Source organism: Leuciscus leuciscus (genome assembly GCF_965113295.1).
Source record: "Leuciscus leuciscus genome assembly, contig: SUPER_11_unloc_2, whole genome shotgun sequence".
NCBI classification, from domain to species: Eukaryota; Metazoa; Chordata; class Actinopteri; order Cypriniformes; family Leuciscidae; genus Leuciscus; species Leuciscus leuciscus.
In genome coordinates, this window is record NW_028118545.1 from 839038 (window position 1) to 983216 (window position 144179).

The 144179-nt window shown below is 38.8% G+C and overlaps 3 protein-coding genes and 1 long non-coding RNA gene across 5 annotated transcripts; 2 read left to right on the forward strand and 2 right to left on the reverse strand.

Moving 5' to 3' along the window:
- Window positions 1-9168: 9168 nt before the first annotated feature.
- On the reverse strand, window positions 9169-11983 carry LOC309510112 (uncharacterized protein). Its single transcript, XM_082191196.1, has 4 exons — window positions 10799-11983; window positions 10448-10539; window positions 10231-10310; window positions 9169-10123 (listed from the first exon to the last, which is right to left on the reverse strand). Exons 1-4 carry the CDS (start codon window positions 10993-10995, stop codon window positions 9977-9979), a joined length of 516 nt encoding a protein of 171 aa, XP_082047322.1. The 5' UTR covers window positions 10996-11983; the 3' UTR covers window positions 9169-9976.
- A 14384-nt stretch (window positions 11984-26367) lies between these two features.
- LOC309510111 (uncharacterized protein) lies at window positions 26368-74179 on the forward strand. Its single transcript, XM_082191195.1, has 6 exons — window positions 26368-26561; window positions 32535-32649; window positions 70700-70790; window positions 70986-71099; window positions 72518-72631; window positions 73944-74179. Exons 1-6 carry the CDS (start codon window positions 26484-26486, stop codon window positions 74053-74055), a joined length of 624 nt encoding a protein of 207 aa, XP_082047321.1. The 5' UTR covers window positions 26368-26483; the 3' UTR covers window positions 74056-74179.
- On the forward strand, window positions 74171-118216 carry LOC309510138 (NACHT, LRR and PYD domains-containing protein 12-like; the record flags this gene model as incomplete). Its single annotated transcript, XM_082191208.1, has 11 exons — window positions 74171-75933; window positions 76520-76554; window positions 76725-76848; window positions 76901-76985; window positions 82076-82224; window positions 92058-92228; window positions 94866-95036; window positions 113318-113488; window positions 116190-116365; window positions 117582-117617; window positions 117899-118216. 10 exons carry the CDS (start codon window positions 74171-74173, stop codon window positions 117584-117586), a joined length of 2850 nt encoding a protein of 949 aa, XP_082047334.1. The 3' UTR covers window positions 117587-117617; window positions 117899-118216.
- A 5630-nt stretch (window positions 118217-123846) lies between these two features.
- LOC309510120 lies at window positions 123847-126873 on the reverse strand. Of its 2 annotated transcripts, XR_014210213.1 has the most exons (5): window positions 126635-126873; window positions 126446-126529; window positions 125523-125774; window positions 124875-125441; window positions 123847-124783 (listed from the first exon to the last, which is right to left on the reverse strand). It is a non-coding gene; the product is annotated as an uncharacterized lncRNA (long non-coding RNA). The 2 variants fall into 2 exon arrangements; XR_014210214.1 differs by lacking the exons at window positions 123847-124783; window positions 124875-125441 and having other exon boundaries at window positions 125456-125774.
- Window positions 126874-144179: the final 17306 nt, after the last annotated feature.

Below are 144179 nucleotides of genomic sequence, written 5' to 3' on the forward strand. Positions count from 1 at the left end.
AACCCCTATTCACATTCCATGCTGCATTCCTTTCAAGCTGACAGTCATAGATGCCTTTGGAAATCTAAAAACTGTGAACCAACATTCTTTTGTTAAATTTTCAAATGAAATAATACTCTGTATAAAAACAAGATTTGGTCTTCAAAAAGCTGTTTTTCAAAAATGAGTGAAAAATAGGGGGTGGTCTTATATTCAGGCCAATACGGTATTAGCTGGCCTGAATATAAGAATATACGGTATTAGACTGCGGGCCGTCTGAATGTTAAGAGGTTAATCTGGGGGAAACCCAAGCTTTATCGATTCCTTATTCTTTTCCTAAATTCTTTTCCAGGTGTCGGAGAAGGAAGAGGCTGAAAAAAATCTTCAGCAAGAAAACATGGCAATCTTCGTCATCAGAGATGCACAAGCTGTACCCACAAACATTGGCATCATACTTGAGGGACAAGAGGTTCTGAGCGACTTGCTGTCTGTCGCAAATGCTGTTGCCACTCTCCTGGGCCTTCTTTATGCCTTATTCAGTCTGGAATATCCCAAGACATTTGAATATATCCAGAAAGTCATCATGGACCCAAAAGGCATGACAAACAAAGTCAAGAGGCTCTGTGACCAGCTCTACAATAGAGCTTAATTCTGGGTTCGCACACATCCCAGTTTACTCCCGTAAATGATGTCATGTTTGAGTGGCTGGCTATGGTTCGGTGTTCTACGTAATGCTACGTGCTGCAGCGTTCTGAAAGCTGCCAGTTTAACTTTACACCAATGAGATGAAATGGGACGGTGTATAGCAACAACTCTGTACTTCCATTCCAATTTTTGACTTTTCAACAATGTTTTTTTTTACAGTTGGATATCATTTGTAGCATCATAAAATACAACGAGGACAGAGATTTTATTTTAATTTTTTTATTGCAAGATGTACATAAATTGGGATCACAAACAGGGAAAACAAATAAACAAACAAACAAACAACCAAAACAAAACCAATACAGTCAGGAACTGACAGATGCGTGCGTTTGTGTGTGTGCGTGTGTGCATGTGTGCGTGTAAAGGTAACTGGGTGGACGTGTCACAGTACATACTTTGAAGAACAAGAGATAGATGAAAAAAAAAAAAAAAGGAAGATAGTGAGATACTGACTACAGCTGCATTTCTAGTAGTGATGAAACTGAGAAATTGTCACATTTCCCTAATTCACTGCATTGTTCTCGGTTAAGGCTGTTGTTTTCTAAGGTCAATGTTTGCCAGCTCTTAGAAGTTGAAAATCTGACACTTGAGTACTGAAATTGTGGATATGTGTAAGTAATGTATAAGTTAATAAATATTTATGTAATGAAAATTATTTGTCTTTTTTTTTTCTTTCTTTTTTTAATTATTTTGGACAAGATTAAATATTAAGAAATGTTCCTTAATGGTAAACATGTTTTATTACAGTTTTTCTCGATTGTTTACACACATTTTCTGAAAGCATGCCTCATATTCTCAGAACTCTACACACAAATCCAAAAAAACACACACAATGGGCAAAACCCCTCAATTCTCCTGCAAAATGAAACTTTACATTCAAAACAATGTTATTTCTTCTCAAAATGGTATTTTGTTTTCAAATGACACACACAAACCTTCATATGAATAGACATTTATAAGAACCAGTTGAACACTGATGTGCTCAATGGAAAACACTATGATGAATGGAAAACACTTCTTCTCCATTCATCATAATGACTTCGGCCTTTTTTTGTTCAGTGTTACACTTACTACAGACAGTACATACATAAGTGTGTTTTAAAATATTTGAGAATATTGTTTTTATACTCAGAACACACAAATACATGGTAACAAATATATTTTATTTTTCCCACAAAAACAATGTATACAGTGTACATCCCAACCAACACAAAGTTGTACATACAGTGTCTACATACAAAACAACAGAAGAATTTACTGTATACAGTTACAGTAAACAAAAAAATCCAATGTTGGCATCCATTGCTCCATTGAAGAGCTCACCTGTTGCCCTATTATGCTAAAGCTCTGATTGCTAATTGTAAAACTGTGTGACGGGTGTTTGCCCATGTGATGAGTCAGTGTGCATATTTGAATGGCAGTGTGTTCCTTGTGAAAACAAGAGATTTTCTGCATGAAAATTGTGCCAAAAGCAGAGAATTGTGTGTAGTGTTTTGAAAAAAGTGTGTTTTAGAAGTACAATTTGAGTGTAAAGCAGGAATTGTGCTTGTAGTTTAGCAGAATTGGTTCAGGGGGTTGGTGAATGAGTTACATGTTGTGGTCATTGTGTCTCAAGTACCAGAAAATGTGTGTAAACAATCGAGAAAAACTGTAAATCCATATCTTTTTGTTTGTTTAAAATCATTTCAATTAATTTGTATTTTTAAAAATGAGAAATAATTGTATAATTAAATCTATATCTATTTGATTGGAGAAAACAAATAATGTCTAATACGTATTTCTTAAATGTGATTTTTTATTTTATTAAATCTATATATTTTTGTTTAGATCAAAAACAGAATTTAAATTAATTGACTTTCTTCAATAAGAAAAAATATACTTTGTGCCAAGGTTTAAAAAATACATAGAAAATATTGGTCAGGGCAAGTTATTTATTTTTCATTGGCTCAAGTTATAAATTATAGATGTGAACCCTAAATTTTTTTAATTGGATGAATGAAAACCTTTTTTTCAGTGTGTGTGTGTGTGTGTGTGTGTGTGTGTGTGTGTGTGTGTGTGTGTGTGTGTGTGTGTGTGTGTGTGTGTGTGTGTGTGTGTGTGTGTGTTGTTTTGGAAATATTTTTCTTTCTATATATAGATATGTAAACTGTATATTTATTTATTTGTCAATGACAACACACATTAATTAGCACATTAGGCTAATATGGATTTATTCCCATGGAAATTCTTGGCTCTAAGAATATATATTTGTAAATCTCATCAAAAGACAAAATTAAACCCAATGTGATTTCTAGACATCGTAATGTTATTTCTTTCTCTAAAATTGTTATTGTAGGCTACATAATATCTTATTTAGCATTGCATTAGCAACCTCTTTCCCCCGTTGCGTATCCTATTCTTAGCTTCATTATTGTTAGTATTTTTTCACAGAAACACAGAATGACAAATGAAGAGTTCAGATGCAAAAGCCTCTAAGTGCCATCTGAAATTTTCTTCTAGAATGATCATTTTTATCAATCTCATATATTTAAGTTCAGTAATTTCACTTAAATGACAATTCATTTTCATTGCCATTTAAGTGAAATTACTGAACTTAAATATACGAGCTTGATAAAAAAGATCATTCTAGAAGAAAATTTCAGATGGCATTTAGAGGCTTTTGTATCTGAACTCTTGAAATATAGTCTCAAGCACCACCGGCAGCCCATAGCCTACTGATTCTCTAAATTCACTGTAATAATCTTAATTTGAGTTTCATAAACTCGGCGTTGCGTTTGAAATCCGAATTTTATTATTCTCCATTTTTTCAATCAATACATATTACATAGCGAAAATAACCTGCTGAAAGAAGCAGTTTTTTTGACAAGAGACATCGTTATGTTTCGCTCCTCTGTCTGCGCTTCGGAGAGCATCTAAAGCCGCTAAACGTAGGCCTATGGAAAGTTGCAACCCAGAGTCCAGTGAAACCTGCAGTACCTGCACATGTCCACTTGATGGCGAAGTCTGTCAAGAAACCCCAAACATTATACTTCCATCAAATCTGAACACAAGGTGACAGTAAAGTCATGAGATATAGTTCAAATGCTTTTCATGTTAGTCCATAAACTAGTCTTAATTGTACTTTATCATAATCTCTCAGATGTTTTATTAATTTAGTGTTGATAACTTTATTAAAAAAAGCCTGTTTATACTGATAGTGGCTTAATTGCTGGCAATATTATTAATAAAAATGATTTATTTATCATTTTTATTCCTATTGCTGTTGTTGACATGTGTAGCTTATTTCTTTAAGGGTTGAAATACAAATAAATAAACTGACAAGGCAAACAAAAAGTTTTTCCCTCTTGAAGAGATAGTTCATCATCATTCACTCAAACACTCATGTTGTTCCAGACCTCAATTACTTTATTCTGTCAAACACAAAAAAAAATACAAATAAAATAAAATAATAATTATAACAATTAATCAGTTTTTTCCCCTTCATGTAGTAGAAGTCAATGGTAACCAAACCGGTTTGCTTTATCAACATTCTTCCCAATATCTTTATATATATAATGACTGAGCATCCTGGATTGGATCCTGTTTGTTTAAACGTGTATTCTCTTCAGAATGCATACATTTATCGAGCCGACTATGGAACCTTACCCTGGTATTCCAGAGTTCTCGCGAGAGCACAAGTTGAATTTGCTCAGCGAGTTAGATTTAGGTCTGGACTTCCAGGCTGTGTGGTGATGAGGGTTCGCCGTGAGTTTCCAGATGATCAGGGCAGATATGTTGGTTTCCTACCAGCTGATGATTGAATCTGGACACCATGGTGGAAATGACCTCCTCCTTGTCTGGCCGCTCATACTCCGCACAAAGGTCTGATGGTATGGGTATCTTAAGTACCTCATCCATGTATGGAGCAGGGTCCACAAAAACATGCTCAAATATTAGGTCCTGCAGGTCATCTAGGTACTCTGTGCAATAAAACAAAATGTATTTATAAATTTATATCCTGTTGATGATGTTGCTTGTGCACGACCAGCATTTTCATTGTAATGAAATGCAGCCAGGTTTAGTCTGCAAGTGCACAGACACAATTCAGGAAAATAGCCTATAGTGATGTAAAGTTATTTTAACAGCAGTTAAATTACCTGCACAACATTCCAAGAAATGGGAACACTGTTACGTCAGAAACGAGGACACAATGTGCAAGTAAAAAGCTTTTATTTAATAGTCAATGATGATGATGATGATGATGATGATCAGAGCCGCCTTAACCTAATGTTAGGCCCCGGGGCTGAGAGGTTTTGTAGGCCCCCCATCCCCTCAATTTAAAGAGTCTCATTTAAAAAAAGTGTAATAGCCTATCTATAGGTAATCTACATCACAAAATGCATTAGTTTCTTTCGAGACCTACAACAGTGATTTTTTTAAATATTGTTTTTCATTTTAATATTGTTATTAACATATCACTGAGCACATAAACACAAGACACTTTATTTAACAACCACACACAGCAACTAAATTTCAACTTTATGCAAATGAGAAGCGATTTTCGCGAGCGACGACCAATAGGAAAGAAGCCTTTCAGTGGAGCTCAGCTCCCGTCACCGTCTCGAGTGAAATTGCATGTGAATCGGCAAGACCGAAGAGTTCAAGGGCGATTTCACTGTTTTATATGATTTGACTGTAACTAACCACAAACATGGATATAATAAAATGATGCATGGAAAAGAAACTGTCGACAGTCTCAGTGAGTTTAATTCATACATTTATAGTTCGAGTGTTGTAGTTTTATGATGCAAGTTTAGCACTGCTGCAGTTCATTTTACAGTGCATTATGTTGACTATTAGGGACAAGAAAATGTATTAGCCTATTTGTCAAATTCGGATGACGTTTTAGTAATTGATGACAGTATGAGTGAGTTTAATTTGTAGATTGATCGATCGTTAATCTAGTAAATGATTTAATCCCTGAACACTGCTGTGTGTAATATAAAAACACTCTCCCAACAGCATACTGTTTCTTTTGAGCCTAATTCCTAGTCAAATTAAAATGATATAGTTGTATAATATCACTTGTGGTGGTGTTTTGTATAGATGTGGCCAGACGAGCAGTCTCGCCTCATTCGCGCCGCGGGACCTCTAGACGCGCGTAAACCGTAAACGCGTCTTTACAACACTGAAATCACTCGCGCCAGACGCTCTATTCGCGTTTGGTGTGAACGCACCTTAACAATAACATTAGAGCGACAGCACTACCAACGCCCACAAGCGACTAGCGACATACAGCGACAAAATCTGACAAGTTAAAACAATAGGCTATGACCTTTTCAGCTCATCATGAACCTGAACATGGGAGGCCCCTGAACTTGGGAGGCCCCTGGGCTTCAGCCCAGGTAAGCCCGTGCATTAAGGCGGCCTTGATGATGATGATGATGATGAATAATCCGGGTGATGCAGGCGGTGGCACAGGGACTTTGATGGTCAGACACGGAGTGATGGATGAAGTGCAGCGTGCTCTGATGAGTGATGACGTGATCCAGACATGAAACGTAATCCAACAAAGACGCGAAACCGGAACACAGGAACTCAAGACGGGACACGAGGCACGGGAACAGGATCAGACAACACAGAGACTTCATGCAACGATCTGACAAAGGAGATGAGAAAGTGGTGAGCATTTCTAGGAGATGAGATGAGTGGCAGCTGGTGATGATGAGTGATTGCAGCTGGATACTGATCAACCGTAACGATCCGGACACACCCACTCACACACATGTAAACAACAAGGCACGAGACTAGAGAGAGACATTGGATCTATGAACCGTGACAAACACCACATTTTTTGGGGCAAACCGTAGAATGTCACTATGAAATGACTCCAAAGATGAAGTCTGGTGATGTGGACTTAGTTTGGTGATGTCCTTCAAAATCCGCGTGTTTGTCATCACTTTCTCCAGCTTGTAGAATGCCTGAGTTCCTATGAGAAATGATACAAAAATTGCATTAATTACAACTAATAACTTTAATTTTAGGTTATTTACACTTCGACTAACAGTCCCCCCTTTTTTTTTTTTTTTTTTTTACATGTCGTGTTGCCTAAAAATAATATTTGTTTACAGTATCATACTGGCAACAAGCCACTTGTTTCTATCTCTGCTTCCCTTTAGATGATGTAGACGAGCAGGAAAGTTTGGATCCTCTGTGTACGTTCCTGACATGGTTCAGAATCGATTTCCATTTTGCCACTCTTTCTGGTCCAGTGGTTGAAGATGATGCAGTAAATGTGGTTTTTAATGCTTCTCTGCCATTTCCGTAATTTTTCACAAGTCTTTCATCTTGGAAATGTTTTCAAGTTTCCTCACAATCCCTGTAAATAAAAATATAGACAAGCATTTTACTGCTGAGAATAAATACAGTGATGTTCACAGTTTGCCAGTACTAAATATTTGTGATATGCCTATAAACTGTCACAATTTCTTAATTTTCACATTAAACCCACTTATAAATCTATGTTATTGAATTTGTACGATTTATAATGAATAAAACCTTTTTCGATGTGCCACACATCATAAAACTGGTTGATGAACATAATCTCTGAGGCAGAGTGCGAATTACCCCACCATAATTGGGGGGAACTGCTCCTTCACTTCTTCTATGACCATCATGGTCCACTACCATATCAATCCCCACCGTGATCGCCAAGTGCAACATGTGTTGTGCAACACACATACAAGGTCTAAACATGTGACAAACTGATAATCAGTAGGCTACAGAATATCTCATTGTTATTATATATCCAAAAGAGAACTGTTTTGATCAACTCCCAAAAGTTAGAAGTTAAGTGCACTGAAATACCATTCTAATTACTAGTAAATAGTAATACCTTTACAAGAAGCCTATTGCCTATGTCAGGGTTTTCCTGGCTCAAAATGAGGCGCAGGTGGTAAAATCATAATAATGTATTTTAATAATAAGATAATAAAAATGTGTATTTTTTTGTAGATCATCATATAGCCTAATGTGTTTTCCACCATTTTTGCTGTTGGTGGAGCTTGGTACCTCTAGGGGGGTCCGGGGGCATGCCCCCCGTAAGAAAATGTTGTACATTTTAAAGATAAATTCATTAATCTGGTGCACTTTGAGTCGCCCGAATCCACTATTAAGGCGAGACACGGCAGGCAAAAACAAAGATTTTTCATGCAGTGGTTGTCATAATGACTGGATACGAGACAGGAAGCAATTGCAAGTGATTTATTCAGATAGTGCAAACAACAGTCCAACTGTGCAACAGTGCAAGCCGATGGGAAGAGTGACGCAGGGACTTCGATGGTCAGGATCCGTGAAGAAGTGCAGTGAAGGTGACGGTGAGACAACGGGTGAATCCACAACGAAGACTTGGAACAGGAACACAAGGCAGGAACTGGGAACAGGAACACAAGGCAGGAACTGGACACCGGAACACCAACGACATCAAACAACGATCTGACAAGGATGATAGAACAACGGTAAGTATTTAAGGAGTCATGATATTGCTTGCAGCTGGTGATGAGATGATGATCAGCTGGAGCGGATCAAGTGATGTCATACACTCACGCCCACAACACACGCGCTCACACAACAACATAAACACAAGACTAGAAGGAACAGAGAATACATCTACCGTGACAGTGGTCAGTTTTGAGATTTTGGGCTAGTTTACTCCTTCAATATGTGTTCTTTCAAGCTGCTATAAAGAAAACGTTGAAAATATACATTAAGATGTTTATTTTATTACATTTTGTTTACTTGCGGCAGTAAGTTTCTCCCGAATTTACCAAGAAGTTATCATTCCAACGCGACACTCCGAGATCCGTCTGTTTACTGAAGTCTGTCATGACCGGGATCGCTGTAAAGCTCTGAGTCTCCTGCTCTGTAACCCAAATATGGGCATTTCCTTTCTATCAGTAACCAATCGTGAATGTCCAAAGGGGGATTTAAAGCTAATGACGAAATCTCATTTAGAGCTATTTAACTCTTTAACTGCCGTTTTCTCAAAATGAGTTTTTTGTCATTCTCCAGTAGAAACATCTCAGCCTGTGTAGCACCTGTGTACACCAAACTCTCCAGTTATACACTTAGCAGTATTCTGAAGATATTTTCAGAGGGATTTGTTAATAAATCATTCCTGGCCTGATTTATGTGACATTTTAATAAAAAAAAAAAGGTGAAAATCGATTTTTTAAGGCTATGGACAGTATATTTTAATTTCCTAGGTAATGAAAGCATATATCCTGAAATCCCTCCGAGTTTTTATTTTCATCTTGTGTGTAAACAAAATGAAAAAATAATTTTGCATCTGGCTTTATCATATGTTCAGATCTATCTACCGAAAATATATGCAAAATCGTACATATTTAATGAGATAATGCCTAATTAGCATAATTAAACATATACATTTCTAAAACTTGTAATAAATTTTTTTATATACTTGTGTAAGTAATCAACTGAGGAAGTTTCATGGTGATATCTATTATTTAAACATTTTACCCTATTCACCTGTAGTGTCTCGCCTTAAAAATAAAAAATCCACCCGCAAACCGCCTATATTCTTTGATTTAGATCTGCATCTGATCATCACATTACAATTATTCAAATTCTTAGTGTTAAGCATGATAATATGGTAACATCACACTGAAGTAGGCTGATTTAAAATGAACATTTATTTAAAATAAAAGTTCTTCTTTTGGCAAAATTAAATTTCCTTAATAGCCTAAACAGAGGCTTTACTCCCTTCAAGCTTAAATTGTCAATGTTTCATTACATCACTGTTTGAAAACACTCAGAATCATTTTTTGTACCTTTATAAAGGGCATTTTCCCCTAATTTTATTAAATGTATGCTCCATCTTTCATTTCAAATTCTTAAATTTGATAAATATATTCAATTAAAATAATTAGACACTAGGCTGTTACCAATAAAATTAAATCATTTACATTGAAAAATTATAACTATTAAATTAGATTATTTTAAATATTTTTGAATATACAAATAAGGAATGTTGAAAAGAATGATACTTTCTGAAACTAGCGTTTTGTCATTCAACGTTGACACTTGCTTGAGAAGTTGAAGTCGTTCTCTATCGCCACGGTGGTTAAAAATGGTACGGTCCACAATAGGGGTGTCTGAAATCGCTTTACATTAAAATGTTCCTACAGTGAAAATAGGAGTTGACTTGTATTGTAACTGTAATTATATTTTTTCACAATATCAGAAAAATTATCTGACCCCCCCAAAACTGATATTTCTGTCCCCTACTGGGTCTTCATTGGGGGGTATAGTACCCCCCAGTACCCCCTGTAATTCGGCGGTCAGTTACAATACACTCCAGAGTAACACCACGAGCTTCCAACAGGGCAAGGCTCCTCTGTAATCCTTTTTCCATGTGGTAGCTTCCTCCCACTTCGTTACTCTGAAATAGACAAGTATAGGGAACGAAACAATCATCTTAGACAAACCAGAAGTTTTAAACTTCTCAAAATGTAATTTTTTTAAATACTGATATTTCTTCTCTCCCACCTGAACCAGCTCTGGTGTGTCCACAACGGTGTTGGTCTGAAGGTCCATCAATGTATAGCTTCCAAACTTTGCAGAGTGGCCTTTGAAAGTAATATTACACAAAGCATTATTACCACGAGTGCATTGAATTCAGTTAGATACTACCTATGCATGTTATGCTTCATGATCCGGAAAATACCCGAGCATCCATGCATCCTTCTTATTTACAACTATGTACCTGGTGAGTCAGCCCTCATGTCACCTCCAACGATGACCCTTTCCCTTTCACTCAGGCGATCTAGCGTCTCATTTTGCCATTTTGCTTGAGCACTAAGAAACAAAAACTCGTACTGGTTAACAAATATTAAATACAAAAGTAACAAAATATAATAATAATAAAAATAATAAAATTCTTTTAATAATTTATAATAAAATAATAACACCACTTTTTTAATGAGCCTTAGAGAGTTGATTAGCTGCCTCAGGTGTGTTTAATAATGATTAGAGGTAAACTCTGCAGTGCTGTGGCCAACAAGGAACTCAGTTTGACACCCCTGTTCTAAAACAAATGCACAGTTTTGAAACTTACGACATGTCTGCTGTCTCCGTTAAAGTTGTGTCCGTCTCTGCTGGATCAAATGTATAATCTTGCTCTTCAGGTGCTACTACAGATGATGTGTCCATTAGGGTTTCTTCGTCATCCTCTTCCTCCAGTTCCACACGAGGTCTCTTTGATGGCCACTTTATAGGTGTAGAGGTCCTAAATATTAAAAGGTCCCATGACATGCTACTTTTTGTAGGCTTTAATATAGGCCTTAGTGGTCCCTAGTACTGTATCTGAAATCTCTTCCCAAAAATTCAGCCTCGGTGCAGAATTATAGCCACTACAAGCCGGTCCCAGAATGAGCTTCCTTCAGACAGGCCGTTTCGGTGTCTGTAGCTTTAAATACTAATAAGGAGGAGAAAGGCGGCGCAAGGTGGAGGGTGGGTGTGGCCTTGACCATCTTGCACAACGGTACCGTGGCGTGCATGTTTACGTTGGATACTGCAATGGCACGAAGACACGCAGTCTTTCAAGCATTTCAGTTTGACCCAGAATCTGATCCGGATGGAGAAGCAACGGATGAAGAAGTTGCAACTCAGCGGCTCCAGCAGGACGTTTCCGAATGGTTAGTTTAAAATATTATGTCTGGATACAGTACTTTATTCGGATGGTTTACAGTTATTATCATGTAGCTAATGCTAACCTACTGTTGCCTTTTCATGAGAGATCTGTAACGTCTGTATTTATCTTATTACAATTACATCAAGCTCTGCGATCTTGAAATGCGGATATCGATCGCGCGCGCCATATAACCAACAGGAAAACGGTTATCCAAATAACAAAGAAGTGTACAACACTCGCGTTACAGTGTGTGTATTCACACACATAAACTGCATAGCTGCATAGCTAATGTTACAGCCACATTCTACGTGTAACAATCTAGGTAACCATAAACAGTAAAGCAACACACTTATATATCATTAGTTGACTTACTTGTCCGAGGTGTGTAGCTGAGCCAAAGAGAGTGATCCAGACTTTAGTTTCAGACGTTCAGCAAGCCCAGCTCTGTATTTGACCCTTCGGTGTTCATTTGTATATCCAATTATTGAGCAATTATTATGCTTCGCTCGCTCAAAAGCCATGATATCTCTCGTGGACAAACTAAAATCGCGCGCGCGCGTTCCTACTTCCTAGCGCATTTTCTCATGGGCGGAAAATATTCTCTGGGCGGGCAAACAGGGGAGGTAACATTTCCTCCTTATGACGTCATAAAGAGGAGATTCAAGATCAGCGCGTATGAGCCTCCATTTTCTCAAAGGCAGAGAAAGATAGCAAAAGCTTGATTTACACCGATTGAAATTTCTAGAAACTTGGGGACCATATACAGGCTAGGGGAACTCATATTAATGTTAAAAAACCTCAGAAAGTGAAAATTTCATGTCATGGGACCTTTAAACCAGCTGCTGGTGACAAACTGTCAATGTCTGAAACTGTATCTGTCGTCTGGACACCTGTAATATACAAAGTAGTTGTGTGTTACTGTTATGTGACACTTATTGTGTAACAAGACTAGTTATAGGTCCTCTGTATAAGCAGTATCATGTAATACATAAACATACCTGAACTCCTGTAGCGAACATGAAACGTCTTCATTGATGACTGAGTACCAACAGACTTGGTCAGCGGTTTTGCGTCTGTCTGGCAAGCAACATCTCTGGTTTGGCTGCTCTGTTCTGATGTGCTGTCCTTAACAAATAAAGATTCCACTATCAGCGCGATAAAAAAATAACAACATAGCTGGACTCATGGTGCTATCACAAACTTTATAAGTCTAACATGTTATTATGAACTTGACAAATTCAAAGGCAATTTGGAAAACCAACGCGTAATACATACTTCTAGATGTGTAGCTGGATCACGAACAGTTGGCACTGCTACATCCTTCAGGAGCCATTTTTTTGCAAAACCTGCTTTATACTGAGCCTCATTCAAAAAGCTGTCCGGTGTAAAATGATTCGAGCAATTTTGGTAGAGTTGAGGGAGCATTTTCTTCAAAAACAAACTTAATCCACCTCGTCTTCAGCGGTTCAGATTTCGGGAGTAAATAGAGAGAGGCTATGTGGATTATTACATCCAGCCCAACGCTTGGGAGACATTCTCGTCAGTGCAGCGATGGCAGATGTGATGCCCGGAGAAACATCTGTGGAAGCAGTTTTCCAGGATCTGGAGCAGCCTGAGGATGGAACATTTCAGATATCAAAAACTGTTTTTTTATTTTTTTATTTTTTAATAATATTAATGATCAATGTCAGTGGTCACATCAAATTGTTACTTTGGTTTCACTTTATTTTGGTCCCTTTAAGACATTCTATAAGTCTATAAGTAACACTGCACATGTCTACTAACTCTCATTAGAGTATTAGTAGAGTATTAGGTGTTTTATTTATTATTTATTAGTGAGTATTATTTGGTGCCTCTAGGCTTATTTGTTGATCACATTTATACCTAATGCTTCCTACGGGTGTATTAACTAAAGTAATCTGCACTTAAACAACTCAATACACATTCAGGTTTTGGCCAACTTACAATATAAAGATAACGATCATTGTCAATCTTGCGTATCAATCAATACACCTGGCCTTGTATTAAGTATTAAACCATCTGTAAATTGTTTTAAATGTGTTTTGATGCATGCAAGAGCAAAATGTTTGTACAATTCAGTAAGATTTACCTTTTTGCCATCAAATTTGCGTGTTCCCAGGAACACTCTGCCAAATCCTCCGGATCCAATGAACTTTTCCACGTTATAGAGAGACTCAAAGGACTCTGAAAAACAAACAGAAAAATATGAGACAATTATTAGCTTGCTAGATTCATTGTTTTATTTTAAAAATATCAGTGCTGGTCGAGCAACAGTAAATGTGATCGGACGTGTTAAAAACTTGACTCAGTTATGCATGAAATAGCTAAATCTCTATCTGTAGACTTTGCACTGCCAAGCCTTATTTCAGTCTCACCTGTTGAGCTCTCGTTCACAGGAGAAGCCTCCACGGCACCCTGAGCAGTTCGGCCAGTTGATGTCTCTGTTGGCTCGACAGGAACTTGACCCGGCAGCGGAGGACACAGAAACCCTTCGAGGCTGTTGGACCTGGACAAACTCTTTTCGCTTGGGCTCTCCCATCCACCGCTACTCCAGCTCCCCTCGACGCTGTCCGAGCCTCGGCTGCACAGATTCAACGACTCTCTACTTCCTCTCTCGACATGGGCCTCAGGGGGGGGTGAGGACCAGGGTGAGGACCAAGATGAGGATGGCGTGATGCCCGGAGAGGAATCTGTGGAAACAGTTCTGGAGCAGCCTGAGGATGGAACATTTCAGATATCAAAAACTGTTTTTATTATTATTATTTTTTTATTATATTAATGATCAATGTCAGTGGTCACATCAAATTGTTACTTTGGTTTCACTTTATTTTGGTCCCTTTAAGACATTCTATAAGTCTATAAGAAACATTGCACCTACATGTCGACTAACTCTCATTAGAGTATTAGTAGAGTATTAGTAGAGGGTTAGAATAAGTTGACATGTAGTTGAAAAGTTACTTATAGTCAGTAGAGTGTCTGTTGCTAGATGCATTGTTTTATTTAAAAATTGTCAGCGCTGGTCGAGAAAATAATATTATAATGGGGGAAATCATTTTAATATTCTGTAAAAACAAGCCTTATTTTTTAGTGGAAAACAAGATAATACTTTTAAAAATAATGTTGGAGAAATAATGATTTACCATTATTATACAGTATCAAGCGCTATATAAATGAAGGTGATTTGACTATAACAAGAACATTACAATGAACACAAATTTGAAAATCTCACTACAAATAATCCAGAATTTAAGACAAAAGATAATAATCCTACTCTGCTTGTTACACTTCCACACACCTGAAACTGATCGAGTGAATCTCCTCAGCTTCTCCAATCTAGCGTTGTGTACGAACAAACCATTGATGTTGTAACATCTGCTCTAAGCTGGGGCGTTCAGCTGGATCGCGAGCTAGACACTGTCCAATCAGATCCCTGCAGTCTGTACACATTTTAATAAGGAGAGAGCTGGTTAGTCATGACCATGTGACCTGGCATTTTTGAAAACAGCGATGCTCTCGGTGTACGTTGAGCTACAGTATATATAAAAATTCTGACACACTACAACCTTTAACTTTCTGTACAACTCGTTTGCTTTATGTGTGTTTATCCATGTTATCATCATTATTCACTCACGTTTGGATAAGTTGGGGTTCTGAAATGTAACTTCGGCCTTTGTGATTTCCGTTCTATCACGAAAAGGAAGACATGTGTTCGACAACTCGTACAGCACCACTCCTAGAGACCAGACGTTTGCAGGGACGGCGTGGAATCGAGGTTCTGTAAAGACTTCAGGTGGGCAGTAATCCGGAACTCCTGTAAGGAAGACATTTGCACATTGTTGAGCTTTTTTTTTAAAGCATCATCAAAAAATTTGTAAGTCACTACCTTCAGGTTTCCACACTCCCAAAATGCTCACCCCTGTATCTGTTTCTCTCGTAGCCTTCACTACTAAATAGCTGACCGCAGCCAAAGTCTATCAGCTTGAGATCTAGCGTGTCTTTCTCAAACAGGACATTCTGTGGATGAATGTCACTATGGAAAACACCATGATGGATGCAGTGTAGCACTGCCCGCACAGCCTGTCTCATGACGACCCGTGAGAACCAGTCACTCCAAGGTTGACGATAGATTATGTCAAACAAGCTCTCGCAGTGCCCCGGATACTCCATAACCAGAGTGAATTCTTTAGGATGTTCAAACCACTCGTACAGTTGTATGACGAAGGGGCTTATGGGTTCTTGCCTCATCATCATCAGCAGCGCCACTTCTGTGACGAGAGGTTTGGGATTCCCAGGCTAGAGAGAAGAAGCAGACAGAAGGTTAGCTGGGTAAAAATCTGAAGAAAACATCATTTTGAAATGTACTATTCTTTGATCTTTTTAGATGCGTTCAAAAGAGCCTTTTCAGCTCAAAGTTATTTGGTGCCTCTAGGCTTATTTGTTGATCACATTTATACCTAATGCTTCCTACGGGTGTATTAACTACAGTAATCTGCACTTAAACAACTCAATACACATTCAGGTTTTGGCCAACTTACAATATAAAGATAACGATCATTGTCATTCTTGAGCATCCGCTTGATGGCAACCTGCACAAAAAAAACACAAAAAAAAACAGTTTCAATAACAGTAACAGTTTTCAAGCACCTGGCTTTGTATTAAGTATTAAACCATCTGTAAATTGTTTTAAATGTGTTTTGATGCATGCAAGAGCAAAATGTTTGTGCAATTCAGTAAGATTTACCTTTTTGCCATCAAATTTGCGTGTTCCCAGGAACACTCTGCCAAATCCTCCGGATCCAATTAACTGTTCCACGTTATAGAGAGACTCAAAGGACACTGAAAAACAAACAGAAAAATATGAGACAATTATTAGCTTGCTAGATTCATTGTTTTATTTGAAAAATATCAGTGCTGGTCGAGCAACAGTAAATGTGATCGGACGTGTTAAAAACTTGACTCAGTTATGCATGAAATAGCTAAATCTCTATCTGTAGACTTTGCACTGCCAAGCCTTATTTCAGTCTCACCTGTTGAGCTCTCGTTCACAGGAGAAGCCTCCACGGCACCCTGAGCAGTTCGGCCAGTTGATGTCTCTGTTGGCTCGACAGGAACTTGACCCGGCAGCGGAGGACACAGAAACCCTTCGAGGCTGTTGGACCTGGACAAACCCTTTTCGCTTGGGCTTTCCCATCCACCGCTACTCCAGCTCCCCTCGACGCTGTCTGAGCCTCGGCTGCACAGATTCAACGACTCTCTACTTCCTCTCTCGACATTGGCCTCAGGGAGGGACCAAGATGAGGATGGCGTGATGCCCGGAGAGGAATCTGTGGAAACAGTTCTCCGGGATCCGGAGCGGCCTGATGATGGAACATTTCAGATATCAAAAACTGTTTTTACTATTATTTATTATTTATTATATTAATTATCAATGTCAGTGGTCACATCAAATTGTTACTTTGGTTTCACTTTATTTTGGTCCCTTTAAGACATTCTATAAGTCTATCAGAAACACTGCACCTACATGTCGACTAACTCTCAATAGAGTATTAGTAGAGTATTAGTAGACTTTATTTAAAAAATGTCAGCGCTGGTCGAGAAAATAATTTTATAATGGGGGAAATCATTTTAATATTCTGTAAAAACAAGCCTTATTTTGAGTGGAAAACAAGATAATACTGTTTAAAATAATGATGGAGAAATAATGATTTACCATTATTTGGCTTGACGCCGGAGTGATCTGAACCAGGTGACGATGATGGTTCAGGAAAAAAAGGCTCCACAACAGTCACAGCATCACTGGAAGAGCTGCTGAAAACACCCTTCGTATCCTCCAAGATACATTCTGGAGCTTTTTCTGAAATGAAGAAAAAACAAATGAAAACAACTATTAGACCCATCTCTGACGTCAAATTAAGCAATGACATAATGATATAACTTACATTTTACTATTCAAATCTTAATAGTGTAACAAAGTCTCTGCTTAATATCTGCAAACTCTTTATTGTGATGCTCCTCCAACAGACATTCAGTTGTCTATAAGTAACATTGCACCTACATGTCGACTAACTCTCATTAGAGTATTAGTAGAGTATTAGTAGAGTATTAGTAGAGTATTAGTAGACTGGTAGGGTTTAGGGCTGGGACAACGCGTCGAAGTCATCGATGACGTCGATGCAAAAAATACGTAGACGCAAAATATGCGTGTCGATTCGTCGACCTGTTTTCATTTCTCAAAAAAACGTGTGCAAATTACTTCACAGTGTGTACCTTAAGTGCGCTGATACGCGATGGCCATCATTCTATCCATCCAGGGGTTTTCCTGCATTGAATTTTTTGGGGGGCGGCCGCCAAAGCCTTATTTGATCGGTGAGTGATGTAGAATAGAATGACTGACTGCGCTTGACAGGGCTCATATAAGTACGAGAGAGAGCCCCGGCCGCGCGCGCGCACACTCACCGTCTTCAAACAACACGAGCGCTGTCTTGCTCTCTCTCTCTCCCTCGTGCATATTAATCAAAATCATTAGACACGATAGAAAAAGGACGGAAGACCAAAGTTTCACGTGGAGCATTCGGAGATTTTTTTCTCTTGAATTACCGCGGAGTGTGAATTGTGGTAAAAAATAAACTGCCGGGATAATCACACAACGCTTGCCGTAGGCTACACGTCCACTAATGACACGTCCGATTCGCGAACTAATGACTCATTTGAACCGATTCACTTCAATGAATGGTTAAAACAACTGATCTGTCCAACACTGAACTCACGAGGCGTCTGAATCGGTGTATAACAAATCGGTAACACTTTACAATAATGTTCCATTTATTAAATTCTAGTTAAGTACTTTTTTTTATTAGTATTTTTATTTATTTTTTAAGAAAAAGGTGAGTGGCAGAGTGTATTACTATACGTTGTTGTTATTTTTATGTGAATGAAGAATTAAAATATGCACTTTTTTCAGTAAGCTAGGACTATGCGTTTTCAACATAAATGTTCAATTCTGTTGGTTCAGGAAGGACGCCATGACAGGCTGCTGGCTCCCACTGTTCATTTATATTTATTTTTTGTTGGAAAAGCACTCTCTGTATTAGCTTAAAGCCCTCAAGTTTACATTGGTTACTGTATTCTTTCAATTGCTCTAAACAAGTATTTTGGGTGACCTTTTTATTTTTTTATTGAATACTAGACATCAAGTTGTTGTTATTTTCATCTGAAAGAAGAACTTTTTTTTCAGTAAGCTAGGCCCTATGTGTTCAGTAAGCTTGTTTCAGTAAGCTAGGCCCTATGTGTTCAGTAAGCTTGTTTCAGTAAGCTAGGCCCTATGTGTTCAGTAAGCTTGTTTCAGTAAGCTAGGCCCTATGTGTTCAGTAAGCTTGTTTCAGTAAGCTATGTGTTTTCAAGGCTTTAAGGTTTTATTGAATGCTACCTCTGACTAAGAATGCATTACTGTGCACTTGTATAGTCTTTTATTTTGGAATTTTAAGAGCAATAAACATATATTGCAATGTTAAGGAATTCATGTTTTTTTCATTCAGATATGTAAATTAACATGTATAAATTGCTATTAGTCAATTAATGGGGATTGGGGAGATAATCGATAATCGAATCGAATCGGACTGGAAAAATGAATCGTTAGATTAATCGATGCATCGAAAAAATAATCGCTAGATTAATCGTTTAAAAAATAATCGTTTATCCCAGCCCTAGTAGGGTTAGAATAAGTTGACATGTAGTTGAAAAGTTACTTATAGTCAGTAGAGTGTCTGTTGCTAGATCCATTGTTTTATTTAAAAAATGTCAGCGCTGGTCGAGAAAATAATTTTATAATGGGGGAAATAATTTTAATATTCTGTAAAAACAAGCCTTATTTTGAGTGGAAAACAAGATAATACTGTTTAAAATGATGATGGAGAAATAATGATTTACCATTATTTGGCTTGACGCCGGAGTGATCTGAAGCAGGTGACGATGATGGTTCAGGAACAGGATCTGCTGGAGGAATAAAAGGCTCCACAACATTTCTTGAGCTGCTGAAAAAACCCTTCCAGCGCTTCTGGAAACGACCAGGTTTCTTCATACGTTCTGGAGCTTTTTCTGAAATGAAGAAAAAACTAATGAAAACAACTATTAAACCCATCTCTGACGTCAAATTAAGCAATGACATAATTCTATAACTTACATTTTACTATTCAAATCTTATCTGTAAAGTTACAAATCTAAAGTAATGGGAATTGTTCACGCTATCCACCTGACTTCTGCTTAATGCCTGCATAAATGTCCCAACATATTATTTCACAATATTAATAGTAATTTTATTTCACTATTATCACGATTACGAGGTGATTCCGATTCAACGCTAAAGTTATTTTTCTTATTTTATCTGATCTTTAATTAAAAAGAAAACATACATTTCCAGGCTTCATTTGGCCAACTCTGGCACATGTGGCTCAGTTCTTGTAATGGTAAAGATCATATGGGCCATATCTAAATATAGATATATTTTATTAAACACATTTATTAAATGCATAGCAATGTCTTATTTATGACATAACTGACTCTGTAATACTCGGCACGACAGCCATTTTGACAATTTTGCATGTTTTTGACAATTCAAGAGAAATAAGTGGTGAAATTGAATTCTTTTCTGGATCGTATGCTGTCTGTGAAGCGGCTTTCTGTGCGTGTGTTTCTGGTGTGTGTCAGACAGCCATCGAGCTCATGCCTTATTGAGAACATTTTGCTAACATTCCCACTCAATTAAGAAAACATTATTTCTAAATGTTCCCTGAACGTTCAAAACATCCAGTTTTTTCAACGTTTCAAAAATGTTTTATCTTGGTTAAAGGAACATTCTATTTTATAATTTTTCATTATTGGAACGTTACTTTTGAATGTTCTCGGAATGTTCCGAAAATGTCAGATGAATGTTGGAAAAAATTGGTTTCACTTTATTTTGGTCCCTTTAAGACATTCTATAAGTCTATAGGGGAATTATCACCCTACGTCACACGGCGTCACGCAGGTTCTACTGCGCATGTCGGGACCAAAAGTGGTCAAACAAATATGCGGAGAACATTACGAAAATTAAATATAAAATGTTTTAAATCGAGCTATTAGTATTATTCTTATCCGTATCCGTGTAAGGATCAGCTGTTAAACGGGTCTTTCTGCAACCACGATGCGCACGCATCCCGGATGTTTACAAACCTATAATTGGTCTATAAGTAACACTGCACATGTCTACTAACTCTCATTAGAGTATTAGTAGAGTATTAGTTGACCGTTAGGGTTAGATGTTAATGTTGGAGAAATAATGATTTACCATTATTTGGCTTGACGCCGGAGTGATCTGGAGAAGGTGACGATGGTTCAGTCACAGCACTACCGGAACAGCAGCTGAAAAGTCCCTTCGTAGCCTTCCAGATCCTGAGGCAAAGACGTTCTGGAGCTTTTCCTGAAATGAAGAAAAAACTAATGAAAACAACTATTAGACCCATCTCTGACGTCAAATTAAGCAATGACATAATGATATAACTTACATTTTACTATTCAAATCTTAATAGTAAAATGCTCCTCCCAACAGACATTCAGTTGTCTACAAGTAAAATTGCACCTACATGTCTACTAACTCTCATTAGAGTATTACAGGGTACCTGCACAATTTTTAAAGTCAAATTTAAGGCTTTTTAAGACCTTTTTAAGACCTGAAGAAATCAAAATGAATACCGTACATTAGGGGTGCGCAATATTGACAAAAATATGTCTCGATATTTTCAACGTTTTGTCGATAATAATTAGATGATATTTTAAAATGATTTAATGATTTACTGTACAGTTTTTTAATGTTTTAATTAAAGAATACTTTAAATATGAAACTAAAACCACCAGTAGGTGGCGGCAAGTCACTGTCTTAATAAGCGAGTTGTTGGAGTCATTTATTCAACCGATTTGTTCAAACCATAGATATTATATAGAGACTAGATGCCCTATTGGCCGCTGGGCACTGAGAAATGTGTCCGCCATCTTAAACCGGTCGTGTTCCTAGTTTCGTTGTGTGGCAGCAGTTAAGATGCTAGAGCACTGTGGAGTATTTTCCTGTTCTAATCGGCGGACCATCGCAAATAGGGCCCGGGGGATTACTTTTAACATTACCGTACTATTGGTTGTATTTTGTGAATAGAATATTACCAGATAATTGAGAAGGAGCAAGGATCTTTGATATTACTGTACTGATATCGTAGCCAGCTAACGTTAGCTAGGCAATGTTTACTGCACCAGCCGGTGTTCACCTGACATGGAGAGGTGGGGTAAAGTAATAATTACAAGAGCTTCTCGGTTATTTTAGTCCCGTCCGAATGTGCCATCTCAGTAATCATTTTGGACAATGTCAGTAAAGATTACGGCGACTTTTACCTTCTGTAAAAAGGTCCAGGAAAATTACCTCAGGTAACGTTAACGTTTATAAACGTGCCAATAGACCCTCTGTAAATCAAGTAATTTCGTGTTTAAAAGTAGTTTCCTGTGGTTTTTCAAGTATTGAGACGCTTGAAAAGGCATTCAGTTGCGTGTTTTCTCCCTCCCTCAACTCAAGTGTTTTCCACATACCATTCAGATCAGAAAGAAGTTCGAAAGCACTTGTAAGAGGCACGAAACTTACTTTTACCGCAATCCAATCTTAAGTTAATTCATACATTGTTCGACCGGACATAACTGTTTTATATATATATAAATATAGGTTATTTGTGTTTGCGCACGTGATATCAGGAAGCAATGTAAATGTAAAACACACACGTTTCTTCAACTTATTAAAATATCTTACTTTACTGCAACTATCTGTTTCTGCTTCTTTATCATATTTATAGTGTGTGATTTATAAAATAGCTTATATCCTACATCACATATTTTGATTTTGGACGTCTGGTCACTTTATATCTTATATCAGAATATTATATTACTGTTAAGCCTACTATGAATATTAAAATACGCCGAACCATGTGTCCTGTATAATAGCTACATGAATGACCTTTGCAGCAAACAAACCCGCGTGAAAATCAGTTCGGTATTCAGTGAGGTATGATTAATTAAATGCGCTGACAGCTCATTGCACCTGCCATACAGATTACACTGAGTGGAGCGGGTGACCGGTCTAAGATGGCGGCCCCACGGCTCGCCCGCGCCAGTAGGCAGTAGCGGTCGATAGGGCGTCTATCTATATGAAGTCTATGGTTCAAACGGCTGATTCATTCAGAAAACAAAGTGATTGTTCATTGAATCGTTAAAATGATTCGTTCAAAACGCGGATTTCAGTAAAAAACAAATCTGTCTGTTGGACTACGGCTTCATTATGAAAATCTCGTCGGCGATATAAAGTGAAAATTGACAATATTGTGTCCAAAAAGTAACTCACAATGTTAACTTTATTGTTAATTTAACTGTTGTATAAAATAAATAGCACATTTGCAATTGTGCAAAGGAAAACGGCACTCTTGATCATGTGATATTCTAATATAACAACATAATATGATATAAATATAAGACAAAAACTAATTTGGGGACATCTATAACTGCACTGACACATCACGCAGTGAAAGCAAGCCTGAGAGACAAACGCGATGTCAGCTCGCACTCGCAGTGCCTCGTACATAGTTAAAACAATGATTAAAATATCATCATAGTTCATATTAAGGAGAGAGTCTACTGATGCTCTAATGAGAGTTAGTCGACATGTAGTTGCAAAGTTACGTATAGTCGACAGAATGTTCAAAAGGGACCATCAAAATAAAGTGTTATCGTTACTTTAGTTGGTTTAGTTGACAAATCAGCCATTGAAAATAGAAATAGAAACTAAGCCATTACATCTTTATTAAAAGCCTATTCTGACCTCTGCGAGAGTGGTTAGATGAAGTGGACTGACGTCCAACATCTGGGTTCTGCTTCGCCCTCGTCCCGTGAGCCTGACCTGTGGACACAGAAACAGAAAACTCAGAAGACAGAGATGGTAAATATCCAGGACGATCCTGGCTCTGTGTCTGGGTCGGGTCTGGCAGCGGCAGAGGTGGACAGTAACAAAGTACATTTATTTGAGTACTGTACTTAAGTACACTTTTTGAGTATCTGTACTTTACTTGAGTAAGTTACTGTTTTTTCTGGAAACATTTTACTTTAACTTCACTACATTTGAAAGACAAGTATCATACTTTTTACTCCACTAACGTTACATTTCTGTAGAAAGTAGTTGGATTCTGACATCAATCTGACTTTCATTTTCAATGTTGGGTTTGGTCTTTTAAATGCTCATTTTGTCATTGTTTTGGAGCACACTAGCTTATAACAGTGGCTGACATATTCATCCTAAAAGCCAAAAATCTTTAAATAGGGCCCTATTTGAGGGAACAGCCCGAAACTATTGTGGACGTTATTGAGAGCACTTATTCAATCTCACATTCAATCCCACTACAGGAACTGTGTTCTAGAAATAAATGATATATTGATATGAGGGTGGGTAGGTAGGCAGGCATAGATTCAGAGGCATAAGGTACTGTAAGTATTACAAACAATAATAAAACAATGCATTGACATTTACTTTTTACTTTTGATACTTAAGTACCTTTAAAAACAAGTACTTCTGTACTTTTACTCAAGTAAAAATCAGTCTTTTCAACTTTTACTTGTAACTGAGTAATATTTGACCAGAAGTATCTGTAACTTACTTTGTCCATCTCTGGGCAGCGGATCCTGATCACGGTCATCAGAATCGGGCCTCCAAACCTCCCGACCAGCCGTCTGGCAGAAAGCAGCTCTCCTGGATCTGGAGTGCTCTAAGGATGGAATATTTCACATATCACATAACGTTAGTTTAATCATAATCAATAATCAATGTCTGTGGTCAATTACAGATTTGTACTTCAGTTAAGTTGCTCAAATTCAATTCAAGTTTATTTCACATGCAATGAATCAAATAAATGGGATCAAATGGGATCAGTCAGTCATTGTACAACACACCATAAAAAATTAATTAAAAATTAAAGCACTCACTTCCTCTTCCACCCATCATTCGATTACGAGCCATCGACAACCTGAAAGAAAATCAGAACAAAATACAAGACAAGACAATACAATAGAAATATCCTCTTAAACTAAATAGAGTTACTCCCCTGAAAAAAATATCAAACAAGCTAACGTTACTTCTAAAATAGGAAAAGAACTATCAAATAAAAGTATTATCAGATGACGCTTTCAAAAAGTATATATCCTCCGATGTCCTTCAAGAATATAGGTCTCCTCTCAGCAATCCAGAAAAGCTTCAAAGTATCGAGTTTCGGCCAGAAAATTCTCCGCAAAAGTCAGTCTGTTAATTCGCCTCGTCTCTCAACCAACAGACAGCGGTCGATCGTTGAGCAGAGAGATACATGCAGATCGCAGAATTCATAAAACGCGTCGCCATAGCAACTAACATTCGAATCATAACATGCACGCACGCCCAGACAGCGACCGGTTCGAGTGTAAATATATATGCAGTCAGAATTCATAACCTACATAGCAACTAAAATTCGAACCACGCATGCACGCGCACATTACTCAATTTATTAAATAATTGCAACCTTAATGTTGACGTTTTCTTTAATATGATTTTCATTCTTTCAGACCAGTTTTATTATTAAAACCCGTGGAAAATGCGCGCAAAAAGGCACAAGAGAGAATAAATCGGACATCATATAAATAAATAATTAAATTGGCCCTTTTCCGCATATTTATAAAGGCCAATCAGCTTTCAATATCACTAATACACCATCCAACCGGTTAGTAGTAGTGGTGAAGAAATCCAAATTATTTTTGAATTCTCTATTAAAATTGTTCACAATTGCTACCCAGTTGAGTTAACTATAAACGTGCTAAATTTGCTCTGCAAGTGAACGTCGTCTTGTGGTGCCATCTTATATTTTTTTTTTAATAATATTTATTATCAATGTCAGTGGTCTGGTCACTTCAAATTGTTACGTTGGTTTCACTTTGTTTTGGTCCATTTAAAAAACAGCCTAAGCGAATGTTATATCTGTTTATTTTTCTGATTCATCACATTACAATAAAATCAACTGTATTTAGATGGGAAAATTATTCTCATCTGTTTCATTTCATTAGCCTCCAGACTTGCTTAAAAAAAAAAAAAAAAAAAACAGAACCATTAAAGCTATTTTTGTGACAGTAACGTCATATAATATATAATATTGAAAGTATTGATTTTAGAAATATATCTTATTATGTATGGTATACATAACATATTGTGCTTTTTATTTATTTAGTTAAATTACAAACATTTCAAGTAGTCTACAATGCAACAAAAAACTAAATGAATACAAGGCACTGTAAATACAATTCAAAATGTATAAACCAAAGAATAACAACAACAACTAAAGTATAAATGTACATAATAATAATAAAATAAAAAATAAATAATAAATACAGAAATTAAAGTTTATAATATCAGGGCAGTTATATGTATTTGAAAAGCTTTAAAATTTGTATTGTTTTTATAAGCTTTTTGTTTTGTGATCTCATGTTTAAAAGATATTCTAAGTATATTGTGAGATCAGTGTTATAAAAGGTAATATAGGAGGGTTTCTTTTGAGTTATTTTTGTCTTATGGATATAAAACTTCGCCAAAATAATTAAAAGATTAATGATATAATTTTGTTTTTCAGAAAAAGAATTCACAAATCTAATGACTAGGCAATTTTAAATATGAATATTGCACATATTAATTCCATTGGCTGGTCCAGCAACCAATCGCATTGCATCTCGCGTGGGCCGAGGTTCCGTATCTGCTTTACTTTTCGAAATGGATGATCCCCATGGAGGGAGAACCTGGATTTGTAAAGTTGGGACGGTTGTTTTATTCTCAACGATATGAAAAGTGTTGCCACTCCCATTTATTGCACATGTTCCCCCGAAATTATATTGCACGACCCGTAAATATGCAGGCAAACGCGGTTGCCTACTATATCAGTCGAGCCAATAGTGCGGCAAGATACTGAAATAGGATTATTATTAACCAATCAGATGTAGCTTATTTAGAACAGCTGTTACACGTATGATTCAGCTTTCGGACACGAGCAGCAGTTGCGGCGGCAGCAAATTGACCATCGCCAAGGACATTATTTCTGTGATTGTAAGTATTCATTTAATTAGAATATGATATCTATATAAAATGTTTGTTTTGTACGCTGTGTTGTTAAGCGTCTCGTTAGTGTCGTTTTAACCCTTGTATGGTGTTCGGGTCTGTAGGACCCGGTTTCATTTTTTATCAAGAGAAAAATTATACGATTATTTATTTTTTCAAACTCAGACTCATTGGCCTTGGCTCATTTTCTGTGAAGAATATATATCTGAACACATTTTCAATGACCACACCACACACACCACACACACACACACACACACACACACACACACACACACACACACACACACACACAGGCTGTCCGGCTAGACCCGGGGCTAATAAAAGTGTGAAAATTGTAGGTCCTGTGTACCTTTACTCTGTCCTCCTCCTGTCAGAGCATATTGTTAGTGTGTGTGTGTGTGTGTGTGTGTGTGTGTGTGTGAGAGACGTGTGTGTTCTTGTATATGGTTTATGAGGACACAAATGTGTATAATGACATGGGTATTACAACGTAAACATGGTTTATGAGGACATATGTGTCCTTCTAAACCAGGGGTTCTCAAACTTTTTGTGTGTGTGGACCACTATTTGTAATCAAGAATTTTCGCGGACCACCTCATAATACACATAATAAAATATGTCTACACACAGTCCTACCTGAATTAATCTGCACCTCTAAATAGGCTTACTAGCACTAAAACTATAACTGGTCATCACATCACAGGCTTGTTAAAGGAAAGTTTACTGCACACAACGGCTGCCACATATTTAATTTATTTATTTAGGCTACTCAAGCGCCCAGGGCATAATCAGGTTCATTTGAACAACAGGCTTATTTCCATAGCAATGTAGTATGGAATCTATACAGTAATAAGAACACTGGAATATAGTCAACATTTCAAAACCTTTGGCGATTTTAGGGGATTATTATTATTAATCTTCAGAGTTTTACAAGTCCTCAAAAAGTTTGTCCACTTAACAGCACATCTGCAAAACATTTCAGAAACGCGAGATCAAGAAACTAACTGGAAATTAAATAATAACAGGCCTTATTCATTCCATTTATAAACATTTCGTTTCATATAAACTGCCTATGCCTAACTGTGCGTTCACACACCGGACGCGAATAGGAGGATCTTTGTTGACATCTTTGTACGCATGCGCGAGTGGTTGTGTGGCAACAAAACAAACAGTATTGCGGACAGTAAAGACGCGACGAGCATTTTCAAGAGAGTTAGCGGGCGAAATCCACAATATATAAGCACTTTAACATCTGAAGACCGGAGGAGGTTTGGAGAGAAGCTCAAAATTTGTATTGGTGACAAAATCGAAGTTATTCAAAGCCCATATGAGATCTGGGATGACAAAAAACGTTGGTCCGACTTGCCCGTGTCTTGGCCACCAATCTGCTGGGGAGACATTTATTCTTATTTAATAGAAACCCCTGGACCCTTCACTCATGAAAGATTAAAGGCTTTCAAAAGTCTTGAGGCCTATGATTATTTTGTTTTTTCGAAAAGTTGGGCCGATCTTTTCTGCCAAACAGAAAGCAGTGATCGTGCTAAAAGCAGAGGTTAGAACAGCCTTTTCTTTTGCTTTTAAGTTTTGCGATCCAGAATAGCCCATTTTGATGTGAGGAACATAGTCTGGGTGCTGTGGATCGCGGTTTGGGACACCTGAATCAGAACGCGAAAACATGACTCGGTTGATTTGACTCAGTTTTATTTATTTTTTTATTCAATCTTCTATAAATACATAGTCACTAAGACTTAGGCCTACCATGAACAAAATGAGCCTCACAAACTCGATCAGTAACGTTAGCTGCAGGAATTCAGGCTTTCTTCGGAGCGTCCAGGTTCAATCGCCTAATTGCACGCAACCATTTCTTTCGTTTTTCGCGATCCTTTTCGGAGGGAATTCGAAAACTTTTTATCAGGCCCCCAACGAGCCGTACTCGACCACACAGCAAGAGTGAACCATCCTCTTCTCTAAATCCTCCTCCAAACGTGCAAAACAATCAAATTACAGGTATCTAGCGGTGTTTCCTGCCACACGATTCCCATGATGCAACGCGACAAACATAAACAATGACGTCACAAAAGATCCGCCTATAGCGCATCAAATTCAAAAAGGGATTATGTGAAATTCGCGCCTGCCGCGTCCAGTGATACGCTTGACCACTTTGTATCAATTCGCGCGTCAAGAGCTAAATTGACGCGCGTAAAAACAAAAGTTTGAAGCGAAATTTCGTCCGTTGTGAACGCACCATTAAAGGCTATGCGTGTGATGTGATAATGAGAACATATTTGCCTCTGCCCTTTTCTCTTCAGAGAACCTGTTGCTATCCACCGAACCAATGTTGTGGTTCTAACGGCACTGAACTTGAATGTCACGGCCGAACACCACTAGGCTATTTTAGTAATCACACAATAACTTGACAATTTAATTAAAATGTTATATCAATATAGGCCTACATATTCTTTTTACTTTTCTTTTTTTATGGGAATTTCCTGGTAAAATGAAGGTAAAAAAAAATATTATTTAATATTTTATTTAGCCTTTCCACGGACCACCTGCAGTACCCTCACGGACCACTAGTGGTCCGCGGACCACAGTTTGAGAATGGCTGTTCTAAACCAAACGGCTTAAAAAACATACTAAATCTGTGATTGGTAGGTTTAGGGGTAGGGTTAGTGTAGTAGGGGGATAGATTATACAGTTTGTACATTAGAAAAACCATTACGCCTATGGAGAGTCCTCATAAACCACATATCGGAGTGTGTGTGTGTGTGTGTGTGTGTGTGTGTGAGATTGTAAGTGTGAGTGCAAGAGTGAGTTCTGTGTTTCTTAAAGGGATACTCCACCGAAAAATGAAAATTCTGTCATGATATGTCAATGATAATAATAATAGCTAATTATTATTTTTTCCCGACCAAATGTGACCAAAACGGTTATAAAAATGCTGTCGTTATAACATTTCATGGTGTGACACAGACTTCAGAGCGGCCAAAGCGTCAACAAGCTTCCCGTACTTTTTGACAAGCGTCCTTGACAGGGCGGCCAGAGCTTCTTTGCAGCTCAAGTCGGCGGCGGTGTGAACGTACAGTTAGCTCTCCAGTTAGAATATTGGCTTCTTACTGACCCTTTAAAGGGATACTCCACCGAAAAATGAAAATTCTGTCATCATATACTCACCCTCATGTTGTTTCAAACCTGTATGAATTTCTTTATTTTGCTGAACAGAAAGGAATATATCTAGAAGAATGTGAGTAACCAGACAGTTTTAGATACCATTGACTTCCATAGTAGGAAAAAAATATACTATGGAAGTCAATGGTATCTAAAACTGTCTGGTGAGGGTGAGGGTGAGTATATGATGACAGAATTTTCATTTTTCGGTGGAGTATCCCTTTAAAGGGTCAGTAAGAAGCCAATATTCTAACCGGAGAGCTAAGAGCTCAAGTTAGAACTGCATGTAATAGAAACAAAATTATAAGTATAACTATCAAACATAGTATTTTGGTTATTTAACTTTAAAATCTATATTTTATTGGATATATTTTATTGTATTTTGGTTAACTGGCCGGTATTTTGAGATCGCAATAGACGTGAAGGACTATAATGCGTTAAGAGCTCGCTCAAGTACTGGGGAGCTAAACCATTTAGTGCTTAACATAACCCATAACATTACTATAGTAGAAGTTTGGGGACTAAACGCATAAATAGAAACCGGTTTATTCCACGATCTCGACACCTCAGTGTGGAGATAGGGAAAAAACGGCATTGCCCGACGAGGAGGCTGAGATATAGAGTTTTACTTATATTTTCACTCTCATCATAACCGGCTGGCCAGTAATATTTAACTTGGCAACAGCACTAGATAAAACCTCCTTTTAAAAGCTCCTCTTTATTCAACAGAGTTATGAGCTGACTTGTTTATTTATTTATTCATAAACATCTGCTTTATTCTTTATATTTTTAATTGTTTTGTTCTCTTAACAAAAACACTAACGATACCAATTCCTCGGAACTGGAAATCGCAGCATGAGTGCCTCATCCCGGGGAGGAGAACCCGCAGAGCGTTTAAAGGCAGAGATAGGGCGGGGCCCGTCTCAAACCCCGCTGTTCGATCCATTTGCGATCCCCAAGATGCGCGTCGACGCCGTGCCTCGGCAGCAGCGGGACCCGCGCCTCGGGGAGCGCGCACCGAACCGTCCTCCTCGAAGAATGGCCGGCGGGAGCGGAGCGTCCTCACGGACAGCTTCTCGCAATGCTCACAGTCAGCCCCCTCGAGAACTGACTGTTGGCATGCTCCACTCCCAAACAAACAACACAAAGCTGAAGTGTGTGTCCTCCCCACCCGTGATATAACGTGGGCAGGGAACAACACAAGGCTTGCTTGCTCTCTTTTGCCATAAAATATATATATATATATATACAGTACCAGTCAAAAGTTTGGAAACATTACTATTTTTAATGTTTTTGAAAGAAGTCTCTTATGTTCATCAAGCCTGCAGTTAAAAAACAAAACAAAACAAAAAACAGTAATATTATGAAATATTATTACAATTTAAAATAATGGTTCTCTTTTTTAATATATTTTAAAATGTAATTTATTTTTGTGATGCAAAGCTGAATTTTCATCAGCAAGTACTCCAGTCTTTGGTGTCTTATGATCCTTCAGAAATCATTCTAATATGATTATTTGATACTCAGTTATTATCAATGATGGAAACAGTTGTGCTGTTTAATATATTTTTTTGGAATACTTTTTTCAGGATTCATTGATGAGTAAAACGTTAACCGCATTTATTCATTAAAACAGCATTTATTCAAAATAAAAACATTTCTAACAATATAAATCGTTACCATCACCTTTTATCAATTTAACGCATCCTTGTTGAATTAAAGTACTAATTTCTTAAAAAAAATAAAATTATTGTTACCAATCTTTTGAACGGTAGTGTATATTGTTACAAAAGATTTCTATTCTAAATAAATACAGTTCTTTTTAACTTTTTATTCATCAAATTATCCTGAAAAAAGTATCTCAGGTTATAAAAAAAAAAATTAAGCAGCACAACTGTTTCCAACATTGATCATAAATCAGCATATTAGAATGATTTCTGAAGGATCATAAGACACCAAAGACTGGAGTACTTGCTGATGAAAATTCAGCTTTGCATCACAAAAATAAATTACATTTTAAAGTATATTAAAAAAGAGAACCATTATTTTAAATTGTAATAATATTTCATAATATTACAGTTTTTTTTTTTGTTTTTGTTTTTTTAACTGCAGGCTTGATGAGCATAAGAGACTTCTTTCAAAAACATTAAAAATAGTAACATTTCCAAACTTTTGACTGGTACTGTATATATATATATATAGGTACTCGATGCAGCGCCAAATGGGAGGAGCTAGAGCTCCAGCTCCTCCCCTCGCTGGAGCTCCAGCTTCACCCCGCTGGATTTAGTGGGCGGGGCCGCGCATGCGCAGGTTAACTTTCTCGCTATCAAAGAGTTACGTCACGATCTGATTTTTTTTCCCTGGAATGGGATCAAATATGGACTTTTAATGAAAAATAAAAAAGTTGAATATTTGATAAATAATATTATACTGTTTGTTAAATTCTATATCCACAAATGTCGTTTCACAAAATCTCTTCCAAATGTGAATGCATTAAAAAATGACTTTTCTTTATTTTGTAAATCCTTAAAGAAAATTGATACAGTCCCTGCTATTAAATTCTTCTTACTTATATTAGAATATCAGTTTATATAACCCCCTATGTTAGGGAATTTGAATTGTTCTTAAGTTTGCTTATTTATTTTTTAGAATATTGCAATCAGTATTTACTCATCAAATGTTCTCTCCTGAATCGTATGGTAAATTAACTTATTTATAACTGTCTTAATTTATGTTTCAAGAACAATAGTTATTGCACATAGAGTAAGTCGAGACTTTCTTATTTTACAGCAGAGAAGGAAGACCAGTCCTATATCAACGCAAGCTAATCGAATAAGTCCTTTGTTTCGGGTGAGGAAGGAACATCTGGTGCCCAAAGAAGACAGAAAGGTGCGCGAGTCCATTGGTATGTCTTGTATTGAAACAATGCTGTAATATGTAGTACATAATTTGATCACAGTAAATTTGAAATCCGGAAATCAACACCAATAGAGTTAATTTCAACACTTTGAAAGTGTATATATGGGAACCACCCACTAGGGTTGGGCGGTATTACGGTAATATCGGATACCGCGGGATCTTAAAATAGCACCGGTATCAGTTTCAATACCGTCATTACCGGCACTTATATAGCCTATAATATATATAATTTATTTATTGCCTAAAAACTGCTTATGTGTGGTTGCAGTTTGGCAATATTTCTGGTTCCAACCGCATGAGAAGGGAGAGGCGGTAAATACAAGAGATGTAAACACCTCTTAACCTAATGTCGCATCTCCGAAACAACCGCCCACTCACTGCTGCCAGGATGCATTTTGTTCTCGAGTTCATTAAATAAGCGCATTAAGTTTCGTATTTGTTAAAATATTATAATGTTATTTTTTCCATCTTTGTTGATTATGAAAAGTGAACGGCACAAATAAGATGGGATGCATCGGGAGTCAGACGATTTGACCACTTCAATAAATTTCGTTTTGTAAAAGGCCTCTTTAAAACGAATTTCGTTTTGTATATATTGTTTCTTAATTTTAATACATTTTTCATCAACCAATTTCCTGGATAATCATGACATGATGGGCATGCCGCGGTCACTTGCATTGAAATCTCATAAATTAACCGAAACTCAGTGTAGGCTATGCCTCACAGACATGGCAAATATATATAAATAAAGCTTGAAATTTATTTAAACGAAACAATTCAAAACGAAAGAAATAGGCTACTCACTGATTAGGCTAAGTAATCCATGATGTGCATTTCTCTCTAGGCGCGTTCATACGGAGATGCGATCGTCAATTTCATTAAACGAAACCATTCAAAACGAAAATAAATAGACTAGCCTAACGTACTCTCTGTAATCCATGATGTGCATGTCTCTCTATAGCGTTCAGATGCCGATCGTCAATTTCTTTAAACGAAACAATTCAAAACGAAAAAAAAAAGGCCACTCTCTGATTGTACAGAGATGGCGATCGTCAACTTCCATCTTTGCAGAAAAGTTGTATTAATAAAAATCAATGGACACGTGTCACCGGATTACAGAGGCACTTTTTGCTTGTTGCACGCACACAGATATTATGTTGAATAATGGTGGGCTCCGGCTCATAATAACAGTTAATGCCGTCGGCCTGACTCAGACACAACGTGCAGGGGTTGGGCTTGATTTTTTATTTATTTTTTGCCCGATCTGGCATTCAGTTTTTGACGGTGTAGGCACAAGCCAACAGTTTGGTGACGCCGTCTGAGCCCATTATGTCATAATTTTTAATTAGTCACGGTAATACCGTATACCCCGGTAAAATAGGGAGGAGGTTTGACGGTATCAAAATTCGAATACCGCCCAAGCCTACCACCCACAAAGTGTTAGTTCAACACTTTCAAAAGTGTTGCCTCTCGCAACACCGACACAGTGTAACAATATGAACACTAAGAGAGTAAAATTTTAACACCAATGCAGAGAACAACAACACTGTTACAGAGCTGGGTGCAGCTTTGTAGCAAACACTGGCAGAGTTAAACTTCTACACTGTTCTGGTGTTGACCTAACACTTTAAAAAATGGAAATGACAATCTTCTCAACCTTATAGGAGTCAAATTTTACACCATCCTGGTGTTGATGGAACACCTATTTACAAATAAAAAACAACACTAAAGGAGTTACCAGTTTTTCTTATTAGGGTTTTGCATTACCTACTTTAAAGAACTGTAAAATAAACTAACAATTATTTAATCTGAAAAGAATAAATTCACTTTGAAATAAACACATCACTCTGTATTACTCTTTCAAAACTTTATTCCAGCACAGAGCACCAATACATCTAGCCAGTACTTTAAATTACATGAATACATTTTTTTTTTTTTTTTTTTTTTTTACAAATAACAGTCCAAAACTATGTAAAATAGACTGTCATTTCCATAGGACATTTGTAAATCAAACGGCTTGTGGTAAAACAATTCGTCAGGTTTTTTGAGCACAAGACTGTTCTCTTGTGCAAAAACACTGAAAGCATGAAGATGTTCAACAAACTCTGATTCCATACATGATGCCAAAAAAAAAATTCCATCCATAATAAAAATGTTAACAATTTTTCCAAAGACAGGTGCATCATCAACCAAGTCTAAGCACACAACAAGACCAGTACGATACTCCGTACCATGACACTTAACCCACGGTGTGACCGTTAATTCACTTGAGAGTAGAGGCCGACCGATATGGGATTTTTAAGGCCGATACCGATACAAATATTTGGTGATTTAAAAATCCGATATGCCGATATATATATATATATATTTTTTTTTTTAATCCAGAAACGCGTAACAAAACATGAACAGATTTCCCAAACATATGTTATTTGTTTTAAATCCAGAAACGCGTAACAAAACATGAACAGATTTCCCAAACATATGTTATTTGTAGTTATTTCACAATTTCATAATGTAGAGTCCTCAGCCTTACTAAAATAATATGATAATGCAGTTTAAAAATAAACTTGTTTGTTTTATTGTCACAACAGAACAGACAATATTAAAGTTCTGATAAATATAATGTATATTAAAAATACAAACTTAAGATATGAAACTTAAAGTCCTTTGAACAAAAAAAATCAACTATTATTATTAATATTGACAGTAATAATTTTTAAAAATCAATGATGATGATATTATTATTATCATCATCATTTGTATTATTATTAAACAAGACAAAGGTCACTCCTTGTGTGTGTGTGTGTGTACCTTTAAATGCAATGTAAGTCGCTTTTGATAAAAGCGTCTGCCAAATGTCAATGTTATAAGCTACCTTATAATTACAATGTCAACTTGCTTATCCCTTTACCTGCACTCTTTTAATTCTATCCATCTATTCCATCAAGCTACAACAAACCATTTTCAATCATCATTTGCTGCCTGCCTTCTAAAATCTACTATTTAGTGATGCACTAAATACATTATGTGACTCGTTAATGCTGCGGCTAAACGAAGTCAGCAACGCACACTTGGATTTCACACACGTGCAGAGCCGTCGCATAGACTGTGCGAACTGTGCGACCGCACAGGGCCTCGCGCTAATAGGGGGCCTCGCAATCCTGCTGTTTTTATTTTATTTTTTACTTTTTTAAACATCTCGCGTGAATGTAACAATTCTACAAATAAATAAAACATATCCAATTAACGGGCAGAGCATTCATTTCGTTCGTTTTTTTTTTTTTTTTTTTTTAAATAAGAGAAGATCGAAATGTGTTATTTAAATCAAGTGACCAAAGTGCTCGCAGTGTTTTCTCGTGCGGCTTGCGCACACGCCGCACTGTCTTCATTTGGACGCGCGCTTCAATCCGTTGTGGATACTCTAACATAATGCACACAAATGTGTCCCTGCTTGATATACAACCACTGATTAACATATATGGTTTTGATGAGAAAAAAAAAACTAACGTTATACGAGAAAAATAAAACCATACGAGATCAGAATCGAACCTACAACCTCTGACACGCTAGGCAAAAGTTATACCACTGGACCATTTAGATACACATTGCTTAAATAGGCGGATTCGTTGTTGGACAGTTGATTTTTTCCCCTCTGAAATAAATAGCAAAAAGTCATAGCTGAGACTATGTCCATGATTATGTATTATTCTACTTGATGAAAACGTATTACAGCAAGATTATGCATGCAAAAGAATTAGAACAGCTACGTCCGTGTGACTGTGTAATTACTGCGCAATTGAGCATACACATCAAAGAGCAGGGCCTCGCATTTCAAGTTCGCACAGGGCCTCGCACCCCACCAGCGACGGCACTGCACACGTGTAAAAGAAAAGCTAACTTTTATGCACAGGCTATGTTTGATACTTTTTCTCTATGTCTAAATGTTCACTCCTCGCGTGCCTAACTTACATTTTACAATGCAGAGACTGGAACTACAGATATGCTAGTTATAAATACAGTAATCATTACTTTATTTAGGCAGAATAAGTTCGTTGTGATAGCCGCGTTCGGGCCAGAAGCTCCACAGCGCTTCACTAAAACACGCCCGTAACACGCCTCTCTGGAACAACGTCACACTTACCCATCATTTCACCGACAAATGGAAGTTTTATCAGAAAACGAATCAGAAATCACTGGAAACAGCGTTGAAAACAAACATGATAAAAGCGGCCGTTTGCTGGCATTTTTGTTGTTTACTTGAATATTTAAAACCCAAGCATCGATGTTTTACCACAGGTTTACAATAAAAAGTGATACATTGATCATAATGAATTCATTAATGTCAAAATTGCACATTAGTCACTCAGAAATAAATTACCGTTAACGTTAGGTCTATTTCACAAAAGAAAGAGGACACACTTACTTCTTCAGTCGCGTCTGTTTCTGTTTATTTGGTCGGCTAGTTACAGGACATATTTGTATCACATTTAGAAAGAATGATAATTTCTACAAATATATGCCACCAAAAATACGACCTGAGGAGCTTTAGCACTCTCTCGACTCCCATACAGATATTTTCAGTCAGAGAAACAGAGGAAGCTCCCGAAAAAAAAGTTGCTTTATTTTATGATAGTCCGGTATAAAGAGACGAGACGTGGGCTACTGACAGATAAAATAAAAACATGACTGTGATAGCCTTTATGATTGGTCTGATTTCTTCAAGCGTTCACTATGTTTTTTTACTATGCGTATCTTCAAGCGTTTACTATGTTTACTATGGTAATGGTTAGCGCGCATAGTCTTTTGCATCACAAACACAAGGCATTCAAACATGAACGCGAGTTAAATTATTTTAAAAGTCTTTAATGCTGACAGAATCATCCGGCGCTGCCGTCTCCCGACTCAGGTGAACTCTGGACTCTGTTCGTGCACTCCTCTAGCCCGAGCGATCTTCCTTGTAGAGTGCCCTCTGGTGGACAAACTATGCAGCGCCAACACTCATAACATGGTTGAAGGGTGTTTCGTCCGCTTTTATTTTATTTTTTAAATATTCATTTATCGGCCATTATAAATGCCGATACCGATAGTTTGGAAAATGCCTAATATCGGCCGATAATATCGGCCCGCCGATATATCGGTCGGGCTCTACTTGAGAGATCAATGTGGAGCTGCTCAGAAATAAAATCACCGTTTTCAAGGTCGGACAACAATTCTTTTGAAACAGGGCCAGACTCAATACCTTTGATAGTACAGTGCTCCCAGTGATAGGCAATGGCTAGCTGGTGTTTTTTGGCAAGTGATTTGGTCAGGTTTTTGAAATTTTTTAGATTTTTCTTAAAAAACCTGTGTTTTGCTTCATACCTCATAGTCCATACATGAATTAAAGGGGTGGTTGGGGATTTTTGACATCGGACCTCATTTTTAAGTCAGCCTGGTTGTTATTCATCAGTGGAGACATTTTTTTTTCAAAATTATCCAGTCCTTATATTTGGATAGTTAGCCGATGCTAGGCTAGCGCGAGTCAATGGTATATGTTAGCCAGCCATTAAAAACCATTTTACCCACTCCACAGTGCACCAAACGCAAATCAATTATAACACTAGACTATCGATGCAAATGTCCGTTGAGAGAATAATGTTAGAAATCAAACTTACCTTTCATCTCAATGATCCCAAAGGAACTAGTTTCTCAGCAGCTGCGGAATTTTACTTTGCTCCGGTTAGTAATGCGGCAAAAAGTAAACACAGAACAGAAGCGCACTACAGTCGTTACATCCAGCTAACGTTAGCTAGCATTCCTCAGCGATATCAAAGTCGCGGCAGGTAAATACACTTGCGTCATGTGTGTACCGGCTCACTCGGTTGCCTAGTTAATCAATATCACTCCGCTGCTGCTGTAGACAAGGCTTATGATTACAGGGAACAAATTATAACTAATGCAATGTGATGAAAAGGTAAGTTTGATTTCTAACATTATTCTCTCAACGGACATATACATCGATAGTCTAGTGTTATAATTGATTTGCGTTTGGTGCACTGTGGAGTGGGTAAAACGGTTTTTAATGGCTGGCTAACATATACCATTGACTCGCGCTAGCCTAGCATCGGCTAACTATCCAAATATAAGGACTGGATAATTTTTTTTTTAAAATGTCTCCACTGATGAATAACAACCAGGCTGACTTAAAAATGAGGTCCGATGTCAAAAATCCCGAACCACCCCTTTAATGGGCCAATTTGCCTGATGCATTCAGGGTAGTGAATCATAAGGTGGTGCTTTGGAATCAGATTCCTAGAAGGGTACAACTCCTTGAACAATCGATGATGCTCCACTATCAGATGCTTCAAAAATATTGTCATTCCTTCAGAGATGCAAGGAGAAAATATAATGTTAACAATATGTAAGAGGAGCAACATCAAATGCCAGTGCTTATCCCCTTCTGGGACTACATCTCCAAATATGAGAGGGATGTTCCTAATGAGACACAATGTCTGACTTGCGTTGAGTCCAATGCTGTTTCCAGCTTGTTGAAGGTTAACCTTGGTTGGGCGATTATTTTTGTCCAAATAGCCATAGTTGAAGGCATACAATCTTTGAGGAATGGAATCGCAAGAAATTAGATTGCAACTCATGTATTCAAAAAGCAGTTTCACTTCATACTGTGCAACTCCCTCCAGGATATCATGCATAATATCCAGCACAAAGTTCTCTGATACATTAAAGTAAGTCAAGGTATTGAGTACAGAATTTCTTTTAATACCATAACAGGAGTTTTCATTAGGGTTGTCAGCTAGATACTTATAATGTTCCTCATTTAGGTTTCTGCTACGCAATATCACCCGCGGATCATCCTCACTAAATACTTCCTGTGCTAACACCTTGTCAGTGAGGCACAGTCTGCAGTAATGTTTCGCAGAAAAAGATTCAACGTAACCAAGAATACCATTTAGACCAAGGTTATCGCCGGTAAATTGCGCAATAGTACCAAAGATGGGCTCCTCAGAAAATGACACTTTCATTCCCTCCTGCTCAAGTATTTTCACATCATCAACCAATGGGCCAAGTATTTTGTCCATGCCATAGTTTTTTCCATCCTCAGAATGGAACAAAGAAATTAGATGTATGTTCATTAAGGAAGAATTTATGTGTGCTGGCAGGTTACGAAGCACAAAATATAAACAGCCAAGTTTATGAATCCCATGTTGAGATCCTAATGGGTTTGCCGTTTCGAAATCATCGTAGTAAATTTGGATCTGAAGGGCATTGCTATGGATGGAGTACAAAGGATGGTTTTTGTAATACTGTCCGTCACACAAATCTCGATACGTGTCACTTTGCCGTTTCTCTTGAATAAGATTACACACCTCATTATTCCTAAAAATGAATTCAAGAGTCTTCAGAAGAGGGATATATATGAAAGTGTCATTAACTGGAATCTGTTCATACATTCCAGAGATCTTATTCTTTCTTGTATCGTATCTGACACCTAAGTGTATTTCAGCAGGTTCAACAACCCCCCATTTCTCACTGAAATATTTTCTCCATTTTGTATCGGTATTAAAATCGGAGAATGGATTATGAAAACTATTAAAAACATCTTCAACTGAACTTCTACTTGTGCTGTCAACAGGCACAACATTTAAAATGTTTTCCCTTAAACTTGTATGGAAATCAGTGACAAAATCCTCCATGCTTTCAACAACTGACATAATAACACTGTTTGCAACACCGTTACCCTGCAATTTAGCTATTATGGATGCACACATTTCTTTGGAACAATCCCTTGAAACAGAAGAACATTCATGCAAACTTGCATCATTATCTGAACTTTGCTCTGTGTTAGACACAACAAGTGATGCTGCTTCACCGGGATTTGGAGCTTGTTGATTTTGTAGTGATACATTCTCACTGTTTGATGCTACACCACTAAAATGAAATCTAGTTAAATGTTTTTTAAACCTGCATAACTTTTAAATTGCAAGCAACAACCATCCTGAGCACAAACCAGCTCAAATTTCTTGCCAGGATACAAACCATGTACAAGTTTAAGGTGCCGAATTAATTTTACTGTTGTAGCAAGCAGCGTTTTACAGATGTAGCATCTAAACATCATTCAATAACTTCGCTCTGAGCTCCTTTACCCTTGGGCTCTCACTTGTGGTGCCAACATCAATTCCGTAGATTGTAGTCTGGAGAAAAGTGTACATATTTTTGAGTGGAAGATCATAACTGATGCTGAAAACAAAATGGACCTTGAGGAGTTCATCAATTGCTGCAAGTGAAGAGGATTCTTGACAGGGGATGAGCTTTTTATCAACCACAATGAAGAACTGACTGATAGTTTCCTTGCTGCTCCCTGTGGCAAGAATGTATGGTTGACGATTCTCTTCCGCCTCAAGATGTTCCTGTATACTCCGGCATGCCTGAATGAAGAAAACAAACAAACAAAAACACAAATTTGATTAATAGTAATGACAAACAAGTGCAGGTTTATCAGTTAGTAGGGGTGTGACGAGACGCTTACTCCACGAGACACGAGATTGGGTTCACGAGAACAAGACAAGACGAGATTTTTACACAATTTAAGAAATCCTCAATGATGAAATAAATGAATGGAAAATAGTCTTTTATTCAACTGAAAATCACAAAATGCAAAACAATTTAGGTGCATTTTGAAATCAACTTGTAATGAATGTTATTTTACTTCTATTTTAATTAATTCTATGCAGTAAAGGACATGCAAACACTGCAAAATGTTTTGCTATAAACTCTACCGTCTGGCTTCTCCCCTGTACGATTTCACATGAGAACTCTAACTCCTTTCCACAAATCGAACATAAAAAAATAAAACAGTATAAATAAAATAAATATAAATAACTGAAATAACACTTTAAATGCAAACCGTAAGTGTGTATCCATAATCAAAGTACTGCTTTCTCAAAACTACAAGTTCAAACAGAAACACATTTTTTTCTTCAAGCATGAAAAAGAGATAAATGAACTACACAGAACAGCCTAAGATTATGGTAATGTTCTTTTTCAAGAATATAAGCATGTCGATGATTTCTGGCAGCAGTTGAGACCTTTGGGCAGGGCTGCACGATATGAGGAAAAGCTGCGATGTGCGATAACGTACTCGGTTACTAACGTAACCTCGGTTCTCTCTAGAAGAGGGAACGAGTACTGCGTAAGATATCTTACGCTAGGGGAAAATCATTTTTCCGCGAGATATTGAAGCCAAAAATTATCCTTAATTTTGTAATAATGCAAAACGCGTTGCAGCAGCATGCAGACATAGGCGAGACAGCTCGCGCGCCTATTGGCTGCTCTGCGGCAACTGCAGCAGCCTATCGAGCGAGGCCTGGCGTGACGCCAGACCCAATCAGGGCACTTCGCGCCCGCTGCGTCACATCCCGCCGAAATGGGCGTGGTCTAGGCCTATAAATACCGCTCGCAGGCAGCTATTATCTGGTTTTTCATCATCGAAGCAACCAGAGCGTGTGCATGCACGGCAAGATACGCAGTACTCGTTCCCTCTTCTAGAGAGAACCGAGGTTACGTTAGTAACCGAGTACGTTCTCTTACGAGAGGTCTCTCGTACTGCGTAAGATATCTTACGCTAGGGGACCCAATGCAAAACGCCGTGCATGCTGAGATCTGACACCAAAGACCCAAAGGTGAAAACCCGGGGTACATATAGTGCACAATCACTCAGGGAACTCACAGGGAGTCCGGGAAGAGGGAGGGGCGAAGCCGCACTCTTCCACATATGGCAGCGTCGCTGAGACGTGAATTTCATCATACAGACAGGGCGGGGTACGGCCTGAACTGATGGGGGAATGTGGGTCTTACACAGTTTGCCCAGGCACATCTCGTGCTGCTACTTTTTTACTGTCGAACATTGAGCTGTGCTCAGTAGACGCAGCATTCTGAGCTGATCGCATCAGGTCAGACAATACTGGTAAACTTAGACCGACAGCAGCCTGGCCTGCAGGGCGGGAACCTCTAGGTTATAAAACCTTATAAATGTAGACGGGGAGGCCCAGCCTGCCGCCATACAAATGTCTTGCAAGGCAATCCCACTTGACCAGGCCCACGAAGAGGCCATACCTCTCGTGGAGTGCGCTCTGACACCCAACGGGCACTGCATGCCCTTGGAGGCGTATGCCAGCGCTATAGCATCAACTATCCATCTGGATAGGCTCTGTTTCGACGCGGCTAGTCCCTTAGAACGTCCGCTAAACTAAACAAAGAGCTGCTCCGTCTGTCTGAAACCAGACGAGCGAGACACATAAGCTCGTAATGCCCTGACTGGGCAAAGGAGGCTCGCGTCTCTTTCCTCATCAGGGACCGGTAGGGCTGACAGGGAGATAACCTGCGCCCTAAACGGTGTGTTGAGGGATTTTGGAACATAACCGTGCTTAGGTTTGAGTATAACTTTTGAGTCATTAGGCCCAAACTCCATGCACGCCGCGCTCACAGAGAGCGCGTGTAGGTCCCCTATGCGCTTCACTGAAGCGAGAGCCAGCAGAAACACAGTCTTGAAAGACAGGTGTTTCAAATCGATTGACTGTAAAGGCTCAAATGGCGCACCTTTCATGGCTTCCAGAACCGTAGAAAGGTCCCATACGGGGACTGAGGGAGGTCTGGGAGGATTCAGTCTCTTAGCCCCTCTAAGGAAGCGGATGACTAAATCGTTCCTTCCTATTGACTGACCAAGCGTTGTTTCTGAGAACGCTGCTATAGCCGCCACATAAACTTTGAGCGTGGAGGGGGCCCTGCCCCCATCCAACAGCTCTTGTAGGAAGGAAAGCACCTCCGCCACACCACAGTCTGTGGGTGACACACCACGGGCTGTGCACCAGCCCGAAAACACTGACCATTTCGAGGAATAGAGTCGTCTCGTAGACGGGGCTCTAGCCTGCGTGATCGTGTTTAATACTCCTTTAGGGAGTCCAACATGTACCCGTTGATGGCCCAGACATGAAGGGACCATAGTTCCGGGTGAGGATGCCAGATCGAACCGTGGGCCTGTGAGAGGAGGTCTCTCCTCACTGGTACTGGCCACGGGGCAGTACTTGTTAACTGCATCACGACTGGGAACCAAGGTTGGTTTTTCCAGAACGGTGCCACCAGCAGTACTGAGCATCCTTCTTCCCTGATCCGTTCTATCACCTGAGGCAGGAGAGAGACGGGGGGAAAAGCATAGAGCGGGCGGCGGGGCCACACATGGGCCAGCGCGCTCCTGCTCTTGGAGAAAAATTCCTGACAGTGAGCGTTTTCTTGAGACGCAAACAGGTCTACTTCCGCTCTGCCGAATTTCTTCCACAGCAGTTGGACTGTCTGTGGGTGTAGAGACCACTCGCCTGCCGGAACATTGTTCCTGGACAGTCTGTCCGGTCCTATATTCAGGAGCCCTGGCACGTGCGCTGCTCTGAGCGAGCGCAGGTTGCACTGAGCCCATACCAGGAGGCGTTCTGCCAGCCTGTACAGGTTCTTGGACCTGAGGCCGCCCTGGCGATTTATGTAGGACACCACAGACATGTTGTCCGAACGGACCAAGACGTGGCGTCCTTTTATCTGGGGACAAAAACGCGTCAGCGCGTTGTCTACTGCCAGCATTTCGAGGCAGTTTATGTGCAGGAGCTTCTCCCGTTCCGACCACTGGCCGAAGAACGGTCTGCCCTCGAGCAGCGCTCCCCATCCCGAGGTGGACGCGTCCGTGGACACCACTTTCACCCTCGAGGAAGTCCCCAGGCTTACACCTGATTGGTACCAGTCGTTCGCTCTCCAAGGTTTCAGAGCTGTGGCGCACTTCTGATTGACCCTGAGGCGAAGCGAACCGGATGCCCACGCTCTGCGTGGGACTCGCGCTTTCAGCCAAAACTGCAGCGGGCGCATGCGGAGCAGGCCCAGCTGGAGCACTGACGATGCTGAGGCCATGAGACCTAGCATCTTCTGAAATTTCTTGAGCGGGACAGACGCGCCGCAGCGAAACGCGTTCGCTGTGCGTTGAATGTCTACCGCGCGCTGTGGCGATAGTCGCGCTATCATGGACAGCGAGTCCAATTCTGTGCCCAGGAAAGATATCTTCTGACTGGGTAACAGAGAGCTCTTCGCCCAATTGACACTGAGACCCAAATCTTCGAGGTGATCGAGTAAAATGGTCGTGTGTTCGATGAGCACTGCGCGAGATTGCGCTAGAATCAGCCAATCGTCCAAATAGTTCAGCACTCGCATGCCTCTCATTCTGAGGGGTGCGAGTGCCGCGTCCATGCACTTCGTAAATGTACGGGGTGCCAGGGACAAACCGAATGGCAGGACTGTGTACTGATATGCCTGGCCCTCGAAGGCGAATCTCAAATATCGCCTGTGACGTGACGCTATCTGTATTTGAAAATACGCGTCTTTCAGATCTATTGACACAAACCAATCTCCTTGGCGAATCTGCACAAGGATTTGTCTGGTCGTGAGCATCCTGAACTGTCGCTTCACAAGCACTTTGTTCAGTTGCCTTAGATCTAGTATGGGTCTGAGACCCCCGTCTTTTTTCGGTACCAGGAAGTATCTGCTGTATAGCCCTCCTTCGCTCTGGACTTGAGAGAGGGGCTCTATGGCCCCTTTGCTCAATAGTTTCGCCACTTCGGCTCGAAGTAAATGTGCTACTTCTGTTTTTACCGTGGTCTCGATGCGCGCCACATAGCGGCGAGGGCGTCGGCGAAACTGCAGCGAATAGCCTCTTTTTATAATGTTCAGCACCCACTTCGAAACCCCGGGCAGCTTTGCCCATGCGTCTGCATGGATAGCTAGGGGTTGAATACAAAGCGCACTCCGCTCGCTCAGCGATGGAGAAGCTTCGGCGTGCTGCAACACAAGCATCGCGCTCGTGACATTTGAGGCATGGGGCGCGCTGATAACAGCGGGCAGATTGCCCGCGCTCGACTCCTCTGCGGTGGTCAGCCACGAGGGGGAGGGCTGGGCGGTTCCCGTGGGAACTGTCATGTCTATGTGTGGATGTGGGCGCGGGACAGCGGGCACATTTATCACACCGAAAGCATCGTTCGCTTGCGTGAAGCGAGTGCACGTTGGTTGCGTTTTTACAGAAACCGTGAGACTTGCATAACGCGGTGTTAGTGGGCACTGGGTAGTGGGCACATTCACCATGTTTGAAGCGCAACCGATCTGAGTCGGTTTTATGTGCGCGAGCCCTGTGTGACAGGCTGTGCTTTTGTGTTGGGATGGGCACTGGGCAGTGGGCATTCTTACTACACATGAAACACCATCGGCCGTGGCCGGGACACCAGAAAATACACTCTTTTGGGGATTTATCTGGGTAGCCGTGAAAACGGCATTTGTGTGCAGGCAAGCGGGTGACAGTACTGACTTGTTGGCTGCAGAAAACACTGGAACAGTCACATTTGCTGGAACTGGACGAGCGAATAGCTTTGGTGTGAGTCTGGCCGCAGCGGGACTTAAACACCGTCGTTTTCCTAGCTGTGCTAGGACGACTTCGGGGCCTCGGGCTTCACCGTAATCCTAGGTCGCGAGCCACGTACAGCGGGGCGGCGACCGGATGAGCGGGAGCGCGGTCTCGCGCTTCGGGCCTGGCGGCGCTGTGAAGTGGAGGCAGTGGACGGTGGCTGTGGCTGTGAGCTCTGAGCAGACGGTTTCACACGGGAGGAAGTGCTTCATAGCCTGTGACGCTTTCTGTACCTCTGCGAATCTCTCCGCGAAATCCTTGACGGAGGATCCAAAGAGGCCTGTGGCGGAAAGCGGGGCGTCGAGGAACGCGGTGCGCTCAGACTCGGCCATTTCCGAGAGCGTCAGCCAAAGATGTCTCTCAGTCACGGTGAGAGAAGGCCATATTCCGTCCAATGGCTTGCGCTGCAGACTTAGTAGCACGGAGAGCGAGGTCCGTGGCACTCCTTAAGTCCGGCACGCAGATCGCGTCAGGTCCTTCCTCATCCAGCTTACGGAGGAGATCGGCCTGGAAGATCTGAAGCGTTGCCATGGTGTGCAGCGCTGACGCAGCTTGCCCGGCGGCGGAGAAAGCGCGGTGGAGCAGGCTTGACGTCTTGCGGCAAGCTTTAGAGGGTAGGGCCGACTTAGCACGCCGTCCAGCGGAGGGCGGGCATAAGTGGGCCGCTATCGCCTCTTCGACCGGCGGCAGCGAAAGGTATCCTTTGTTCTTGGCATCGTCAACAGCGGAGAATGCCAAAGAAACAGCAGGACGCACTCTAGCCGAATAGGGGGCGTTCCAGGACTTGGCGACTTCTTCGTGTAACTCAGGAAGAAAAGGCGCCGGTCTGGACGCAGGCGAAGCGCGCTCCCCAGGCAGGAAAAATCCATCCAGCCGGTTGTGAGCGGGCTGCTCAGGCGAAGACCACTCGAGGCCGAGGCTCGCCGCGGCCTGTGCGAGTACTCGCATGAGCTCCGTCTCGATGGACGCTCTCTTGCCTGACGACGTGCGGGCAGGGGGCGTGGGGTCCTCAGAGCCCGCCCAATCCTCACTGCCTGACGCCAGGATAGAGCAGGAATCATCCTCTCCCAGCAGGGCTTCCTCATCCACGATGTCAACGGAAGCGGCGGCAGACGGCGGCCGCTGTCCGTCAGGAAGCGAGGCTGACGAAGCCGGGGAAGCAAGCGGGCGAACCGGCGAGCTTTGGCGGCTGAGGGAGGGTTCCGGGGCCCGCTGGGCACGGCGCTTTTTACGGCGCGACGCCGCAGCGGGCGGGGGAGCAGTCTCGGTGAAGAAGGCTAGGCGAGTCCTCAGAGTCGCCATTGCCATCAGCTCGCAGTGAGGGCAGCCGCCGTCAGCGAGCGCGAGAACTGCATGTTCCTCACCCAGGCAGGAAACGCAAACCACGTGGCGGTCCCCGTCGCTGAGTGTGGCTCTGCACGAGCCGCAGGAAGGCATCTTTAAAAAGACGCTAGCTCTTTTAGAATGTGTGTCGCGGCGGCGACACACACACACAAAAGTACAGTGTAATAAGGAAAGGATATAAGCGCCGGAAAGCGCAGCAGGAAGGCAGGAAGGCGGCGCGGCCAGCGACTTCAGTGACTCGTCCCGCTGAAGGTGCTCTCTCTCAGACGGCGCGGCTTCTTCTCCGGCTCCAGCGATGCGTGTGCTTCGCTTGAAGGATGAAAAATCAGATAATAGCTGCCTGCGAGCGGTATTTATAGGCCTAGACCACGCCCCTTTTCGGCAGGACGTGACGCAGCGGGCGCGAAGTGCCCTGATTGGGTCTGGCGTCACGCCAGGCCTCGCTCGATAGGCTGCTGCAGTTGCCGCAGAGCAGCCAATAGGCGCGCGAGCTGTCTCTCCTATGTCTGCATGCTGCCGCAACGCGTTTTGCATTATCACAAAATTAAGGATAATTTTTGGCTTCAATATCTCGCGGAAAAAGGATTTTCCCCTAGCGTAAGATATCTTACGCAGTACGAGAGACCTCTCGTAAGAGAACATTGTTTAATATTGCGATGTCGGATATGTGAATGTTAGCTATACTGTTCCCATGTCTTAGTGCTTTAATAGGTTATTTGCATGATAGGTCAAATGTTTATTACCTGCCTGGTTCAGATTACACTATTTTAGCATGATTTTGGCACGATCCGTTTCGTGGAGATTCGGACAACGGGCGTCGGGACGCAAGATTCGATCGTTTCATTTCGTATAGTGTGTCATAGTGGGCGATAACCTACGCGTCTGCGATGCTTCAGGACATCACGACAGAAAGACTAGCATGTTTAATTTTAACGGTCCTCCACGACGGGTTGAATGCGAGCGAGAGTGAGTGTGCGCGAGTGAGTGAGAGTGCGAGCAACAGTGAGTGAGCGTGTGTGTGTGTGTGTGCGCGAGTGAGTGAGTGAGCGAGGGACAGTGAGTGTGTGTGTGTGTACGCGGAGTGTGTGTGTGATTGGCCCAGCACACAAATGATTTAAAAGTGGCAGGGGCATCTTCAATACTAATTTCACCCTCACGCTCCATCACTGACATCACAACAACTCACGAGACAATAGGCTTGTTTGAGATGAGCAAAATCTGCGCAGAATCGATCACCGGTGATCAGCGCGAGATGCATGCCGGTTAGAAATGTGTCCGAGTGCGGTCCGCCTTGCTCTGATGTCATGCTGACGTATGTCAAAAAACTCTCGCGAGCGCAAGCCGCACGTGTCGGATTCTGCAGTCGAGCGCAGTTGCTCTCCACTGACTGCGCTGATCAAAAGCATGATGGGAAACGACTTACTGACGACACAGCTTAATGATCATTGGTTTAAACAACCGTGATGTATTGTTCTCTTTTAAAATGTTTGATTTTAAAACTCTGATATCATGTTTTATGTGTATACGTTATGTGTGAATATTCCCAAACTATCTGACAGTGCAATCTCTATGGGTTATGCAATGTAATTTTTATAATAAAAAAAATAAATAAAAACACATGTCTGTATTAAAGAAAAAAAAGATTGATAAACATGTATTTGGAATGGAATTAAATAAGTAGGCTACTTATGGGTGTCTTGTTCATTATATTTATTTTCATATAAAAGCAACAGAACTTAAATTCCATCCAGTTTATTAGCAACACTCTGCACGAGCGTGAATCCCGCGATCTCACAGGTGTCAGATCCACTGCGTGAAGAGCGAACTGTCCGGCTTGCCTGCTCTTTTTTCACTCCTCCTCTCACTGCAGCCGCCTACTCTCGCATACATTTCAGGCGAGGCAAGTCGCATCTCAAACAAGCCTAAAGTTTCACCTCGACGAGAAATCTCGTCGCGTTTTAATCTCGCGAGATCTCGTAACACGAGATCTCGTCACACCCCTATCAGTTAGCATAAATTTTAGTCTTTTTAGCTTGATTGAACATTGTACAGAACAAGAGACACTCCAGAAGAAAACAGTATATGCACCAACTAGCTGTTAAAGGTGATTTTTAAGCATGACATTTTTTATTTATTTTTTTTAAGCCATGAAATGACTTGAGACTCGACTCGGACTTCAGCTTAAAGACTTGTGAACATCTCTGGTTTAGATCATTTACATTTAGATAACTTACTATATTTACCCCCATTTACAGTTCATCTAATAGTGAATTATAAGATGGAGAAATTAACGGCGCAAATCTAAGTATAACGCTTATAGCCCTTGTATTTTGTCACCAATAACCTACTTTTTGAAATACCACCACGTGATCAACAGCCTGAGAAATACTGATCTTGTGGGGTTTTTTTCTTCCTGAAGCCTGGGGTGACAAGAGATGCAGAAGTAGAAGGAAGGATGATAGGTCACTGTCCCATTCTGAAAAACACAAAACATATGTTAAATGTCTACACTACAATAACTAAGTTAAGCAGATTTTAAACCATTGCAAGTTAGTTCTGTACAACTCTACCTGGGGAATCCTGTTCCTCCCTTTTCTCTTTGGCAGATGACCGTAATCTTTTCAGCAGTGGAGTGGAAGTCAAGGTTTCTGCTAGCCTGATAACCTTTGCTTTGAAGACAGTTGGCCACCTTTCAAAAAGTCTGGAAGCAGATTCTGACCCAAAGAGGAGCGTGAAGTCCTGAAGAATCTGAAGCAGTTTGCAGAAAACATGTAAAGAAATTACCATAAAATATTACATTTATTAACAAGCTAAATGTGTTTTCAACAAAGCAGACTATTTGACAATTCTCTGAAACTAGCATTTCAATTTGGTCAAAAAAAAGGAAAGACAAAATCCATACCAATCCTTTAGTATCCAGGAATCGAGGAAAAACTGAGAGAATGGTGGTGGATTTCTCTGGATCATGGATAAGGTGCTGTCTGTATTCAAACGTGGTCCTCATCTTCTGCATGATGACATCACGGTCACTTGTATGATTCATCAAGGAGATAGCCTCTAAACTTTGGTCATTATCTAGCTGATCTTCACGGTGACACAGCTGTCTGTCAAGCAAAGGGCCTCCCTTTTCCTCTGTTTTTGGATCATCCTTATTTGCAGAAGGTTTTGTCCCCCGTTGTACTGTTTTGAGGCGCCATGACAAGAACCCAGTGTTTTTTTGGCCATCATAAAAATGTTCCTTATGAAATGACACAAATTAAAACTCAAAATTGTAACCCTCCATCGAAAATGACAACTTCTTAGAAAGACATTTCTAAATGATCACAAAAATACTGAATGTTCTAATCTCACATTATGACTTACATATCCAGTCCTCCCTTGGGGATCTCTGAGTGAGGGAAACAAGGTGATAATTCCCAAACCATAGTTCTGTTTGGTAAGTCGATGTGGGACTCTCCTGAAAAATGGAAACACTCAATGTTACTTCACAATGATGAGAATTGTTTAAAAATATATAACTAAACTACTCTTATTTTCAGAACAATCAACAGCCTATTACTTAAAATTTGTAGCACCCAACTAATATAGTTCAAAATTTATATACTATCTTATACTACAGGGCCGTTGAATGCTTGAATCTGATTGGTTGACGAACGTTCTAAGGTGTGCATTATTTTCAGGGAAACGCACGGCTAAAGTAGTTCCAGGCAGGTCTCGACCGCATTACAGTTCCATATCACTTCGCGTAGTCAACTGTAATAACGGAAAATAGGATACAATTCATAACAAGAAAAAGCATTTCGCCCCATGCGCTTGATCTGCAATTTTCAATGTCTAGCTTCACAATCAATAGAAACATGTTGTTTAATTTGAATAAATAAACTATAAAGTCCTATCTATAATCAATAGAAAATTAAACTGAATATAGTCTAAATAAATGGATAGTCCTGCAGCATGGATTTTTATTGCAGATAATTTAACAAATAAATAATTATTGATAGGCCTACTTGTTAAAAGGGCTTTGGGTTTCATTTATTTGGCTAGTCTACTGTCATCTGTCAATAATAGAAAAAAAAGAATTAACGAATTAATTAAAACGAACTGAATGAATTAAAAAATTATAATATTGACGCACATGCTTTTCTGTCTCATTATTGCAACATCTCTCTCTAATAACTGCATTAATAACTGCATAAAGCCGGGAACACACTTTAAGGCCGGTTATGAATGTAATTTGATACTTATGACTGATCATGCCCAAACGCGTGTTCAGCGCGTTCAGTCTGTGTTCAAAGTCGGTGTTTAAAATCTGCTGCAGTCGATGAAAACAGTCAGAGAATGTGTCAGCTAGTCGTGTGTCCCCAGCATTAGTCTGCTATCAGCGGCTCAAACCTCCGTTACTAACTCTACCTAACCCTAACCCTAACCCAGCATTAGTCTGCTATCAGCGGCTCAAACCTCCGTTACTAACTCTACCTAACCCTAACCCTAACCCTAACCCAGCATTAGTCTGCTATCAGCGGCTCAAACCTCCGTTACTAACTCTACCTAACCCTAACCCTAACCCTAACCCAGCATTAGTCTGCTATCAGCGGCTCAAACCTCCGTTACTAACTCTACCTAACCCTAACCCAGCATTAGTCTGCTATCAGCGGCTCAAACCTCCGTTACTAACTCTGAAATGACGTTTTGGAATTAGCAACGGAGGCATGGGATTAGATGCGTAAGAAATTAGTCCTACATACAAGAGCGTTTTAATGACAAAAACTTTACAAACGTCTTGAAATACATAATCTGAACAATGTTTCGAGGTGTGGTAATGTTGTGGCCAATTCTCTGTCTCTGGTTCAGGTCTTCAATATCAGGTTCAGGTCTCAGAAGAAATCTTTCAGAGTCGAAGTTTCAGGTCTCAGAAGTAACTTTATTGAACAATTCAACAAAGTGAGATGGTAGCTAAGCATCTAATTTTACAATGGTTTTCTCTCAGATCTTATACCTTTTCTCTCATCCCTTGGTGTCCAATTTCCTCGCTTGGTGACCAATTAGCGTTATCATGGTTATCTTTTTCTCTTTGCTCCTCCTTGTCACGTCGCCACGATTAGAAACACCTGCATTAATGTCCAATTTCTATTGGTGGCCATACTGGCGCATGCGCTTTATTAAATATGATTTCATATATGGTTTTTCGGGTACTTTTCCACTCTTGTCCTTAGACTACCTTTCACCCAGTTTTTGTCCTGTCCTCACACAACCTCTTCCTCGTAAACACTTTTGACAGGTTCAGTGTTTCCCATCATTTTGTCCCCTTTGACCTGTTCTCTCTGTTTCCCATGATTTTAGGCCTTCGTTTCCCCTGCTTTTGGGCCTCCCATATTCTAGGCCTAGTTTCCCTAATATTCATATCATGCATTTGAATAGGATTTATGTGTGACACAGATGAGACAAAGAAAATTCTCCAACAGTAACTGTAGTATAAGCGGAATAATTGACTTCAGGCCGTTGAATTATTAGAAAAATAATTCTAATAATTCAACGGCCTGTCGTCAATTATTCCTTACATAATCACTAACAAATTAAATAACCCAAGACTATTACATTTTGATAATTACCCTTCTGTCTCAATCACGTGTGCAACCAAGATGTTCACCATCAGTTTTCTCATGTCATCGCTAATTGTCCCTGTATCTTCATACTCCTTCAGCACATTTGCTCCACCTGGTCTTGTGTGTAGAATTTCTTTTATCAACTATAAAAAGAGGAACATTAACCAATTATGTAAGGGATGAAATGCATCCAGCCAGTTGTTATAGCAGAATAAACTCCGACAGGCTGATCAGGACATGAAGCGGTGGGTTCTTGAAAATTTTAAATATGAAGGGGTTTTACTTTAGCTCACCTGCCCTCCATCTCTCAATAACCATGACAAAAAAAAAAAAATATATAAATATATATATTTGCACAGATTAACTGTTCACCAAAAGACTAGTAATGTGCGCTAACGAAGTAAATAGGGTCAATTGACCAATCAGAATCAAATGTTCCACAGAGCCATGTAATAAGAGAGTAGAAAATGCAGGAATATTTAAATGCCCTGAACGATGGTCCTGAACTGGAAAATTACTATTGTGTATAAAAAAAAAATTAAAAAAATATATGAATTAAACTTTTAGCATGTAAAGCTCAAGGTTATGATAAGTAAATCCCCCAATGTCTGTGTAAGGCTACTGGGACTCACATCTCTGGCCTGTAAGCTTTGAGAAGCCTCATTATCATCCTTCCTGAATCGTTTTGGACTAAACCAGTCACTGTCCTCACTGCTTTTTGAAGTTAGAGACAGTGTATCTGTATCCAAGCTGACTGAAGATTGAGGTGTGGAAGGTCCTGTTAATGTTCAAACTAGGGTTAATAGACCTATTTGGAATACATTTATCCACACATCATCAACACTAGCTACAACATTTAAAATACTGTACATATTAAACACTACCAGCATTCATTCAGATATTGGGATTTGATATCATTCAATAGCTCCTGTTATCACTCACCAATGTCATTCAATTAATTTATGACAAAAACCAACCCACTGGTGGTCATTAGATCAGGAAACACATCTTTATCCACCTCTGTGCCAGTGTCATCTGTAACTGTAACTGCAAGATCTTCCGGAATTGAGAACTTCTCTTTCACTGCACAACAAAAGTTTTATCAAATTTAGGCAATGCTTTATTCACAATTTGACACATAAGGATAGCTATATATATATATATATATATATATATATATATATCCCCTTATGTGTCAAATTGTGAATAAAGCATTGCCTAAATTCTTGCAGTTACAGTTACAGATGACACTGGCACAGAGGTGGATAAAGATGTGTTTCCTGATCTAATGACCACCAGTGGGTTGGTTTTTGTCATAAATTAATTGAATGACATAATATATATCATATATAAAACTATATACAATATATATAGTTTTAGGTTGGTAAGATTTTTAATGTTTTTTTTTTTTTTAAGTCTCTTTTGCTAATCAAGGCTGCATTTATTTGATTAAAAAATTACAAAAGAATATTAATAATATTGTGAAATATTATTACAATTTAAAACAGTTATTTTCTGTGTAATATACAGTAATAGTGTAATTTATTCCTGTGATCGCTGAATTTTTAGCATCATTACTCCAGTCTTCAGTGTCACATGATCCTTCAGAAAACATTCTAATATGATGATTTGATGCACACCAAACATTTCTGGTTATTATCAGTGTTGAAAACAGTTTTTTACATTTTTATTTCAGGATTTTTTTGAAAAGAAAGTTCAAAAGAACAGCATTTATCTGAAACGGAAAGCTTTTGTAACATTAAACACTACCCGTTCAAAAGTTTGGGGTCAGTAATAATTTAAATTTTATTTTTTGGGGGAAAATAAATAACATAAATCAATAATTTTATTCATCAAGGGTGAGTTAAATTGTTCAAACCAGTGCTCGAAGTGGGGCGGTACTCACCGGTACGCAGTACCGGCACTTCTGCATTTTACTCCAAAGCGTACCTGCACTTTTTCTTGCGTACCGCTACTTCTCGCATGTAGCCGGTACTCTACCACTGACAGAAAAAGCGTCAGTGTCACGCCCATTTCACATACACTCCGTTTGCAGTGCGTATTTTTTTCCCGCACCCATATTAACAGGTTAGAGCTTTCACACTGCATGCGGATGCGGTCCGGCAATGCGTTCCAGGAGCGGTGCGTATACAGCAGTGCAACGATCGTTTCCACACCGAGTCTATTTCTGCTGTGCTGCACGCGCTTAATTAAAGTGACAGCGCATGGTTCGTGGTCAAAATTAACACAGAATATGACATGAAAATATAATAATCTCACTATAAATGCATTTAATTAAATAAAATGTAGTAATCTCACCATAAATGTATTTTTGGACTTGCAGACTTGGAGTTCCGTTTTTATACACACACACACACGCACGCACGCACGCACGCACACACACACATACACGACTTGTTTAAATACATTTATGTTGTTAATAAATATCAATAAATTGTTGTTGTACCAGCAATATCTCCAAGTTTTGTTTTTCACTGTAGAAATCTCAAATGTCATGATTACTTGCCAATGCAAGAGAGTACCGGCACCTTTCCCCCCCCACTTCAAGCACTGGTTCAAACGTTACAGTAAAGACATTTATAATATTAGAAAATATTCTATTTTAAATAAATACTGTTCTTTTGAACTTTCTATTCATCAAATAATTCTGAGAAAAAAATTGTACACAACTGTTTTCAACATTGAAAATAATAGGTAATGAATGTTTGAGCATCAAATCATCATATTAGAATGATTTCTGAAGGATCAGACACTGAAGACTGGAGTAATGATGCTGAAAATTCAGCTTTGATCACAGGAATGAATTACACTTTACTATATATTACATAGAAAACAATAATTTTACATTGTCATATAATTTCACAATATTAATGTTTATTTATTTTTTTATCAAATAAATGCAGCCTTGGTGAGCAGAAGAGACTTCTTTTAAAAACATAAAAAATCGTACCGATCTAAAACTTTTGACCGGTAATGAATATATACACCTAATTATTAATAACGACTTCATTACTTACATTCTGCTATAAATATATCAAAGCAAGCCTCTGGGATTTTTATGAACTTCTTCTGATGTCTAAATTGTGCTTTGACTATCATAGTGATTTTACCTCTGAACTCCTGTGGGAGAGGAATAAACATCTTACTGGGTTGCTAACTTGCTATAAATAAAATTTGATTCAAAATGAAACCATTTTCTTTTTTTAAGTGATAAAATAAATTACATTTCAAAATATCAAAACATCAAAGATGCCATTTTCATTTTCTCCATGTAAACGCAAATTTGTGAAACCGACGTCTTACGCATACACATTACGAGATCAATATATCGATTGACTACTGTCCACGTCTGACTTTGCTCCATTAAATATGAGTAAAATGTACAAATAAACAAAAATAAATCAGCTGCATGTGAACAAATCTATATTTATTTTTTATTTTTTTTTATTTTTTCTGTCCGTCGACTCTTTTTTTATTTTTTTATTGCAGAACTTGCACATAATTACAAGCTCAGGGAAGTGAAGCAAGGTTGTATCTCTTACAATGAACAAACAGTGAAACGAGGAGAAAAAAAAATACATATCCTGGATTTGCATGAAGCACATTATGTAATTATACATACAAAAAAAGAAAAAGAAAAGAAAAGCATAACAACAAGGTTAAGTCATATCTTTTAATAAATCATCATAATGCATCAAAAATTTTGCACTTTTTTGTTATTTATAAGTAAATTAGCCCAAAATCGATTGGTTACATTACACTCACAAAATAAATGGGGGACAGTTTCCTCAACAAAACCACAAAAAGAGCAAGTCTCATCAATATCAGAATATTTAGAAATGGAAGAGTTAACAGGATAGATTTTATGAAGGATTTTATAATGAATTTCCTTAACTTTGTTGGATACACAAAATTTACTAGGCAAAAGCCAGGCCTTTCTCCAAATTACATTTGTTACAAGGGATCCCCAATAGAATTTCCCCCTTGGAGTAACTTTTCTCTTCATTTGAAAAATTGAGCGAATATGTCTGTTGTTGCATTTTCGATCTAAAAAATCTATCTCGCCCAAGCGTAAAGCCGGATAAACACTATTACCTTTACTGAAGTTAAGGTGATTTTTAATTAGCTGAATTAAGCCTGCTGGGATAGCTTTTATCAAGGTATTATATTCCTTTGGTGGAACTGGAAAGTTATGGTGATTCAAAAATTGCTTGTAAGTTAGAATATGACCAGAATCATCAAAGACAGATAGAATGCAATTAAAATTATTGTTAAAACCATCTAGGGAAAAAGAGAGATTTATTTCTAACGGTTATATCCGCGTTATTCCAAAGGAGAACTTTGTGGGGGGAAAGCAATGGACAAAACACAATTTCCACGAGAGAAGGCATTGCTGATGAAAGTTAGATAAGGAGATGGGTAACTTGCTAGGTAAAAAGTTACACTTTAATAGGAAAGACAGGCCACCGAGTTTGTTGAAGATATTATTAGGAATGAAAAACCATAACGACACTGGATTCACAAGGCATCTTTTCAGCCAGTTTACTTTAAAGGTGTTTATAGTATCAGCAAAATCTAAAAAGTCAAGGCCACCTTCACCTCTGGAATTAGAGAGTACTTCTTTTTTCAATTTGTGAGGCCTATTTTTCCAAATAAAATCCAAAAATATTTTGTTAATTTCCCTTATAGCTTTATCATTGATAAACAAAAAAAGAGCAGGGTATACAAAGCGAGAGAGCCCTTCCACCTTAGAGAAAAGGACTCTACCGTATAATGAAAGATCTCTCTGAAGCCAGATGTTAAAGACGTTTTTAGTTTTTGTCATTTTATCAGAAAAGTTTAAAAGATGTCTGGTAACTGGATTTTTAGTGATATGGATACCTAGATATTTTACACAGTTTTTAACAGGGATCCCCTCCAATGATGTCTCATCTATATCATGAATTGAGATCATTTCACATTTCGAAATATTAAGTTTTAGACCCGAAGCACAAGAAAATTGTTCCACCAATTCCAGAGCATTAGGTAACTGTTTTTTATCCTCCAAGAATAGTGTGGTGTCGTCAGCTAACTGTGCAATTTTAAACTCTCGATCAAATATAGAGATTCCTGTCAAACTTTCATTTTGGTTAATCCTTAGACAAAGTAGTTCAGTGGCTAAAAGAAATAAAAACGGGGAGATTGGACAGCCCTGTCTGACTCCACGATGGATGTCAAACCTTTTGGATGTATCAAAGTTAACGATCACTGAGCTGTTAATATCTCTATAAAACATGGTTACAGTATCAATAAATGATTTACCGAATCCAAATAACTCTAGAGTGCGAAAAAGAAATTTGTGTTCTAAGGAATCAAAAGCTTTTTGAAAATCAAGAAAAAGTATGAGACCGTCTGAGTGAATTAAATTAGAGTAATCTAGCACATCTAATACTAACCTTTTATTATTAGATATGTGACGGCCTTTCATGAAGTCCCGACTGAGATTCTGAAATAATGTTATTTAGACCAGTACGTAATCTTTTAGCATAAACAGAGGCTAACATTTTATAATCTAATGTTAAAAGAGTAATAGGCCGCCAATTGTCAATTAATAAAGGGTCCTTGCTTGACTTGGGTATAAGGGATATAACTCCCTGTTTCATTGTAGAGGTCATCTCTCCCTGACTGATGCATTCCTTATACATATGAAATAAAGGCAATTTAATAAACTCCCAAAAGTGAAGATAGAATTCTACTGAAAGCCCGTCAATACCAGGGGATTTACCTATTTTCATTGAGTGCAGAGCTTGATTAATTTCCTCTATTGACAAATCAGCATCACAAATTCGACTAAACTCACGATCAATAATTGGTATACGGTGTTTAATTGTATTAATAAATTTCTCACAGCTGTCATAGTTAAATTCAGATGTATAAAGATTGCTGTAAAATTTGCTAACAAATTCTGATATTTCTTTAGGGTCTTTAGAGGTAACTCCATCGATGTTAAGCGCTGAAAGAGCTTTCCTCTGACCGTTTCTTTTTTCCAGGGCAAAAAAATAGTTAGAATTCTTCTCCCCCTCCTCAAGCCATTTCACTCGAGATCTAATATATGCACCTTTGGCCATCTCTAAATAAGCTCTGTCGAATTCCAGATTTAATTTTTTTTATTTCCATATCTTCTTCTGTAATCTTATCTTTAGCTAGTAAAACATTAAGTCTATTAACCAACTCTGAATCGGTTTTATGTTTAATATTTTTAAGTTCCTTACTTCTTTTAACTGCAATATATCTAGCTTTATATTTAAAGAACTCCCAGTTTTTTTTATAATCTCTGGTTGATCCGGTAAATAATTCTTTGGTAAGATTGATGATACTATTATTAAATTGTTTGTCTTGTAATAAGGTATTATTAAGTTTCCAATAGCCCCTCATTCTCGGGTTATCATTGATGTCACTCAATTTTATTGCAACTAATTTATGATCTGATAAGGGGGCAGTGACATGAGAAACATCTTTTACATATTTAAGGATAGAAGATGAAATTAGAAAAAAGTCAATCCTAGATCTAAGAGATAAACTTCTATTGGACCAGGTAAAATCTTTTGTAGAAGGATTAAAGAACCGCCATGCATCAGTAAGAGAGAGATCGGAGCACAGGGAAAAAATTAGATCATTATTCATCCTGCTATCAAGTCTAGGGGGGGTATCTATCCAGGTGATCGTCCATACATTCATTAAAATCTCCCCCCAAAATAAAATAAACATTATTATATTTGTTGTGTAACTTTTTAAGCTTGTCCACTAGATGAGAGAACATTACTCTATTGGATGCACGAGAGTTGTGTCCATATACACAACAAGCTATAAAGGTGGCGTTATCTTGTTTAATTACAGCACAAACCCATCTGCCTTCATCAGAACATACAGTTTCTAATACAGTCCCTTTAAATCTATGTAACATTATAGCAGTCCCAGCCGAGTGGCTGCTGCCATGGCTAAAGAAAATTGAGCTTCCCCATTGCGTTCTCCAAAATTTAACATCGGTTTCCCCTGAATTAATTTCTTGAAGAAAGATAAGATCAGCTGCACTTCTTTTACAAAACAAAAAAATTGCTTTTCTTTTCAGATTGTCCCGCAAACCTCTAACATTTAAAGTTACAACCGACAAGGAGTTAAACGAATACTCCATAACAAGAACCCCTAAACAAAATGAGAAAAAACAACAAAAAAGTTACTTTCTTTAGACTAGCTACCAGAATGTAAAGGGAGAGGTGGATAATAACCAAAGCACATGTTATCGAGGTGATAAACAAATAAGGAGATTAATAGTAAAGGTAACAATAATTAAAGAAGAACAAAAATAGTTCCTATTTGTGCACAACTTAAAAGTTTTTGCACAGTTTATATTGTTAGTCGTCAAGTTTCATCTTTTCGATTTTTGCATGAGAAAAGTAACCAGTGCAAGCAGCAGCTTGGCTTAGACGACATCAGCATAGAAGATTTGTTTCCCATCAATCAAAGCAAATGAGTTGCGAAAGGTTGCCTTCTTGCCCTCCTCCCTTGCCTTCTTCACAAGAGGCCACAGCTTATCCCGCGCTGCTCTATCTTCAGGAGACAGCGGCTCCGAGAGACGCAGTTTATTGTCAGTTAGAAACTTGCAACCTTTAGCAGCACTCCAAATGATGTCACGAATGCGGCGCTGTGAGAAGAGAATTATGATCGATCTGGTCTTTCCATCCGTCCGCTTCGGACCCAGACGATGAACGACATCGACACTGTCCTGTAGCCCGTCTCCGACTCCAGGAGCAATCTTCCCTAAGATGTTGAGGACCACACTTCGGACATCCTCATTGTCTTTTTCCGCAACGCCGTGCAACTTTAGAAACCATCGCCAACTGTAACGTCTACACTCCTGTACACTTGCTTTCAGTGATTTGTTTTCCTTTCTCAGAGCGTGGACCTCAGATTCCATATGATCGAGAGCCTCTTTATGCACGCCAACATCCAAAATAAGCTGTTGTACCGTCGCTGTTAGACTTTTGACTTGTTTGGAAGTTGCCTCGGTGGTAGTTTCAATCGCCGAAATCTTCTGGAACGTTTTGTCTAATTTAGAATCAAGTTCATGAATAGCCGCCAAGGCATTCTCATTCCCGTTTCCACTAATGTTAGATTCTGCGCGTTTAGTTTTTTTTAGCAGCTGGCCTCTGAGGAGTATCCGAGAGGGATGTGACAACAACCTCATTGTCGAAATTTGGACATGTGTCAAACCACTGTGATTCGGTATCTTTCTTTTTTTTTTTTTTTTTTTTTTTTTTACTTTATTTTTCACAAATGTTATTTTACAAAAATAACAAAACAGCAGACCACAAAACAAAAACAGAAACACAGAAACGCAAAGCATCTAGTTTGCACACACACAATACCATTAGACTATTACACTTAATATTTTAGCATAATAAAATAGAGTAATACTTGTCAATACCTTAAGGCAGAGTTCTGTTTCATATAACTGTCCCATTTTTTCCAATAATGTTTACATTTGTCCGAGGCCAACCTTATTGAGAATGTGAGTCTTTCCATTTCGCGAATGTCTGTGATGATCTGGAACCAGTCTGTTTTGGAGGGAACATCTTCACACAGCCATTTGCGTGTTATGGCTTTCTTTGCACCAGCTAATAGTATTGACAGAAGATACTTCTCTGATTTTGTTAGCTCTTGAGGTAGATTACCTAAATAGACTATTGTGAAATCGCATAGCAAGTCCAGTCCAGTTATGCTTTTTTATTTCTTTTACCACCATTGACCAGTAGGGTGTAATTTTGGTACAGCTCCAAAAAACGTGAAAATGGTTTGCTTTGATGTCACCACAGTTTCTCCAACACACAGCTTTGTCTGGATCTTTACATTGTTTACTCTTAACATATGGTGAAATGAAGAAACGTACAATGTTTTTCCATGTAAACTCCTTCCAAGTACCAGAAGATGAGGTATTCATGGCAGTCTTACATATGTTCAACCAATCATCTTCAGAAATTAATATATCTGCTTCTTTTCCCCATGTTTTTCTAATATATGTGGTTGAGAGGTTTCTTGTAGCTTGTAAACATGTATATACCTTTGATATTTGTTTCTTAGGAGCATTACCTTTGCAAGATTCTAACAGAAGTTTAACCAGTCCAACTTCTTCCATAAAATTTATATTCTTGTCATAATAGTGCCTTAGCTGAAGATATCGGAACAAATCATGTTTTTGTAAATTATATGTCTCTGAAAGTTGTGAGTAACTTTTAAGAACCTTCTTATCTGAAAGAGCCCAATATCCCGTGATGCCTTTTTGGGACCAATGCACAAAACCACAATCTGTCTTTGAAGGTAAAAACTCAGAATCATAGGCTGGCCATCTTAAAAATCTGGCACTCCTCTCAGTATTGCTGTTTTTTAGTATTTTAAACCAAATTTCTATTGGTACTGTTATCCAGGAAGGTAGCAATTGTGAATTTAAATGTTTATTGAGAAGAGGTTTATCGCCGAGTATGGACTGTAGGGGGGTGTCAAAATATGACTGATCTATTTCCTTCCATTTAGCCTCGCATGTTGGGTCACTCCAGCCTATCAGTAATCGCAGCTGTGCTGCTTTGTAGTAATCTTCCAAACATGGCAAAGCCAATCCGCCTTTCTCCTTTTGCAACTGCAATGTTTGGAACTTTATTCTTGGTTTTTGTTTTGCCCAAATAAAATGTGACATCATTCTATTCCAATCATAAAATTGTTTGGGTGGTATCCGAATTGGCAGTGCCAGGAACAAATAGAGAAACCTTGGTAACACATTCATTTTGATAATATCAATCCTATTATACAGTACATATTCATTGGCAGCAGAGACCACCGCTGTATATCAACTTTAATATTTGAGGTCAATATAGCATAATTTTCCTCAAACAATCTAGAAAGATCTTTTGGAATTTGGATTCCTAAATATTTTATTTTGTTATTTTTCCAGTTGAATTTTGACAACTTTTTAATATCTATGGATGGGTGATAGTTAAATGAGATAATCTGAGTTTTCTGCAAATTTAATTTGTATCCTGAATAGGTACCAAATTCTTTAAGTAAGGACAAGAGGTTGGGTAAACTCACTTTAGGGTTAGATAATGTTAAGAGGACATCATCAGCATACAAGCATGCTTTATGTTCCGAGTCTCCTATGATAATACCTGAGATGTTTTTATGTTCTCTGATTGCTTGAGCAAGAGGTTCAATAAAAGAGAGCAAAAAACGTCGCACTTAGGGGGCAGCCCTGTCGACAGCCTCTTTCTAAATTCACAGTGTCGGAAAGGTCCCCATTTATTTTAATTCTGGCAGATGGCGAGTCATACAAAGATCTTATACATCCAATAATATTACTATTAAATCCAAATCTGTTTAAAACTAGGTATAAATATTCCCAACCAACAGAATCAAATGCTTTTTCAGTATCGAGACTAACGGCTATTGGTTCTTTATTTTTCATTTTATCAAAAAGATGGAGGGCCCGCCTTACATTATCATGAGTTTGTCGGTTTCGGACAAATCCAGATTGATCTGTGTCTGTTAGTTCAGGGACAATTGATTCAAGCCTCTTGGCTAATATTGTTGCAAATATACGGTAATCAATGTTTAAAACCGATATTGGCCTATACGAACCACATTCAATTTTGTCTTTGCCTGATTTGTGGATAATTGAAATCACCGGCCGTTTCCAGGATGGTGGTATTTCTCCTCCTGTTAAGACGTGGTTAAAACAATTTTTAAGTTGGGGAATAATTAATTGTCGGAAATGTTTGTACCACTCTGCGGGGTAACCATCCTCACCTGCCATTTTGTTTACTTTCAATTTAGAAATTGTTCTACTAATTTCCTCCTCTGTTATTAATTGATTTAACCTTTCGTTCTGTTCTGTTCCTATTGATGGTAGGTCAAGCGAGGACAGAAAACGGTTTGTAGCTTCTTGATCCATTGGGTGTGGTTGGGTATATAGTTGCGTATAGAAAGCTGCAAAAGAATTTTGTATGTCTTTCAAATTATAGTGTATGTTGTCATCCTGAGGGTTTTCAGCCTGCTGTTTACGTAACCTCCAAGCAAGAAGTTTCTTAGCTTTGGGACCATTTTCATAGTAATTTTGCTTCATAAATTTGGTTTTCTTTTCTATTTGATCCTCATAGGCCCTGTTTAAAGTTTGCTTTATTTCTGCTATATTTTCTAATAAGTCATTATTATTATTTTGCATATGTTCTTTTTCAAGGGACTTTAGTTCTGCGGTCAAATCATTGATACGCCTTTCTCTTTCTTTTTTCTTCATAGAAGACCACATAATCAATTTTCCCCTAAGAACGGCTTTTGAGGCGTCCCATAATATACTTGGAGAAGTGCAAGTGTCATTGTTATAGTCTGTATAGTCTCTAATTTCTTTTCCAACTAAATTATGAAATTCACCATCTTTTAAAAAACTGGTGTTCAATCTCCATAATGTTTCTTTACGGTCATTATCCAAATGTAATGTTAAACATACATCTGCATGATCGGATATGTCCTTCACTCCTATTTCACATTCTACAATTCTATGTCTGTCAGCGTTTAGCATAAAAAAATTGTCTAATCGTGAATACACACGATGAGAATGAGAAAAAAAAGTATAACTCCTGTTTGTTGGATACAGACTTCTCCATACAGTACATCCATCATCCCAACTTCCTTAAGCATTTTCTTAACAAGGATTGCCTCTGCTTGAGGTTTTTTAATTTTGCTCGAAGAATCTATGGAGGTGTTAAGACAAATATTCCAGTCACCTCCACAAATAAACACTCCCGATATTTCTGTTGCAATAAGGTCAAAAATTCTCTTAATTAGACAATTGTCTTTACCTGGTGGTCTATATACATTTAAGAGAGTCACTTCTTTATGATCTATATATCCTTTAACCAATATATAACGTCCCTCCTTGTCGCTAACTTGAGATGAAAATTGGAAATTTAGCCTGCTTGGAAGAAGAATAGCAACTCCTCTAGAATTGCCTTTTGAGTATGAAGAGTAATACAAGTTTTTAAATCCCATTTTGCGTATCTTTTCGTGCTCTGCGTCTGAAAAATGCGTTTCTTGACAGAATATTATGTCATATTTCCCACGTTTCATTTTAGCAATAGCCTTGCTTCTTTTAATTGGGTTATGTAAACCATTTACATTAAGGGTAATTACCTTATAATGCTGTTTTACCGTCATCTTTATGGGGGTATAGAATAATGTACATATATCTCTCTAGATGCTCTGTTGAACAAACAAAGGTCTGCAAAGAAGAACGTAAAACACACCTGAACAAAAAAGAAAAAAAGGGGTGACTTCCAAAAGTGAAGTTTAGGTCCACCTTCATGTTTGGGGGGTGGAGGGAGGGCCTGGAGAACCAGGGCATCCCTCTCAGTGCTGCCACTCTTCCTCTCCTCTATCGTAGCAGCGCAAAGAGAAAGCGTTCCTCATGCGACGGTCAATAACAATGTCACTCTTTTTTAAGGGCGGAGTCATAATCCTCTGTTTACTTTCCTATTCCAGCACGTAGAGATGATAAGCTGGGGTGTATTAGTTAGTCCTTATTATCGGGGCGCTTGAATCTTTTCAGCTTTTCCTGAATATGTTTTGTGCGCTCCTCTCTGTTCCGACCGGTTCCACGCGCTGTTTCCCAAGGGGTTTTCCTCAACCTGTGAGTGGGTGCGGCGGGTGCGGTGTCCTCCACCAGATCATCTTGTATTAGCCCTCTCTTCTTCAAGTCGTCCGTAGCTTCCTCTAGACTTTTGTAGATGATTGGGCCTTCATCAAAGAACACGCGAAGTCTGGCCGGGTACATAGTTTGGAAACGACACCCTTTCTCTTTCAGCATTTTTCTGATTGGGTTGTAAGATTTGCGCTTGGAGAGAATGTCACTGGGGTAGTCGTGGTCAAAATACACACGTTTTCCATGGAATTGAATAGTCTTTTTCTCCCATGCCGCGCGCAGCACTTTCTCCTTCGTTGTGTGCTCCAGAAAGCACATGACAATGGATCTGGGATTAGCACTCGGTGGTGGTTTGGAGCCTAGTGAGCGGTGGCAGCGCTGTATGTTAAGTGTCGTATTAGCGAGAGAAAGCTCTGATTTTAAAAAGTTCTCCATGAAAAGTTGAATATTAGTGCCTTCGGATTCTTCGGTTATACCATGTATGCGAATATTGTTCCTGCGTGAACGTGCTTCCAGCTCTGTTACTTGTGTTTGGAGCTCCTTTTGCATGTACAGAGCGTGTTCCAGGGCATCATAAACATCGGCATTGATCTCCTCAATGTCGGCCACTCTCTGCTCTGTCTCCTCCACTCTTGTGAGTCACTCCTTTTAATTCTTCAGCAATGTCGTCCATACGTTTCCCCATTTCTTCTCGGAAACCACTCACTTCAGTATTTAATGCCCCAATCTTGTCAATCAGCTCATTTTTAGCGTCATCTTGAACTTTTTTTAGCTCTGCAATGATGGTAGCTTGAATAGCTTCCATGCTTTTGTTATCTTTAGCTAGCTCGGTAGCTGCGATGGTTTCCGAGGATAAAAGATCTGCCGGTTGAGTAGTTGTTTGCTGATTCGCCCTTGTTCTTCTTTGTTTACCCCCTGACATACTATATTGGACTATAATTTTCAGGTTTTGAGGTATTTTTCAGTCAGGGAGCGTAAGACCGTCAGGGAGCTAAGATATTACGCTTTTGCTCGCTTCCTCGTTATCCCGGAAGTCCATTTGGTATCTTTCTTAAGTTTAAATCCAGCACTACTCGAGGCTGATGCTGAATTCTCAAATTGATCAGTTGAGCCAGATGCGTCGGAAGACATGGTGTCAAGCCAAACTTGTTTAACTTTCTTCTTGCCTCTTTTCCCCATGCATAAAGATGTCAAATCAGAATCATATAACGTTTTCACGTATTTTTTTTCACGTTATCACCAGTCCGATTAATAGGTTATATCACCACTTCACCTTTATTTCCCTGAAGAGCAAAGAAACACTACCACCTACACCGCCGCCATCTTGGCCTCACAAATCTATATTAAATAAAGCAGCACCATTAAAAGCTTCAACCGCCATCTTCTATTGCATCAGCTGCAATACAGCCTTGCACTACAGCGTCCCAATGGTTAAACCGCGTTATTGCAGGCGTTATTAGTTGAAAATATCTGTCGACAATATCTGTTTTGACGTTTATCGATAATGTCGACTACATTTTTCAGCCCTAGGGAGATGAGTGAAGAGCTGTGCCTTATTTCTAACGTTACCTATATTTCACGACGAGTGTTCCACACAGTGTTAGAGCGAACACTAACAAATATTACTGGATTTCGTTCCTTAAAAGGCAACTGAGAGCTTTAATTCACTACAAATTTTTTAATTAATTGCGTTTGACACCCATATTTGGCAGAAAATAATACCACGCAGATCAATCATTTCACAACATGATAAACTTAACGTTACCACAGTTCAGAACCACGACTATCACAGAACCACGGTCAACGAAAGAATATTCAAATTAAAATCATAACATTTAGTTTTAGTCCAGTGATCTTCCTGATAGGCCAATTTAACGTTACTGGTAGAACACTCTAGAAATTCAACAGTTCACCTTGTAAAATGGCCTGTGCTTCGCGCGCGCAAAACTTTAGGCTTTGTCGAGTGTGCTCAGAAAGAAAATGCCTGTGAACGTGCATAAAAACAATTACAGTGCGCGAGACGTGATGATAGACAAAACTAAGCTTAATCGAGGCTTTACTACCTTTACATCTATAAAGTGGCATGAAATTGGCAAAAATCAAAATACAAAAATCAGACGTCAGAGCTCGTTGGCTGTCTAATGTTAATTATTCATTATTACAGTGATTTGTGATCGAATAATAGATTAAACTAATAAACTGTATACATTGAAATCAATTTACAGTCTGATTTATCTGTATTACTATCAAGTTAAAGTATTAGACTTACCCCACGCTTGACTCTTCCACAAGTAAAATGGCGTTCGCATGTGGTCTGGACTCTGGTTCAGTCAAAACGACGGTTGCACGTAAACGGAGGTGTGGCTTGGTTAACTCTAAAAGAGAGTTATGTTTGCAACAACGCAAAATGACACCAACTCTTATTTAAAACGGACACTTCTGGTGTTAAACCCAGTCTGTTTAGTGTTGATTCAACACTTTATTTTAACACTTTATTGTAACACTGGAAAATCAACACCGTCAATTTACTGTGATGTTGACAATTTTACATTGTACAGGTTATCACTTGATTTTTGACCAAGTGAAGCTCTTGAAACAATTCACAGAAGAGTATGTTGTCTGGAAAGAAATCAAGCATCACTGGCAAAGGCTCAAAAGAGACCATGCCTTTCTTAAAAATCTTTTAAAATAGGTTGCTGTTGATATAACTGTTTTTGTTCAGTACTTCGCTTATATTATGTGCTGCAATATTATATATATATATAATACTTCAATGTGTATATTATATAATGTACTGACTGCTGCTTTGTAAATGTATGTAAGGAACAGGCAACTCTGGCCCTTTGCATTCTACTTTTTGAGGTTAATTAAGAGTTAACCTCCAACCCTAATCGAGCACATCTGAAAATTTGAACCAAAGTCTTCAGGTTTACTTATAGACAATAGGCAGGAGGGTTTGAGGTTGGAGCTAAATCTGCAGGACAGTGGACGCTGAGGGCCAGAGTAAACCATCACTGCTTTAAATAACGCAGAACATAAGCTGACCCGACTGTCCATTAAACAACTTCATTTGAATGGTTTGTGTTTTTTGTTTTACTTTCAGACCAGCACTGGAGAACGCCTGACAATGGGATGTTGAGACTTCTTCCTCTGGTTGAGAAAAAGCTACACCACATCAGTGATCACATCTTCTGTTCTTCAACTGAACAAACTGTTTAGACGAGGAAGAAGAACACGAACATGATAGAGACGTACAGGGAAGAGCAAGAAACCAGTTAAGCTGTGATCATGAATCATTATTTTCCAACACAATATCAAATCTGTTTTCTGTAGGTGACTGAATATGATTCTCTGGCACTCGTGTTGTGGCTTCAGCAGCTGTGAATGGATTCATATGATGTTAACGTATTTTTGAAGACACATTTTTATTTATCTTGAATCTCATTTTTCTTTATGCTACTTTATCAACTTTATGCTTTGTCCTCCAATAAAGTGTTGTTTAATAAAGTATGGTGACTATTGTGTATTGAAAGTGGTGTTTGGTACAGTAAATATACATTTTTATTTGAGAAATTTTAATTTCTTATTTCTTTAGTTTAATTAATTTAAAAATAACTACATATAATTAAAAATAATAATAATTACAACTGGCCTGTTGGAGTATGCTTTTACTTCTACAAAAAGGGCAGATAAGGTACCTAGTCTTATTATTTTTTTATTTCATAAATTAATCAGATGATTTAGATTAATTCACAAATAACACACACGTAAATTATAAAAAAATAAATAGGGGTGCACTATCTAAGCTTTCACATTGCCTTTTAAGTCTAGTAATTTACATAATCATAGCAGACGCTTTAAAGATAAAATAATAGGCTACATAGATACGTTTCAACCGTTTTCAGAACACACACACACACACACACACACACACACACACACACACACACACACACACACACACACACACACACACAGTGTGAGCAATGTTCTTATTAGGTGTTTACGCGTTTGTCACAGAAACGATACATATTTAATCATAATCACGACAAATATTAGAGAAAAATACAATATGATGTATGCCAGCATCAAAAAAAACTTGTCCTTCCTCCCTCACGGTTGAACTCGCACTAGATCCAGCAAGGGTAAGCTAGAACTCTAGCTCCTCCCATTTGACGCTGCAGCGAATCCCCGCTCACTAAATTTAGCAAGGTGGAGCTGGAGCTCCAGAAAAGGGGGAGCTCGAGCTCTAGCTCCTCCCATTTGGCTCTGCATCGAGCACCATCTCACCCGCCTATTACGTCTCGTCTTTCCATTGGACTGGTTATACACATGCTTCACGACGCAATCACGCAGGGTGTTCCCACCGCGTCTCGACGCAGCTCGAGTTCCCTTGAAAGGGAAGCTGATGTTTCGCCATGTAATCAGACAGTCGATTCCTAAGTTCCGATACAAAATATTATTAAGTATTTCACAGAAACTTATATAAAACCGTAGACAGGAATGTGTGTACTAGCTACTTGATGGAAAAGATGGAGGAGTTTGTGAATCGGTTGGATATCTAGACTAAATATGGATCAAGGGGACTTTTTATGTCTTGAGGCCCTTTACAGGTGACGTCCACATTAATACTTTTTTTCTGAAAGGGCGTGTTTGACATTTTTCATCCTGTAGTAAAGGAACGGGGTTTCTTTTGTGTATCGTGCTGTAAGTTAGGCTATGTGATGATTTTTCAAATTACTTTTTTGAGTGAACGCATCGATGTCATTATCTATTTACCTCCAACTCTCATGATCAGATCAATGATAAAGATGTTTAATTAAGTTTAATTACTTTAGTTTTGTGTTTGTTCGTCATTTACACCCAGTGTCAGTGGAGATCAGACTGTTTCAACTGTTCAGCTTTATCATGGATGACAGACAAACATCCAGAGTTGAAGATTTTTCTCCAGTTTGCAGGTACTTTAAATTAATACATTAAATAAATATATTAAATAACCCTTTATAGACCCATAATAAAAGAGATGTCTGTTTTTAAATGAATTTCTTGAAAACAATGTCTAAACCCTCCTCAAGTGCTTTTCATCCAAACAGTATGAAGATCTTACATATGATGATTATCATCAAAAACTAATTAAATCTGTTCTGTTATAGTTCAGTTCAGCAGGAGAGATCAGAACCAGCGCCCAGCTGTGTGTCTTTGAGGAGTGACAGGTCTATGGGTCATCTAATAGATTTTAAGAATGACAATACACAGGCTGATCTCAGGTAGGCTATAACATTTCTTAAAGACATGATTAACATTTTAATATTATGGTGTTTTGTATTTTGTATTTATGATATTCATAATAGACATTGTCTTCACCTGATGCAAGAGAGACATATCTATGAGTGTTCCAATTTCATGGCTTGGAATCAGATAAATAGCATTTTATTGAAAGAGATGCTTATATTATTTGAAACACCCAGCTTTTGTGGTCATTTTAAATGGACTGCAGTCCTTTTTGTTGGTACCTGGGCGATGTGGAATTGCAGGTAATGTGCAGCAGTGCTGCTGTGGCCTTACATGTATATTCAGAGCTCAAAAAAATACCCTATTCTATATTCTGACCTCAAACCCATTATAACCTCCTCCAAAATGACCAACAGATGGTATCAATGTAATACAATTAAAGGGGTCATATGACGGTTCTAAAAAGAACATTATTTGGTGTAATGCAATGCGTTTATGCGGTTTTAGGTTAAAAAACTAACATACTCATTATTCTACACATACTGTACATTATTGTTGCTTCTCTATGCCCCGCCTTTCTGAAATCCGTTGATTTTTACAAAGCTCATCGTTCTGAAAAGCGCGGCGTGCTCTGATTGGCCAGCTAGCCAGTACATTGTGATTGGCCCAATAACCTTAAAGGGGTGGTATAATGCTCTTTTCACAAGATGTAAAATAAATCTTTGATGTCCCCAGTGTGTGTATGTGAAGTTTTAGCTCAAAATACTCCACAGATATTTTATCCTTTTACCTCACACAGACATGCACTGAAAATGTCAATGTTTATGTTCAAACCAGAGTCAGACAATAATGGAGAGACTCAAGAAGTGACAACATGTAGAATGCAACAGTACATTTCTGAATGGTTAGTTGATGAATTTAGGTAGCTTATGTGTTATCTTCTATTCATTGATTAGCATTTTTTAAGGACTTCGTCTTCAACATTAAACACTAACTAAAGTTAAAAAAGTGAAATCATAATCAACCACCCCTTCAAGCGTGTGACGGAAATGTCTCGCCCCTTACCATATTTGGAACATCAGCTCCAGAAGCAATAATGGCAGGTGATCATGTCAGAACTACCTTATCAATTGGAGCCCGATTCTGATCCGGAAAATGCAGATGTCCAAGATGAGCGATCATCTTTGCATGGCGGCGCTGGCGGCAACAATAATACAGCGAGAACAAAAGTTACGACATTGTTTCTACTCAGACAATTCATGGACCATATCATCTGAACATATTTCCAAATGAAATAACCTTTTATAGGCCCATAATAAAAGAGATGTCTGTTTTAAATGAATTTCTTGAAAACAATGTCTAAACCCTCCTCAAGTGCTTTTCATCCAAACAGTATGAAGATCTTACATATGATGATTATCATCAAAAACTAATTAAATCTGTTCTGTTATAGTTCAGTTCAGCATGAGAGATCAGAACCAGCGCCCAGCTGTGTGTCTTTGAGGAGTGACAGGTCTATGGGTCATCCAGTACATTTTAAGAATGACGATACACAGGCTGATCTCAGGTAGGCTACAACATTTCTTAAAGACATTTAAATATTTGAATGAAAGAGATTTTTGAATAGTCAGTAGCAAATTCTTAAAATATAAAAAAAAAACATACTTACGTGTGTGAGTCAGAAGCGCCAGAATGTACAAGCAAATATGGAATTGCCCCACTTTTTAGAATCAGCTTTGTGCACGGCCTGCCTTGTACTCTCGCAGGGTCTGGAAACAGTCCTCTGAAAATTGCGCATCTTACAGTCGAATATTTTAGTTGTACTGTTCTGGAACAGTTGTAAATAAAGTTTAAGCATTGTTTTCTAATTGTTTCCTCTTTTGGAAGGCCAAACTCATTTAGTTTGGCTTTCGCAGCGAAAAACACAGTGTCTCCACGACATGGCGGCGCTGGCGGCAACAATAATACAGCGAGAACAAAAGTTACGCCTTCTTTCTTTGCGTATACATTTATTTATGAAACTCTGTCCCCACACACTGACCTAGATTTGTTGGGGCGAGTTTGAAAGAAGAGTTTTAGGAAGGCGTGGCTGAGCCTTTATAACTTTTATAAAGAATATCTCTTAAGGTTTTACACTTTGAGCTTTGTAACTCTGCAGATCTTATACTTGCACTAACAGCTACATAACACACTAAAGAAAAAGGAAAACAAGAAATCGCATCATATGACCTTTAAACTTTATGAAATTAATCCTGTTGTTGATAGAAAACATTGTTTCTACTCTGATAATCACTGGGACCAAATCATCTGCACATATTGCCAAATAGGCACAAGGTTTTGTTATCAGTTGAAGATCCTCCTTTATGCCTCTTATGACAGAGTCCACTATCTTTAAAGCAGATTTTAAAGGAATGCGATGGTTTTAACTCTTCTAGGACTCTGTTTTTATTCTGTTGATTCGTATTAATAGATTTTTTTTTTATTAAGTGAGGCTGAATTAGTTTAAAAACATTTGTAAATTTAGTTTTTAGTTTATTTCTCTTTTTATATTTTGCTACTTTTATTCTCACCATTAAAATAGCTCTGACAACTGACATGATGTTAAATTATAAGCAATCAATCAATAATATATTATTTTAATATAATATTTACAATATATAAAAAGCTTTCTCAAGCTAACACAAAGTTTGTCTTGACAAACGTTTTTTTTTTATAGTTTTTGTTTTTAGTATTATTACAGTTGTGGCCTTGAGCAGTTGATTTATTAATAAGTGCATTTACTTATTATCTGTTTTAGGAGGTTGACAGTGAATTATTAAGGTAATATAAAACAAATCCACCAATATGTCTGATTCTTGATTCTCTTCATGATGTTTAAGGTCAATCCCACCACAAAGATCAACAGTAACAAAACCCGCCTGTAAGAAGAATGACCAGCCTATGAATCAACTTCAGGACTTTAATGAAAGCAGGGATGCTAGTGTCAGGTAAAGTAAACAAACAGGTAAACAAATACAACATTTTACTCTATATATTTAACTTATGTAATACCATGTTATTTTAATTTTACAGCCATGAAGTCCTGAACACATTTAGATCAAAACTGATGGAGAAGTTTAAGCGTCTGAATGAGGGAACAGCAAAGCAGGGAAACCCAACACTCTTGAATGAGATCTACACAGAGCTCTACATCACAGAGGGTGACAGTGGAGAGATCTGTAATGAAAATGAGGTGAGACAGATTGAGACACAATCCAGGAGAGCAGCAACAGAGGACAAACCCATCAAATGCAATGACATCTTTAAACCTTTACCTGGACAAAACAAACCCATCACAACTGTGCTGACAAAGGGAGTCGCTGGCATTGGAAAAACAGTCTCTGTGCAGAAGTTCATCCTAGACTGGGCTGAAGGCAAAGTGAATCAGGACATCCAGCTCATATTTCCACTACCTTTCAGAGAGATCAATTTGATGAAGGACAAAACACTCAGTCTTTCAGATCTTCTTCATGTGTTTTTCCCTGAAACAAAAGAAATGGAAATATCCAGTGACAAATATAAAGTGTTGTTCATCTTTGATGGTCTGGATGAGTGTCGTCTGTCTCTGGATTTTCAGAGTGATGTGAGGTTTTGTGATGTAAGTGAATCAGCCTCAGTGGACGTACTGCTGACGAACCTCATTGTGGGGAATCTGCTTCCCTCTGCTCTGATCTGGATCACCTCTAGACCAGCAGCAGCCGATCTCGTCCCCTCTGAGTGTGTCCATCGAGTGACAGAGGTACGAGGCTTCAATGAGCCACAGAAGGAGGAATACTTCAGGAAGAGAATCAGTGATCAGAGTCTGGCCAATACAATCATCTCACACCTGAAGTCATCAAGGAGCCTCTACATCATGTGCCACATCCCAGTGTTCTGCTGGATCTCAGCCACTGTTCTAGAGAAGATGTTGAGTGAAGCAGAGAGTGGAGAGATTCCCAAGACTCTCACTCAAATGTACACACACTTCCTGATCCTTCAGTCCAACATCAAACAGGAGAAAGACTATGAGAAGAACCTGACAGATGAAGACATGATCCTCAAACTGGGAAAAGTGGCTTTTCAGCAGCTTGTGAAAGGCAATGTGATCTTCTATGAGAAAGACCTGAGAGAGTGTGACATTGATGTGACAGAAGCATCAGTGTACTCAGGATTGTGCACTCAGATCTTCAGAGAGGAGTCAGGCCTGTATCAGGCGAAAGTCTTCTGCTTTGTTCATCTGAGTGTTCAGGAACATCTAGCAGCTTTATATGTGCACCTCTGCTTCACAAACAACAACAGGAATGTATTTGACCCAGTCTCTGAACCAGATTTGTTGTTTGTATTAAAGGACTGGTTTCAAGTTAAGTTTAAACATGTTTCATTTTCTGAGCTCCATGAGAGAGCCGTGAATGAGGCTCTACAGAGTAAAAATGGGCATCTGGACCTTTTCCTGCGCTTCCTTCTGGGGTTGTCAGTGGAGTCTCATCAGATTCTCCTTCAGGGACTAATGACACTGAGAAGAAGAATAAAGTCTGACAGCAATGAGAAAACAGTTGAGTACATCAAGGAGAAGATCAGGACCATTGACTCTCCAGAGAAATCCATCAATCTGTTCCACTGTCTGAATGAACTGGGCGACCAGTCACTAGTCGAGGAAATACAACAGTATCTGAAATCTGGAACAATAAGTGAAGCCAGACTCTCTTCATCTCAGTGGTCAGCTGTAGTTTTTGTGTTGTTGACATCAGAGAAGAGTCTGGAGAAGTTTGATATTAATACATTTGTTGGAGAAAACAATAAAGCTGAAAAACTGAAGGTTCTTCAGAAGCTGCTGCCCGTGATTAAAGTTCAGTAAGTATCAGTGAAAACTATCACTTTACTGTTAAAACAAAAGAAAATAAAAAGCTCATAAATCTAAGAAACATACAAACATTTATTGTATCAGTAATAGGAGCAATATGGCAGCATACTTGATTTTATTGTTTTTCTGATTTTTTTAAATCTATTTTATTGATGTGAATAATGACGGGGAGATGTGATTGGGAAACAATACAAGCTGACTCAAACTTGTGTTAAAGCACCTGACACCCAATGTCTTCAACATGAGGATTCATTTAAAACAAACAAGTTTAATGTTACAAATGATTTATAAAGTAGTTTTCCTGGCAACAACGGACAAAAAATGTAATATTCATATAGCATGTTTATTGGTTATTCACCTGCAAGGGAGGCCAAGAATTCTAGCCCAAGAATGCGGTCTTACATTTAGATTAAAGCGAGGAGTTAGTTGGTTTAATTTTATGTTGTATATGTCGTGTCTGTTCAGAATCTTGTTCTTTTGCACACTGAGAGTTTGTTATCCTGAGTCCATGTCCCATTTGTCTTTTATTCACACTTAACTCTCTCCAATTGTAATCTGTGACACCATTACTTCAAGGTTCCTGAGTAATTTTGAGACAATGCCATCCATTGGTGACCAAGTGCAGTGTTTTCTTTACTCCATCTACAAATTGTCTACTTTTTCTCAATTTTCTATTGCTTTTTGTTTTCAGTTCATAGTGTTTACCAAGTATGATTTTCATCTCTCTACAGTTTGAGTGATTGTGGAGTCACAGAGAAAGATTGTGCTGCTCTGACTTCAGCTCTGATATCAAACCCCTCACAACTGAGAGAACTGGATCTGAATAATAGAAAACTGCGAAATCCGGGTGTGAAGCTTCTCTCTGTTGTACTGAAGGATCCTGACTGTAAACTGGAGAAACTCGGGTAAGATCATCTATGGTATATCATAGTCAGACATGTTATTGTCTTCTGTAAGACTAAATCAGGGTTCCACAAATCTGGCACTGGAGGGCCGCTGCCTTACTGAGTTTAGCTCAAACCCTGATAAAACTCTCCTTCCTGTAACTCTGAAGACATGGATTAGCTTGTTCAGGCGTCTTTAATTAGGGTTGGAGATAAACTCTGCAGGACAGCGGCACTTCAAAACCGGATTTGAGGAACCCTGGACTAAATGCTCTGATGTAAATTTTAGGGCTACACTGCAGAAAATAAATTTCTTTTCAGTATTTTTCTTTTTTTTTCTTTTTTGTATTCTTAATTGAAGATAAATTTACTTGAGAAGCAAAATAACTTAAAATGTTAAGTCTTGTATACTGAAAAATTGCTTATGTATCTTGATTTAAGAATTTTTAGATATTAGATATTTAGACTACGTCTGGATCGGATTCAGAACGATGATCAAAACACAGATGGAGTAGATAAAGTCCAGCAACACCCCCAAAGCTTCACAGTCCTATACCTCGTCCTGCGTCGACATTTCATTAAGTAACATTAGGCAGTTTTGATTTTACATTTGCGTCTGCTTACATACGTGACCCGTTCTGGCAAAATGAGTCGCAATGAGCAATTGTTCATGACTGAGCTACACCTGTTTGACTTTAATAGTCAAAGTCAATTTTGAGAAAAATCGAGTTAAAGTTTTCTGAAGGTTCCAAAACAAAATCATCTACCAACCATACCTTAAAATCTTGGGTAATAACACCACATTTGGCACACACCACCGAGTCAAAACCAAATATTTATAGGAACAATATATATTCAACTTTTTTCCCCCATGGTACCACAATTGTTTGATTAAAATTAATGAAAAAGACAGCCTATATATTCAGACCTACTGTACTGCACAGGTCTAATATAATGTTACACATCAGCTGTTTTTCCCCAACAGTTAACCAAATGTTCACTTAAAGGTATAGCGGAGGATCTTTCCAAATTTTAGATAAGACCCGCCCTCTCCACTTTTTGAAAAGTTTGATTGATTCACCAGAATGATTGACTATTAGGAGGACCAATAGTATAGGTTACCCACCAGGAAGTAAAACATCCTCCGCTATACCTTTAAGATATAGCAGATTATGTTTGCTTGAATACTCGCCAAGACAGATATTTTGAAACACTGTAATTCTGTGTAGGTATAAGTGTATATCGGGATCACGCGCTGTCTGAGGCGTCTTTGAGGCACGCTTCGGATGTGTCAGTCAGTGTGGGTAAAATCACTTTGTTTAAATCAGTATGAGTTTGAAAATCACATTTCATTGGTTCAGACTCATGCCATCGAGAATTCGCTATTAATATTCACAAAGTTGGATTGCTTCGTTTTAAAACAATACCAAACTTGTGCTGAGGGAAAGCACAGTCGTCGAGAAGCGAGCAGAGAAAACTGAATTTTTCATGGACAAAGGAAAACATACAAATAAAGATACTTTTAAATGTTTAATTGGTATTTTGACCCTTGGGATCACTAGATGAGGGCTTAATGAACTCATTTTTGTGAACACCTCAAATTCGACCATTTTGCCTGTAGCTCAGAATTAGCCTGTACGCATTCTGACTCATTTTGCCAGCACGGGTCACATATGATATTGCATGTTTCTGCTTCTTCTTCGCCTGTGTTTTTATCAGGAGATTTAATACTTTTTCAAAAGTGAAAGATCTCAAACTAAACCGCCTTCAGTGATACATGTGTTAAATAGTTGTTGTTAAGTCTTAGCTTATTATATTTATGTTGAAATTTTATGGATTTAATTTGTACATTTTCCATAATCTGCCTGTAAATGTTTGTATCTCCCAGGATACGTTTCCCCTTTGGGAGTATAAATTAATTGGAAAAAAGAATGTTTGTTTGGCAATGCGTGTTACAACATTTTAATAACAATTTTAAAACATGTATTCTCTCATAACTTTAAACATTCTTTGTAAAATTCGGTCGAACAATGCCTGTTTATGAATATATTAGCCTACTGTATCATATTTAATATGCAAATTTCTAGGGCCTATGAATGATCAATATGACCAAAACTTTGCTGAGAAACATCGTGTACACAGTCTTCTTCATGCCTTCTGTCCTCTGATTGATAGTTTATACTTAAAAAACAAAAACAAAATTCAAGTAAAGTCCTTTTGCTCAGAAAGTTTTTATTTTTATAAATGTAAATGTAAGAAACATTTATTAGACTGAAGCAACTGGGGTTTATTGATTACTAATAAACCCTTTTTTTATGTTAAAAATTGCATATATGATCCATAAAAGCCGTGTGTGTGTGTGTAATGTGATACTCAACAAAAAACAGATGCTAACTTGTATATGCATGCATGTGTGTTTTTTTGTTGAGTATCATATTTATACATCGCTTTTATGGCTCATACTGTCAGAAACACAGGGTTAGGACTAGTGTGAAAACTTGAACACAGTCAAAAGGTGAACCCAAATGCAGAAAACCAGATGACAGTTCTGGGAAATATCTTCAAATCTTGTATTTGATGAAAAGGAACGTCCAAACTTTCCTAGGATAAATCCAAAAAGTAAAACTTCCACAAATAGATTGACAACAGTTCCAAAAAGTAAATCCAAAAAGTCCACAAAGTAAATCCAGAAGGAATTTGAAAAAAAGTTCACAAAAAGATCTGTGAGTACTCCAAAATTTCAAAGAGCAAAAGTCAATTAAACAAAACAAAGGAACTATACCAGGTACACAAATTAGATTTAGATAACTCCAAAAGAGGCACAGCAAGAGAATGACCTAGACTTGGTCATAGCACTGGAAACACTGAGAAAAGTACTCAGGAGAAGGGTGACTTAAATACACAAACAGGGAACAAGGCACAGGAGACATAATGACAGAGACTGAAAACCAACAAGAGACACAATGAACATATATAATCTATGTGGCCAAACATAAGTCTAAAACCTTGACACCGGTGTTGTGCCTGAACGCGTTCATTGAACGATAGATAGTTCATGAACTCGTTCATATTTTGGGGGAACGTGAACTGAACGTACTCTGTTACTGCCTGATGAACGTTACTGTGAACTCGTTCATTCTGGTGTCTGTGAACGGCACGCTCTCTCAGTTTAACTTCGTTCAAAAGGGTGCAATATTTCTATAGAAATGTATTTGTCCCGTTCGGAACCTCCGTTGTCCCGTTTATTGACGCTGATCTAACCACTGATGTATGACTGAATCTGATACAACAGCAACACTTGATCACGACACCAGTTATCATCCAATCACAGTCCACACTCACGCGCATCAGACCCAGAGATCAGACCATACGAATAACAAATTCTAAATTGAGAATTAATTATTATTTTGGGACAAATCATTGTTTGATTTGCGCACAGAATCCTCCGCTGTCTGGTCGCTTCGATCCGGACTCGCGCTAACGGCAAATCCCTTTCACTGTCCGACTGGGTTTTGATTTCGGCAAATCAGTTTTAACGAATTCAAACAACGTGATTATTGTGAGTCCAACATACATCCAGCCACGCAAGAAAGCATCAAATCATCCTGAGGGAATAATATACTGATGTGATTTGCTGACCAAGAAACATTTATACATTAATTATTATTAATGTAAAAAAAAAGAAAGAAAAAAAAATCAGGATTCTTTGATAAATAAAAGGTTCAAAGTAAATTTATCCGAAATAAAAAAACGTAGCATTATAAATGTACTTGCTGAATAAAAGTAGGCTATTAATTTCTTTAAAAGTAGTGTATAATTACAAAAGCTTTCTATTTCAGATAAATGCTATTATTTTGAACTATGGTTTGTGTGTAATATGACTTTAATCAAAACAAATGTGTTGTCTGAAAACCTTTTAAACGCATACGAACCTGAAATGACATATAGGCCTACTGTGTTATGTTGGCCTAGCCTATAGCCTACAAATATTTTTGAGTGTCCCTCATTTTCCTGTAAAGAACCATGCACGATTGTCCCGCATTTGTTTAGTTGGCAACCCTACCCTCAATGCTATGTAAAACCTGGTTGGATAAGGATTTTAAAATTGGATATGAAGATGAAATCTGACGCATAGTTTCAGTGTTAAAACTGATAACATAATTGCTGTCTGTGGTTTTATATGGGCTGTGGCAATAATTTTGAAAAATAATAGCTCGCACAACATATGGAAAAAAAGAACTGAACTAGTTAATTTTTTGGAACTGTGAACTTTAGTTCAAAATTTTGAAGTTTGAACTATGAACTGAACTAGTTCATTTAAAAAATTGTTAACTGAACTTTGAACTAGTTCATGTAGAAAGTGAACTTTCCCAACACTGCCTGACACATATATGCAATTCAATGCAAATCAATAATAATTAAGAGATGGAAAATGTTCCCCAAAAGCCTGTTGTGTCATATTTGACATTTATATTAACATGAAAAAATGTCAAAAGAATTAAATTTTTAACATTAACAAATGGTGAATAATCAATAAACCCAGTTTCTTCAGTCCAGTAAATGTTTCTTACATTAATTTATAAAAATCATGAATCATTAATAAATCATTTCTCAGCAAAAAATACTTTATTTGATAAAAAAAAAGTATAAACTATCAATCAGAGGACAGAAGGCATGAAGTAGATTGTGTGCAAGAGCAAAACAGAGAGGCAGAAGGTAGCATTAGGAAGACAGAAACAATCACTGCATATCCAGTAAAACCTCATGTTATGTTCACTGTCAGCAACAGTGTTGTCATAATTATCAATTTAGGTTTGACCATATTGATTTCACTTTATTTTAATGGTCCCTTGAACACATTCTGTTGACTATCAGTACAGTTGCACATGTCTACTAACTCCCATTGGAGTGTTAATAGATTTATTAGTAGACTAGTAGGGTTAGGGTTAGTTATAGTCAGTAGTTAACCTACCATACTCTTGTGTGCTTTCATCTTCACGATGAGTCGGTCACAGAGAAGAGGTGTAGTTGTGTTTGAGCTCATTTAGAACTGTTGGATTTATGAAGAACATGTGTTGAAAGCTTTTTGAATTTCTTTATTCTTTTTTTTATGACTGATAAATCTCCAATTGAAATTTAGACATATTTAATAGTCTGTGTAGAATTGTGGCTTGTACGTGTTGATCTGAACTGAGAGAGTGAAGAGTGTGTCATTGTTCTCTACAGGTTGAGTGATTGTGGAGTCACAGATGAAGGTTGTTCTGCTCTGGCTTCAGCTCTGAGATCAAACCCCTCACACCTGAGAGAACTGTATCTGTCTGGGAATAAACTAGGAGATTCAGTTCATCTGCTCTCTGCTGTACTGGAGGATCCTCACTGTAAACTGGAGAAACTGTGGTAAGATTGTCTCTCTGATTGTCACACATGTCTTTGTCCTCAGTAAGAATTTTAGGACTAAAATTAGCTTGTAAAATGTTCTGTAAACACTAAATCTCAGCACAGAAATCACAGGTGTACACAAATGTCTAATCTCATGATCTGGTATTAGTGTTCATTTTTACATTCTTTTTAAAATATATCCTTTCAATTTAGTGAGTATTTCATTATATTCATTATGTTCAATAATTTTAATTTATTTATTTAATAATTGAATAACAATAATCTGATCCTATAGTTCCCCCGGCACTGCACAGTCCTTAATCGTTGAAGTTTCTGCTTTGAACGGCTCTTTCCGTGGCTACAAAAATAAATAAATTCAAAGTAGCTTTTCAAACACTACTAATGTACTAATATGAAAGATAATAAGCAAAAGAAATGTAATAACTTCATGCTGATCTTCATTATCTTATATGCAGGGAAAACACCTGAACTTCTGCGGAGCAGTAATGAATAAAGTAACATGGTCAGCGTCGCGCTGGTGAGATTAGTTTGCGCTGTCCATTCGGTTTCGCTAGCAAACACGTCCTCCCTGCGATGTCGAGTCGGTCACACAGCTCGGTCCATTGAGCCGCACCGATGATGTCAGCACGGCACGAGCTCTGTAACACCGCTCCGTTTCGTCCCACTGTTGGTGTGTTTGGCTTCCCATACAACCCGTTACAACTAACAGACATTGCTTAAAAGAGTTTGTGAGACGCGCCAAATTAAACAGAAGTGCGGACACACAACTTCCTTTTCAAGGGAAATTAGCCATCATCAACTACCGAAATCTCTTCTTATTTCAGTAATGCGTATGAATGAATTTCACCAAGGTTGATCAATGTTTTTTGTTTCACTAGTGTTGAGGCTTTTCAATAATTGTTTCCTATACGGCCCTTCATACTGGTGGTTTCATATGTCTCCTCCAAAGTTTCAGACAAGAATGAACATTGATCTAGTTCATTTGTACAGTATGGTGCACTGGCAGAATAGTTTTGTATAATTAGTGTAGAAATATGTGAAATGCTTATAAATCATTAAATGTTTAAGTTTTATAGGCCCCATTATTACACATTTTTCAAGTGTCCAGACATATATTGTTATCCATTTAATATGAAGAGACAATTTTATTAGTCTTTTTCATTATAATATATATTATAACATTTCTAAAGACACTTATTTACTGTTGTGGTAATAAACACATATGTGTTAAACTGTAAGCATGAAGTTATAAGGCAACGCAAATAATAGAAATAAATGATAAACATGAAAATGGTCTTGATATAAAAGCTTCAGGTCAGGGGCATTCAGTCCGTATACTGTACGCTGTGAATGCTCTGCAGACCCAAGCCATTTAAGAGAATGAGTTTGTGGACTCGCAAATTAATATTAACACTATAAATATGACTATAAATTCCCTTGTCGGTTGAGGTGTAAAATAAAGCTTACATAATAAAAGTCCGTCATTTATTTATTTGCCATTCAACAATTTTTTTCCAAATAAGTGCCAGTGATAAAGTAAATAAATTTAATACATTATTAGTTAACTGTGTGATTTGTATATGTACATTTCTGAAATACATAACTTGCACACAGTCACCTCTGATAACAGATCACTCTAAATTGTAATGTAGATGTGCATTTTCTGTAAAACTGCTTTGAAACAATATGTATTGTGAAAAGCGCTATACAAATAAAATGTGAAATTAATGGAAAAGTTATGGAGGGTTTTGGGTAAGTGTATCCACAACGCTGGCGTTATTATGCATCATCATCATTGTTTTGCGTTCTATGGAAGCATATGGGTAGCAATATTCAATTTGAAATGTAATATGTAAAATGGCAATGCATTTCTGTATTTAAATTTACGTTTTCCATTACATTTGTGCAACGTTTGGTGCAAAATTAAAATTAAAATTCAATTATATTATTTACATTTGCCATTTCATACACTAGTTTTAATATGTAAATTGAATACATATTTTAACATATTTTAAGTTTGCAGTGGCTTCATAAATTAATGAAAAATATAAAAAAACAAAGTACACCGGATGCACATTTCTTTGTTCTTCATTTTCTAGAACTAGTTTAAGAATCTTGCTGTATTTATATGTAATTAATTAAGAGAAAGTACACCGCCATCTTATTCTGACGAAAGTGACTTGAATGCACTGCCGTCGTAAACACGACTTCCCAGGAGGACTTATAGATCAGTGGTTCCCAATCCTGGTCCTGGGGACCCACAGCTCTGCACATTTTATATGTCTCCTTTATCTGACACACCCAGTTCAGTTCAGAGCTCTTTCCTAACGAGCTGATGATCTGAATCAGGTGTGTTAAATGAGGGAGACATACAAAATGTGCAGAGCTGTGGGTCCCCAGGACCAGGATTGGGAACCACTGTTATAGATGATGACGTCACCGGGGGGGCCAACTTCACGCAGTGATTGACAGGGGGGGAGGGGCGGGGCCAACTTCACACAAGGCTTGTTCGACTTCATGCAGGTCTGCGCAGACCGATCGGCGGCTGACTTGAAGCAGTGCATGCCGGTTAGAAATTTTGTCCGACTTGATAAAGTGCCGACGCCATGTGACTGTGACGTATGCCATCAAAGTACCGCGAGAGCGATTCGAGAGTAGCCGGAGAACTCAGCCAGCGCAGCTTCTCAAGAGCGGCTGCACGAGCTCTGATAACGACACAGCTGTTCCACGATTGGCCGGATTCACCGCATGACAACGATCACGTGTGTTTCGTGTTTATTCGAAAACCTTTAGTTCCTCTAAAGCTCACAAATCAGTTTTTTATAACAGTAAACACTCTTTTCATGTAGTTGCGATGTTATATTGTGTCATGTTTATCAAATTAAAACTGATTAAAAAACGTAGACTCCACTTCATTGATAGAAGTTTATGTTGAACTTTATTCTTGTTCAAACAGACGCTGTATGAAGCAGTACATAAAGTATAAAGTTTATTTCACTTCAGCTGTGGTAAAGTATGCAAACACCACGTGAGCGGTCACTACGGGAACCAGAAAGTGTCCGACTTCACGTGTCCATTTGCAGCTCCTCCCCGCCTGCACTCGACTACTCTCAAGAAGTCCTCTCTGCAGCCTGTAGCACGATGACGTATAGCTGGATCAGATCCAACACGTACTGGACACTGTTACGCGCATGCGCGGTGGTGTGTTTGGGTGACGTCATATATGCATGCGCACTAGAAGAGAGTTGATCAGTGATGATTTTTTTTTTTTTTTGCTTGTCCTGCAGACACTGAACAGCAAATTAAGAGGAACCTTATGTACAGATCACTGTGGAAAAATTTGCCATTAACGAAGGAACTCTTACCAGACAAAATATCTTAAACCATTTTTTTTCTTTCTTTTTTTTGGACATCTGACAAGATTTCTTTTCTTGATGCTGTTATTATTTTTGCATTTTCCCTTGAATGTGTACTGGTATGTTAAGTTGTTTACAGACCATATTTTATTGTAGCTTTAGGATTAACATTACAGAGACAATTACTTGACTAATTTTTGCTTCCACTCAACAGCAAATATGACCTGAATAAAATAAAATGGCTTAATTTTAAAATGTTCTGTATACACGTATAAAAAAAATATATAATACTTGCGGTGACCACATGCTATTAATCCATCAAATTTAGGTTTAAAATCATGTGATTTAAAATGTTGTAAAATTTACTATTTTGTAGAGAGAAACTAGGATAACTTAAGCATCACATTTATGTAAATAATTATTCATCAGTACTACTACTACACAGGTTAGATGGGGCGGGGCCAACTTCACTTCCGGCGCTGCACTGTGGCGACGAGTGCCTACAGCACGTCTGAAATGTTTGTTTGTTTTATGGGTTATATGTAAGCGTTTTTCATCACATAAACCTCGAACTACACGCTTTGAAAGTTTGGTTGTTAAGTCAGAAGCGAGCCAACAAAGTCAAGATGCGTTTTGTGACGCAGTTTTTGTCTATCGTCCTGGCGATTCACCTGTTGCTGTTAACAGTCCTTTCACTGAGTCGGGGAAGCTATGCATCGGCCGCCGCCACAACATATGGGATTTTACATTATACCCGGGATCAACTCTGGCAACTAAGGGATCTGCATAGCGGAAACTTTCCAGTCGATCTGCCAGATGAGTGTACACGGACATCCACATCACCGAGGAAAAGAGGCCGGCGAGGAGGCGTACGGCGTAGAGTTCGCGCACGGGGGAGCAAGCCACCTCTACCTACGGTCATCCTGGCTAACAACCGCTCCTTGGTGAAGCAACTTACGGAACTACGGAACGCTGTGAGGAACCTCTCAGAGTATCGGGAAAGTTGTCTGTTGTGCTTCACGGAAACATGGCTTAAAGACACGACTGATAACTCAACACTCAGGATCACAGGGTTTAGCGACCCGATTAGACTGGACCGTGATGCACAGGTAACCGGCAAAAGAATGGGAGGGGGGGTGTGTGTTTATATAAATGAGCGATGGTGTAAAAACTACACAGTAAGAGACTCCCATTGCTCGGAGGATATTGAGCTATTGTCGCTGTCGGTAAGACCTTACTATCTACCTAGGGAATTTGGTCAGGTGTTTGTCACTGTGGTATATATTCATCCCCGCGCTAATACTAAGGTCGCGGCAAATAGGATATACGACACAATGGCTAAACTAGAAAACATGGCACCTGATGCACCGAAGTTTGTGCTCGGAGACTTTAAAGGGTTAAAATGAAAATTCTGTCAGTAATTACTCACCCTCATGTTGTTCCAACCGTGTAAGACCTTCGTTCATCTTCGGAACACAAATTAAGATATTTTTGATGAAATCTGAGAGCTGATAACTTCTCCGTAGGCTGCTAGGTGGCCCAAACTTGCTGGCCCAGAAAAGTTATTAAAGAGATCGTTAATATAGTCCACGTGACTACAGTGGCTCAATATATCAAGCGACGAGAATACTTTTTGTGCGCAAAAACAAACAAAAATAACGACTTTATTCCACTATTCATTTCCTTTTCTCTGGGCCTCGTAAGTGTTTTTGCGCAGCGCGTCTGTGTTACACGTCACCACGTAGGCTCACTATTGGCCGACGCTGGTCATGTGTGTGACGCGCAGCGCAAAAACACTACGCGAACCAACTAGTGGCCCAGAGAGAAGGAAATGAATAGTGGAATAAAGTCGTTATTTTTGTTTGTTTTTGCACACAAAAAGTATTCTCGTCGCTTGATATATTGAGCCACTGTAGTCACTTGGACTATATTAACGATCTCTTTAATAACTTTTCTGGGCCAGCAAGTTTGGGCCACCTAGCAGCCTACGGAGAAGTTATCAGCTCTCAGATTTCATCAAAAATATCTTAATTTGTGTTCCGAAGATGAACGAAGGTCTTACGCGGTTGGAGCAACATGAGGGTGAGTAATTACTGACAGAATTTTCATTTTTGGGTGAACTAACCCTTTAATGGATGCTCAATCAAAAGCGTATTGCCCAATTACTATCAATAAGTCGAATGCCCGACAAGGAGGGATAAAACACTCGATCTATGCTTTGGGAATATTAAAGACGCTTATAAGGGCTATGCAAAACCACCCCTCGGAGACTCGGATCACAATGCAATCCAGCTTGTCCCGCAGTATAAACAAAAGCTCAAGACCAGCAAACCGGAGATAAAGACAGTTAAACAGTGGACTAATGAGTCTGTTGAACGCCTTCGAGGCTGTTTTGATTGTACTGTGTGGGACATTTTCGTGCACACTAGTAAGAATTTGGAAGAGTTGACTTTAGTGGTGACTGACTATATTCGGTTCTGTGTGGACTGTATAATCCCAGAAAAAACTTTTAGGGTATTTCCAAATGACAAACCCTGGGTAAATAAAGAATTAAAAGTTGCACTGCACAGGAAAAGGAGAGCTTTTGAGCAGGGAGACAGGCTTAAAATGAAAGCAATTCAGAAGGAGATTAGACAGATAACAAATGACTGTAAACAGAAATATAAACGGCAGATTGAGGTGAAAATGAGGGGGAATAACCTGAAACATGCATGGCAAGGGATGTATACAATGATAGGGAAGGAAGAGAAGAAAAGGCACATAGATGCAAATGGAGATGATCAAGCATTTGCAAATGAACTGAATGGTTTTTATGCACGGTTCGAAACATCAGACTTTCTCCTGGAGCGTGATGCCATTAGACAGCAGTTACAGTATGGTACTCCTCCAACTATTACAGCGGATGAGGTGCGTAGAGTTTTTAATAAAATTGATTCTAAAAAAGCACCAGGCCCAGATCAAATAAGTGGTAGGGTTTTGCAAATGTGTAGTGAACAACTTAGCCTCATTTTCTGCCAGCTTTTTCAAAAGTCATTAGATACACATTACATTCCTAAAGCCTGGAGGTCCTCGCTCATAGTACCAGTACCTAAGGTAGCAAGACCAGCTGATTTAAATGATTATCGTCCAGTCGCCCTAACATCAATCGTGGTGAAGAGTCTAGAGAGAATTGTTCTGAGACATATTCTAAATGATGTGCAATGTAATATCGACCCTTTACAGTTTGCCTATAGAAACAAGCGGAGCACAGATGATGCCCTTCTGTATATGCTCCATAATATCTATTGCCATCTGGATAAGCCCAAACGATATGTCCGGGTTCTCTTTATAGATTTTTCCTCCGCCTTCAACACCATCAGGCCCCACATTATGATGGAGAGGCTGGGGCAGTTAGGGGTAAATCCTAACATTATAAGGTGGGTTGAGTCCTTTCTGACGGAGAGAACACAGTGTGTTAGGGTAAATGAGGCTGTGTCCTCCCCGATTATGACCAATACAGGATCCCCACAGGGCAGTGTCATCTCACCAGTATTGTTCACTCTTTACACTAATGAGTGTAGAAGTAATACACCTGAGCATCTTACAATAAAATTTGCAGATGATACAGCAATAGTGGGGTTAATACAGAATAGTGATGAGACCAACTACAGGGCCTGGGTGGATCAATTTGCAGATTGGTGTAGGTCCAGCTATCTTCATCTAAATATAAAGAAAACAAAGGAAATAATAATAGATTACAGAATTGGGAGCCAGCCCCATCAGTGTTTGGTTATAAATGAAGAGGATGTTGCGATTGTAGCCGAAGTACAAGTACTTAGGGACAATAATAGATAATAAGTTGCAATGGAACAGTTATACTATAAAAAGGGGCTGCAGAGGCTGCATTTTATGCGGAGACTAAGACAATTTAGAGTGGATAGTGATATGATGTTACTTTTTTATCACTCATTTGTGGAGAGCATTCTACTTTTTTGTTGTGTTGCCTGGTATTTCTCTTTGTCAGTGACCAATAAAAACAGACTGAGCAAGATAGTTAACTTGGCTAGCAAGGTTGCAGGGAAAAAACTAGACAGTATGGCTATTACCTGTGAAAGAAGGGTGTTGAAGAAAGGTCAAGCAATTAATAGAGATATGTCACACCCCCTACACCAGGCATATGAGGTGTTGCCATCAGGGAGGAGGATTAGGTTACCCTCTTTCAAAACTAATCGAGCCAGTAAGTCATTCATTCCAACTACATTACACTTATGAATAAGAACTTACCTGCAGGACAGCACTTTAAATAGCATCATGCACTTTCTTTCCAGCTTGACTGTTACAGTATGCACAACTGCACTTTATTATCCTAGTTATGTGTAGTGGGGTTTGAGTCTTCTGTCCTGATGTTGTGTATGGGTGTGGGTGTGGTAGGGTGGGGGTGTTTGGGGAGAGGGAAATGTTGTTGTATATTTTGTTTGGAATTCTGTCTTGTCAACTGTCTTGTTGTCTTATGTATAAATGTATCAGACGTACTGTATGGCAGGGGTTCCCAACCTTTTTTTGTCTGAGACCCCCTTTTACCCAAGAAAATATTTTAGGGCCCCCCCTTCACATTTAATGATATTATCGCTCTTGTAAGCTTGCAGCAAGGATGACAAAATATGTTGTTTTCAAATAAACGGTATGTTTACTATAAACAGATATGTTTATGCACAAATAATAGCCTATAATATTGAAAATACAATAACAAAAACATTAGTAGGCCCTTTGTAATTTAAAAATGTAAGCCTAGGAGTAGCCTATAAATTTGCCCTATTTTAAATGCAATAACAAAAATATCAGTATTCACACTTGTGTGTAGGTAAAAAAAGAATGAATATAGGCTATTACTAAATGACTTCTGTCTGGGGCCTCAATACTTGCATGTTATTTGTGAGGCTTTATCAATGTGAGGCTTTATTTTTGAGGCTTTTGGCGCTATAGCGAGTGATAATAAACTTGTGTTTATTAACAGAATAATGCGTCTTTCGGAAGAACATTGTAGCCGGAACTACTTCTCTCTCTGTGTGCGTCTATGACGAGTCACGCAGGTACTGGGCTACTCCGCAGCGGCAGCGATCCGAACCAGGGTAAAATAGTCCCTATGTAATCACTTATTATAGGTGTACCATAGTGATTCAGGATAAGACAAAAACACTGCAAAATGGATTCATGATGAACTCGCTCATTATATAAATTTTGAACAGAAAAAAAGTTAAGGACTTTTATTTAATGCAAATTGCTCAAAACTTTTCAAAATATGACGCGACCCCCCACAGAGCTCGGTGAGGCCCCCTTGTGGGCCGCGACCCCCCTGTTGGAAACCGATGCTGTATGGTGTAGAACAAATTTCCGAAAGGATAAATAAATCTCTCTCTCTTCACACAGTGATTGACAGGGAGGGAGGGGGCGGGGCCAACTTCACACAGTGATTGACAGGGAGGGAGGGGGCGGGGCCAACTTCACACAGTCATTGACAGGGAGGGAGGGGGCGGGGCCAACTTCACGCAGTGATTGACGGCGGAATGCATTTTCAATTTGCACATTGAATTTTGCTTCATTCATTGCGGGACATTTAATGAAAATGCAATCGCAAGTGTCTTAACTGTGGGTGTAAATGCAATTAAGAAAAATAACATTTGAATGATCATTTTGCTACATTATTTGTTTGAACATGTTAAACAGTGACTTTTTATCTCACAATTCTGACTGTTTTTCCCCTCAGAATTGCAAGGTGTAAACTCGCAATTCGGACTTTTTCTTGCAATTGCTATTTATGTCACGCAATTGTGAGTTTGGCCCTGTCATAAATGGCACCCTAAACACTCGCGGTCTTCCTCTGAGTCCGCACTTTCCTGACGTAACGCCGCTTTGACTGTCGTGAACAAGTCAGCTGTGGAGCTCGCTTCAGTGTGCATTTAGAGCACATATCGACCGCAGAGGGGCGCTCGTGAGTACCCTTCTGAAACCTAAAACTACTAAATGGGACACCCTATGGACTTAATGGGCACGCAGAAGCCATTGTAAGTCTACAAGACTGAAAGTGAGGTGTGCCATTTAGGACAGGGCCTTTATATCTCGGTGAGTGGATTCTGACAAAATGAAACACCTCTGATTGGCTGCGTTCAATAGACCAACAAACATGACTGTGATTGGCTACATTACTCACCGCTGTAAAAACATTTGACGTTCTCCAGAGCTCAAACACAAAAACACACTTGAGAGTTTGCCAGTATGATATTATTACAGAATCAACTGAGGATGATCTTGCATTCGCTTGAGAGTGCTTATATTTAAATTTGACTTTGTGATGTTTTTTACTATTTTTTTAATTTAACAAATTATTTGTGATCAAGCATTAATTGGCGGACCCCCTGCAGTACGGCTGCGGACCCTTGTGTTAAACTGATCTGATCTGAACTGAGAGAGTGAAGAGTGTGTCATTGTTCTCTACAGGTTGAGGGATTGTGGAGTCACAGATGAAGGTTGTTCTGCTCTGGCTTCAGCTCTGAGATCAAACCCCTCACACCTGAGAGATCTGGATCTGTCTGTGAATAAACTAGGAGATTCAGTTCATCTGCTCTCTGCTGTACTGGAGGATCCTCACTGTAAACTGGAGAAACTGGGGTAAGATGAACTCTCTGATAAACACATATTTTGTCCTTGGTAAATATATTATGTATTAGTTATTTAATAGTTTTTAACTTTTTTACTCAATGATCACCAACTTTGCTTGTTAAACTCTAGCTTGTTTTCGGGTCTGAAGAAGGAGTCCAACCAAACAATTACACATCCACACAACACAGATGAGAGACAAATGAATACATTTCATTGAGGGCTCATTTTCTGTACAATTATAGTTTGACCAGGAAAACCAAAACCACAATATAAAAAAGGAAAAATAAATAGAAAAAAAATAATAATATCAGGGACAAAAAGGTTTCTAATAATTACAATTTCTTTAATAAATTGATTAATCTTCCACTTTTCAATGTTGACATTCTCTGATCCTCTTCGGTTTAAAAATGACTGAACACGTTTTTAATTTAATTGTTTTGCTTCATCTGAATGGGATGACACTTGGTGACGTTTGTTGTATTAGCTTTGTGAACACACACAAAATAATCATAGACATGATTCGGATATGGTAAAGGGTCGTAAAAAAAAAAAAAAAAGTGTCACACTTGGTTCCTTCAAAAATGACCGACAGGAAATGAATGGGAAATACGAAAACTCAGAAACTTTTGGTGGTACAAACTACAAATCAGCCGCTGTGCAGAAAAAAAGTGCACAGCAATGAAACACACACACACACACACACACACCCATACACACACACAGACACAGACACACAGACAGACACACACACACAGACACACACAGACACAGAGAGAAATGAACTAGTTAGACTGCAACAGTAAATTTTGAGAATATGCATAATAAAATCAATAAATGAAGAAAATACAAAAGAGACTCTCTCGCTCAAACACTCGCACACACACTCTCACACACACACACACACACACACACACGCGCACACACACACACTCACTCACACACACACACACACACACACACACACACACACACACACACACACACACACACACACACACACACACACACACAGAGAGAAATGAACTGGTAAGACTGCAAAAGCAAATTTTGATAATATGCAAAATAAAATCAATAAATGAAGAAAAATACAAAAGAGACTCTCTCGCTCAAATGCGCGCACACACACACACACACACACACACACAATAATTGTTTGGTCTTATTTTAGCCTAATAGGTGTTCCTGATATCTGCTGCATATGCAACAATACATAAAATAATTACAGTTTGTATGTACATAGTTAAAATAATATTTATTATTATAATTCAATTTTTATTCCTGTTTTTTAACCTACAGTTTGATAATGATTGTTTGCTGTTGTTATTTTATTGTTTTTGCTGTTGGATCATAATTGCTGTTCCCTTCTGAAGTTTTATTACCATTTATAGAATTAAACTGAATAAAATACCAATTAATTGCAAAATGTCTGTATAAAGTGTTTTGAATTATCACTATCCATCCCTTATTTTGTTAGATTTTTTTAATTATCAAATACTGATTAACAAAAATGCTTGCATTGTGTTCCTTTTCTAACCAAACATTATTGTTTGATTGTAATCATAATGCAAAACCTGATACTTATGTAACAAAAATATCTAAACCTTAAAAAAAAGTCTTTTAGAATGTCTAAATATATATCAAAAAAAAAAAAAAAAAAAAGAATAAAATGGAGAAATCATGTCTAAAAAAAACAATGGGAATCAAAAAGCCTCTCTATGTATTTATATAGTGAGCAACAGTACAGCCTACAGGCGGTTACACGACATTACACAAGTTTTTACTTTTTAACGCCACTGGATGACGCTTTTCTCACTTCAAAAAATGGATTTTAAAGGCCTGCACTAATGTGACATGTTGCATTTATTGAAAAATAATAATAATACAAATAAAAAATATGAATTCTAATGGAACAAAATGCTCATAATTTTTTTTAGTAGTACCATAGTACCATAGAAACCTTTCTAAATTCGAAATAATAATAAAAAAATATTATTGAACAAAAATATGACTGAATTATAAGATTGTATTAGATTGCTACGAAACTATTAATTAGCAATAGCATATATTAGCATGCTAAATGCTAAGCATGAAATCCAATTGTAATATAAGTAATAAACATATTAGAATTATTTATTTATTTTTAAATGGCCATTAATGGATCGTTATTGGACAAATATTTAGAAACAAAAAATATCTTCAAAATATTAAATTAATATTATTGAACCAAAATATAGTACATTTAATTGATAAAGTTACACTTCAGGTGTTATTTATGTTATCTCTTTATCACTCCATAGTTACAGCACTGCATGGTATTTGTCCCTCAGTTTCTCCAAGTTCATGGGCAATCTTTAATAAAATATACATTTTACACACTATTTACACAGCGTCATTGTTCTCTACAGGTTGAAATATTGTGGAGTCACAGATGAAGTTTGTTTGAGGAAGATCTTGCATTCGTTTGAGAGTGCTTATATTTAAATTAGACTTTGTGATGTTTTTTACCCATGTTTTAATTTTTTAACAAAAAATGATTTGTGATCAAGCATTAATTGACGGACCCCCTGCAGTACGGCTGCGGACCCTTGTGTTAAACTGATCTGATCTGAACTGAGAGAGTGAAGAGTGTGTCATTGTTCTCTACAGGTTGAGGGATTGTGGAGTCACAGATGAAGGTTGTTCTGCTCTGGCTTCAGCTCTGAGATCAAACCCCTCACACCTGAGAGATCTGGATCTGTCTGAGAATAAACTAGGAGATTCAGTTCATCTGCTCTCTGCTGTACTGGAGGATCCTCACTGTAAACTGGAGAAACTGGGGTAAGATGAACTCTCTGATAAACACATATTTTGTCCTTGGTAAATATATTATGTATTAGTTATTTAATAGTTTTTAACTTTTTTACTCAATCACCAACTTTGCTTGTTAAACTCTAGCTTGTTTTCGGGTCTGAAGAAGGAGTCCAACCAAACAATTACACATCCACACAACACAGATGAGAGACAAATGAATACATTTTATTGAGAGCTCATTTTCTGTACAATTATAGTTTGACCAGGAAAACCAAAACCAGTATTTTATGTGTGATTCATAGACACTCAGTTAAACAATAAATTACAAGTGATACTTACTTCAGTCCAAATGCACAATAAATAAATATTCAGTTAAATCAGTGAACATCACAGGTGAGCCAATGCTTGATTAAACATGCTAATCCTAAAACACTCTCCCAGTATATACAGTACTGTGCAAAAGTCTTAGGCATGTTAATATCCCCCCCCCCCCCAAAAGATGGTTTTAAGTCAGTTATTTATATATTTTGCTGTAATGTGTCAGTAGGAAATATCAGTTTAGATTTCCAAACATTCTTTTTGCCATTAATTGTAATAATCCAGTGAGATTTGTGTATGCACAAGGAATCTGACAACAGCCGGTATGATCTGATCTCACCATCATCGAGTCCGTCTGTGATTACATGAAGAAACAGAAAAATGATTAACATGCCTAAGACTTTTGCACAGTACTATATAGTATATATATATATAATTACTCCACATCACAAACAAGACAAAACATTACACAAATACACAAAGTATAAATGTTATATTAAAACAACAGTGTTTTTGAACTGACAGAGTTACAACACCCACAGACTTCCATAGGAATCGAGGAATGCGGAAGTAAAGTTTTGTATTGCAGTATATATCATTACAATAAGGCAAAACAAAACTATAATAAATGTCCTAAAGAACAGAGCACAATATAAAAAAAGGAAAAAGAAATAGAAATAGAAAAAAAAAAATAATATCAGGGACAAAAAGGTTTCTAATAATTAACATTTCTTTAATAAATTGATTAATCTTCCACTTTTCAATGTTGACATTCTCTGATCCTCTTCGGTTTAAAAATGATTCATCTTGCTTCATCTGAATGGGATGACACTTGGTGACGTTTGTTGTATTAGCTTTGTGAACACACACAAAATAATCATAGACATGATTCGGATATGGTAAAGGGTCGTAAAAAAAAAAAAAAAAAAGTGTCACACTTGGTTCCTTCAAAAATGACCGACAGGAAATGAATGGGAAATACGAAAACTCAGAGAAACTTTTGGTGGTACAAACTACAAATCAGCCGCTGTGCAGAAAAAAGTGCACAGCAATGAAGGAGTGACGCAAATAAGACTGTTTGGTGGAGTGTGGTTTAACTGTTCAGGATGTATTTGTTCCAATTTTACCTTTGTCTAGTCTTTCTAAAAGAGTGATGTTGTCAAACGTACCTCCGTTTATTTCTGATAAAGCGCTCGAGTCTATCTTAGCTCGTTATGGAAAATTGATTGGGCAGATTAGAATGATTCCTCTAGGACTGAAAAATCCAGAGTTGAAACATGTCATGTCTTTCAGACGTCAGGCTCTGATGATATTAAGCGCTGAATTTGAAATGCTTGATGTGTCTGTTAAATTGACAGTGTTTGGTAAGGACTATACAATATTTATCACTACTGAGACTATGAAATGCTTTGTTTGCGGAAAATACGGCCATATTAAAACAGGTTGTCCTGTTGTGAAAGAGGCTCAAAGCGCAAAGAATGGATCAGTGCAAGATTCAATTGTTTTGGAGAATAACGAGTTGGTTAAACCGACTATAGAAAGCGCTGCAGTTGATTTGAATGCGGAAATTGACGCGTCTACTGAAATGAGAGAACAGTTGCCTCAGGGTGGCAATATTGAGATTACAGAAACGGATGCGATCATTCCTGATGCTAGACAGAGTGGAATGAATGACCCTGTAGAGATTGTGGAGGAGGTAGAACAATCTGGAGAACAAGATGGGTCTAAAGTGAGGGATGTCTTGGATGAGGTGCAGGCATCAAATAGGGATATGTCCCAAAACGATGCTGAACCAATATCACAGGATGTTGACAGTGATCCGGATAGTGAGTGTTCAGACTTAATCACTGATGAATTGGATGAATTCAATTCTCAGGAAAGTACTGTTGGGCGATTAAAGAGGATCTGGTATTATAGTTTGGATGAATTCTTGAATGCTACAAAAAAACAGAGAAAACCAAAGATTGAAACGTATTTTCCTGATTTGAAGCTTTTTATTGATTCCTCTGCTATGGCTATGAAGAAAGCAACACTTGAGGAATTAGATCAGCCTAAGCGTTATCGTTTAAAAAAGTTTGTAAGTGCTGTCAGAAAAAGAGTAAAGAAAAGTCCTTAAAGAGGTAGCCTATTATGTATTGGAAATTACATCTATATTGGCATTTATTCATTTTCTCTTTTTTCATCCTGATGGTATCCTTTAATATCGGATCCTTAAATATAAATGGATGTAGGGATGTACGAAAGAGAGTGACTTTATTTAAGTATTTACAACTTAAAAAAGCAGATGTAATTTTGTTGCAAGAGACTCATACTGATGCCTGTAATGAGACAGATTGGATAAATGAATGGGAGGGCAGTATTAGTCTTAGTCATGGTACGAACGTGAGTGCTGGTGTTGCGTTTTTATTCTCAAAGCGTGTTAAAGATAATCCAGTTTTCTTAGAAATAATACCAGGACGCCTTCTTAGAGCTGATTTAATAATAGGCAATAATAGTTTTTCTTTTTATAATATCTATGCTCCTAATATAGGAAGCGAGCGCTGTGATTTTTTTCTGAAACTTTCTGAAGAATTGTTGAAGTGTTCAGATGATAAGATTGTTGTTATAGGGGTGATTTTAATTGTACGGTAGATCATAAATTGGATAGGAATCATGAACAGGGTTTTTCCTGCATAGAGAATTATGAGGCGGCCGCCTCCGTCAAATTTCGGGCCGCCTCCGTCTGTCGACAAAAACTCAAGACGGAATCACATGATTAGATACCTCTTTTCCACCGACACGATTCGGCAGCGGGTTCACGGCCGGGTTCCATTCCATTCTCAAACCGTTCTGCGCATTTCGACTGCATCAGAATAAGCACGAGCCCGGCCCTGGCCCGAGACGCTCAAGCACAAGTCCGACAGCTCATCAGAATTATCAGCCCGAGTCCGTTTTTTTTATTATTATTATTACACAGCGGCAGCCTGCCCTATTTGCAGCCATTAAAATAGGTCAGTTTTGTTAGTTATGTTTCTTTTCATTTCTTTATCATGTTAATTTAGACAAATGTTTTGGAGCATTTTTTTTTAAATGAAGCCGAACCGACAGCGAGTATAGCCTACAACATGTTTGATCAATTTAGCCTCTCAAATCAACGCTAATAGGCTACTTTACTTGGCTACAATCCATAGATAGGCTATAAAACACTTCAAGCATATCACACAGACAGTTAATTTAACAAATGATTATTTATTAAACCACAGTGAGTAAAACAACTTTTTTTGAAATACTGAGGCAGGCTCAGGCTGCTCGAACCAGCGCTCGCAAACGAAAGGAGCAATAGCCTATCTAAACCAATTAAATTAAATAAACTTGCAGGTTATCTTACCTCAAAAATGCACGACAGAACATGGCCATTCTTTTTTCCAGTAGTTTCCAACAGTTAAACGAAAATAAAAGTCCAATCAAACGAAAAGCATCCGTAGTTTCCAACAGTTAAACGAAAATAAAGTCCAATGAAACGAAAAGTTAGAGCAGTCTTTTACAGAGCATCGTGGAGAAAAAGAATAGCATCCACAGTGTAGCCTAAGGTTTTAACCCAGTCCTCCTCTCTTCTATCACTCTTCCCGCTGCGTTTTAAGTTGGCCATCTGTGATTTTTTCTCTTAATATTCTCCATTATTTGCACATGAGGTGAATCGTGGGTCGCGCTGATGGGAAACCTTCTGTGTGTGTGTGCGTGCGTGCGTATGTGTGTGTGTGTGTGTGCGTGCGTGCATGAGACTGTCATGTCAGTCATATGTCACTGTGTAATTATAAGATTATGAAAGTTATGAGGTTATGAAATGTCTTTCTATGTTTGTTTTTCTATCGTCGTCGTCAGCTTCTCATATTTTTTAAATTAATGTCTAAAAATATAAAAAGAAGGATAACCCCAAAAAAGCCAGAGGCCCGGCCGCATGTGAATTATGACGTGAGAATTGGCCCGAAGCCCGGCCCTAGGGGCATAAATAAGTCAATAATAATAATATTGGCACGTCGGGCTCGGGCTGAAATGCAGGGCTTTAAGCACCTAAACGTGCTTGTCTCAAACGGAGCAAGGTAAATTTCTGCGAAAGCGCACGAGCCCCTGCCCCTCCCCCTTTTCAACATCACCTGTCAGTTATCACAACCTCCACAGCCAGGTACCGATACTGTTTTTCTTAAGCTTCGGCTCTCAAACTAGTTAGGTTACTTAAAATATATCCATAGAGCCAGCCTGACTTAGGCAATAGCCGAAATTCTTCTGCCGTTTTTATAAAATAAGCTATCACAAGTAGCAGTCACGTAATTTACTAGTACTGTTTTGTAATTTCATGGCCCCCTATGAACTGTAAATAAAATCAAATTATCTGATTATTAAAATGCCTAAAAATAAATAAATACATGCTTGTAAAAAGTTTTTTTTTTTCACCTTCTAGTGGTCATTATACATAAAAAGATGCACCAGATTAATGCATTTATCTTTGAAATGTACAAAATTTTCTTACGGGGGGGCATGCCCCTGGACCCCCCTAGAGGAACCGAGCTATCGGATTTTGCCACCTCCGCCTCATTTTCAGCCAGGAAAAACCTGATGTTCTTAAATCTTTAATTAATAGACATAGTCTTGTAGATTTGTGGAGGGATGTTTATCCTCAAGTTAAACAATATACTTGGCTGAAAATTAATTCAAATAAGGTTTCTGCTGCCAGATTTGATCGTTTTTATATTGAGGAATGCAATAAAGGAAGATTTTTTAGTAATCGTATTTCCCCTACATCTATATCAGATCATCATTATATCTCTATGTCTATGTCTGTCTTGTCACCTAAATCCTATAAGTCACAGTGGCACTTTAATAATACATTACTTCAAGATCACATCTTTGTGCACTCTTTTGGTCTTTTGTGGAAGTCTTGGAGAGAAGAGAGAGGTAGTTATTCATCTCTTAGTCAATGGTGGGATCTGGGAAAAGTCCAGATAAAGGTTTTTATGTCAACAATACACAGCAAATAATACTGAGAACTTGAAAGTGAAGATGAAGATGATAGAGCAAGAAATTCTTCAACAAAGCCTCCGCAATCAGGGAGGAGGTGATATCATTAAAGAGAACAAAGGCCTTTTGAAGGATTTATTGGAAGAGCAGGAGAAGGAGACACTTGTCAGAACAAGATATGTGAAGTGCAATGAAATGGATGCTCCAACTGCTTTTTTTTTTCGGACTGGAGAAAAAAATCTAAAGAGCAGACATTTTTTCACAAACTGAAACTTCCTAATGGCAAAGAAATAACCAATCAACGAGAAATGATAGTTTCTGCTATTTCTTTTTATGAAAAACTTTATCAGTCCGAATTTTGTGATGAAGTAGCAGTTTAAGAACTTCTTCTAGATCTTCCACAGTTGTCTAAAGAAGAAAAGATGGAATTGGAAGAATTCTTGACTTTTGATGAGCTTTCAAGTGCTGTGCAAGGGCTGAACAGTGGCAAATCTTCTGGTGTGGATGATCTCTCTGCTGAGTTTTTTAAAAGCTTTTGGAATGTGATTGGACATGATTTGTATGATGTTTTTTTGGAGTCCTTTAATCAAGGTGTTTTACCCCTAAGCTGTCGGAGGGCAGTGTTGACATTAATCCCTAAGAAAGGAGATCTTGGACTTTTGTAGAATTGGCGCCCTGTGTCGTTGCTGTGTACTGATTTTAAGATACTGTCAAAAGCTATAACTAATAAGTTGAAGAAATGTATGGCAACTATAATTCATGAAGATCAGTCATACTGTATCCCTGAGCGGACAATTTTCGACAACTTGTTTTTGCTAAGAGACATTATTGCAGTTGCTAAAAAACATCAAATTGATATTGGACTCTTATCTTTAGATCAAGAAAAAGCTTTTGACAGAGTGGATCACTTTTATTTACTAAAGACTCTGAAGGCCTTTGGCTTTGGACCACAATTTGTCTCTTGTATTAAACTGCTTTACAGTGTAACATCTAGTATGCTTAAGATTAATGGTTGTCTAACTAGACCTTTTGCAGTAACAAGAGGTATATGACAAGGATGCCCTCTTTCAGGACTTCTATATTCAATTTCTATTGAGCCTTTGTTGTCACATTTGAGGAAACGACTATATGGATTCTGTATTCCTGGTTTTCCAGAGATCCCACCTGTAAAACTCACAGCTTATGCTGATGATATAACTGTTTTCATAAGGAACATTGATGATATGGCTGCTTTGACTTCTAGTTTGAAAACTTTTCAAAAAGCTACATCTGCTAGAATCAATTGGGATAAATGTACATCCCTTCTGTTAGGCGAGTGGAGGGATATAGATCCTCCTCAAATCCCACAACAATGTGAATGGATCAAAGATGGTTCTCTTACGAGAGTCCTCTCGTACTGCGTTTTGTAAAAACGCTACGGGAAAAGTCTCTTTTCACGAAATACTGAAGCAAAAAATTATCCTTAATTTTCATACATGTAAAGCGCGTTGCGGCAGTGCTTAGCTATGGCGAGACGGCTCGCTCGCTCATTGGCTGCTCTGCAGCAACTGCATAAGCCTATCGAGCGAGGCCTGAGGTGACGTCAGGCCAATGAGGACGCTTCGCGCCCTCCTAGCCATTTCCCGCCGAGATGGGTGTGGCTAGCCTCTATATAAGGAGCTCGAGAAGGCTGATTCACTTGATTTTCATCTCTTCAGCGAAGCTCACGCATCGCTGGATCACGAGGAAGCAAGCGTCGTTTGAGGCAAGCATTTCAGCGGGACGAGCCACTCGAAGCTGCTGGCAACGCCGCCTTCTACAGCCGTACCTGCTGCGCTTTCCGGCGCTATATATCCTTTACCACTCTGTTTGTGTGTGTGTGTGTGTGTTCGCCGCCGCGACACTCACCCCCTAAAAGAGCTGCGTCTTTTTAAAGATGCCTTCATGTGGCTCGTGCCGAGCCCCACTCGCCCAGGGAGACCAACACGTCATCTGCGTTTCCTGTTTGGGTGAGAACCATGCAGCACTCGCGCTCGCTGACGGCGGCTGCCCTCACTGCGACCTTTTGCCGATGGTGACTCTGCGGACTCGCCTGGCATCCTTCTCAGAGTCTGCACTCCCCGCCGCGCTGCCGCGCCGTAAGAAGCGCCGCTCGCAGCGGGCCCCGGAACCCGCTCCAGCTCGACCAAGCTCGCCGGTTTGCCCGCCTGCTTCACCGGCTTCTCCTGTTTCACTTCCTGATGCTCAGCGCCCGCAGTCTGCCGCCGCTTCATCAGAGGAAGTCATTTCTGAGGCCGCGTCGAGAGAGAAGGATTCCTGCTCTCTGCTAGCTTCAGGCAGCGAGGACTGGGCGAGCTCTGAGGACCTCGCGCCTCCTGCCCGCAAGCCCACTACGAGAGCCAACATAGAGAAGGAGCTCATGCGAGTACTCGCGCTGGCCGCGGCGAGCCTCGGCCTCGAGTGGTCTGCACCGGAACTCCCTTCTCGTACCCGGCTGGATGGTAGCTTCCTCCCTGGTGAGCGCACTTCTCCGGAATCTAAGCCCGCCCCCTTTCTTCCTGAGCTTCACGAAGAAGTGGCGAAGGCTTGGAATGCGCCCTACTCTGCGCGAACGCGCTCGTCTGTGTCGCCAGCATTTTCCTCCCTGGATAATGCGAAAGACCGAGGCTACCTTTCACTTCCGCCGGTGGAACAGGCGATAGCGACCCACCTTTGCCCGCCCTCTGCTGGACGGCGGACTAAACCGGTGTTGCCTTCTAAAGCCTGCCGCATGACGTCGACGCTGCTCGCGCGAATCTTCTCCGCCGCTGGGCAGGCTGCGTCAGCGCTACACACCATGGCTACACTGCAGATTTTCCAAGGTGATCTCCTCCGTAAGCTGGACGAGATGGGACCGGAGGCTATCTGCATTGCGGATCTGAGGAGCGCTTCGGATCTAACACTCCGCGCTACCAAGTCTGCTGCACAGGCCATGGGAAGATGTATGGCTTCCGCCACTGTTGCTGAGAGGCACCTATGGCTTACGCTCACGGAAATGGCTGATTCCGAGCGCAACGCGTTTCTCGACGCCCCGCTGTCTTCCGCTGGCCTTTTCGGTTCTTCTCTCTCCGAGTTCGTGGAGAGATTTACCGAGGCCCAGAAAGCGTCCCAAGCCTTTAAGCACTTCCTGCCGAAGCGCTCCGGTTCTGCAGCGAATCGCGATAAACAGAATCCGCGAAGCTCTCAGCATCAGCCCCCGCCTTCCGCCACACCTTCTCAGCAGCGACAGCAGCACAGCTCTAGGTCCCGCTCTCGCTCTACCAGCCGACGCCCTGCTCAGCGCGGGCCTCGGCCGAGGGTTGTGGTGAAGCCGGAAGCCCCGAAGAAGTCCTAGCACTCCTAGGGAAGCGCAGGTGTGTGAGCCCCGCTGCGGCCGGTCTCTCACCCAAGCGCACCGCTGTTTCAGTCCCAAGACTTGCGACTGTTCCAGCGTTTTCTGCAAGACGCAAGCCTGCACAGTTGCCCGCTCGCCTGCACACAAAAGCCGTTTTCACGGCTACCCAGATATATCCCGAAAAGAGTGTATTTTCTGGTGTCCCGGCCACGGCCGTTGGTGCTATAAATGTAGTGTCGATGCCCACTCCTCAGTGCCCATCCCTACACACAAGCACAGCCCTACACTTAGGGCTCGCGCACATAAAATCGACTCAGGTCGATTGCGCTTCCAATATAGTGAAAGTGCCCACTCCCCAGTGCCCACACACACTATGTCTCACAGACCACAGGCTCTCTGTAAAAACGAAACCTGTGCGCGCTCGCTCTGCTCAGACAGGCAGCGCGGCCAAAGCAGTAAATGTGCCCGCTTCCCGCCCACGTTTACTCGCAGACATGAGTCCCGCGGGGCTCGCTCAGACCTCCCTCACTCAGTTAAGCACTGTAGTAAGGTCGAGGACGAGCGCTCTGCCCGCTGTATTAAGCGCGCCCCCCGCCTCGAATGCCACAGGCATAACGCCTATGTTATCGCACCTCGAAGCACCTCTGTCGCACGGCGAACAGAGCGCGCTTCGCATCCAGCCCTTAGCCAGCCATGCAGAAGCATGGGCAGCGCTTCCAGGGGTTTCGGACTGGGTGCTGGGCATTATAAAGAGAGGCTTCTCGCTACAGTTTTGTCGACGCCCTCCCCGCTTCACAGCGCGCGTCGAGACTACGGTGAATTTAGAAGTAGCACACCTACTTCGCGCCGAAATATCAAAACTGATATGCAAAGGGGCGATAGAGCATGTACCCCTGGCTCAAAGCGAAGGGGGGCTATACAGCAGATACTTTCTAGTCCCCAAAAAGGACGGTGGTATCAGACCCATACTGGATCTAAGACGGCTGAACAAAGCATTAGTGAAACGCAGTTTCAAAATGCTCACGACCAGGAAAATTCTCGCGCAGGTTCGCCGAGGAGACTGGTTCATGTCAATAGATCTGAAGGACGCGTATTTTCAAATACAGATAGCGTCACGTCACAGGCGATACTTGAGATTCGCCTTCGAGGGTCAGATATACCAGTATACAGTCCTTCCGTTCGGCTTGTCCCTGGCACCTCGTACATTTACGAAATGCATGGACGCGGCGCTCGCTCCTCTCAGACTCAGAGGCATGCGAGTGCTGAACTATTTGGACGACTGGCTGATCCTAGCTCAATCACGATCACAGCTCGTGGAGCACAAAACCATTTTACTCGACCACCTCGAGAATCTTGGTATCACGGTCAATTGGACGAAGAGTTCACTGAACCCCAGTCAAACGATTTCGTTTCTGGGTACCATTCTGGACTCACAGTCTATGACAGCGCGGCTGTCGCCACAGCGCGTGCTGCACATTCAGCGCGTGGCGAGATCTTTCCGCTGCGGCGCGTCTACCCCGCTCAAAACGTTTCAAAGGATGCTAGGTCTCATGGCCTCAGCATCAACGGTTCTCCAGCTGGGCTTGCTCCGCATGCGCCCTCTGCAGTTCTGGTTGAAAGCGCGAGTACCGCGCGGAGCGTGGGTGTCCGGCCGGTTGCGTCTCAAGGTCGATCAGAGCTGTGTCACAGCCCTGACACCTTGGTTGGCAGACGACTGGTACCGATCAGGTGTAAGCCTGGGGACTTCCTCGAGAGTGAGGATGGTGTCGACCGACGCATCCACCTCGGGATGGGGAGCGCTGCTCGAGGGCAGACCGTTCTTCGGCCTGTGGTCGAAACGAGAAAAGCTCCAACACATCAACTGCCTGGAAATGCTGGCAGTGCACAACGCGCTAACGCGCTTTTATCCCCACATCAAGGACCAACACGTCGTAGTCCGTTCGGACAACACGGCCGTGGTGTCCTATATAAATCGCCAGGGCGGTCTGAGATCCACATCCCTGTACAGGCTGGCGAAACGCCTCCTAATATGGGCTCAGCACAGTTTGCGCTCGCTGAGAGCAGTGCATGTGCCTGGGCTCCAGAATGTGGGCCCAGACAGACTGTCCAGGAACAACATTCCCCTGGGCGAATGGTCTCTACACCCACAAACAGCCCGGCTGTTGTGGGAGAGATTCGGCAGAGCGGAGGTGGACCTATTCGCGTCCCGCGAAAACGCTCATTGCCCCGTGTTCTTTTCCAAGAACGACAGCGCGCTGTCCCACGTGTGGCCGCGCTGCCCGCTTTATGCTTTTCCCCCCGTCTCCCTCCTGCCTCAGGTGTTAGAGCGGGTCAAGGAAACGAAATGCTCAATACTGCTTGTAGCACCGTTCTGGAAGAACCAAGCATGGTTCCCAGTCCTGATGCAGCTAGCAGACATCGCTCCATGGCCAGTGCCATTGAGGAGAGATCTCCTCTCGCAGGCCGGGGGCTCGATTTGGCACCCGCACCCGGAGCTGTGGTCGCTTCACGTGTGGGCGCTCAACGGTTATCCGTTAACCTCGCAGAGGGAGTGATAAACACCATCACTCAGGCCAGAGCGCCGTCGACTCGGCGGCTTTATGCCTCGAAGTGGTCGGTTTTCTCCGGCTGGTGTACAGCTCGGAGCATATCACCTCTCAATTGTGAGGTGACGGAGGTTCTCTCCTTCCTACAGGAGCTGTTGGATAAGGGCAGATCCCCTTCCACGCTCAAAGTTTATGTGGCGGCTATTACAGCGTTTTCCAGAACAACGCTGGGGCAGTCTCTAGGAAGGAACGATTTAGTCATCCGCTTCCTCAGGGGAGCTAGGAGGCTAAATCCTCCCAGACCTCCTTCAGTTCCTATGTGGGACCTTTCTACGGTTTTAGCGGCCATGAAAGGTGCCCCTTTCGAGCCTATCCAATCTATTAGCCTCAAGCATTTGTCTTTCAAAACAGTGTTTTTGATGGCTCTCGCTTCGGTGAAGCGCATAGGCGACCTGCACGCGCTCTCTGTGAGCCCAACGTGCTTAGAGTTTGGACCTAATGACTCTAAAGTCATACTCAAACCTAAGCATGGATATGTGCCAAAATCCCTCAACACACCATTTCGGGCTCAGGTCATCTCCCTGTCTGCCCTGCCGGGATCAAGTGAGGAAGGGGACTCAAGTTTTCTCTGCCCCATTAGGGCTTTAAGAGCTTACGTGTCCCGCTCTGCTGTCTTCAGACAGACTGAGCAGCTCTTTGTCTCGTTCAGTGGACGTTCCAAGGGAATGGCTGTTTCGAAACAGAGCCTATCCAGATGGATAGTTGACGCCATAGCGCTGGCTTATACTGCCAAGGGCCTCCAGTGCCCGTTGGGAGTTAGAGCGCACTCCACGAGGGGTGTTGCCTCCTCGTGGGCTTGGTCCAGCGGGATTTCCTTACAGGATATATGTACGGCGGCGGGCTGGGCCTCGCCGTCTACATTTATTAGGTTTTACAACCTAGAGGTTCCCGCCTTGCAGGCTAAGCTACTATCGGTGTAGCCGATTCAGCTGTCTAACTAGAACACTGAAATCGCATGCGCAATGCGCTGCCGACTGTCTTATGGGCAGAATTGTGTAAGACCCACATTTCCCGCATTTAGCTCAGGTTTCCCCACCCTGTCTATGCTATGTCATATTCGCGTCTGCTGACGCAACCTTATAAGGACAGAGGAATCCCCTCTTGTCTCTAGACTCTCTCTGTGAGGTCATGTTTTACGTCCGTGGACGTTGCAATATGGGGAATTATGTAATCAGACTCTTTGTGAGTCTATCTGGTGATTATGCACTGTACACCTGGTTTGCTCCAGTGATTGGTGTCTTTATCCCAGCACGCACGGCGCTTTACAAGGGGTTCCCGTAGCGTTTTTACAAAACGCAGTACGAGAGGACTCTCGTAAGAGAACGTACTCGGTTACTAACGTAACCTCGGTTCTCTCTAGAAGAGGGAACGAGTACTGCGTTCTCTGCCGTGCGTACGGTTCACTCTGGTTCGCTTCGGCGATGAAAATCAAGTGAATCAGCCTTCTCGAGCTCCTTATATAGAGGCTAGCCACACCCATCTCGGCGGGAAATGGCTAGGAGGGCGCGAAGCGTCCTCATTGGCCTGACGTCACCTCAGGCCTCGCTCGATAGGCTTATGCAGTTGCTGCAGAGCAGCCAATGAGCGAGCGAGCCGTCTCGCCATAGCTAAGCACTGCCGCAACGCGCTTTACATGTATGAAAATTAAGGATAATTTTTTGCTTCAGTATTTCGTGAAAAGAGACTTTTCCCGTAGCGTTTTTACAAAACGCAGTACTCGTTCCCTCTTCTAAAGAGAACCGAGGTTACGTTAGTAACCGAGTACGTTTTAAAGTTCTTGGGGTATATTTAGGATCTGAAACTTATATGAAAAATGTTTGGGAAGGATTAGTTGATAAAATTGTGGGGAAACTACAGAAGTGGAGATGGATTCTCCCGAGGTTATCTTTCAGAGGGAGATGTTTAATCGTTAATAATCTGGCAGCCTCAATGTTGTGGCACAGATTTACAGTGTTGAATCCCCCTGAAGAGTTATTGACTGGTATTCAAAAAGTCTTTGTTAAATTCTTTTGGGATGGTTATCATTGGCTTCCTCCTGGAGTTTTGTATCTCCCAGTTGTAGAAGGTGGTCAAGGACTTATAAATCTGGAGGCGAGAGTTAAGACAATGAGGTTTCAAACATTACAAAGGCTATTATATTGTTCAGATAAAATACCCTGGATTGCATTAGGTTTGTCTGTTTTACAAAGTATTGGGGGAGTTGGATTAGCTAAGCAGTTATTCCTAATTGAAAAATCTGTCCAAAATCCAAATCCAAGAGTAAGTGTTTCTTCTTCTAACTTTTATGTAACTGTATTAAAGGCCTGGCAAATGTTTAAAAAATTGAGAGATGATGATAAACATTATGGTGTTTTAGAACCATTGTTTTTTAATCCTCTCTTTAAAAGGAATTCTTCCATTCTGAGTTCAGTAATTGACAAGTTTTTAAACACAGGAATAGCTACTGTAAAAGATTGAATTGATTTTTCAAAGGGTCAATGGTATACGGCTAAATCTATAGCTAATAGAGTTGGGCTTAGATCAGAAAGATGTGTTGAAGGGATAATTGGAGATCTTAAAAAATCTTTTCCTCAGTCTTTCTTGACCTATGTAAACAATTTTATTGAGAATGATGAAAGGCTTATGATTTTTCCAGATCTTCGAGTTAATATAAGTCTTGATTTGGATGAAGATTTAAATGATACTTTATTGAAAAGATTTGAAGATGTATTGTTTCATAATGTTGGCAAAAAGATATTATATTGTATGTGTGTGAAATCCTTGTTTTATACTCAATTGAAAAGATGTGTTGATACTAAATGGAGAGAACATCTATCAATTTCTTCGGAAATAACTCCATCATGGAGGTGTTTGTATAAGCCCCCCATTCCTAAGAGGTCTGGGGACCTCCAGTGGAGAGTACTCCATTGTGCGGCAACTAACAGTTTTGTATCAAAATTTAATGAGATGGTTTTATCTGCATGCCTTTTTGCAATATTCTCGATACTGTTTTTCATTTTTTTTGTGATTGTTCAAGATTAATTCCTTTGTTTGAATTGTTGGATAAAATGTTTACTAAGCTTGGTTTTATGTTTACAAAAAATTTTCATTTTTGGTGTGAAGTATAAGAAAGAATGGAAGGTACAATGTACACTTGGTAATTTTTTGGTGGGACAGGCAAAGCTGTCTATTTTAAAATCCCATACATGTAAGAATGAAGGAGAAGATGCTGATTTGCTTGGAATGTTTAAAACTCTTGTAGAGGGCCGGGTTGTTATGGAATATGCATACTGTAAATTAACAAACACAGACACACACACACAGATACAGAGAGAAATGAACTGGTAAGACTGCAACAGTACATTTTGAGAATATGCGTAATAAAATCAATAAATGAAGAAAATACAAAAGAGACTCTCTCTCGCTCAAACACACGCACGCACACACACACACACACACACACACACACACACACACACACACACACACACACACACACACTCACACACACACACAGAGAGAGAAATGATCTGGTAAGACTGCAACAGCAAATTTTGATAATATGCAAAATAAAATCAATAAATGAAGAAAAATACAAAAGAGACTCTCGCTCAAATGCGCACACACACACACACAAAGAAATTAACTGGTAAGACTGCAACAGCAAACTTTGAGAATATGCGAAATAAAATCAATAAATTAAAAAATACAAAAGATCTCTCTCTCTCTCACTCTCTCTCACACACACACACACACACACAAACACAAACAAACACAAACAAACAAACAAACAAACAAATAATAATTGTTTGGTCTTATTTTAGCCTAATAGGTGTTCCTGATATCTGCTGCATATGCAACAATACATAAAATAATTACAGTTTGTATGTACATAGTTAAAATAATATTTATTATTATAATTACATTTTTATTCCTGTTTTTTAACCTACAGTTTGATAATGATTGTTTGCTGTTGTTATTTTATTGTTTTTGCTGTTGGATCATAATTGCTGTTCCCTTCTGAAGTTTTATTACCATTTATAGAATTAAACTGAATAAAATACCAATTAATTGCAAAATGTCTGTATAAAGTGTTTTGAATTATCACTATCCATCCCTTATTTTGTTAGATTTTTTTAATGATCAAATACTGATTAACAAAAATGCTTGCATTGTGTTCCTTTTCTAACCAAACATTATTGTTTGATTGTAATCATAATGCAAAACCTGATACTTATGTAACAAAATTATCTAAAACTTGACAAAAATAGTCTTTTAGAATGTCTAAATGTATATCCAAATAAAAAAATAAAAAACGAATAAAATGGAGAAATCATGTCTAAAAAAAACAATGGGAATCAAAAAGCCTCTCTATGTATTTATATAGTGAGCAACAGTACAGCCTACAGGCGGTTACACGACATTACACAAGTTTTTACTTTTTAACGCCACTGGATGACGCTTTTCTCACTTCAAAAAATGGATTTTAAAGGCCTGCACTAATGTGACATGTTGCATTTATTGAAAAATAATAATAATACAAATACAAATATGAATTCTAATGGAACAAAATGCTCATACATTTTTTTATTTATAATTATTGCATAGTACCATAGAAACCTTTCTAAATTCGAAATAATAATAAAAAAATATTATTGAACAAAAATATATTACATTGGTTTTCCTGAAAAAACAAAAAACAAAAAAAAATTACATTTTAAGGCTTCGGTCACTTTTGACCGCGAAGGAGCCAAGTGTGACCCCTAAACGAAGAGGACCAGAGGGATTTACAGTAAATCCAAAATTCTTTTTAAAATACAGAAAACAATGCACTGAAAAAGTGTGTTGGATTTAAATGATTGAATCATGCACATCAGCTCCACATGAACCAATTAAGTTCAACAAAGATAATTTGTTCACATAATGTCAACATCGTGGAAACAAGTCATTTCCAAGTAACCCGATGAAGAAGTTTTAAAGTGATTTTAATATGGTTCCCTAACTGGATTAATTCATTCAATTTCTTATATTTGTGTCACATGACTGAGTTATAAGATTGTATTAGATTGCTACGAAACTATTAATTAGCAATAGCATATATTAGCATGCTAAATGCTAAGCATGAAATCTAATTGTAATATAAGTAATAAACATATTAGAAAAAAATATTATTTTAAATGGCCATTAATGGATCATTATTGGACAAATATTTAGAAACAAAGATATCTTCAAAATATGAAATTAATATTATTGAACTAAAATATAGTACATTTAATTGATAAAGTTACACTTCAGGTGTTATTAATGTTATCTCTTTATCACTCCATAGTTACAGCACTGCATGGCATTTGTCCCTCAGTTTCTCCTCAAGTTCATGGAGAACCGGCATCCTTTATAAAGCAGTGTAGGATATAGAGGCATTGCTTGTCACTACATTCAAATCACATCACACATTGCAATCTTTAATAAAATGGTCATTTTACACACTGTTTACTAGGGGTGACCCCGAATAGTCGAAGATTCGATGCTTCGATAGGAGGAGCCTGATTCGACTACCGATCTCACGGTCGAATCTTCGCAGAGGTGTTATGAAACGAGGATCATGCCACTTTGGCTATATGAGGGCGCTCAATGTCTGATTTCACATAGAACTAGCTTTTATGTAAATATGTTAATATTCAGCCTATTATGATAATGCTGTAGGCCTATATAAAAATGTGCAAAGAAAGAAGCTTTTAATAAATATTTTTTAACGTGCGTGAATAAATCCAAACACCCCGTGACAGATTTAAGTTTCACTTTCAATCCGTGACCGACAGAGGAGTGTTTTCGCGGCAAGGATTTAAATCTTTAACAATGTCTGGGATAAGAAAATCTAAAGTGTGGATGTACACGATTAGAAAGGATATTCTCCAAGGCTGGATTTAGCATCAGGAAAACCATGATCGCACTTCTGCCGGCCACCGTTAACATGTTTCACGCATAGACTGGGTTTCACGTTAGAATGTATTTTATCCGCGCGCACAATTTGTAAAGACTCCAACGGACAGACAGAGTGAAAGACTTTCAGGATTTGTTCTCTCGATCAGGTACAAGTGATTTCAAAACTTTTCAGCCGGTTCTAATTTTATTTTTGGATGCTGTGAACATGTTTAGCTAAAAAGACTGCCTCTCCAGTTTAGCATTTATTGTTGTTTCTGCAGTTAAAAAGACAAAGTTGAAAATTCTGGCTACTATCGTTATTTTAATTATTTCTTTATTTTTATTTTATTTATTGATCTGTCAGGGTTATCTAATCTAACTATTTGTGGCTTGTGTTTTGAATATATGTTCCCCTGCACTTTAGGCATTTTGCACACATTTGCTCCTCATCCTGTGACTTGATTCAGATTTATTTCGTTTTGTATTTTTATTTATTAGAAAGGTATATTCTGTTCTAATTTAATTTAGTAAATTAATTGTTTATTTTTTCGGTGCATCGATGTTGTGCTGTAGGCTGGCCTGCTCGCACAGGTAATTTAGCCGATTTGATTTGCATGTGAAATGCAAATCTGCAGTGTGGCCTTTCTGGAGTTATTTATGTTATTTCTTAGTTTTATTGATCAAAAATGTTTTTATACATTTTCTTCTATATCTTTGTGTGATTTTCTGTACATCGCGGCTTTGAAACGTTAAAGCCCCGCCCCCAGCCCCACCCCCATACACATGATTCGACTATTAGTCGACTATAGGCAAGACATGACGATTCTGATTCGACTATGAAAATCCATAGTCGGGGACAGCCCTACTGTTTACACAGCGTCATTGTTCTCTACAGGTTGAAATATTGTGGAGTCACAGATGAAGGTTGTTTGAGGAAGATCTTGCATTCGTTTGAGAGTGCTTATATTTAAATTTGACTTTGTGATGTTTTTTACCCATGTTTTAATTTTTTAACAAAAAATTATTTGTGATCAAGCATTAATTGACGGACCCCCTGCAGTACGGCTGCGGACCCTTGTGTTAAACTGATCTGATCTGAACTGAGAGAGTGAAGAGTGTGTCATTGTTCTCTACAGGTTGAGGGATTGTGGAGTCACAGATGAAGGTTGTTCTGCTCTGGCTTCAGCTCTGAGATCAAACCCCTCACACCTGAGAGATCTGTATCTGTCTGAGAATAAACTAGGAGATTCAGTTCATCTGCTCTCTGCTGTACTGGAGGATCCTCACTGTAAACTGGAGACACTGTGGTAAGATCATATATGACTCACACATGAAACACAATGTAAAGTCGCCTATATTTGAAATGTTCAGCCTTTTTCTGCTGCTGTGTTATTGAGCTTATTGAACTGTAAGTGATTTGTAAGCTCACGCTAAATCGTCCCAAAGTCCGGCATCCGACCAGCGCGGAAGGTCTTAACTTGTTACTGTCCTTTTCTCGAGGCAAAGTATTTTTTGATTAAAGGTGAACTAAGTAACTTTTTTTACCTTAACTGAACAGCTTCGGAGTCATTGGAATGGTTATATTACTTATTTCGGGTTGAATGGTGGTCGTTTCGCTCCCCCCTGGTGCCCGTGAGCGGAAAATCCGCACTTGCAACTTTGAGCCGGCGGGCCGCCGGCCGCTGCGTCAGGAAGTCTCGCGTGATATCAGGTCTCGCGATGTAAACAATTGCTTTACGGCCAAAAGAAATCTGCTAAAATGCTGTCATTATTGCGCTCCCTCACGCTGTCCGAACCCGAATGAAGAAGACGTTTTAAAGAACGTCCCATCTGCTTTGATGTCGTTAATCTATAGCCTCTGGTGTCTGAGAATCACCAACGAGTTTTTACAACAGTGTTGTCAAATATCTATTCCGAAGCTGTGGGGGGAGCTCTAGCGAGAAACCTGCGAGCAAAAAGCGAGAATACAGCGAAGAAGTCCCGAAGCTACTGGCTGTGTCCAAATTCAGGGTCTGCATCCTCCTTAGGATCCTTCCTACCCGGTTGAAGGAGGAGGGGTCCTCCGACGACCGCAAAACACGGAAGTCGGTGTTTGTGAATTTGGACAGCCTACCCTTCTTTCAGTTCCCTCCCTTACCCGTTGCTCATATCCTGTCGCCTAGCAACCGTGACATAAACACTTCTGTCTGCTCTTTCGTCCCTAGAAGCGTTAAAAACACCTTCAATCACTAACAAATTAGCTGTGTGTAAGGGGATATTCACACAGGCAGTAAGGAAGAAGCTAGTTTACGAAAGTAATGTTGTTTTTTTTACATATAAACGTACAAATGTAAAATTTGTACAAATGTTTGTTTTTTTTTAAACCCAGTTTTTAAAAAACTTACATCGAAAAGCATACTCCTCTCCCTCTCCCACTCCGCTACCGCTCGCTTCGTCCGCCATTACGCTCTGCCGAAAAGAATTATGGGATAGGTAGGACGGGAAAGGATCCACCACACCCATCCTTCCAATTCGGGGAAAATGAGGACGTATTTGTGGGCCGCATTTGAAGGATCCTACGAATTTGGACAGCCTTCGTCGCGGCGCTGTGACGTAACATCCTTCAAATGAGTACTCCGAAGGATGTAGACCCTGAATTTGGACACAGTAACTGAGTGCTGCTTTAATTGGCGGCGCTTGGTTAGTGTGTAATGCATTGGTCAATAAAAAGTCAGCGTTAGTTTTTTTTTCCTGACACCCCATGAAACACGTAGATCAGCGGCCCATTTGGTTCTTTTCTTGATTGACACTGGGCTGGCCCAATCACATCTTTAATGTGAAGTATAGAAATATACTCTTTCAAGTATAGAAATTAGTACAAAACTAATTATGAAAGTTTCCTTTATTTTTCAGTGCATTTGTTTTACAATATATGGCTATTACTATCATGGGATTAATATTATAACTATTATTATGTAGTAGTAATGTAGACAGACACTGTAACTAAAATAATTTTCACCAGATTGATGAATTTAACATTAAAAAGCACTCTCTCTCTCTCTCTCTCTCTCTCTCTCTCTATATATATATATATATATATATATATATATATATATAAGTTGATTGGATTGGATTTTTTGCTGCCGCATCCTTCTCACCTTTTTTACCCCTGACCTGTTGTCATGCCTGCCAACAATAAGAAATACATGAGGCTGAAGATCTCTCTCTCTCTCAGCCTCACGGGCGAATCTGAGGTACAGAAAAAGGCCTCGAATTCCCTGCTGCATTTCATTAAATAGCCAGGACCTCTTTCACTTGGAAATATCTTTTAACAATGGAAATTTGCATTCAGAGGTTACCAAACATGAAAAATACTCTGTGATAATCATTCACATTAAACTATACATTTTCTTGGGTGATTTACATGTGGTCTCAGCATGAGAGAGGGGGAGTGAGGAAGAGGAGGAGAGATGTGTTCTGAGGTGTGAGTTCAAATGGTAATTTCCAGAGAGGTCCTTTGTCCTCTCAGGGTCTGGGTGCTCCCCAAACAGACTGTCCGGCATTTCCTAATTGATCAATTCTTACAGATTGAACACATGAGCTGCTCTTCAGGAACATGATTCTGCAGGACTGAGTCACTGAAATACACACTGTCACATCACAATCAACACTTCAGTCTCTTGATTTTAAACCGACTCGATCTCAACACATTCAGAACTGAGAAATGAAGAACATGCTGGATTTATTCTTGCAGTTCATCACGTTCATCTTTCTGCAGGGACTGTTTTTTTAAATATTCTTTACACGATTAAAACAAATCATTACTCCATACGTACTGTATTAGTACAGATCTAAAGACTAGATGTTTAATAATCACGTTTTGAGCTCTTTGACATTTTAGATCTCAGTCCAATGATCCATCAAAACATTTTATTTGTGCTTTAAGTTTGTATTTTCTCTTTAATAATGGATTCACTGCTAAACTGATCTGAACTGAGAGAGTGAAGAGTGTGTCATTGTTCTCTACAGGTTGAGGGATTGTGGAGTCACAGATGAAGGTTGTTCTGCTCTGGCTTCAGCTCTGAGATCAAACCCCTCACACCTGAGAGATCTGGATCTGACTGAGAATAAACTAGGAGAATCAGACGTGAAGCTTCTCTCTGATCTGAAGAATGATCCACATTATAAACTGGAGACACTATATTGTAAGTAGATTATTTACTAAAGATTACAAAATACAGTAATTTGTAACATATTTCGTTAGATTACACAAGCTTTGTAACCTAATCTAATAATTTAGAATACTTTGGAATATTAATAAGGTTTGTAACACAAAGGGTCCACCAAACATAGGATTTGGTTTCCCCTGCATATTATTTTAATGACATCAGTTTTACACAGTATTTCTTGAAGAAAAAAAAATATTTTTAGGTTTTAGTAAACATTTAGTTTAATATTTTAGTAAAATATTTGTAATATATGCAACACAATGCAATAAAAGCTGGGGTGTGTAAACTTTTTAAATTGCATGAACAGGATAAATTGTAATTATTTTGTCTTCTGTGAAACCGGGAAGTATTCGCTTCTGAAGGGCAGTACTGGATGAAAAAAAAAGATGATCTTTGAACAAAATGTACACATCATCATAATCCTGTTTAAAGTTTACACCCCCTGCTCTTAATGCATCGTTTCCTCCTTAAGCATCAGTAAATGTTTTTACCTTTTGTAATAGTTGTGTATGAGTCACTCAATTGTCCTTAATGTAAAAATATGGATCTCAAAATCATACAGTCATTGTTGGAAAGGTGTCAAATATGCAGAAGATTCTGGAAAACCTAAAAATGTGCAAAACCTGGAGGATTTTTCTGGAGAACAGCGAGTTTAACTGCTCAGTTATTTAGATCCTGTAATAAACATTATTTGTTCTCATTATTCTGAGAACACACACAGTCTCTATGGAATGGACTACATATGCCGTATTATCATTTAATCAGTTAGTACATAGATGTTGTCCGACAGGAGGTCCGCTCTGACTCTCGGCTGCAGGACATTGTCACAGAAGAATCTAGATCACTCCCAGAAAAGATTACAATTAATTGAGAGAGTAGTTTCTGTTCATCACATCATTCATATAATGCGAATAATCGACTGAACCTTTCGTTTCCACGACGGTAAGTGGGAAGTGTTCCTGACACGATGATCTGTTCACAATGGTCTTGATCAGGATCTTCTTCATCTTGACGTTCTCCCGCGTGCAGAACAACAGCTCTGATGTTCTCCTCACCTTTATATCTCTGGCTGTAATATTAATGTACTCTGTATGTATCTCTGCCTGTGTTTGTTCTGAAATGAATCTACTGATGTGATGTGACTGCAGTAATGTCTCATACTCCATATGTGACTCTGTGTGTTTAATTGTAGTTTAAGGATCAGCTGATGGTGAATAAGGAGCCGCTACAGAGACGTCACAGTCACACAGTCAACAGAGACCGAAGACGCAGAGACCGAAGACACAGAGACCGAAGACACAGAGACTGAAGACGCAGAGACCGAAGACGCAGAGACCGAAGACGCAGAGACCGAAGACGCAGAGACCGAAGACGCAGAGACCGAAGACGCAGAGACCGAAGACGCAGAGACCGAAGACGCAGAGACCGAAGACGCAGAGACCGAAGACGCAGAGACCGAAGACGCAGAGACCGAAGACGCAGAGACCGAAGACGCAGAGACCGAAGACGCAGAGACCGAAGACACAGAGACCGAAGACACAGAGACTGTGACATTACTATTTTATTTATTTTTTCTGTATGTGCAGCTGCAAGTTTTTTTGTTTGTTTGTTGTTGTTTTTTTACTTTTGGTTCAGATCCAAAGACAGTTTGAAAAAGCATGAAACCTTAATACATTTTCTTTGTGTACAGGAATGCACCCTTATGTCTCTTATGAACTGGTTTTACATTTATCAATGGTGAAGTTGCTCGGAAGTCATCATCTAAGAAATTCTTCTTGAACTGAAAATTTGTTTTGTTACTTAATTATTTAAACTTTCATGATGGTTTCACATTGCGACATTGTTTTTCTTTAACCTATTCTACACTTGTAAGTTTCACTCTCGGTCCCATCACCGATCAGTAAAAAAAATTTAAAAAAATAAAAGTGTTTTTTGTACAGTGTATTTACATAATAATTTGAATGTAATAAGATAACGTTCATTTTGGATGAAGACTTATTTAGCCTACACAAAATGATCATATTCATCTGAAATGATGGGTCAATCTGATGATCATGTTCACAAGAAAGCAAACAGAAGACAGAGCATAAAAGATTATTGAATTTACAGTTTGCTTGTTTTTGTGTGTAACATGATGTTTATTCATTTATTCTTATTATAGAAGGTATAATATCTCACCACTGTAATAGAGGAACTGCAAACTGTCAAAAGTAGCTCTCATTTGTCCACTGGCCAAAGTGTTTTAAAGACACAGCTGTGCAGTGTTGAGCTCACTGCTGTCCTGGGACACTTAAACCATTGTGGAACATTACCTTGAATATGTGCAGGAAGAGCTTCTCTGATCTGATCAAACTCTGTTTCTGTGCAAATCAATCCATGCATTATAACTGTAACCATAATAATACCAGGCATGTGTGACAGTGAGTATCTGTTGTCTCATTTCACTGGCCAGCTCTGTGTAATTCTCTCTGCAGTGGCTCTGAGCTCCAGTCCAGGGCTGCGTTTCCCAGAAGCTTTGTGAAGTTGATCGTGAAGACCATTTGCCACCAATGTCCTCTACGATCAACTTATCTCACAATGCTTTGGGAAACGCAGCAGGTTTTTCTCTCAGATACCCAGACATTGGCCTATTGTGAGAGATTTCTTTGTACCGCATATATCCAGAGTCTTTATTGCGCAACCACAAACTCTAATGATCACAATACATCTATGTGTGTAAGTCGCATAGTTTGACGTAGGCAATTGCATAGATACAAATAGAAATCCTTTTCATTGCTGAATGTGTTCCTAACAATTCAACTATTAATTTTCCCACACAGGGCCTCTGACGTGAGTTCACGAGAGCGCCACGGCGCATGCGCGAGAACTGAGAAGTTTTTCCCTTCATAAAACGCTTAGTTTCTCCTTGCCCATATCTTGCATGACTCAGTGCATAATTGCAGAGATTCACTTTCATATCTTTATAGTCTACACAATCTCCAATTTTTTTCCATTCATCTTGTTTAACATTTCCCCCCCAGTTTTCTTTGATTAGCTCTTTTAGCTTTTCATGAAAACAATCAAGTTCTCTGCACTCTAAAAAAACATGCATCAACGTTTCTGGAGCAGATCTACACACATCACAATCCCTCTTTATGTTCTTGTTTATCTGGTGGAGGACCACTTTCCTGTAGATTCTGTTGTGTCTTAATTTAAAATCCAGGTTTTCACATTCTATTCCATTGTACTTTACACATAGATTTTCCCAAATTTCCTTAACCTTTAAGCCAGGGAGCACCTTAGGCCACACATTTTCTGATGCTGGTAATTTGATCTCTTTTTTCAAAATAAATGTGTACATCATATTAGTGGATACTCCTTCTAGTAGTCTTTTCCCATCACCTCCGTCAAAATACAAATCTGGCAATCCCCATTCCCCAGGTTTAACAGTTTCATTTTCAATACTCTCTACCCCAGGCTCTGGGCAGACTTGTCTTAATATTTTCACACATCGAGTCCACTTTTGACATTTCGTTTTCATCATCCCACTCCGAAACACAATCATATAAGGCTCTATTAGGTAAGAACCCTCTTACATCATATGCTATATCCTTAACTTGTCTCACTCCTGCTTTCATTTACAATTTGTCATAAAACACTCTCTCTTTCATTCTAAAATTTGGATATAAAAATATCGGTTGTTTTAAAACTTGATTTATATTTTCACACTCATACTGTATATTTCTGTATATGACCTCTGCACACACACTTAGCACTTCCTGATAAAACAGCGGCATTTTGTCATACATCGGCTTTTTCAATCCCATAAAAAGCCCTTCTTCCCCACATCCACTACATTTGTCCAGCACATCCTTCATATAACCTTTCCATCCATACTCCACTTTATCACATAAATACTTTTTCATCGTTTTTACCCTTATGGCCTTCTTTTTAACTTCTAAGTCAATCAATCCTAATCCTCCTTCTTTATAACTTGCAATTAATGTTTCCTTGCTATTTTAACTCCTTTCCCTCCCCACATAAAATCATTTGTTATCTCAGTCATCTCATTAAGAAAGCATGACAAATCATCAAGGGTGTTTCAGGCTATGATTAGGTTAGGGTGGGCTGTGTTTTATGTTTGTCAAGCAATTGGGAAATAAAACGCAAAAAATTCAATAAATGTAATACATGCACAATTAAACCCCGACTCCAACAGAAAAGGGACATACATTCTTTGTATGTATGAAATAATTCAAAATTATAAAGCAAAATATTTTTGTGGTTCATTTTAGCAATATTTAGGACTAATCCTAAAGTGTGGCATGAGGGGCACTGGCAATCAAATTGTGATTTTAGTGTGTCATCCACTGTCTCGGCTATGCAACTGCAGCTCAATAACATATGTAATCAAAACTATGTTAATATCACCAACTGTCCAATTTGAAGAAAAATTAATATTAGCAAAGCATGAACTAATACTGAAAACTCTAGTAAGTTGTTTACCCAAGCTTTTGTTGTTTTGAAAACAAAAAAACATTGATTAAAGATTCAACCCCTGAAAAATGAATGGTTCCACAAATCTGTAGAGAATGACAGGGAAACAATAGCGGATACAGCTAAATGAAGTGTTATTATCTTGGCCTTCTCAGGTGTGTATATCAGGTGTGTGTCATGTTCATATGGTCACTGTGATCTCCCAATACATCAAGTATCTGTGTTGTGATGATGAGTTGACCATGACTCTGTGGGTGACAGGGATACGTATTGCAAAGGTGAGCAGAAACCAGGCCACACACCAAAAACCAAAATAGATAATGATGATAAATGCAAGAAGACACTAATTTGAAGTTTTTGCAGCAAATTAAATTATAAATTATAGTTTACAATGCAAAAACATACTGTAAATTGTAGCTGTATTGTGTTGGGTCCTATTGTGAGCTGTCTACTTTGTCAAAAAAAAAAAGTTCTTCTACTTTATTAACGGTCTTGTTTTGTCATGATTTTGTCATAGTATGGTAAGCAGTTATATGAAAACTACAAAGCCGCTGTGAGGAAAGCAGCCGGCACTGGAAGCTGGGCTAACCGCACTATCCAGGCCTCCTCCAGTGCATCCACACCCTCTCCTACACCTAAAGGTAGAGATAATGAGCTAAATAGATTGTTATAAAATGTATCATATATATCTTTATATAAAAGGATTTTGATGACATTTTTGTGCTTATCTTTCAGCCAAAGCTGTGAATGGACACGCTCCTCAGCTTCCAAAGGACACCAAGGTACCTCTAAATCTATCAGTTAGTAATGAAGAACACCATAATATAATACCATAAATAATATAAGTTCATGGACCATACTGAAGTGTGAACTATTATGTTTTCAGACACTTAACTGCATGTTAATTGCAATTAAACAAAATATAGTTTAAATTTATTGACACACTTAAGTACATCATTTTATAACATTTCATAATTACTTCTACTTTCAATGAAATATGAAGTTTACTGCCGAATGTACTGAGAAGCATTTATAGTAAACTAAAATATACATATATTATTTCTATTGAAACTTGACATGTTTTCAATATTTAATTACACATTTGTCATGATGAAGTTGCCAATTGGTAAATTTAAAATATATTAACATTAAATGTATTAACGAATAACACACTACAGTTGAAATTATAATCAAATTTGCATGTGCTCTAGTATGTTTGTCAATATCAAAATAAATGTACTGCAAAAGATTACTAAACCATAATTTAAAAAGTATAACTGTTAATTTGTCATGATTGCAAAGTACACTTTTTAAAATTGCACTAAACTCTGTTAAGAAACAGTCATGAAAGTGCAGTGTCTTCAAATACACATAGAGTGGCCTTTTATTTAATGAATATATTATCTGAAAATATATATATTTTTAAATATACTTTAAAGACTTAAAGTATACTTCAAGAGCAGTAAAATTACGCACACTAATATTTTACGAAGGGTGACGGTTCCTTTAGAGTTGTTTTAATCCCCTTGTAATTTCATCATTTATCTGAAATGCTCCTGAATGCTACTTTTGGTTTGTTTTTGAAGGGTCCTGGCAACCAAACATCTTTCCCACCACCTCCGCCTTCAATGGAAACCCTGCCTCCTCCACCACCCGACCCCATGTTGCCTCCTCCTCCCCCTGCTCCTCCTGCCAGCACAACCAAAGTCAACAAGTTTCCTCCTCCACCTCGATTCCCACAATCCTCCTTCCCACCTCCACCCATGGATGACCTGCCTCCACCACCACCTCCTCCAGAAGATGCCGAGCTGCCCCCTGACTTTCTTCCTCCACCGCCTCCTAGTTTTGCACCTCACGGGGGAGACTCACTCCCCCCACCACCTCCAGACCCCATTACCTCCCTTCCACCTCCTCCTGGTCCCCAAAACTTTGCATCTGCAGGTGGAGCTCCACCACCTCCACCCCCGCCTCCACCACCAGCTCCTGCACCGGCTGCCAAACCATCCGCCGGCTCCGTCAGAAAAATGCCTCCAGCTCCACCAAAGAGAACGACACCTCTACAAACAGCGCCCCCAGGTGGCGAACTCATGTCAGAACTGATGACAGCAATGCTGAAAAAGCGCAGTCAACAATGATCTTGAAGACAGATAGAGCTAATTGACATGTTTTTGTAGTTGGACTGAGGAACTGACCGCCAAACAAGTTCTTGGCGTGACATTAGGACACACATCTTTAATTATTTTGTTTAATATTCTTGCATTACACCACCAGACTAAAATATGTAAATACTTTGTACTTACGCACCTAATCAGATTATTTGTATTACAAATATGCTATATCATCATTGCTAATGGAATGTCATAATAAATAAGGTCTTGCAAAGTTAACTGTTTAACAGATTTTGACATGCCTAATTGTTAAACAGGAGTAAACGAGATGCATGATGCAAAGATTTTTGCACTTTTGTAGAAATGCAGAAACAGCAATATTACAAAAGACATCCATGTCCATTGTCCATATATAACGTGCATATGTACATATATAACGTCGAACATGACTCATCCTCCAATCAGATCATCCATTAGGAAGTGTGATTACAATGTCATAAACAATATTTTTGGTTCAAATGATGCTGAAATTTGCGATTTTTTTCCTGAGTTAGGAAGAACAGCTGACCCTCAGATGCTGAGCCCAGGATGGAGGTTTACTGGCATATCCGGCTCTCTCAGCCTCTTCCTGCTCCATAAATGGCTCCATTAAAGTCTTCTGCAACAGTGTCACCTAGAAATACATAAAACATACTGTCACCTAAGAAAAAGACAAGCCATAATGGTCTGTCTAAAGATGTTACATTGTATGTACAATTGTCAAGTCATAATTGTTCATTTCACAGTTATATATTAAAGCAAACACTCTAAGATATATGATAAGCATGATCAACGACAGAATATTAGTTTGACATCACATGTAATAATACCTCTGAAAAGTCATTTTTCTCTGCTTTTCTGATAGCAGATTCAGCCATCCAGTTCCTCAACACATAGCGTGGGTTTACTCCTGAACAATAGAAAAATTACAAATAACATTAAATACAACATAACACATCGTAAAAAAACACACACTACCGTTTAAAAATGTACGGTCAGTAAGGCTTTTTTTTTTTAAAGAAATTAATAATATTATTCAGCAAGGATGCATTAAAAGGGACAATAAAGACATTTATAATATTACAAAAGATTTCTATTTCAAATAAACGCTGTTCTTTTGAACTTTATATTAATCAAAACATGTATCAGGGTTTCCTCAGAAATATTAAGCAGCTCAACTGTTTTCAAATGTTTCTTGAGCAGCAAATCATCATATTAGAATGATTTCTGAAGGATCATGTGACACTGAAAACTGGAGAAATGATCACAGGAATAAATTACATTCAACTGAACGAATATATTAATTACACAAATACTGTATATTCAAATAGAATAATTTATTTTATATTGTAATAATATCTCATAGTATAATAATATATTATAGTAATACAAAATTACTGTTTTTATTGTATTTTTGATTAAATAAATGCAGCCTTCGTGAGCATAAGAAACTTCTTTCAAAAACAAATCTTACCAATCATGAACATTTCAGCGGTAGTGTTACTGTAACAATATATAAACACATAATATATAACACTGCATCATATAACATATACAAAAACACACCTTGCATTCTGTGCTGCCGTTCTTCATCTGAGTCACTCATTATCCTGTAGAAGACGATTAACACATCAAGTGATGTTCATTTTTAATCCTCTAAAGAGTTCGAGTTTACATTACAGCAACATTACCTTGACAGACGCTGTAAATACAGCTGAACCCAGTCTCTGAAATGCTTGTGTGATGAGAGGTCTGAAAGAGCCCACAAAGACTGTCAAGAGAGACACAGTCACAGTTAATGGACTGAAATCATGATTATGGATATTGCGGCTGCTGTGGGAGTGAATGGAGAGGAAACGTACCGGAGCAAAGGATCCCTTCTGAAGCCGGGACAGGGTCACTTCACTCAGCTGTCTGAAAGTCATAGTGAAGTCTGCTCCAGTGTCCTCCATTAGCTCAACACATCACACATCATACAACATTATATGGGTCATTCTCAGGAAATGCTGCCATTTGTGTGATCTACTACTGATACCATACTGGACTTAACTATTTCTGACAGTTTGGCTGTTAAATATATAATAAAAAAATAAAAAAAACTATCTAATTAAAAAAGTTTATAATGAAATTGTGTGTGTATAAATATATATATATATATATCAGTGTGTGTGTGTGTGTGTGTGTGTGTGTGTGTGTGTGTGTGTGTGTCTTACTGATTCCTTACTTTTTTTTATTTCTTTTTTTTATTGTCACAAATGACACCATTTACTGAGAATGGCCAAATAACTTTATCACATGAATTAATTATAGTACAATTAGAGAAAAAAACAATCCAGCTAATATTTACCTTTAGAAGAAATGCAATCACATATGAATCCTTTTCTTCATTTCCCAGAAAGCCCAACTTTGCTTTGAACAGCTCATGAAATCTACAACAGAAACAGTAAAGTGAGACCAGGAACGACTCAGAGAGGAATACAGTGATCTATATTGTCTAATGACAGGCTCACCTTTGATGGTAGATTTGTGGATACTCTCTCAATATTTGCTGAGATCTGAAGTAAATGAATTGACACGAATCACCCTTATTTATTCCAGACCAATACCAACAGAAAATAAAAGGATCTCTTACTGTGAAAGCTGATCTGAGGTCAGCAGTGGTTTCAGAGCTTCTAGAAGTTTCTGTAGATTGAACAGGCCAACATTAGCCTGAGCTCCTATACTGTACCGGCCCTCGTCATCAGACGTGTTGGGGACAAAATCTATACAGAGGAAACAATGCTGGAGCAATAACACACATTTAACAATACAAATATTACCGGTATATGTTATTATTATGGCTGTCTGTTTCACTTTATCTTATTAGAATATAATGAAGTAAAATAAAACAAGTAATGGATTAAAAAAAGTATGCAATTAATCATGACCCTCAACCCATGTATATTATACTGTAAGTAGCCTATATACAAAATTTATAGTAGATCTAAAGTAGCTTACTATTCATACAATGTTCCACTTTTGCAGTATTGTATACATATATATATAATATATATATATATGTATGCGTGTGTGTGTGTTCTCGTATATGGTTTAGGAGGACACAAATGTGTATAATGACAACGTAAACATCTTCACACTTCCTGTGTCCTCATAGGTTTAGGGGTAGGGTTAATATACAGAGTCCCTGTGTGTGTGTGTGTGTGTGTGTGTGTGTGTGTGTGTGTGTGTGTGTGTGTGTGTGTGTGTGTGTGTGTGTGTGTGTGTGTGTGTGTGTGTGTGTGTGTGTGTGTGTGTGTGTGTGTGTGTGTGTGTGTGTGTGTGTGTGTGTGTGTGTGTGTGTGTGAAATGTTATATGACAAAAAGCTTAAAAACTAAATTTATAGGAAGATGATTGCTAATATTATGAAAGTTTAAGTTAGACAAAGAAACATACTTGGGTCATATGATTCCATAAATCCAAATGGGCCATAATCAAAAGTGATAGAAAGCAGACTGAAGTTATCTGTGTTACAGACTCCTGTGTGAAGATGCAGATCATGATGTTGTGCATTTTGCATATTAAGCTCGATCTATAATGATAAATCTATGTGATAACTAAACAAGTAAAGCAGAGTGAACTAACCATGAGCAAAACCAACCGACATCCAGTGGGCGATTAAATGTGCCGTTTCATTCAGCACTCGAGAGAAAAACACCTTCACACAACATGAAAACCATTCAAATATAGTGAGACTGATCAGACAATATAAAATAATCTTGTATTACAGCTAAACAGCAGAGAGACACAGATACTCACCACATACTTGTCAGGGTCATTTGTTGCTATAGATTTAAAATGCTCTTTAATTACAAAGTCCAACAATGTCCTGAAAATAAAAGATAAAAAGAAATTAAAAAGCAAATAAGAGTGAGAAAAAAAATATTATTTCCCAAGTAAAAGTTAATATACCGTAGGACATCTAACTCTCCAGTTCTAGTTAATATCTCCAGTGAACCGATACGAAACCAGGACTTGGCCAGACGCAGAACAACCGCTCCTGATAGATACAGAGAACAATCACATAAAGCTGAGGAGGATAAAGAACTTAGTTACTCGATTTTTCCAAATCTGATCGTATTTTACCTCTTTCTTTTATGACACTGCCATTATAAAACGGATCCCTCCAAACAGGTTCCTCACTCACAACCAGACTGACAAACAATAAAGGCAAAAAAATGGAAAAAGTATAAATAAAAATAAAACTAATATTCAACACCAAGCATTTGAATGTGATAAATCCATATATTACTCTTCTTGTGCATGTCCATTCATATATATTGTGCATTTATATGTATGTGTGTGTGTGTGTGTGTGTGTGTGTGTGTGTGTGTGTGTGTGTGTGTGTGTGTGTGTGTGTGTGTGTGTGTGTGTGTGTGTGTGTGTGTGTGTGTGTGTGTGTGTGTGTGTGTGTACCTGAGGGCTTCACTGCACAGGAACTCCCTCACAGAGGAGCGAATCACAGCCCGTCCATCACCAGACCTGCACACAAAACATCATGTACAGTAAACAGCATAACCGTTACACTCCTGCCAGACAGAGAATCACACACTATGAGTCATAATGTAAGATCATTTACAACTAAATATATTTCAGAATTACTTAAAAAGCATATCAAAAATATTGAGCAGCAGAAACTGATATTCACCTTGAGTACGGTGTCTTTCCTGAGCCTTTCAACTGGACTTCCCATCTTTCACCCTTTCTGGATAAAAGAGAGATTGTATACCGCTCTAACGGTTAACACTTGTCAGTTCTAAACTGAGAGATGTCATTGTTCAGACGCATGTTTAAGCATTAAACGAGAAATAGATTAAAAAAATGCCAGAATCATCTATTTGCTGAAAAACCAGTAAGTATAGATCACACTTTCCATTCTTTAATCTTAAACAACATTATGGGAAAGTTGACATGCATTACAACAGAAAAGTCACATCTGACAATAACAACTGATGATTTGTGTTGAACGCTGATGGAAAAGGATGATTTTACCTGTTTGTGTATTCACCCAACAAATGTGCTCTTCCATCCCCCAGCTGTCCGGCCCAATAACCAAACTATAATAATAATAACACATGGTTGACATGTTTGCTCTGGTTGTCTTACGCCATCGCTGTCGGGTTTGAAGTGACGGTCAGTTTTACCTGATGGCCCCCGTATCTGTGTGCCAGTGGAACAGAGCCAGGAAACAGTTTCCCACCACTGACACAACGGACAAACTCTTCATTCTGAATCACAGACTCATTCAGATCCAAAATATTCCTCAACACATCCTGAAATACACAAAAGAGCCTGAATATATGCAGAAACAACATTTACACAAAAGTACTGTGGTGGTACCATGGTCCAGTTTGGTTTTAAAGCAGTTTTCTCAGACTGTGATCCTCAGACCACTGGTGGTTCTGTAAAGAGTCCAAGTGGCCCACGAGTTCATTAGCTGATTAAAAGCTTTATGACTGAATCAATTAATAAAAGTATAACTGACAAAAACAAACAAAAAACACTAAATGAACTGAATTAATTAACTCAATGCAATAAATGAACTGTTTGTGACTAAATAAATGTATGATAAAGTGTTTCTATTGGTATGTAAGTGTTGGGTCCAATTTTTAAGCTAGCATTATATATAATAGCTATATATATAATAGAGTATAATAGCTAAAAATAATTTGCCCACAACCTAAAGTAGACATTTATTTGAGGAGTTGGGTGGTTCAAATTTTTTTTATTTTTTTTGTGATCTGCTTCACCCTTGTAAAAAATAAGTGTTAAAAATAAAAATGGAAAACTATGTTTCTTTTAAAAAACAGTTATTGCAGATAATACAAAATTAATGAAATAAAAAGCCACTTAACGAGTATACTTTCATGACTGTTTCTTAACAAACTATAATAAATGTTCATTTAATTTCAGTTAACATGATGCAATTAAGTGTCCGAAACATTATATTCAGTTTGCACCAAAGTATATTCTTTTAAAGTAGCCTATATTATTTTCATATAATTTCTCTTTTTAAAAGTATGATGAAGTGTACTTCTTTGTAACAACAGCCTGAATAAGTTCAAAATTATGCTGACGACGACAATGTTATTGGTGGTGATGATGATGATTAATTTATTACTATTTTAAAATGTGGACAAGAAAAATGATAAAGAATGGGTGGGTGTGACCAAACTTTTGACTGGTGGTTAGATGGCACTAGCTCAATTGTATTTTTCTGTTTCATAAATTACATATACACAGTTACTGCAACAATATCCCCAGGTTTGACTGCAGTGAAGCACAAGTTCTCTGTAAATGATGATGAGTGGATGGGTTTATTGACCTGTGACACAGCAGCCAGTGTCAGGGGCTCTTTCAGAGGAGAGGGCTGAGACTCTGAAAACACACTTCTCTTCACAGTACGAATAACATTACCATCAACCTCATCAAGAGGCAGAGCATCTGTAAAACACACAGAAGTTATTAAAACATATCAACGTGTAAAATAGCATGTTGGCACTCATATCTGTATCTTACCTAGTAGTTTATGTGATAATGCCAGTAGTATTTCTCCAGTGTTTCACATCGCTATAAAAGTGACTCTTATCGAACTCTCTTTCATTACAACTTTCATTCTCACAGAATTCTTGTTCGTCCCTAAATGTAGCGATGGCGACGGCCGATAAAAATAAAAATAACGTGAAACCATGTTTTGTCATTACATCAAACTCACAGGCATATTTTTTTAACTATATATGTCCTGTACTTCCTTACATCACGTAACTAGAGGAAAACATCAGAACTGTCACACAAACAATCCTTCAATGTTCCACCAGAGGGCGCTCATCGGCTCAAAAACCCGAATGCTCCATTTATGCAATATTCGGGACTTTTTTGTCTTTTTGGAAATGTAAGCGCGTTATAAACCATAACCGATTAAATCTATTAATTGTATGGGTTTAGAAGCTGTCGTACTTTCTCACTATAATGATTAAATAAGCGTCTCTAGCCAATGATCAGAGACAACTGTGATTGGTCAACCTCCAATCTGTACTGTAACAAGTAACAAGTAACAGGTACCATGTGTATGGAAGCTTATGGGTAGCAATATTCAATTTGAAATGCAATATGTAAAATGGCAATGCATTTCTGTATTTAAATTTAAATTTCCCCATACATTTGTGCAACGTTTGGTGCAAAATGAAAATGAAAATTCAATTATATAATTTACATTTGCCATTTCATACAATAGTTTTAATATGTAAATTGAATACATATTTTAACACTTTATAAGTTGCAAAATTTAAATAAAAATGTATTACAGAAATGATTAGATATGTTTAACATGTTCATGCAAAAACTGTGGCAAAATTGTAATTTAAATTAAATTTTTTCTTCATTGCATTTACACTCACATTTAAGACACTTGCGATTTCCAAGCGCCACCTACTGACAGAAAGTGAATTTGCGTTTTCATTCAGTCCGTCTGCTGTTTTTGTTTTGTGCAGGTGTCTTCTAGCATAATTTCACAAAACAAAAGTCAGACCATTTTGTTTTTGCTTTAAATCTTGAAATTATACAATCTAATTTAAATAAAAAATAAATTATCATGCTACATGTGTGTAGCCTCTTTGTTTGCATCATGATTACATTTCAAATGGCTGGCAACAGATGTTATAGAGCAAATAAACAACAAATAAATTTGCTTAAAGGAAAAAATCGGCTATCGGAATTGGCCAATTTGCTTGAAAAAAATTGTTATCAGCAATAGAAAATCATAATCGGGCCACCCTAATAATAATAAAAAAAAGAAATAAAACATTATTAACAGTCTTTTCACTGTTTTCACAGTTTTATTTTTCTAGTTTTATTAATTTGTAGTTTGTATGGTTAATATTAATGTAGGCTTATTGTCAGCGCACTAAGGTTTAAAAAAGGTAATTGGTATTATCAATGCTTATTGAGTCAATGTTTATTTTCTGTCACCCTCCAGAATGTCTGTTGCAAGCCAACCGTACAGCCGACCTGCTTTCACCCGGCTCATCTGAGTGGACAACCGCACAAACCGCCGCACAAAAACATGAAGTGTCCACAGATAAAGTTAAGATTGGGTCTTTCTAAACGACCACCATCAGTGCCCTCACTAATGTTGAGAGAACCTTTATGGCTCCAGTGGACGGTGACACTCAACTGTTTGAAACGGGTGTGGTTCTTATTATTAAAAATTACATATTGTCCATGAAATTTGCGTGTACTTTTCTTGGTCCTGCATCCAAAAAATGCAAAACTGCTCCCTTTGAGTTGCCAGAGGAGGTAGAAAGCAGAAATGGCAAAAACAGTATATATCTCCCTGAAAGGACAAATTGAAAAAGTGAGTAAATTCATCTATCTATCCTCTCAAAAATAGTATAAATTTAAGATAATCTCAGTCATAATTTTTATAGCTTTTGCATGAATAAGTGAAAGGTGACTACGGCTTTTAATACATACAGGTTGAATTATGATAATGTTTTGTGTAAAGACACATTTTATTCAGATTCACAGCCAATGCACCCACTCCCTACTGCTCCAACACTCAACAATGGGCAAGCAATTCAAAGCTGCACACTACAGCCGTAACAACACATTTAAGCGTAACAACACACTTAAGCTTAACATACACCAACAAGAGCAACACTCCAAGTCTGGTAACACAACAGTCTCAGGCCACATTTACACATAGCCGGGTATTTAGAGAAACGAATATTTCTCCCCCTCCGTTTTCAAAAATAACATCGTGCACGCAATATCGTTTTCAAAAAAAGTTGTCGTTTACATCAACCCGCATAAATACAAAGGGGCGGCAGTGTAAGGAGAAGGATAAAGCCATGCAAGCCAATCAGAATCCTCAAAATCGACAACGACGAATAGCACGAGCGACTTCCTGTTCCTTTCAAAACAATAGACATGGCGCGAGGTTCGTTCGTGTGGACAGACAGCGCGGCAAATGCAAACAGGCCAAAAGCGTTTTCACAAAAGTAAAAATGAGTACCACTTTAACAGCATCCATGATCAAATAGTAGCCAAACAAACTCATAGACAGTATGGAACAAACTCTGAACATAGGGCGCTCACATGACGTAAGCATTTTCTGGCGCATAATGTGACGTTTGAGAACCTAAAACCCCGTTTCTCCCAGTTGACACGGCAACACATAACCGGCGTTTTCAGAAATCTCCACTTTGGCCGGAGTTTTTAGAAATAATCGTTCTCTGGGATAAAAACTGCGTTTTCGTGTAAATGACAGGCCAAAACGCAGGGAAATATCTGCGTTTTCCCATCGTGTAAACGGGGCCTCAGGCTCTTGGGAGAAGAAACCTCTCCCTCTCCCTCTCCCTCTCCCAGTCCCAGTCCCAGTCCCAGTCCCAGTCCCAGTCCCAGTCCCAGTCCCAGTCCCAGTCCCAGTCCCAGTCTCTCTCTCTCCCCCCCGGCTCTGCTTAAATACTGGATCCTCTTGCCATTGATGAGGAACAGCTGGTAGGTCCCATCACCTAGATTAGGACAGGGAGGAGCACAAGAAATTGGACAAAAAAAAAAAAAAAAAAAACCTTTTAATATATGTCCAAATAGAAACTGTTATTTAAAATGGTAATAATATATCACAATACTGTAGTTTATAGCCTAGGCTACTATATTTTAATCAAATAAATGCAGGCTGGGGGAGCAGCGCAAGAGACTTATTTCAAAAACATTAAAAAAATCCACCTGACACACACACACAAGTTTCAAGTTTTGAAAAATACAACAACAAACAGTAATATTGTAAAGTATAATAACAATTGAATTTATAATTAGCCTATATAGGATTATGTAATGGTTCACAAAATTCACGGTTCAATCACTGTCTGTTGTTGCATTGAGACTCTGGTAGGGCTTTATTTTGAAATTCTCGTCAGCAAAATAGAGGGAAAACAAACAATATTGACAATATTGTTTATAAAATGTTACTCACCATGTTCATTTATGGTAAATCTGACTGTTCCGTTGCGTTCGCACCACATACTTGATAATCGTGCTGTAAACATTGCCTACGCCAATAGCAGGCGCTTATAATTGTGACGTGCGCCAATGGCAGCTGCAAAGGAGAAGCAATATGGGAAATACCGACTGTTTTAAGGAATAAACGCAGAATTTTTGGTTCTTGTCGTGTTTAACACAATCTACACTCGATCGCGCGAGGATATCCATCGTGAAAAATCGCAGCTTGAATTTTTTTTTAGTTACCATCGAAGTGAAAGACAGGTCCTTTCTGTGGTATAAATACAACGTACAACAAAACTACAACTCCCAGCAGGCAATTGGGTCCATTGGCTGCGCGCGCACACACACTCAATAAATAAATCAATGAATGACACTTACCCATTAGAAAACGCAAATGCATACGTCCTGGGACGGTAACACCAGTCAAATTAAATCATTCAAGGAAAATACATCTTTGCAGTGCATACACAGAAGTGCCAATAATATATTTTCACTGCATTTACAATTGCAGAAATAAAGCTATGAGATCGTTATTACAATTAGAAATCAGAAAAAAAAAAAAAAAAAGAAAAAAAAACACTTTTTTTTTCTTTTTTTTTATATATGTCCAAATAGAAAACTGTTATTTAAAATGGTAATAATACATCACAATACTGTAGTTTATAGCCTAGGCTACTATATTTTAATCAAATAAATGCAGGCTGGGGGAGCAGTGCAAGAGACTTATTTCAAAAACATTTAAAAAATCCACCTGACACACACACACACAAGTTTCAAGTTTTGAAAAATACAACAACAAACAGTACTTTTGAACGGTACAGTTGGTTTCATTACAACATTTACACTACATTTATTCATTTAACATAACCTTTATTGACTTAGAAAATGAAGAAAATGACAGGCTAATTAATATGTTATATGAATTTGTGTTTCAATATGTGGCATCGTCAGGTTTTCATACCTCAAATTAAAACCCAGTGATGTCTAATGGTAACAAAATAAAAACGAAACTAAGATTATGCCCTGTATCATGAAGAAAACATAGGTTTATTTTGTGTTACATGACACCTATTGGTGTTGCCTATATGAACAGTGCTAATTCAGGTTAAGAATACACTGTGACAGAGGCAAAACAATTTATTAAAATAATAATAACAACAATAACAATAATGATTATGACGACGCATGCAAAACAGAGAGAAAAGACTCAATTCTATTCGAATAATTACACAATACCACTGTTACGTTCCCAATTCATTTTCTAGGGGCAAAAGGGAAAGTAGCTTTAAAGCTAAAATGAACAGCGACAAAGAAAAGTTAACCTATCTGAGTCCCAGCACACAATACACAAAGTAAGATTTCCAATACATTTATTTACAATAAGTGATAAATACAGTGCAAAAAGAATCCTAAACAAACAGCTCCAAAAGAAAAAGAAATGAAGCCTGTTCTTCAGGAGCAGGTAAAGCCAAATCAAACAAAAGATCTCACTACCCGGTAGAAGGAACACCTAATTGACCTACAACAATCAACACAAATAAACAACAGAACTCTTACCTTACTTCCTAACTAACAAAAAACAGGAGAAAATGAGAAAAGAAAAATGGCACCCACTCCCTACTGCTCCAACACTCAACAATGGGCAAGCAATTCAAAGCTGCACACTACAGCCGTAACAACACACTTAAGCTTAACATACACCAACAAGAGCAACACTCCAAGTCTGGTAACACAACAGTCTCAGGCCACATTTACACATAGCCGGGTATTTAGAGAAACGAATATTTCTCCCCCTCCGTTTTCAAAAATAACATCGTGCACGCAATATCGTTTTCAAAAAAAGTTGTCGTTTACATCAACCCGCATAAATACAAAGGGGCGGCAGTGTAAGGAGAAGGATAAAGCCATGCAAGCCAATCAGAATCCTCAAAATCGACAACGACGAATAGCACGAGCGACTTCCTGTTCCTTTCAAAACAATAGACATGGCGCGAGGTTCGTTCGTGTGGACAGACAGCGCGGCAAATGCAAACAGGCCAAAAGCGTTTTCACAAAAGTAAAAATGAGTACCACTTTAACAGCATCCATGATCAAATAGTAGCCAAACAAACTCATAGACAGTATGGAACAAACTCTGAACATAGGGCGCTCACATGACGTAAGCATTTTCTGGCGCATAATGTGACGTTTGAGAACCTAAAACCCCGTTTCTCCCAGTTGACACGGCAACACATAACCGGCGTTTTCAGAAATCTCCACTTTGGCCGGAGTTTTTAGAAATAATCGTTCTCTGGGATAAAAACTGCGTTTTCGTGTAAATGACAGGCCAAAACGCAGGGAAATATCTGCGTTTTCCCATCGTGTAAACGGGGCCTCAGGCTCTTGGGAGAAGAAACCTCTCCCAGTCCCAGTCCCAGTCCCAGTCCCAGTCCCAGTCCCAGTCCCAGTCCCAGTCCCAGTCCCAGTCCCAGTCCCAGTCCCAGTCTCTCTCTCTCCCCCCCGGCTCTGCTTAAATACTGGATCCTCTTGCCATTGATGAGGAACAGCTGGTAGGTCCCATCACCTAGATTAGGACAGGGAGGAGCACAAGAAATTGGACAAAAAAAAACAAACAAAAAAACCTTTTAATATATGTCCAAATAGAAACTGTTATTTAAAATGGTAATAATATATCACAATACTGTAGTTTATAGCCTAGGCTACTATATTTTAATCAAATAAATGCAGGCTGGGGGAGCAGCGCAAGAGACTTATTTCAAAAACATTAAAAAAATCCACCTGACACACACACACAAGTTTCAAGTTTTGAAAAATACAACAACAAACAGTAATATTGTAAAGTATAATAACAATTGAATTTATAATTAGCCTATATAGGATTATGTAATGGTTCACAAAATTCACGGTTCAATCACTGTCTGTTGTTGCATTGAGACTCTGGTAGGGCTTTATTTTGAAATTCTCGTCAGCAAAATAGAGGGAAAACAAACAATATTGACAATATTGTTTATAAAATGTTACTCACCATGTTCATTTATGGTAAATCTGACTGTTCCGTTGCGTTCGCACCACATACTTGATAATCGTGCTGTAAACATTGCCTACGCCAATAGCAGGCGCTTATAATTGTGACGTGCGCCAATGGCAGCTGCAAAGGAGAAGCAATATGGGAAATACCGACTGTTTTAAGGAATAAACGCAGAATTTTTGGTTCTTGTCGTGTTTAACACAATCTACACTCGATCGCGCGAGGATATCCATCGTGAAAAATCGCAGCTTGAATTTTTTTTTAGTTACCATCGAAGTGAAAGACAGGTCCTTTCTGTGGTATAAATACAACGTACAACAAAACTACAACTCCCAGCAGGCAATTGGGTCCATTGGCTGCGCGCGCACACACACTCAATAAATCAATGAATGACACTTACCCATTAGAAAACGCAAATGCATACGTCCTGGGACGGTAACACCAGTCAAATTAAATCATTCAAGGAAAATACATCTTTGCAGTGCATACACAAAAGTGCCAATAATATATTTTCACTGCATTTACAATTGCAGAAATAAAGCTATGAGATCGTTATTACAATTAGAAATCAGAAAAAAAAAAAAAAAAAGAAAAAAAAACACTTTTTTTTTTATTTTTTTTATATATGTCCAAATAGAAAACTGTTATTTAAAATGGTAATAATACATCACAATACTGTAGTTTATAGCCTAGGCTACTATATTTTAATCAAATAAATGCAGGCTGGGGGAGCAGTGCAAGAGACTTATTTCAAAAACATTAAAAAAATCCACCTGACACACACACACACAAGTTTCAAGTTTTGAAAAATACAACAACAAACAGTACTTTTGAACGGTACAGTTGGTTTCATTACAACATTTACACTACATTTATTCATTTAACATAACCTTTATTGACTTAGAAAATGAAGAAAATGACAGGCTAATTAATATGTTATATGAATTTGTGTTTCAATATGTGGCATCGTCAGGTTTTCATACCTCAAATTAAAACCCAGTGATGTCTAATGGTAACAAAATAAAAACGAAACTAAGATTATGCCCTGTATCATGAAGAAAACATAGGTTTATTTTGTGTTACATGACACCTATTGGTGTTGCCTATATGAACAGTGCTAATTCAGGTTAAGAATACACTGTGACAGAGGCAAAACAATTTATTAAAATAATAATAACAACAATAACAATAATGATTATGACGACGCATGCAAAACAGAGAGAAAAGACTCAATTCTATTCGAATAATTACACAATACCACTGTTACGTTCCCAATTCATTTTCTAGGGGCAAAAGGGAAAGTAGCTTTAAAGCTAAAATGAACAGCGACAAAGAAAAGTTAACCTATCTGAGTCCCAGCACACAATACACAAAGTAAGATTTCCAATACATTTATTTACAATAAGTGATAAATACAGTGCAAAAAGAATCCTAAACAAACAGCTCCAAAAGAAAAAGAAATGAAGCCTGTTCTTCAGGAGCAGGTAAAGCCAAATCAAACAAAAGATCTCACTACCCGGTAGAAGGAACACCTAATTGACCTACAACAATCAACACAAATAAACAACAGAACTCTTACCTTACTTCCTAACTAACAAAAAACAGGAGAAAATGAGAAAAGAAAAATGGCACCCACTCCCTACTGCTCCAACACTCAACAATGGGCAAGCAATTCAAAGCTGCACACTACAGCCGTAACAACACACTTAAGCTTAACATACACCAACAAGAGCAACACTCCAAGTCTGGTAACACAACAGTCTCAGGCCACATTTACACATAGCCGGGTATTTAGAGAAACGAATATTTCTCCCCCTCCGTTTTCAAAAATAACATCGTGCACGCAATATCGTTTTCAAAAAAAGTTGTCGTTTACATCAACCCGCATAAATACAAAGGGGCGGCAGTGTAAGGAGAAGGATAAAGCCATGCAAGCCAATCAGAATCCTCAAAATCGACAACGACGAATAGCACGAGCGACTTCCTGTTCCTTTCAAAACAATAGACATGGCGCGAGGTTCGTTCGTGTGGACAGACAGCGCGGCAAATGCAAACAGGCCAAAAGCGTTTTCACAAAAGTAAAAATGAGTACCACTTTAACAGCATCCATGATCAAATAGTAGCCAAACAAACTCATAGACAGTATGGAACAAACTCTGAACATAGGGCGCTCACATGACGTAAGCATTTTCTGGCGCATAATGTGACGTTTGAGAACCTAAAACCCCGTTTCTCCCAGTTGACACGGCAACACATAACCGGCGTTTTCAGAAATCTCCACTTTGGCCGGAGTTTTTAGAAATAATCGTTCTCTGGGATAAAAACTGCGTTTTCGTGTAAATGACAGGCCAAAACGCAGGGAAATATCTGCGTTTTCCCATCGTGTAAACGGGGCCTCAGGCTCTTGGGAGAAGAAACCTCTCCCAGTCCCAGTCCCAGTCCCAGTCCCAGTCCCAGTCCCAGTCCCAGTCCCAGTCCCAGTCCCAGTCCCAGTCCCAGTCCCAGTCCCAGTCTCTCTCTCTCCCCCCCGGCTCTGCTTAAATACTGGATCCTCTTGCCATTGATGAGGAACAGCTGGTAGGTCCCATCACCTAGATTAGGACAGGGAGGAGCACAAGAAATTGGACAAAAAAAAACAAACAAAAAAACCTTTTAATATATGTCCAAATAGAAACTGTTATTTAAAATGGTAATAATATATCACAATACTGTAGTTTATAGCCTAGGCTACTATATTTTAATCAAATAAATGCAGGCTGGGGGAGCAGCGCAAGAGACTTATTTCAAAAACATTAAAAAAATCCACCTGACACACACACACAAGTTTCAAGTTTTGAAAAATACAACAACAAACAGTAATATTGTAAAGTATAATAACAATTGAATTTATAATTAGCCTATATAGGATTATGTAATGGTTCACAAAATTCACGGTTCAATCACTGTCTGTTGTTGCATTGAGACTCTGGTAGGGCTTTATTTTGAAATTCTCGTCAGCAAAATAGAGGGAAAACAAACAATATTGACAATATTGTTTATAAAATGTTACTCACCATGTTCATTTATGGTAAATCTGACTGTTCCGTTGCGTTCGCACCACATACTTGATAATCGTGCTGTAAACATTGCCTACGCCAATAGCAGGCGCTTATAATTGTGACGTGCGCCAATGGCAGCTGCAAAGGAGAAGCAATATGGGAAATACCGACTGTTTTAAGGAATAAACGCAGAATTTTTGGTTCTTGTCGTGTTTAACACAATCTACACTCGATCGCGCGAGGATATCCATCGTGAAAAATCGCAGCTTGAATTTTTTTTTAGTTACCATCGAAGTGAAAGACAGGTCCTTTCTGTGGTATAAATACAACGTACAACAAAACTACAACTCCCAGCAGGCAATTGGGTCCATTGGCTGCGCGCGCACACACACTCAATAAATCAATGAATGACACTTACCCATTAGAAAACGCAAATGCATACGTCCTGGGACGGTAACACCAGTCAAATTAAATCATTCAAGGAAAATACATCTTTGCAGTGCATACACAAAAGTGCCAATAATATATTTTCACTGCATTTACAATTGCAGAAATAAAGCTATGAGATCGTTATTACAATTAGAAATCAGAAAAAAAAAAAAAAAAAGAAAAAAAAACACTTTTTTTTTTATTTTTTTTATATATGTCCAAATAGAAAACTGTTATTTAAAATGGTAATAATACATCACAATACTGTAGTTTATAGCCTAGGCTACTATATTTTAATCAAATAAATGCAGGCTGGGGGAGCAGTGCAAGAGACTTATTTCAAAAACATTAAAAAAATCCACCTGACACACACACACACAAGTTTCAAGTTTTGAAAAATACAACAACAAACAGTACTTTTGAACGGTACAGTTGGTTTCATTACAACATTTACACTACATTTATTCATTTAACATAACCTTTATTGACTTAGAAAATGAAGAAAATGACAGGCTAATTAATATGTTATATGAATTTGTGTTTCAATATGTGGCATCGTCAGGTTTTCATACCTCAAATTAAAACCCAGTGATGTCTAATGGTAACAAAATAAAAACGAAACTAAGATTATGCCCTGTATCATGAAGAAAACATAGGTTTATTTTGTGTTACATGACACCTATTGGTGTTGCCTATATGAACAGTGCTAATTCAGGTTAAGAATACACTGTGACAGAGGCAAAACAATTTATTAAAATAATAATAACAACAATAACAATAATGATTATGACGACGCATGCAAAACAGAGAGAAAAGACTCAATTCTATTCGAATAATTACACAATACCACTGTTACGTTCCCAATTCATTTTCTAGGGGCAAAAGGGAAAGTAGCTTTAAAGCTAAAATGAACAGCGACAAAGAAAAGTTAACCTATCTGAGTCCCAGCACACAATACACAAAGTAAGATTTCCAATACATTTATTTACAATAAGTGATAAATACAGTGCAAAAAGAATCCTAAACAAACAGCTCCAAAAGAAAAAGAAATGAAGCCTGTTCTTCAGGAGCAGGTAAAGCCAAATCAAACAAAAGATCTCACTACCCGGTAGAAGGAACACCTAATTGACCTACAACAATCAACACAAATAAACAACAGAACTCTTACCTTACTTCCTAACTAACAAAAAACAGGAGAAAATGAGAAAAGAAAAATGGCACCCACTCCCTACTGCTCCAACACTCAACAATGGGCAAGCAATTCAAAGCTGCACACTACAGCCGTAACAACACACTTAAGCTTAACATACACCAACAAGAGCAACACTCCAAGTCTGGTAACACAACAGTCTCAGGCCACATTTACACATAGCCGGGTATTTAGAGAAACAAGTTTGAAGGTTTTGAATCCATGCAATCTGTCAAAGAATACCCAAACATTCTGTTAGGCATAGCTAGCATGCTGCTAACATGATTCTAGCATGTTTTAACATTTTCCTAGTATGTTTCTAGATGCTGGCATGTTTTAGCACATTGCTAAAGTGTTTTAGTAAGTTATTAACGTTGCTTGCATGTTTGAACACATTTCTAACTTGTTTTAGCATTTTGTTAGGCTTTGCTTGCATGTTTTGTATGGCATGAAGCTAGCATTTTTTAGTACATTGCTAGCATGTTACTAGGTGTTGTCAGAGAAAGTCTAATGAGGGGAGAAGTGCCACTCAATAAACTTCCGGTTGCAGTTCCCCTCTTGTTCCATATGAGGGCGCTCACAGGACGAGTGCAGAATGAATGGAGGTCTATGGCGCTATACCCCTCAAAATCCACTTTTCTCAGGATATACTTTTTTGTCTAGTAATTTGAATGTTGTTTTCGAAAGGGGATGCAAAGAAATTACACATTGCTGGGTGTTAGATTTTTTAGAGTCACTTATTTGCTTTAAAAAGTCTTTCAAAATGTCAATGACGTCATACACATCGTACGACCAGAGATACTGCTTCACGGCAATCCTTCAGTCGCTTTCGCGCTTTCGTGCTCTGCACTTTCTTTTCTCTCGAGGCATCGACAACACAGCTGACACAGGGAAATACATGTGCTAGATGAGTTTTTGTTTTGTTTGTTTCTGGTCCCGCTTCGGATGCCACGATGCCATCAAGCGGTATCTCTGGTCGTAATCAGTCCTTCACTGACCAATCAGCGTTCATTAGCAGAATGCTAGCGTGTTATGGGCAACAACAACTCAACCTGTAAGAAATCGAAAGGACATAAGTACTCGTTCATTCAACTTTCGACCTATAACCCATGTTGAACTTGCAAAACCTACAATCAAATCTGAGATTTCTCAATGGCAATCAGGTGAAAGAGACAAATTTAGCCGTCTAGCCCCATTGACTCCCATTCATTTTGTACTCATGGCGAGCGCCCCCAGTGGAACTCTGATTGGAACTACAACCAATAGGACTTAATAGGGCGTTGGAGTGAACAGGCTTTCCGTAGACGGGCTTTGGTGTTGTTAACATGTTTAAGCTAGTTGCTAGGCTTAGATAGATAGATAGATAGATAGATAGATAGATAGATAGATAGATAGACAGACAGACAGACAGACAGACAGACAGACAGACAGACAAGACAGACAGAACAACAAATCTGAAACCCAAATCTGAACAAGGATGTGACAAACATTAAATTCATATGTGCGTTGTTGTCTTTCTGCCTCATACTGCCAGCAAAGGCAGAATTTCCCAGCTTTCGGACACATCAGTAAGTAAGTGTGTGTTAAGCTGACCTGTGAATAGCAGCTCTATATATCACCGCTGTGTGTGTGAGTCCTTTGAGGGACGGCAGATTGACTGTGCTGACAGGCAGGAGAGTACTCTGACTGGCTCCAGTCGAGTACATGTGTTTCTCCCTGAATGCGACTGCTGCCCATGTGCAAGGACTATTATACTCATGTAATGATGTGGTGTTACACAAAGGATTCAAAGGTCTGGAGATTTATTGCACAGTCACTAATCGCTGGGCTAGCTTGACAAGGCTTAAGAAGTCTGAGTAGGTAGATAGAGGAGTAGGCACAGGACATAAATAATGAGTCTTTCTAATTCAAGGACATTTCACTTAAAATAATGACTGGAATGGAACTCATGGGGTTAGAATTGTTGCATTACTCCAAATAAATATAGATTAATATTCACAAATAAATGTAAATAGATTCACAAAAATGTATCAAATTCACAAATAAATAGATTAAGATCCACAAATAAATGTAAAGAGTTTCACAAAAATGTATCAAATTCACAAATAAATAAAATGAGATTAGCAAATAACACAATTTTACAAAGACAACTCTGCCTGGCATTTATACGTGCAGACAAATCCACAAATAAGTGGACTCCACCCACCGTTTACTCAAGCCAGTCAGATAACGGCCGCATTGAGCTGGCCAATCGTAGCACGTTCTCGCTACAACCAATCACGTTTGGCTTTACACTCGGGCGATCTTGCTCTGAAATAGCTGTGCTCATTCATCATTCATCTGCATTTGGTCAAATAGGAAGTGTACACGTAAGGCCCATAAAATTGCTACAGCAAAATATGTTTAAAATTTGGATTTTGTTAGAATTAGACTGTGTGTCAAGCCAAGCCACAATTTTTATGAGCCTTGGAAAAAGCCAGAGAAACAGCGCTTTACATCTCTGTTAAGGGAACAACTTGTTACGGAAGCGTCACGTTATTCAAGATAGAACAGAAAAGCATAGCTGACAAATGAATAACTGGGTTCAACCTCGTTGTAAATACATGAGTTTGTGTAATAGGTGAAAATACTGTCACACAACAGCCAACAGCTTTTACCACTTCTTCAGCCAAGGAGTTTTAATGTTGCATATGATCAGCTCCGTAGATCTAACAATCTATAGAGCTTTATAAATAGTATTTTAAATATTAAATACCTGTATTATGATTCCCTTTGTTTGTAGAGAAGATATTTGTAGAGAAGAGATAGGCTAGGTGGGTTCATTTTAAACGTGCGACAGGTTGTTGCATTCCAAGAGATATCATGTATTTAAAAGTGAAATACGCCCGGCAGACAAGCGATATGCATTTACTGATCAGTTAAAACACTTGATCACACAAATAATATTTCATATGAATCAGACTTAATCGTTTTTTATGGTAAAAGTAGCAGCATCTAAAGTAGGCTAAATGCATAGATGCATTTTTCAACATTGCAAGATTTTTATTTGTCATCCAACCCCAGTACACGCTGATGCTGGGGCTCGTACTGTTACATTAGTCCAGTCATTTTAAGCCAAAATGGGGGTCAACCTAGGACAAATTGCAACAGAACCAAACTCAACTAATTTTGTATCCTCAATATGTCCTGAGTAAGGGGAAAAAAGCCCAGAAGAATCCCATTATAGGGGAAAGTTTTGAAAAAGACCCAAATAGCCTATTCATTTTTTTTCTCATGTGAATAGGCTAAAATGTTTAACCTTTAGATATCACCATGAAAATTACTGAGTTGATTACTTACATTTAAGACAAACAAAAAATGTTTTTTTTTTTTTGGTAACCTGAGCAAACGGTGGATAATAATGTATGCGCTAATTTGTATAAATAACACAACATATCTAAACAT

Excerpts from the sequence above, each read along its gene's own strand:
- LOC309510112 (XM_082191196.1), bottom strand. The coding sequence starts at position 10,995 with ATGTCATGGGACCTTTTAATATTTAGGACCTCTACACCTATAAAGTGG. Across the intron at positions 10,540-10,798 it reads ACGGAGACAGCAGACATGTC|TGCTCAAGCAAAATGGCAAA; the intron begins GTAAGTTTCAAA and ends TTTGTTTCTTAG. Across the intron at positions 10,124-10,230 it reads ACACACCAGAGCTGGTTCAG|AGTAACGAAGTGGGAGGAAG; the intron begins GTGGGAGAGAAG and ends TGTCTATTTCAG.
- LOC309510111 (XM_082191195.1), top strand. The coding sequence starts at position 26,484 with ATGATTCAGCTTTCGGACACGAGCAGCAGTTGCGGCGGCAGCAAATTG. Across the intron at positions 26,562-32,534 it reads AGGACATTATTTCTGTGATT|CAGAGAAGGAAGACCAGTCC; the intron begins GTAAGTATTCAT and ends CTTATTTTACAG. Across the intron at positions 32,650-70,699 it reads AAAGGTGCGCGAGTCCATTG|TGTCAGTGGAGATCAGACTG; the intron begins GTATGTCTTGTA and ends ATTTACACCCAG.